Source organism: Moschus berezovskii, chromosome 9 (genome assembly GCF_049115385.1).
Source record: "Moschus berezovskii isolate FMDL1 chromosome 9, NW_MosBer_1.0, whole genome shotgun sequence".
Lineage (NCBI taxonomy): Eukaryota > Metazoa > Chordata > Mammalia > Artiodactyla > Moschidae > Moschus > Moschus berezovskii.
In genome coordinates, this window is record NC_142468.1 from 44,086,515 (window position 1) to 44,202,143 (window position 115,629).

The window sequence follows — 115,629 nt, forward strand, 5'->3', positions numbered from 1 at the left end:
CTGATTTTTGTTTTTAACGAAGAGAAGGGAAATAAGCCATTTCAACAGCTTCAGCCACACAAAGAAACTGGCGGAATGATCCCTCTTGGCGACCGCAAGTCCCGGCTCGCCCGGCGCCTGCGCGGCACGGGGGTGGGAGCTGCGGCCGGCCATGTGCGCGGCGGAGCAGCGGGCTGGCCACGCAGCGTGCCCGCTCGTTTCTGCGGGGCTAGGCGTGGGAGGCTGAAGTGCGTGTGCTCACCTTATCTCTCCCGCATGAGCGCTGAGATGAAAACATACATGCTCCTGTAGCTCCTTCCCTCCTTTTTAAACATTGTGGTTCTTGATACTTTGTAGACCCTAATAATTGCTTGCTGAATTCCCTTGAATTACTGTCAACTCAGAGGTAGAAGTCTTGTTTTTCCGGGGTTGGGATGTTAAGGTTTTTGTTGCATTTTATTAAGAAAGTAGCAAAAGTATTTGAGGGAGCTTACCTGGCAGCCCAGTGGTTAGCACTTTGCACGCTTCGGCTGTAGGGCGGAGGTTCGATCCCTGGTCAGGTAAATAAGATCCTGCATGCTCCGCTCCCCCCTCACCCCCAAAAAAAGTTTATTTGAGAATGGTGATTTGCAAAGTAAGAGTCTTATGAGTTTAATTTACTTAGGATGGTTAGCTGAGAAACCCATAACATAGATAACCTTATTAACAGATGAGCCAGGGAGTGACTTTTCCAATCTTCTAATCTTAACAATTTTTGTCATCTTATATCTATGAATGGGGAATATGGGAGAGTACCAAGATTATAATTTAGAAGAGTTTACAAATGAAATACATATTGCCCACTGATTTAGGGTGGCCTCAGGTAAACAATCTTTCTCCAATTAGCTATTTGTAATATTGATGTAGAGATTTGTCTTTGTGTAACTTACAAAATGTGCCTAAAATAAAATGAATGACATAGGAGTCGTATTCTGTTTTTCTCTCTTTAATATTTTCAGTGCTTCTTTGGATCCTCACATGCTTCTCTTTAACATTGATTTTTCTGAGTAAACATTCAGTTAATGGTTGCAATAGAATCTTTGCACTCGTTGATCTTATGCTGCAGAACGCGAACAAGTAGATAGACATCATCAGGAGTATAATGAGGGTAAACTGCTGAATGCTGTGAAATTTCATACAGGAGGAATCCCTTATTTACCTGTGAAGGAGGCATGGCATGTTGCAGGAAAAGCAGTTAGCTTTAGTAAGGGATTTGGGGAGACTTTCCTGACAGAAGTAATGAATGCAAAGGTTAGGAGGCAAACACTAGAAATGGCTGAGTGTGCAGAAGATAGTGCTTTTTCAGAAATGCCTAGAGATGTGTCTGAAGAGGTCTAGTCATAAAAGCCTTGAGTGCCATGTGCAGAAGAGCTGAGAGCTTTTGAGAGCTAAGAGGAAGATGTTGATTTTAAGTAGAAGCATAGTAAGACCAGATTTGTATTTTAGATCACTATTAGGTAAAAGTCAGAGGCAGAGAACAGTCTGTGAGAGATTAATGACTTGAACTGAGATGGTGGCAAAAAGGAGTGAAGAGTATGGCCAAAGATGTTGCTGAGAGCTTGGTGATTTGGTTGACTGGATAGGGAATGACAGAGGGCCGTGTCAAAGATGACTCCCAAGTGTCTTGGGGGAGCAGTCTGAAGGATATCTTCATGGAGATTAGAAACAAGGGAAGAGGAATACATATTAGGGGAGGAAGATGGTTCTGTTTTGACCATGTAGAATTTGAAGTGCTTATGAGTCAATCAAGCAGGTATATCTAGTAGGTAGTTAGGTATTCTTTCAGTTAAGTTGTTTTGAGAAAAACTGTAACTGGCCCTGTTCTGCTCATTAAGCAGGGAAAAGACCAACAAATTTCCTGCTCCCGTTTCTGTGGAGGGAACAGACTATAAAGTTTTATAAAAGAAGAGGAAAGATAATATCACAGTATTTTTCGTGAAGAAAATGAAAGGGTATTTGGATGAAGCATTTCTCTGGGAGAGAGAGTGGGCAGAATTTTGGAGATTGTTCAGAAATGGCCTCTCAGAGTTCCCTGATAGCCTCGTAACTAGGCTTTACTGAGTGGGCCCAGATTGAGTCCCTGGTTGGGGAACTGAGATCTTGCAGGCTGCATGGCCTCTGAGAAATTCTTTTGAGCTAAGACTGGAATGGGAATAAGTTAGTTGAGGCCAGTATCCGAGACCAAGGGAATAGTAAGGCAAAAATCCTAAGGGGAGAAAGCAAGAAAGGCGGTGTGGCTCCAGTCTAGAGAGCAAAGAAAGGAATAGTAGAAGATGAAGTTTATATCCTTAGTAAGTTTCAGAGCTTTAAAGCCATTGAAGGATTTTAAGGAATAGTGGTTGTTTAGTCACTCAGTCATGTCCAACTCTTGTGACCCCGTGGACCGTAGCCTGCCAGGCTCCTCTGTCCATGGGATTTCCCAGGCAAGAATACTGGACTGGGCTGCCATTTCCTTCTCCAGGGGATCTTCCCAACCCAGGGATGGAACCTGCATCTCCTGCATTGGCAAGCAGATTCTTTACCACTGAGCCACAATGGAGTAACATAAATTGCAGTAGAGATAAAGTGACTGTATTGAAGAGATATTTTGTGATTAGACCTAACCTATATTGCTAATGAATCAAACAGGGAAAAGGAAAAAACAGGAGGGATTCATAGGTTTGGGACTTTATCTAGTCTAGCACTGTCCAGTATAAACATAACACAAGGCATATATGTAATTTTATAGTAGCCACATTGAAAAAGTTAAAAAAAATGATTAAAAATTAATAATCTTTTATTTGACCCAATATATCCAAAATAGTACTATTTCCTATGTGATCAATATTTAAAAGTATTAAATATTTTTAAATGTTTTGCATTCTTTCTGTTATTACTAAGTAAGTGTTCAAAATCTGGTATGTTTTTTACAGTTATAGTATATCTCAGTAATTGATTTCATAAAATTTACAGTTGAAAAAGTAGATTCACATACTCAAATCATTCCAAACATTTCAAAAATTGTGCAGTAATTGAATTATGTATAAGTTGTTTTCACTTTAAAATCTTACTTCCTAAATTAGCCACATTTCAGCTGTTCCATAGCTGCTTGTGTCTAGTTGCTACTACATTGGACAGTGTAGGTCTACTGGAATAAAGAATAGTAAAAAATTAGACCAAAAAAGTGTGGAACCAGCCTGGAAGGCCTTTGGTGTCATGTTAAAGGTTTGGGATCTTACCCTAGAGAGAAAGGGAATAGTGGATAGTTTTTAAGCTAGGGAGTAACACCACAGCATTGTGCTTAAGGCTAGAAAAAGGTCACTAGGTTACCAGCTGATGACTCAGGATCAAGAGCAACCCTTCAGTTGAGTCCCCACATTCCAAGACCTGACCTCAGTCCTTCAGAAGTCTGATTTTTGTCAGTGCACTGGAGCAGTGCTACCAAAAATGCAGGCCACAGGCTAGTGCCAATCAACAAACCCTTTGTTATTGATCCAAGACAAGGCATTTATAGAAATCAAGAGTAAGAATTTAGAAACTTAGAACAGCAGCAGCAGTAAAGTCTATAAAGAAAAGAAAGAAAATGATTAGCTTTAGGTGGGGGAGTAATGCCTGGGAGGATATATAGGGGTGCTTCCGGGGTGCTAGCAGTGTTCTGTTTCTTAACCTGAGAGGGTTGCAGATGTTCACTTTTTTATTGAGCTGTCTGTTTTGGGGTGAATGACTTCTCAGCTACCAACTATTACCTTGCTGACTGAGCCAATCTTTCTGAGCCAAGCATTAAAATGTGAAAGATAAGGTAGATCTGATTTCTGGGGATGGCAATGGTGAAGAAGAGGAGAGACAGATGCAAAAAATATACTGCAAAACATGAGGCAGTTTGAGAAGCTGAAAGAGGATGGCCATTAGAGTAAGAAGCCCCAGGTTCAGGACTTAACTGTTTTTCCAATCTTGTTTTTTCAATCTAGGCTGTAACCACTCTCTAACTTATGACCCGGGTATATCTCCTGCTGCTGCTGCTAAGTCACTTCAGTCATATCCAACTCTGTGCAACCCCATAGACGGCAGCCCACCAGGCTCTGCCATCCCTGGGATTCTCCAGGCAAGAACACTGGAGTGGGTTGCCATTTCCTTCTCCAATGCATGAAAGTGAAGTCGCTCAGTCGCGTCGGACTCTTAGTGACCCCATGGACTGCAGCCTACCAGGCTCCGTCCATGGGATTTTCCAGGCAAGAGTACTGGAGTGGGGTGCCATTGCCTTCTCTGGTATATCTCCTAACTTGCCTTAATTTCACTGTTCTCACCTGGGGCTGAGGGGAGTTTGATAAAATGGATGTTTTTGTTTTGTTTATACCACTTTGTAAGCTATTAAAATGCCATATAAAATTTTGCTAATGTTTGATTCAGTGTGATCAGAAAGGGGAAGGGGTGAGGATGACTGAGATTTTGAGTCAGAGTGATGAAGGTTTTGGCGATAGCATGAACTAAATGATTTGGAAAAGATACTCTGTTTATGTTTATGCCAGAATATCAAGGTGGAATTATCAAACAGATTTAGAACCTAAGTTTTGGTACTCTGAAAAAAAGGTCGGAATTGGTGAAAGAAATTAGAAATTACCCACATAAGGGCAATAATTAAAGCCACAGGAGTGACTTCATATCGTTGGAAGAGAATATAGAAAAACAGTACTGAGGACAGAAAAAGAAGTGAAGGAGGAGAGGAAATCAGCCTTTATTGAGCACCCACAGAACTGTATGCCCACTGATCTACATTTATTATCTCATCTATTCCCCTCAAATTCCAAGATGATGAATGAAGCCTCATTTGGCCAACTGATTGTGTAGACTCACAATAAGGTAGAGAACTAGCATTTCAAACCAGCTTGACTCCAGCTTGTATGGTGCACTACACCATTCCTAGAGCCAAATGTATCTCATAGAAGTCCTGACAAAAATCTGAGTCAAGGAAGAATAAGCCGTGAGAAAAGACCATTGGATTTACATGATTTGTGACCAAGAAGTTTCTGGAACACAGAGCAGTGTCTGTACATCTGTTGTGCTTCTGTGAGCATGGTTAATCCAGACAAACATTTGTGTTCTAGACCTCTGGCAATAAGAAAAAAGTCAAGATGGTAACTGTGAAAATTAGTATAATGAAAACAAAGTCACTTATTAAAGCCTAGCTAGATGCTCTTTTGCCAAGTGCTTTAAATCATGCCGAAGCTTGAAAGAGAAATGGGAATAACTCAGACATGATTCAGTTTTGTTTGCTGCTTTGTTCATGTACTGCCGAGAACCCTCTTGAATGTCACCAGTAGTATGAGTCCTTCACTTTGGAAAACACTGAGATGTTATATAATAATGTTCACTGTTTGGAGTGCACTTTCAGTCACCTGAAATTCTAAGGAAAAACATTGAGATAGCTTTGCCAGCCAAGGACATTATAACTTAGAATGAAAGGTAATTTTGCTGGTGAAAAACACATGCCTTTTGGAAAGCAGCAGTATCTCCTCAAAATTTAGAGTAATTCACTGTATCTATGAGGAAAACTTTTCCCTACTAAGTTTATTAAAACTATTTACTCTTGGAATAGCATCTTAACATTGAAAAAAAAGTAAAAGAATGTTCCACCCCAATATAATTACTGGTTTCTTACTGCATGTTTTTAGATGAATAATGTGTGCATTTTTGGCAGAGACTGCTGTGGAATTTTTGATTGCAAGAGCATGATGTCTTCTGTCTTTATTTATTCCCTCTTACTGAGTTCTACAGAAGACCATATATATTATTCTGCTCTCTGTACTTAAGACATCTTGGGCTTTTCCCTGAAAATGCATAAAATGCAGACTTTTTTCTTACCCCTGCACATTATTTAACTAGTCATTATCCAATTGAAGGACATGAGTTTCTAATTTTTCATATTCTAATTAGTGCCTGGATGAATATCTTTGTACATACATCTTTTCTTGTATATTTAAGCATGTCTCATCTCAGTTCCCAGAGTGGATTTACTCTGCACAGGGGCATCTGGCATTTTTAATTTTGATAGGTACTGATGTATTGCCTCCATGTACCAAATGTTTCTCCACAGAGCATTACCAAATTTTTGGACTTTTCCCTGTGAACTTTGGAAGGGTAGATTATTTCAAGTCCTACCTAATATTTTTCAGGGCCGATAACAGAATCATTTGGTTAAACTGGGGGAAATGAGATTTGGTTTATACAATTTGTTCAGGGCACAAATTCCTTGCTGCACCTCCTGCAGCTACACATCCACAACTAGTAGAAACATAGTTGCTTATGCAGTCAAAGCGGCCAGCAAAAACCTGGAAAAGTGCCAAGAATGACTACAAACAGCTCCACCTACACTTTTTTTTTTTTTTTGGCAAATTTGCAAGCTTAGCAGTATCTAAAAGATCCTTCGACCTTTGAATTACAGAGAATCAACCTGATAAGAGGGAGGGAGTTATTCATTTCATGAAAAATTCCTCTACTATGACAGGAGCTGAAAATTATTTTTATTTCATTTTGCTTCAATGCTGAAGTGGCACTGGGAGGGAGAAAGTAGAACTATTAGGCTATAGGGTCCATCTGCACTGGGGCTTATATAAGAGTGTGAAAGATTTCCAGGAATGATAAGATCAGTTACTTAGAGCCAGAGCAATTTAGGGAGGTGGAAAAAATTCAATGTGGCATGCTAGCTTACTGACTTTTCAAAATTTTCTCTTTTTTTTTTACATTTTTAAAAATTGAAGTATAGTTGATTGACAGTGTTTCAGGTATACAACAAAGTGATTCAGTTATATATATTCTTTTTCAGATTCTTTCCCCTTATATGTTATTACAAGATATTGAATATGGTTCCCTGTCCTATATAGTAGGCCCTTATTGTTGGGACTTTTAAATATTTTACAAATTTGTAGGCTTGTTATGGACTGAATGTTTGGGCATCCTCTCCCCCTAAAATATTTGTAACTCCTAACACTTAATGTGATAGTATTTGGAGATTGTGCCTTTGTGAGATAACTGGTGTTAAATTAAGTCCTGAGAGTGGGGCCTTTACAAAGGGATTAGTGGCCTTATATTAATAGGAAGAAGATGCAAAGGAGCTGTTTTCCAGCTCAAGCTCAGAGACACAGAGAAAAGACCATGTGAGGACCCAGTGAGGAGGCCATCTGCCAGCCAGGAAAAGAGGAACTGAAATGGCCAGCACCTTGATCTTGGACTTCCCAGCCTCTAGAACTGTAAGGAATAAATTTGTGTTAAAGTTATGACCAACCTAGATAGTATATTAAAAAGCAGAGACATTACTTTGCCAACAAAGGTCCATCTAGTCAAGGCTATGGTTTTTCCAGTGGTCATGTATGGATGTGAGAGTTGGACTATAAAGAAGGCTGAGCACGGAAGAATTGATGCTTCTGAACTGTGGTGTTGGAGAAGACTCTTGAGAGCCCCTTGGACTTCAAGGAGATCCAACCAGTCCATCCTAAAGGAGAGCAATCCTGATTATACACTGGAAGGACTGATGCTGAAGCTGAAACTCCAATACTTTGGCTACCTCATGAGAAGAGTTGACTCATTGGAAAAGACCCTGATGCTGGGAGGGATTGGGGGCAGGAGGAGAAGGGGACGACAGAGAATGAGATGGCTGGATGGCATCTTCGACTCGGTGAACATGAGTTTGGGTAAACTCTGGGAGTTGGTGATGGACAGGGAGGCCTGGCGTGCTACAATTCATGGGGTCTCAAAGAGTCAGACACAACTGAGTGACTGGACTGAACTGAACTGAATTGAAACCACCCAGTCTGTGGTAGTTTGTTGTGGCAGCCAAAGTTGACTAAGAGTATTTCTTTTGTTATTCAGTAGCTCAGTCATGTCCAACTCTTTGTAACTCCATGGACTGCAGTACACCAGGCTTCCCTGTCCTTTACAGTCTCCCAGAGTTTGCTCAAACTCATGTCCATCGAGTTGGTGATGCCAACCAACCATCTCAACCTCTGTCCCCTTCTCCTCTTGCCGTCAGTCTTTCCCAGAATCAGGGTCTTTTCCAATCAGTTGGCTCTATACATCAGGTGGCCAAAGTATTGGAGCTTCAGCTTTAGCATCAGTCCTTCCAGTAAATATTCAGGATTGATTTCCTTTAGGATTGACTGGTTTGATCTCCTTGCTGTCAAAGGGACTCTCAAGAGTCTTCTCCAGCACCACAGTTCTGTATCTCTAGTTTTCCAGATTCATGAAAGTCCATCCAAAAGAAAATTGTCATAACTCTTAATAGTGTTCTGTCTTTCTTTAAATTGACTGCAAACAACACATTGTGTAGTTTGCAAAATTTGGAAACTGTTACCTCTTTTGGCATGGCAGGTAACTACTGGGGAATTCTTCAATTTATTTAATATTCCCAAATTTGCATCTCAGGAATGGCTTGGAATTTGGAATTGTTAGGTAAGGAAGTTAGGCATGAGCAAGGAGGGGGTGGAAAAGGGTGCAAGCTGATCTCTAAACCCCATCCCAGACATTCCCAGAAAAGCTCACAGATATGCTACAAAAATAACCACAGAGACTTTTCCAACTCCTGCACATGCACCCTAGGCACACAGTAGATACAAATTAACCACGAGGGCTTTCCCAACTCCCAATACATGTTAGCCCTAGGCATACAGTGGATACAAACTAACACAGGGGCTTCCTCAAGTAACCTTAGGTAACTAGGGGCCCATGACTGGTTCATAAACATTGTTTACAAACATACATCTGATTATAACAGACTGAATTATGGGAAGATGTGAACAACAAAGCCTGTTGTTATGCAGCTTGCAACTGTCAACTGACCTTAAGCATATGCCCATTTGCATTCCCTTTCTTGACTGGCGGCAGGTATAAGCCCTATTTTGCACAGGGCACAACCAAAAGGAGGAGACAGGAAGTAAGAAAAGGGTGATGCCAAGAGGGATCTTTATAATTCCTTTGGGGCTGGCTTGGTCCCATGTCGTGGGAGTATCTGTTTAATAAAAGATCTGTCTACTTAGACTGTAACTGAGCTGTAATTTCTCTGTTGGTTCAAACCCTTTAGTACATCATTCCAAATTTTTGTTGCAATGAACGAAGGAGAGAAATAAACCAACCTGACAACCATTCTGTCTCTAGAGTTGAAATAAGAGGCATATAAATGCAGGTCTAAACTCATTCACTCAGTGGACTGTAAGTAGGGGTACACATGGATAATTGATTAGATATTTGATGATACCAGGAAAGCATACTACTTTTATTGAACTTTGATGTTTTGTTATGATAATAGTAATATGATTAATTTTTTTAAACCAGAATCTTTTAGACATCTGATATCTGGGATTTGTTTCAAAATAATGTGGAGTTGCAACAGGGTATAAGTCATTGGCCATATCAAGGAAGTGATAGTGGTCTAGGGAATGGTAATTGCAAAAGCTAGATGATGGATACAGGGTGTTCTTTGTATTCTTTTCTACGTATGTATATGTTGACATTTTCTGTACTAAAATATTGTTAAAATAGGACTATGTATAACTAGTGACTTATACCTGCTGAAATTAACATATAAAGAATCATCTATTCAAATGTCTTCTGAAGCATGGAAATTTAAATCCTGGCCATTAGCATGAATTGAACTTCACTTACCATGCATTCATTCAGCAGCCACTAAATGCTTTCCCGTAGATTTTTCTCATTTAATTTCTGCAAAGGTAGGTGTCATCCCCATTTTACAAAGGAGGGAAATGCAGACTCTAGATAAGTAATACACAGGTAGAAAATAGCATAATTTGGATTTTTCCTTCATTTAGTCTGTCTCCCAAAATTCATGTTTTATTTCGGCTATACCATGCTGCTTCTCAGACATATCTGACCACCTTTTTCTCCATGCTGTCTTTCTTTTAGTAGTGAAAGCCTGGCACAACAGGTGCACAAACATGTGGAAGATTTCTGGAGTCATTTTCCTCTCCTTTCCTGTTAAGGCACCTAGAGGTCCCCAAAAAAGTGAAGGTGAAAAGTGAAAGTCGCTCAGACACACCTGATTCTTTGCAACCCCATGAACTATACAGTCCATGGAATTCTCCAGACCAGAATACTAGAATGGGTAGCCTTTCACTTCTTCAGATCTTCCCAACCCAGGAATCGAACCCGGGTGTCCCGTCTTGCAGGTGGATTCTTTATCAGCTGAGCCTGCATGGAAGCCCTGAGGTCCAAAGCAGAAGTTAAAAGTTTACTGCACCTACAGGAAAACATGAAACAAAGAATTGATAAAATTCTAGACCTAACTCACCAAGCTTTTGTTCTCCAAGAGTTCATTTGACCATTATTGCATACATTTGTGTCAGTTACTGTTCAAGATACCAAACTGATACCCTCATCTCACTTTCAGAACATAAATTAAGAGCTCAACCTTGAGGACTTTATGCTAACCTTGAGAGCATTATGCTAAGTGAAATAAGTCAGATAAAGACAATTTCTGTATGATCTCACTTAATATTTGGAATCTAAAATAACCAAACTCAGGGACTCCCTTGGCTAAGACGCAACACAGGGGGCCCAGGTTCGATCCCTGATCAGGAAACTAGATCCCACATGCTGCAACTATGACCCAGTGCAGTCAAACAAGCAAATACATAAATACCAAACTCTTAGAAATAGAGTAGATTTGCAATTGCCAGGGGTGTACTGAGGGGAAGGGGTGTGGTGAAAGAGAGAAGAATGGGTAATGGTGGTCAAAGTGTGCATCCTTCAGTTATAAGATAGATGAGTTCTGGGGATCTAATGTACAGAACTGTGTTAATTCTGTATTGTATAGTTGAACTTACTAAGAGAATAGATCTTAAAAGTTCTCAAGGCAGGAAAAAAAATGGTAACTGTAAGGTGATGGATGTGTTAACTAAAGTTACTGTGGAAAACACTTTGCAATATAAACATATCAAATCATCATGTTGTGTGCATTAAACTTAATGTTATACATCAGTAATATTTCAGTAAAGCTGGTGAGGGTGGAGGTCTTAATCCTAAAAATTACCTCTCTCCTCCTCCCTCCCATATCCCCACTCCACCTGCAGTCAGTCGGAAGCAGCACCTACACAGTTCAGGAAATGGATTAAGTACAAGACAGGAACAGAGTAGCCTGTCCAGCCTCCCCTTGCTTTCTCCTGTCTCTTCGTAAGAACATACCATTAGTAAGAACATACCAAGTTTGCAATATAAGGGAGCGTGGGACAGCTCCCTCATTCCAAACCAGTTATTAACAGTGGACCTTTAAGAATACGTAATATAGAGTATGACACAGTTTAAAAGCCCCATCATAAAGTGTCTGGAGGAAACAGACCAGATTTTATAAGCACTCCTGGATAAAGCAAGACTTGAATCAAAGAAAGGCCTTATGTGGGATCTGGGTATTTACATTCCCTTTATTCTCCATCACCTACCCATCATGCAAATAAAAATCACCATACTTAGGCAGATCTAGACTTACCTATGCTTAAAATAACCCCATCTGACTAGCCTACAGAGTGGGTCATGTGGGATAGACTTTTAACTCCATGGTGTACTTTCCCTGCCCCTGGATTTCTGCAACTCTGGGCCAGAAAAACCTAAGATAAAGAGTAAGAGCACAAACTCCAGTTTTATCCAGAGAGCTGTCCTTTGACCAAGCAAGAATATACTGAATCACCAGAGAAGATATAACATATTTGATTCTTTAAAAAATAAATTAGATGCTTGAACCTTAAGAGTTGGAAAACTAAAAAATGAGAAATTGAGAATTTCAAGTAAGAGTAAGAGAATACCTACAGGTTATTTAAGGGCATAAACTCAAAAATGCCCCTGCCTAACCTATTGAGAAGGCTTTCAGTTGGGTGAAAAGGTGAGAGCTGCCTTTTCCCCTGGCTAACACATCTCTCTGGCAGCAGAAAATTAATAGCTGGGGTAAGGTATTATTTGGGACTTCCCAGGTAGCACTAGTGGTAAAGAACCCACCTGCCAGTGCAGGAGACAGAAGAAATGCAAGTTTGATCCCTGAGCTGGTTAGAATCCCCTGGAGGAGGGCATGGCAACCCACTCCAGTATTCTTGCCTTGAAATTCCCATGAACAGAGGAGCCTGGTGGGCTACAGTCCATGGGGTCGCAATGAGTTGGACACGACTGAAGCGACTTAGCACACAGCACGAGGTATTATTTAGTAAAGAACTGAAGCCCATACCTTGATTTAAATTTAGATATTTAGTTTTTCAAATGTACTAAAAACTGATTTTTCCATCCTTCTGCCATCTGTACACATGTGTACAAGATCTAGAAGAAAGTACTCAGGTATCCCTCTTTCCCTTGAGCTCTTCAAATGAAACTCATTTTGCTTTTCCCCTCCCCAACTTTTTTATCTTTAGCAAGGTACCTCCTTTTGTAAATAGTCCAGGCTCAAAACTTTATCTTCATTTTTCTGATTTAGTTTTTATTTCATAATCCTAAACTTAATTCTGCAATCCAACTAGACTAGGAGGGAAATAAAGAAAACATAGAACCCAAAAAGCTGCAACGCATGAATAGACGTTGAGTATTTTCAGATAGCACAGAGATTATAGGATGGAGTGAAGAGATGAAGTTGGTGGGGTACACTCCTGAGCTATAGAAGGAATGATACAGAAGCTAAAACATGAGTCATTTATTGGAGTTGTTCATGCATGTGTGCATGTTAAGTCACTTCAGTCATGTCTGACTCTTTTGTGGCCCCATGGACTGTAGTCCGCCAGGCTTCTCTGTTCATGGGATTTTCCAGGCAAGAATACTGGACTGAGTTGCCATGCCCTCTTCCAGGGGATATTTCCGACACAGAGATCAAACCTGCATCTCTTATGTCTCCTGCACTGACTGGTGAGTTCTTTACCACTAGTGCCACCTGGGAAGCCCGAGTTGTCCACAGTCAGCATTAAAGGGCTTCTTGGTGGTTCTGCCATTCCTGGACCATAGCACTCCATGGCTTCCACGATATTCATGTCTTCTTCTACCTTGCCAAAGGCCACAGGTTTGCCATCCAACCATTCAGCCTTGAAAGTGCAGATGAAAAACTGGGAACAGTTTGTGTCAGATCCAGCATTTGCCATGGACAAGATGCTAGGACCCACGTGCTTCGGGATGAGACTCTCATCATCATATCTCTCCCCACAGATGGATTTGCCATCAGTGCCATTAAAGTGTGTGAAGTCACCACCCTGGCACATAAAGCCTATAATCATTTACAGTCTTTTCACAATCTGTGAAAGCAGGAAACTTTTTAATGAAGTCCTTCCTCCCCAGTGCTCAGAGTATGAAAGTTTTCTGCTGTCTTTGCAACTTTGTCTACAAACAGCTTGAAAAAGACATGGTCCGAGGGCTTACCATGCACAACGCTATCAAAGAAAACAGCAGAGTTGACTGGCTGGGAGGTGGTAGTGTCTGCAAAGCCAAACTCTTCATTCTTTAGTGCAAATTGCTTGTCCTCCTGGAAAGGAAACCCTTTTGCATTTTTACCTTTATCTTCACAAGTAAGGACTTCAACTCAAATGAGTCTTTACCATATTTCTTTAAGATGACTGAGTCTTGTTGCCCTCTGAATTTAACCTTTCCTGTCTGCCCTGACTATCTTGCCTGACTTCCATTGTGATCTTCTTCAAATATTGCTTTCATCTTGAGACTCCTCTGAGCATTACCCTACAAAGTGTCTAGGACCTATCCAACCCTGGGTTTGAGCAGGCTTGTGGACAAGGATGATAGTGTGGGAAAATACTTAGCATCATCCCTGGCATATAGCAAGGAGTGTTGACTTCTTTTTCTTTCTAACAAGTTAGTTTCTTTACTGTCCCAAAGACTACCAGTGGTAGTCCAAGGCCTACCTTGGAGATATTGCAGATTTGGTTCCAGACCATCACAATAAAGTAAATCACATGAGTTTTTTGGTTTCTCAGTGCCTATGAGTTATATTTACACTATCCTGTAGTCTATGAAGTGTGCAAAGCATTGTATCTTAAAAATACATACCTTAATTTAAAAATATTTTATTACTAAAAAATGCTACCCATCGGGCTTCCCTGGTGGCTCAGTGGTAAATAATGCTCATTCCAATGCAGGAAGCACAGGTTTGATCTCTGATCTAGGATGATTCCACATGCAGCAGAGCAACTAAGCCCATGTGCCACAAATATTGAATCCGTGCTCCAGAGCCTGGGAACCAATACTACCAAGTCCATGCACCACAACTATTGAAGTCCAGGCATTGTGGAGCCCATACTCCTCAACGAGAGAAGCCAACACGATGAGGAGCCCACGCACCACAACGAAGAGTAGCCCTCGCTTGCCGCAACTAGAGAAAAGCCTGCACAGCAGCAAAGGCCCAGTACAACCAAAAATAAATTTTAAAATATATTTTAAAATGCTACCCATCATTTATGCCTTCAGTGAGTTGTATTAACATCAAAGATCACAAATAAAATGTGATCACCATAACAAATATAATGAAAGTTTGAAGTATTGCAAGGATACCAAAATGGGACACAGAGACATGAAATGAGCAAATGCTGTGGCAAAAATGGCACCAGTGCACTTGTTTGATGCCACAAGCCTTCAGTTTATAAGAAACACAATATATATAAATTGCAATAAAGCTCAATAAAATGAAATATGTCTGTATTCTCCCTCCAAGAAGTGTATTCACTTCAACCTTCTGCCTCTCCAAAGCTAGCAAATGTGAACAAATTCAAATTCTATGTTCAAACTTTAAAACTACCTTGAAGGTCACAGAAGTAGGAGCAAATGGAAAGCCACACCTTGTTTTTGGCTAAGAAATTAAACATAAAAATAATGTTACTTAACATGTCAAAAATACTAATAAGGTTCTAGGAGGAACAAAGGAAATGGGAGGAGGGGAGCTAGCAAGGCTGATTCTAAAGCTCATATGGAAAAAATAAACAAGAATGGCCAGAAAACTGGCAAAGAAGAGTGATAAAGGGAGATGAGCATCTGTTAATTATTAGACTATAAAGCCTCAGTAAGGGCACTAATCCATCCTCAGGACCTAAACACTTCCCAAACATACCAGCTCCAAATACAAATACATTGAGGATTAGGTTTCAACATAAGAATTTTGGGAGGACAAAAACTTCAGTCTGTAGCACCAAATGTCCATGGAGAGAGAACTACAGAAGAAAAAAATAGCAGTGACAGTATAATATAAACAATATATCATTAAGTTAAAAAGTAAGGTGTAGAAAATGGACATACTGTGCTGCTGCTGCTGCTAATTTGCGTCAGTCGTGTCTGACTCTGTGCGACCCCATAGATGGCAGCCCACCAGGCTCCCCCGACCCTGGGATTCTCCAGGCAAGAACACTGGAGTGGGTTGCCATTTCCTTCTCCAATGCATGAAAGTGAAAAGTGAAAGTGAAGTCACTCAGTCATGTCCAACTCTTAGCAATCCCATGGACTGCAGTCCACCAGGCTCCTCCATCCATGGGATTTTCCAGGCACTGGAATGGGATGCCATTGTGCTACCTTACAATAAAAAGAGAAGCTGTATAGATAAATAGGGGCTTCCCTGGTGGCTCAGAGGTTAAAGCGTCTGCCTCCAATGCGGGAGACCCGGGTTCGATCCCTGGGTCGGGAAGATCCCCTGGAGAAGGAAATGGTAACCCACTCCAGTATTCTTGCCTGGAGAATCCCATGGACGGAGAAGCCTGGTAGGCTACAGTCCACGGGGTCGCAAAGAGTCGGACACGACTGAGCGACTGAACGGAACGGATATAGATAAATATACGAACCCACGAGGACAGTAATGCAAGCAGGACTTTTCAGTGTATACCTTTTGATACTGTTTTGTTTTTTAAACCATATGAGTTAAGTGTATTACCATTTTTTAAAGAAGGTAATGCCTTCCTAACTATAAACAGGAATTTAAAACTTAAGAGTTGGCAAGAGGACTTCTCTGGTAGTTCAGCAGTTAAGAATCTGACATCCAATGCAGGAGACACAGGTTCTATCCTGCTCTAGGGCCTGGGAGCCTCAACTACTGAGCCCACATGCTACAAGTACTGAAGCCTGGACACCTAGAGCCCATGCTTCGCAACAAGAGAGCCACCACAATGGTTGGGGAACAAAGATTCCACGTGCCACAGGGCAGCTAAACCCCTGTACCACAACTACTGAGTCCACACTCTGAAGCCCATGCTCTGCAGCAAGAAAATCCACTGCAATGAGAAGCCCGTGCACGGCAACAAAGAATAGCCCCAGTTTGCTGCAACTAGAGGAAGTCCGGGCACAGTAAAGAAAATCCAGTGCAATCAAAAATTAATTAATTAATTAAACTATTTAAAAACGACTGTGTTTGGCATCTGGTCCCATCACTTCATGGAAAATAGATGGGGAAACAGTGGAAACAGTGTCAGACTTTATTTTTGGGGGCTCCAAAATCACTGCAGAAGCTGATTGCAGCCAGGAAATTAAAAGACGCTTACTCCCTGGAAAGAAAGTTATGACCAACCTAGATAGTATATTAAAAAGCAGAGACATTACTTTGCCAAACAAGGTCCGTCTAGTCAAGGCTATGGTTTTTCCCGTGGTCATGTATGGATGTGAGAGTTGGACTGTGAAGAAAGCTGATCGCCGAAGAATTGATGCTTTTCAACTGTGGTGTTAGAGAAGACTCTTGAGAGTCCCTTGGACTGCAAGGAGATCCAACCAGTCCATTCTAAAAGAGATCAGTCCTGGGTATTCATTGGAAGGACTGATGCTAAAGCTGAAACTCCAATACTTTGGCCACCTCATGCGAAGAGTTGACTCACTAGAAAAGACTCTGATCCTGGAAGGAATTGGGGGCAGGAGGAGACGGGGACGACAGACAATGAGATGGCTGGATGGCATCACTGACTCAATGGAGGTAAGTTTGAGTGAACTCCGGGAGTTGGTGATGGACAGGGAGGCCTGGTGTGCTGTGATTCATGGGGTCGCAAAGAGTCGGACACGACTGAGTGACTGAACTGAACTGAACTGATATATAAAATATCAAGGATATATTAAATAGCACAAGGAATTATATTCAATATCTTGTAATAATTTTAAATGGAGTATAATCTGTAAAACTACTAAATCACAGGTTTCTCTGGTGGCTCAGTGGTACAGAATCCTCCTGCCAGTGCAGGGAACATGAGTTCAATCCCTGGCCTGGGAAGATACCACATGCTGCAGAGTGCCACCACTATTGAGCCTGTGTTCTATAGCTCAAGAGCTGAAACTGCTGAGCCCAGGTGCCACAGCTACTGAAGCCTACACACCTAGAGCCCATACTCTGCAACAAGAGAAGCCACCGCAATGAGAAGCTTGTGCATCACAACTAGAGGGTAGCTCCCAGTCACTGCAACCTGAGAAAAGCCCATGGAGCAACGAAGACAAAGCACAGCCTAAATAAATAAAAAATTTTAAAAATGACTGAATCACTATGCTGATATCTCTGAAACTAATATAATAATGTAAATCAACTATACTTCAACAGAAACAAAAGTGTTGACGAACATGCTTTCTATGCAGGGGCCATGGATTTGATCCCTGGTTGGGGAATTAAGATCACCACATGCCACTTGGCACAGCCAAATTTTAAAAAAACAAATTTTTAAGAGAAAGACAGATACTGTGTAATCTTTTTATAAGTGGAGTCTTAAAAACTCACAGATAAAGAGAACAGATTAGTGGTTGCCAGCGGCAAGGGGTGAAGGATGGGAGAAATGGATGAAGGAAGTCAAACAAACTTCCAGTTACTTATAACATAAATAGGTAAGGGGAATGTAATGTACAGAATGCAAATATAGTTAATATTGTATTGCACACTGAAAGTTGTTAAGAGAGTAAATCTTAAAAATTCTTATTGCAAGGAAAAAATATTCTTTAACTATGTATGGTAATGGGTGTTAACTAGATTTATTTGAGTGATCATTTCGCAGTAAATACAAATATAAAATCATTATGTTGTCCGTCTGAAACAAATATAATATTTAATGTCAATTATACCAAAATTAAAAAAAAGATAAAACTTGGCAAGTTTGTTTTTGTCCCTCAAAGATTTCCTCCATATAAAAATCTGATAAAAAGCCTGATTCTTGGTCCTGGCAGGTTGTGCTCCCCTAGACTCAAGGATTTCTCCAGTGGTTTCTCTAGAAACCTTCTGAGTATATTACATGATGAAGTGGGAAAAAGCTTATGCTTGAGAGTCCCATATATTGTTGTTCAGTTGCTGAGTCATGTCCGACTCTTTGTGATCCCATGGACTACATCAGGAGGGCCTTCCCTTGTGGCTCAGCTGGTAAAGAATCCGCCTGCAATGTGGAAGATCTGGGTTCAATCCTTGGATTGGGAAGACCCCCTGGAGAAGAGAAAGGCTACCGACTCCAGTATTCTGGCCTAGAGAATTCCATGGACTGTATAGTTCATGGGGTCGCAAAGAGTCAAACATGACTGAGCAACTTTCACTTCACTACAGCATGTACAGTCTTCCCCTTCTTCCACTATCTCCTGGAATTCGCTCAAGTTCATGTCCATTGAGTCAGTGATGCTATCTAACCATCAGTCCCTTATACTGCTGCTGCCGAGTCGCTTCAGTCGTGTCCGACTCTATGCGACCCCATAGACGGCAGCCCACCAGGCTTTGCCGTCCCTGGGATTCTCCAGGCAAGAACACTGGATTGGGTTGCCATTTCCTTCTCCAAGTCCCTTATACTACTATTTTTCAAATCCTAGTTCTGTCAACAACCAGCTCCATGATGTTGAATATTTCAAATCACTAAAGCATTCTGGTGGCTCACACCTTAAAGAATCTGCCTGCAATGCAGGAGACCCAGGTTCAATCCCTGGGTCAGGAAGATCCCCTGGAGAAGGGAATGGCTACCCATTCCAGTATCCTTGTCTGGAGAATTCCATGGACAGAGGAGCCTCGGTTTACCATCCATTGGGGAGCAAACAGTCAGACATGACTGAGTGACTAGCACTTTCTAACAAAGCACTCTGAGCCTGTTCTCCTTATTTGCAAATTTAGAAATAATAATGCTCATCTCATAATGTTATAGTGATTTAGAGATAAGGCAAGTGAAAAATCCCTGGCATATGGTAACTGACCCAAACCCATCCCTCTTATCCACAAAGAGATTTACAAATTAATGAAGAAACAAGTGAACAGCTTCCCCAAGCAGTAACATTTGCCTTATTTATAGAAACCTGTACTACCAGTTTCTAAACACAGGGGCAAACCAGGTCTCTTAGAAGTTTGCCTTGACTTGTCTATAGCACTTCAATTTTGGAACATTGGGCTCTTGAGGTGTGTCACACTATGTCCTGATTTTAAAAGTGTTAAATCTGGCTTTGTCAAGGATATTTGGTTTGTAAGAATCTCTCAAGGTTCCATGAGGTCCTCAGGTATGACAAGGCAGAGTCTCTGCCCCTTACATGACAACCATCTATAGAGAATATAAGATATTTAAATAAATAGCAGTTACACAAGGCAGAAAGTAATGTATGTCTTAAGGACAAAAGAGATATACAGAGAAAATGCTATGGAGATTTAATAAGGAAAAATTACTTCCAACTGGAGATGATAAAAAATGGGTTTACTCAATCTTTCATTAGACATTTATCATAGATGTGTCTCTGCAAGGTATTAGGCTAGACACAGAATACAAAATTTAAATTATATCACACTTGTTCTGGGGGAACTAAGAACTAAGGGAGAAAGCCATAGAAAAAAACAATTGAAGTACTATGGGCTGCTGCTGCTGCTAAGTCACTTCAGTCGTGTCCGACTCTGTGTGACCCCATAGACGGAAGCCCACCAGGCTCCCCCGTCCCTGGGATTCTCCAGGCAAGAACACTGGAGTGGGTTGCCATTTCCTTCTCCAATGTGTGAAAGTGGAAAGTGAAAAGTGAAAGTGAAGTCGCTCAGTCGTGTCCGACCCTTAGCGATCCCACAGACTGCAGCCTACCAGGCTCCTCCATCCATGGGATTTTCTAGGCAATAGTACTGGACTGGCTTGCCACTATGGGCTAGGGACTATTTTATAAGAGGTATGCTCAATGTGCTTTGGAAGTAGAGATCAAGGGTGATTAACTCAGTGTACAGAGGCTGAGGAAAAAATGATGTTTGAGCTGGTTCTTGAAGGATAAGGAGGAGTTTACCAGGTAGAGAAGATTGAAAAGGATATTTATTAAGACGTTGTCTTTTTATTTTGAAAAATGGAAAGAATCTAAACATTTAGAAGTGGAGTAAATCCAGAATTGATCAACAAAGATCAGAAAATCAGAAGGAAGTGTGAAGTGAGATAGTTCTTACTATGATATGTGAGTAGAAATTAATGAATTTGATCCAGTTTATGGTGGGATTAAAGACAGTGAGGAACATTATTAAAGATATTCAAACTGGGACAGGATAAGGTTAGAACTTTGAATTAAGGATATTAAGTTTATAGTTTTATACAGGATAAGTTGGTTAAGGGTACACTAAGAGCAAGGAGGGTAAGTAGAAGACTATTAAAATAGCTAGGTAAGAAGTAACGAAATCAGACTTCCCTGGTAGGCCAGCATGGGTTCACCTAAGCCAATGCAGGGGACACGGGTTCACCCAAGTCCATGCGCCACAATTACTGAGCCCGTGTGCTGCAACCACTGAAGCCCGTACACCTAGAGCCTGTACTCCACAAGAGAAGCCATCGCAATGAGAACCCCACACACCGCGACAAAGAGTAGCCCCCATTAGTCTCAACTAGAGAAAGCCTGTGTGCAGCAACAAAGACCCAACACAGTCAAAATAAATAAAATATTAAAAAGTAACAATATCATGTAGAAAGTGGCAGGAGGAACAGAAGGGAGAGGCCAAATGAGAGAAGTTTTGCAGACATGGGGTCTGGTTATTGGAAACCTGAGTGCTAGAGAGGATGCTGTACCATTAACAGAAATAAGAAATGTAAGGTTTGGAGGAAGTCAAAAGTGGACACACTAGTTTTGTGAATCTATGGAAGATCAGTTTCCATAGAGCAATAGAAACAATAGGTAAGATCAGACAAGTGGTTAAGGAGTAATTGGAAGTAAGAAAGTAGAGGCAGCAAACACGGCTACTTTATGTAAACCTTGGCAGTGAAGGAAAAGAGTATATGAGGAAAGATATTGAGGGTTTTCATTGTATGATGAACTGGAGAGACTGAGCTTACTTGTAGATGGAAAGGGAAAATGAAAAGCAGACCAAAACTTGAAGACAAAAGAGAATGGGGTAAATGATAGAGCAAGGTTATGGTTTCAGAGGTATTAGTGGGGAAAACGATATGACCTATTTGTGTGATGATAATTTCTAAGCGTAAGAGATAAAGAATTTCAGTTTCTACTTCAGATGATCTCGGATATTTGCAGATAATTTTTTTTCCTGTATGGAAAATCTCACCCTGATTTTTATTTCCCAGTCCCTTGGCAATTAAAGCAATTTCAGATTGGCTTGCAACATAGCCTACTTAGTAAGAGACACTGTTAAAGTAGAGTGGGAGTTCTGTCATTGTTTTCCCTAGTATTCCTGCTGCAGAGAACCACTTGTTCAACCACCTCAGATTTGATATTACAATACTCTATGACTGGCTCTTCAAAAAAAGCTGTTCAATTTGGATAGATGTTGATTTTCACAACTTTCCCAATTCAGACATTTTAAAAGTCAGGAGTAAAAGAATAAAGCTTCTAGAAGAAAACATAAAAGAATAGCTTCATGACCTTAGAACAGGCACAAAAACACACTAATCATAAAGAAAGGGAAGATAAACTGGATACTATTAAACAATTGTTGAGTTTTGTTTATCAAAAGACATCAATAAGACAAGAAAAAGACCAAAACACAGAGTGAAAGATGTCCTCAATATGTAAATAGACACATACTCAGAATACATAAGGAGAAGGCAATGGCAACCCACTCCAGAACTCTTGCCTGGAAAATCCCATGGATGGAGGAGCCTGGTAGGCTGCAGTCCATGGGGTCGCTAAGAGTTGGACATGACTGAGCGACTTCACTTTCATGCATTGGAGAAGGAAATGGCAACCCACTCCAGTGTTCTTGCCTGGAGAATCCCAGTGACAGGGAAGGCTGTTGGGCTGCCATCTATGGGGTTGCTAAGAGTCAGACACGACTGAAGCAACTTAGCAACAGCAGCAGCAGAATACATAAAGAATGTCTATAAATCAGTAAGAACAGCTAAAATGAAAACAGGAAATATTCAAGTGTTGGATAAGGATTTGGAGCAACTAGAACACTCATACATAGCTGGTGAGAGTATAAATTGGTACAACCGCCTTGAAAAACAGTTTACTTGTATCTCATAAGCAAATCCAGCACTGAGCATCTACACAACAGAAACAACTGGGTTCTATGCATATGTCCTACAGTAGAATGAATGAATAAATGTAGTACACTTATATAGTGTAACACTACTCAACAATGGGAATGAAAGAACCACAACTACACACAACAATATATATGAATTATACTACATGCATCATAGTGGGCTAAGAAGTCAGAGTTCATACTGTATGATTCCATTTGTATAGAGTTCAGAAACAGGCAAAGATAACCTAATCAGTTAGAAAAGAGGATAGTGGTTGTCCCTGGTGTGTGTGATGGGGGAGCAATGTAGCAACTAGAAGGGGGAGCAAGAGAAATTTCTGGAGTGTGGATAACATTTTCTTTCTTGATCTGAAAATAGTTAAACAGGTGATTTCAACTTGTGAAATTCATTGAGATGTACATTTATGATTCATGCACTTTTCTGTGTACATGCTATACTTCAGAATTTATTTTTTAAGACAAAGGTCTCAAGTCTGTCAACCTTGTCCTCATGATAGGCTCAAATCAAGACATGATCAGGATTGTAATTTATTATTTTCTTTCCTATTTAATCTATTTATTAAAATTATTCACGTTTCTCATTAGTTTCTGCCTTCCAAATCTCTAACTGGCACATTCTCCACATCTTGAAACCCTTTAATGATTTCCACATAAGAGAATATTATGCCAAGTTTTGTGCTTTGTGGTCTGTGCTTTTGTGTTATAGAGAACAGAGTATCTCCCTTAATCCACAGATCTAATGAAATTGCTCAAACAACCGAACGGGTAATAACACTTAGTCTGAAATTCACAACCATGAAATCCTGACAGCACTACTACAGCTATGGAATCCTTGGTCTGGTCAGTTCTACTGATGCCTTTGCTGCCACATGCTAGTCTTCTGGTCTCCTTGAGAATATTTTGGGTGATAACACCAAGTTCAAAGAACAATAATGATAGTGGAGGGGTGTTAAAGTCAGGAGTTCCTTGTTCATTAGTTATTCAACATTCTGAAGAGACCACTAACTATGCAAAAATAACTTCAATATGGACATCTAGGTACTAGAGGAAGAAAAACAAAACATGTTACCACGGTTGTAAAAAATAAAAACAAGCTTAATGTCATGCATTCCTAGGATTCAAAAAAGACTACATTCCTGGTTCAGAGGGCATGCACATTTTGATTGGTATTGCATTTCACCAAAAATGTGATTTGGAAGAAATGACATTTTTAATAATGTTCCATTTTCTAACCCAGGAACATGATGTATCTTTTCATTTGTTTTCTTGTTCTTTGATGTAAAGTTTTAAAGATTTCTCATTTAGTCCCTGCCCATTTCTTACTATGTTAATTTCTAAATAAACAGGAGCAATGACTTTGAAACTCCTGGGGACTCAGTGCTCCCAAGAGAGCCCAAGTGGGCAGAAAGTGTTTACATCTCTCCTAGAATAATTCAGGAAGGAAAGACTTTCTACTCATCGTCTCAGATAAATCTGTCTTTTGTCTTGGCTAGGACAAAGGGAAGAAAAGGAACACATGGTTGTGTTCCACCCTTTTTTGTTGTGGTGGTGAAAATCTGAATATGTTATCTCTAATCAGCTAATTCTCCATTATTATTGCTTTTCTACAGTACTGCCATTAGGCCCAGGAAAAATAAATGATTAAAGAACATGGAAGTGTCTCTGACACTCAGGATGGTACAAAACCCTTAACAATCACCTGCATGATTAATTTCATTTGGTTTTCAGGGAAACGTGTCACATTTGTTGCTCTGTCTTTGAAATAAAAGGCAACTATGTTCAAATGCACATGAGTTTGAGTGTACTTCGGGAGCTGGTGATGGACAGGGAGGCCTGGCGTGCTGTGATTCATGGGGTCGCGGAGAGTCGGACACGACTGAGCGACTGAACTGAACTGAACTGAACTGATGTTCAAATGCCACAAAGCAGAGATTCTCAAACTTCTTAACTCAATGTAAATTCTTAAAAATTGAGGGCCCTAAAGAGCTTTTGTTTATCTGGATTACATCTATTGACATTCACCATAATATAAATTAAAACTGAAAAAATTATCATTTAGAAATAATAATAAACCCATTATGTGTTAATATAGATAACATTTTTCTGAAAAAAACTGTATTTTCCCAAACCAAAAAAATTCCATGAGAAGAGTGACACTGTTTTATGTTTTGCAGATCTCTTCAATGCCTTGCTTAATAGAAGACAGATGGATTTTCATCTGCTGCTGCACTCAATTTGTTAGAATATCACACATCATACAGCCTCTAGAAAATTCCATTGTACATCTGTAAGGGAATGAAAGTGCAGATGATGTCTTAGTATTCTTAGGGAAGTAGTTTTGACTTTATGAACCTCCCAAATGGAATTGGGAACTTCCTACAATCCCAGACCACAATTTGAGAGCCACTACCACAGAGGGTTGGCAACTTCACATGGTTCAACCTTACATAATCTTGTTCCTCAAAATATTCAGCACCCGTTAGTCAAATAATTACTTACATTTCTTTAAATATAGTATGCATTGCTTCTTAACAATTTTTATACTTATCATACTTTCAGTAATGTGTGGGTAATATGACACATATATTCAACTTTCACCCAAATAAATTTGATTTCAGAAAATATGCTAGTAGAAAAGTGCTAAAGGATAAATGATACATATGAATACATGAATTTCCTGATAAATTCAGGAAAAAGAATGACTAATACAAAAACATTTTTTTCATTGTATCAACACTCAAAGAAACCCAAATAAAGCAACAAATTGACAAACTCTTGGGGTTTTTTAATTTTAAAAATACGACTTCATATCTTTCTTCATCACATTTAATGTTATCAAGTTTTTGGGAAAATGCTTGATAATGGGATATGAGCTAGTTTGTATGAGCTCAGGGGTACCTGTTACCAAACTGCCTTTTAGTGAGCTCATCTTGTTATTTGCCCTGCCCTTTGTCCCAGAAATGCCACTTTTGAAAATTATTCTAACGAGATTTTCATGGATATACACTAATATTTATGTTACAAATCCATAAGGCTGTATATTTTTATATTAAATGCTTTTTATAATATTGGTTTTTTGTTGTTGTTTAGTCGCTTAGTCATGTCCAACTCTTTACAATCCTGTGGACTGTAGCCTGTAAGGCTCCTCTGTCCATGGGATTTCCCAGGCAAGAATACTGGAATAGGTTGGCATTTCCTTCTGGAGGAGATCTTCCTGACCCACGGATTGAATTCTTGCATCTCCTGCATTGGCAGGCAAATTCTTTACCACTGATCCACCAAGGAAGGAATAATCTAAGTGTCCAGTGGTAGAGTTAAATAAATTAGGAAGTAATTGAATAATGTTCTGCAGTCATTAAAAGTGAATTTTAGAATTCAGTAGTGACAAAAAAAATGTTCATGAAATATTAAGTAAAAGGAGCATGACATATCAGTTTGTATAGTATGACACAGTACTGTAAAATATATATGTACCTTTGTAGAGAAAGGAGGTTAGAAGACAAGTGTGCCATGTCCAAATTTCATGTCGAATTCTCCAGAGGGAGCTTAGCAGGAGAGTTAGAGCGAAAGTCAAGTTCCTGCTCTGTTCACCTAGTGCTGCATCTTGGGCACTGGGCTGTCTACAGCCAAGGCAAGGAGATACCTTTTTTCTGAATTGTTCAAAAACATCAGTTGGACTATTGATAGCCCTGGGATTTCATCAATGTATAAGTATTACTTTTGTGGAAAAAAATACAATTATTTTAAAAATATATCTTTTTATAAGCAGACAAGTGATGGTAGTTGAAGCTGGAGAGTGGGTACATGGATATTCATTACACTGTTCTTCTTCTCCCTGTGTTTGACATTTCCTTCAGTAAAAATATCTTTTCTGACACTCTTATGAACATAATAATTTATATAACTTGCTATTTGTTAAAATATTAATCCATAGCTCTTGTCATAACTGGAGCTTTTGGTCTCAAAATCTCTGACTTAATCCAATGCCTGAAGAACCTCTAAAAGATTAACTTTAAAGCTTCGCAGCAAATACAAGCCACTGTTAATTTAACTTGCAATGTTTCAGCAAGATTAACAGTGACCTTTTAGACTCCCACAAAGCACTATACTTACCTCAAGTATCCACTTAAAATCTAAGCCTGTGGGGGTTTTCGATTTGAAAAAGATGACTAGGTCTTGGTTGATAGTTCTGACCTGCGTCAGAAAAGTATTCAAAACTAGACACAGAAACTCTGTCCTTTTCCCCCCTTTCTTTGAGTAAATAAAATAATCCTTAAGTTGATTAGCTATTTACTTGACAATTATCAAAGCCTAAAATGGCAACCCACTCCAGTGTTCTTGCCTGGAGAATCCCAGGGACGGGGGAGCCTGGTGGGCTTCCGTCTATGGGGTCACACAGAGTCGGACACGACTGAAGTGACTTAGCAGCAGCAGCAGCAAGTTGTCACTTGCTGAAATGTTTGCTTGAAATCTGGTCTAAGTTAATTGTCCCCTGTGCTTCAATCAAAGGCACAGGAAAGTTTTTCTCCTCTTACCAAATGTACTTATTTTGTGATCACTGTTCCATCCCTAACTGAAGTTGTTAACTTTAACTTAAATGAGAATTTTCTTTTTCACCTTGACCCTGCAAATTTAAGAGAGATCAAATCAAATTTTATCTGTAAGCTTTGGACACATATATTCAATTTCTATCTATCTCCGTTTGGAGGTCTCTTAGTCACTTCATATATACTTGCTCATGAGGAGAGGGAAGGCAGGGCTGACTAAATTAAAATTTTTCATTTTTTTGAAGTATAGTTGTTTTATAATACTATATTAGCTTCAAGTGTACAGTAGAATGATTCAGTATGATTATGGATTATATTAAGTGTTACTACAAGATAGCACATGTTCAAAAGTGATCCTCTTCTCCCCAATCCAAGCCTGATCCTCTTCTAATGTTTCCCAGCTTTTTTTTTGGTGGGGGGAGCCTCATTGTGAGGCACAAAGGATTTTCGTTCCCTGATCAGGAATTGAACCTGTGCTCTCTGCATTGGGAGTGTGGACTCTTAACCACTGGACCGCCAGGGAAGTCAATCCTTATCTTAATGAACGGCTCCATCATCCACCCAGTGGATGTTAGTGTACTCAGCATCATCAATTTTTTTCCCCCACCTGATCTCTTCATATTTCTTCTCACCTGCTTCAAACTATTCTTTCCCACTGTGGCAAATGAGATCATGTCATCCCCTTGTTTAAAACCCTTGAGAAGTTTTTCATGGCTTTTAGGATGAAAACAAAATTCTAAATCTTACATATGGTCTATAAGGGCCTTATATATATCTGGGCCTTATAAGGCCCAAGATGATCTGGCCCCTGCCTGCTCTAGCCACTCTCACATCCTACCAGTTCTCCCAAACAACCTGCACCTCCTTCCTACCTCAGGCTTCGAATATGATGTTTCCTCTATCTAGAAAGCTCTTTCTCCCTATATCCCATTGCATTTCTAATTAATTAGATGACTAATAAGTCATCTGGAATGAACAGCAGTTAATCATGGCTAATATTTGAGGGGAGCAATTCTGTGCTAAGCACTTCTTCAGTTCAGTTCAGTTCAGTCACTCAGTCGTGTCCGACTCTTTGCGACCCCATGAACCGCAGCATGCCAGGCCTCCCTGTCCATCACCAACTCCCGGAGTCCACCCAAACCCATGTCCATCGAGTCGGTGATGCCATCCCTCCATCTCATCCTCTGTCGTCCCCTTCTCCTCCTGCCCTCAATCTTTCCCAGCATCAGGGTCTTTTTTTAATTAATTTATTTTAATTGGAGGCTAATTACTTTACAATATTGTAGTGCTTTTCATTTCTTTTCAAATCTTCAGACTTTTGCACTTAAGGCCTTCAGCTGATTGGGTGAGGATGAGGCCCACCCATATTATAATCTGCTTTACTTTAAATCAGCTGATTGTGTAAATGTTAATCACATCTGGACAAATTGTGATATCACTTAAATGAAGAATCTAAAATAGGCAAACTCAGATTGGTTGCCAGGGGCTGGGTAGGGAAGGAAGCATGAAGGTACAAGAGTAACATGCACTCCTTTGATCAAAGGGTGCAAAGTTTTAGTTATATGAGATGAATAAGTCCTAGAGATCTATTGTACAGCACAGACTCTATAGTTAACAATATTGTATTTTATACCTAAAAATGGACTGAGAGGGTAGACCTTATAATTGTTCTTACCACACACTTGAAAAAAATTAATAATAATAAAGAAGGCAAGAGGAACCTTTTAGATGTAATGGACATGTTTATATCACTACAGATTGTAGTGATAGGTTCACAGACATATCAGTTCAGTTCAGTCGCTCAGTCGTGTCTGACTCTTTGCGACCCCATGAATCACAGCATGCCAGGGCTCCCTGTCCATCACCAACTCCCAGAGTTTACCCAAACTCATGTCCACCGAATCGGTGATGCCATCCAGCCATCTCATTCTCTGTCGTCCCCATCTCCTCCCGCCCCCAATCCCTCCCAGCATCAGAGTCTTTTCCAGTGAGTCAACTCTTTGCATGAGGTGGCCAAAGTATTGGAATTTCAGCTTCAGCATCAGTCCTTCCAATGAACACCCAGGACTGATCTCCTCTAGGATGGACTGGTTGGATCTCCTCGCAGTCCAAGGGACTCTCAAGAATCTTCTCCAGCACCACAGTTCAAAAGCATCCATTCTTCAGCTTTCTTCAGCTCAGCTTTCTTCACAGTCCAACTCTCACATCCATACATGAGCATGGGAAAAACCATAGCCTTGACTAGATGGACCTTTGTTGGCAAAGTAATATCTCTGCTTTTTAATATGTTGTCTAGGTTGGTCATAACTTTCCTTCCAAGGAGTAAGTGTCTTTTAATTTCATGGCTGCAATCCCCATCTGCAGTGATTTTGGAGCCCCCAAAAATAAAGTCTGATACTGTTTCCACTGTTTCCCCATCTATTTCCCATGAAGTGATGGGACCAGATGCCATGATCTTTGTTTTCTGAATGTTGAGCTTCAAGCCAACTTTTTCACTCTCCTCTTTCACTTTCATCAAGAGGCTCTTTAGTTCTTCTTCACTTTCTGCCATGAGGGTAGTGTCATCTGCATATCTGAGGTTATTGATATTTCTCCTGGCAATCTTGATTCCAACTTGTGCTTCCTCCAGCCCCGTGTTCCTCATGATGTACTCTGCATATAAATTAAATAAGCAGGGTGACAATATACAGCCTTGATGTACTCCTTTTCCTATTTGGAACCAGTCTGTTGTTCCATGTCCAGTTCTAACTGTTGCTTCCTGACCTGTATACAGGTTTATCAAGAGGCAGGTCAGGTGGTCTAGTATTCCCATCTCTTTCAGAATTTTCCACAGTTTATTATGATCCACACAGTCAAAGGCTTTGGCATAGTCAATAAAGCATAAATAGATGTTTTTCTGGAACTCTCTTGCTTTTTCGATGATCCAGCAGATGTTGAGAATTTGATCTCTGGTTCCTCTGCCTTTTCTAAAACCGGCTTGAACATCTGGAAGTTCACAGTTCACTTACTGCTGAAGCCAATCTGATCACAGACATATATTTACCTACAAATTCATCAAATTATATACATTAAAGATGTATTGGGTTTTTTTTGTTGTTTTTTGTTTGGGGGTTGTTTTTTTGTGGTTTATTTTGGCCACGCAGTGTAGCATGTGGGATCCTAGTTCCCTGACCAGGGATCCAACCCATGCCCCCTGCAATGGAAGCATGGAGTCTTAACCACTGGACTGCCACGGAAATCCCACATATGTACTGTTTTGTATTTCAATCACACCTCAATAAAGTAGTTCAAGAAATGTTCATCACATCTACAAAAATACCCATAATCTAGTTAACAAATAAAATTAAATGTCACAGTGGGGAAACATACAGGCATAGTTGGCTAGTGAGCTCTTTATAAATTTATGTATCCAGAGATCTGCAAGGAGAACTGGGCTGAATAACTTAGAGCCAAGTAGTCGTTGAAGTTATGAAATGAATGAATGAAACTCCCTGCAGAGAATAACAGTGACATGGGGAGAGGGCTGAGGGTGGGTCATAGGAGACATCACCATCTTAGAGGGGTGGATGGAGAAAGGGGTATTTTTGAAGGTGACCCATGAAACTGGAGAAGTACCAGGAGACCATTAAGCCACAGAAATCAAGAGGGGACAGAGTTATAATGGATGCTAGAGACAAGTCAAGGAAGAAAAGGACTAAAATGTCTCCACTGGATCTTGTGTTTAGGAAATCCCTGGTGACCTTTAGCAAGAAGAGTTACTCCTGAGAGAGAGGTGAAGAAAGAGAGACCCTGAACTTAAGCATTCTATTAAAAATGTGAAGGAATCTTGTATGGAAAAGGAAGGAGGGTAAGAGAGTGATGGTAAGGAGGAGATGGGATGGAAAAAGTTTTGGGGAAGTGTGTGTTTGAGACAGAAGAACATGTTCATGTTCAGAAAGGAAAGGCAATAAGAGGGAGACAGAGACAGAAGTTTCAAGGGAAGAAAGTAGGGGTGGTAACTGATAAAGCAAGGTTCCTGAGGAGGCATGAGGGGATGGGATGTAGAACACAAGTAGCCAAGGACTAAAAGTGGGATGGGTGGTGATATATAACAACTCTCAAGGAAGAGACAGCTCTCTGCATGTAGTAGAATAATAAATCCTTGAGTTGGAATGAACTTCAAAATATCTTTAGCTTCAAGATCTCCCTTGTGTTTCAGTGCTGCCAATGCAGGAGACATGGTTCGACCTGGATTCCACATGCCGAGTGGCAACTAATCCTGTGCAGCACAACTGCTGAGCCCATGCTCTAGAAACCCACGAGCCACAACTATTGAGCCCGTGCTCCACAACTACTGAAGCCTGCGCACCTAGAGCCTGTTCTCTGCAACAAGAGTAGCCACCACAATGAGAAGTCCGTACACTAGAGCCAAAGAGTAACCCCTGCTCGCCGCAACTAAACAAAGCCTGGTTGCAGCAACTAAGACTCAGCGCAGCCAATAATTAATTAATTAAAAATATATCTTTGGCTTCAGTCAGGTAGTGCATTAATGTTTCCACTTATCTTCAGAACCACATTTTAAACATTTAGGTAATAAGATTGCTGACATGTGCCTTCCAAAAAGAACAATACTGCCTAACACAGATCTGTGACAAAAACAGGCTATGCCTTATTTTACTATTTTCCTGATTCCCTATGAGAGAACCCACCACCATTTGTAAGCTCTACTGACTCTTTTGCTGTGTTTAAATAAGATGCTAGTAAAGAGGTTCTAAAGCTGAAACTGCAATACTTTGGCCACCTCATGCGACGAGTTGACTCACTGGAAAAGACTCTGATGCTGGGAAAGGTTGGAGGCAGGAGGAGAAGGGGACGACAGAGAATGAGATGGCTGGATGGCATCACCGACTCTGTGGACATGAGTTTGAGTGAACTCCGGGAGTTGGTGATGGATAGGGAGGCCTGGCGTGCTGTGATTCATGGGGTCGCGGAGAGTCGGACACGACTGAGCGACTGAACTGAACTGAACTGAACTGAACTGAAAGAGGTTCTGCTCTTACATTAGACATGAAGATGTTTACCTTGTTATTGATATGTATCATTCATGAAAAATATTATTTTAATTAGAAATAATAACTCTTTTAAAACATTTTTATGGAATCATAGCTATAAACAAGGTTTCTATTTTGCCAAAAAGCTAAATCCCAGTAAAATGTCCTTCAGTCTGTTCCTGACACATAAATTCAGAGAAGTTATAAATGGAATTCAAGGTGCCCTTTAAAACTAAATGTGTACTACTGTGTATGCAACTTCAACATTCTAACAGGCCTTTCTGGCCTTTGAAATGCTATAGGTGGTGTGACTCCCTTTCAACTCAGCATTTTTGTGGAGATTAGAGGTTTGAGCTAGACTCTGACCCTCTCATCCTAAGACAAGAAGTTTTACCCAGCAGTTTGTAGGTTATCAGCTGTGGACTCTGTTTCTAATAATGTGTAAGCAAAAATTTTATAGTCTTCAAGTGAGCTTGATTGTTACCTGGCCCCCAAAGACTATAGTTTTTTGGAGTTTGTTTCCTAATTTTAGCCATTTTCCACTTCCCCAATTTGCCTGCTAAATTACGCTTTGAATCAGACATTAGCCAGAGGTGGATGACTCTTTTAACAGAGGAAAGCTAACCAGAGACACTTTCTTGATGCCATACATTTTACTGCACAAGATGCTGCTTTGGAAATAGCTGTTGTCACCTGAGAAAACTGTTGTATATGTGAGACTCTGAATATCAGGGAACATGGCTAGAGGATGGGAATTATGGTGGGAATAAAAACAGGCAAGGAAGCACTGAGGGAGAAACATAGAGGTTTTACCACTCTGTGGCCCACTGTTACTGGAATATTATAAAAATTTTGCACTCATGCTATTATGTGACTTACAAGGCAATAACAGCTGAGATGCATGAGGACATGGGTTCCATTTCTTTAATATGTTTCCCTGACATCAGTGAAATGATGTAGTGTTGAAGAAATGCCTTTCAGTATGTCCAGATGGGGTAAGAAAGCAGCTGTCAGTGTCTGGACATGTGCCCACCCTTGGCTCAGGGTCTCTTGCCTGGTCTGACTCTGAAACTGTGGTGCTCTGTCCTTGGACTTAGTGCTCAGTGCCGTGTAACCCACTGGCTCCTGTATTAACCCAGGAATACTTCACATGTTACTGCACATTTAGCTGTGAACCTGCTAAGTATAATAAACTAAATTGTTTACAAACAAAAAAATCAGGGAACTTCAGCACATGTGCCTTCCCTTGTGCATTCAAGTGTTCTCCTTTGTTAGGGAGGAGATCCTATTTCATGGCAAAAAGATGAGGAAAAAAAAGAAACAGTGACAGACTTTATTTTCTTGGGCTCCAAAATAGCTGTGGACAGTGACTGCAGTCATGAAATCAAAAGACGCTTGTTCCTTGGAAGAAAAGCTATAACAAACCTAGACAGTGTATTAAAAAGCAGTGATACCACTTTGCTGACAAAGGTCCATCTAGTCAAAGCTATGGTTTTTCCACTAGTCCTGTATGGATGTGAGAGATGGACCATAAAGAAGGCTGAGCACCAAAGAACTGATGTTTTCAAACTGTGGTGCTGGAGAAGACTCTTGAGAGTCCCTTGGATAGCAAGAAGATTAAACTAGTCAATCCTAAAGGAAATCAATCCTGAATATTCATTGGAAGAACTGATGCTGAAGGTCCAACACTTTGGGCACCTGATGTGAAAAGTTGACTCACTAGAAAAGACCCTTCCTGATTCTGGGAAAGACTGAAAATAGGAGAAGGGGCAACATACGATGAGATTGTTGGATGGCATCACTGACTCAATGAACATGAGTTTGAGCAAACTCCAGGAGACAGTGAAGGACAGGGAATTATGTATGCTGCAGTCCATGGGGTCACAAAGAGTTGGATATGACTGAGCAACTGAATAACAACATATATTCAAATTTCTCTGTGCTGTATCTAGGCTACCTAAAGCCTTCTATGAAAACTTGTTTCTCACATTACTCCCATCTTATCTTCACTTTCAAAATCCTATACAAATCTGTCTGTTCTCTGTTTAATTTTCTCTAATAGAAGGCTTCCTGATTTGGAAAACTAGTTTAATGCTAAGAAGGAAGGTTTTCTCAGAAATGCTACATTTTCATATGAAGTAATGAATAATGGTAACATTTCAGTTGCCATGATAAGTCAGAGGAGGGATTAAGAATGACCTTGTCTGGGGGACTTCCCTGGTGGTTCAGTGGTTAAGACTCTGCACTTCCAAAGGAGGGGGCATGGGCCTAATCTATTTGGGGAAGTAAAGTCCTATATGCCACCTGGCACAGCAAATAAACAAGACAACAACAACAAAAAACTTGTCTGTCTCACTATTTTAATTGTGAAAAACAAATAGTGGAAAGAAAGCAACGGTATTTCAAAGGCAATACATGATGGTGAGTCAGAGAACCACTGGCAGTTCCACAGCCTAATATGACCCACTGAAAGGATGCATACAGTTTGTGTATTGGGGGGTGGGTAGGGGCACTGGAATTCAGTCCTGTTGGAAGAGCAGGCTTAAAGTTCCTTTTACATGGCACTTGGCCAAAAATATTGATAAAAATGTTAACTGATTCCATTAAAGAATGAGGTGGGGTGTTGCTGATGGAGTATATTGAAGGGTATTACTGATGCCGCTGCTAAGTCGCTTCAGTCATGTCTGACTCTGTGCGACCCCATAGACGGCAGCCCACCAGGCTCCCCCGTCCCTGGGATTCTCCAGGCAAGAACACTGGAGTGGGTTGCCATTTCCTTCTCCAACGCGTGAAAGTAAAAAGTGAAAGTGAAGTCACTCAGTTGTGTCCGACTCTTAGTGACCCCATGGACTACAGACCACCAGGCTCCTCCATCCATGGGATTTTCCAGGCAAGAGTACTGGAGTGAGTTGCCATTTCCTTCTCCGTGAAGGGTATTAAGCCACTCCTTAATTTTTCCTCCTAGGTGCTAGCCACCTCTACAGTCTGGTAGTATATTCATTGAGGACCAATTATACGCCAAGCATTAGTTAAACCCTTGTTTAACATATATATGGAATTTTTTTTTCAACTATCTGTATCCATGTGCTTATCCATTTTTCAAATATCCAGATTCCTTATGTTTATCCATGTTGAAACATAAGTTGGAACAGTGGGAATCATCTTTATAATCTGGTAATGACATTTTGCCAGAGAAGGCAATGGCAACCCACTCCAGTGTTCTTGCCTGGAGAATCCCAGGGACGGTGGAGCCTGGTGGGCTGCCATCGATGGGGTCGCACAGAGTCGGACATGACTGAAGTGACTTAGCAGCAGCGACAGCAATGACATTTTGCACTTTTATCCTCAACAGGATAAAAAACATAAACCATCTGATCTTTTCCATATAGTCCAGTCATGAAGCAGTAGGAAAAAAAAATCTACTTATGCATTTTTACCTTATTCCAAATCATCACACTCCTAGAAACAGTTTTCTGAATAGGCTCATCCAGTCATCCCATTTTTACCTGTGAACATACTATACAAAGCATGCCTTCCCCATACTGTACAAAAACAGGCAGAGACACTCACTCACTCCATGACATTCTGAAACATGCTCATCTCTCCAGAGGTACTGCCTAATCACTGAGATATTTATGCAGTTCACAGCCCAAGAAGACCCACTGAGAGGATGAATGTTCTGACTCTTTTTGCATATCTATATATTCATACCTCTGTAATTAAACTCTAACAGAGTAACTGACATGGAAGAAAGATCAACCAGAATGACATGCTGTTTTTACACATCTCTGCCACAAATAGGATCATTAAAAATGACTTGGGCATTGTACTTCTGCAGATTATAGAATGACATACTGATGGATTTAGAAGTCTAAAATATTGCAGAGAATAATGTATAAAGAATCTCCTCCTCTAGTTAACATTTCAAAAATCTTCCATAAGATTTCTCACAAACAGCTATTTCAAAAATGAATTCAGATTGAAGAGACTGTTTTCTCATTTCTTGAGGTAGACCCTGATGCTGGGAAAGACTGAATGCAAAAGGAGAAGGGGCTGGCAGAGGATGAGATGGTTCGAAAGCATCATCAACTCAGTGGACATGAATTTGAGCAAACTCCAGGAGACAGTGAAGCACAGGGAAGTCTGGCATGCTGCAGTCCATGGCATCACAAACAGGTGCACACAACTTGCTGACTGAACAACAACGAAGGTGGAGTTCATGACCACCAGCATCAGTGTCACTAGATATGGTGCTGGCAGTGGTTTAGTTGCTAAGTCGTGTCCGACTCTTGCGACCCCGCTGTCAGTGGCCTGCCAGGATCCTCTGTCCATGGGATTCTCCACTAGATAGACATAGATTTTAATGTTTCAGCCTGACCACATGGCACGCGGGATCTTAGTTCCCTAACCAGGGATTGAACCCATGCCATCTTCATTGGAAGTGTCAAGTCTTAACTAGTGGACTGCCAGGGAAGTCCTTGCCATAGATATTTTAAAATGGAAATTTGTTGTTTTTTCCTTATCTTTTCAGTGTAAGTGAGAAGTTGGTGCTTATGTGGCCTGCTGGATAACCTGGGTGCTCTTATTCTCTTTCTGCAGCCTAGCAACAAGCTAGCTTAGCAGGGTGTGCTGTGAGGCCTCAGACAGAAACTAGAATTGATAAGGAAAATTCCACAGGGTACTAGTCTCAAAAATCTTGCTTTTTAAGCCAATAAAATTGTAGCTGCAATAGAAAAGCTCAGTTTTCCAAATTGGCTGGGTGATCCCTGCTCCCTCCCTACTCCTCCAAAAGTATGTGAGCAGGCAGGGAGTAGGGATTCCTCTTCTGGCAGTTTTCCCAGGCCCAGGGACAACTCTCCATGGGCTGGCTAGCGGGTGGGGGATCCCAAGCATTTGGCTAACCCTGAGTCTATAAATTTTTGCTTTGGGTCTGCACTGTTATTGTGCTTATTCAAGCCATATATTGCTTGATAATACTGAAGTTTGAAAACTGGGCATGAATCATTTAATTATATTTACCTATAATCTGTAAAAAGTAAATACCTTTTCAAAAATCTCACCCTTACTCCCATAGACAACATTACATTATTATTTTTCCCAAATTTTAAACTTTTAATTTTGTATTGTAGTATAGCCAACTAACAATGTTGTGGTAGTTTCAGGTCTTTAGATACTTGAGTTGTATAAATGTGAATAAATTCCAGAAAGACTTTTTGGAATTTTGGCTTAAAAAGCATCCTCTTTAAGTGTTTCCTTAAAATGTCACTATAGCTAAAGCTTAATACTTTTTTTTTTTTTGTAAATACGTAGAAAAGACTTAAGCATGTGGGTTGATTCTATGATCTCAACTAAGTACACTGATAGCGCAACCATTTCTGTGGTTATTGGATGGGATTCTCTTTCTGCCAGTTAGTATTAACATGACAAAAATGGTAAAGACAATTCTTAAGAAGGTTTACTAACTCTTTGATGCCCTCAGTCAAGTAGGTGAAAATTCTTTGATAGGGTCAACAAACTGAAAACTCTACCTTGTTAGGATAAAACCATGTGTGTCACCGTTTGTCACATTGTATTCTGAGTATTCTATCTGCAAGGAAAATCTAATGGAAGCAGGAAGATACAGAAGACAAGAGTTCAATGGAGAATCACTGAAGAACATAATAACCAGATTAAAACTTTTCTGTTTAGATAGAAAAACAAAACCTGAAAGGAGAGAAAACTTGTCTATAAGATTGTGAAGGGGTTAAAAAAAGGATGTATACCTGCTCATTAAATCCCGAAATCATAGAATCAGGATGTATCTCTAAAACTTTATTAAGTTTAGGCCAATTAGAGAAAAGCATAACTTCACATAAAAAACAGAATTTGAATCACCCTAAATGGTGACATAGTAAATTTTTTACAACTTCAGAGATGAACCAATCTGGTAGAGTCTTAGTGAAGTGCAAGAGTGGTGAAAATATGATCTTTGAAGTTGATATCCAGGAGAATAGTTAAAGACTTGCCACCACTTTTCTGGGGACGCATCCCCTAGAGATAAAATGTCTGATGAGCCATGCAACATCTCCAAGGTGATGATCATTATGATTTTAGAAAATAAAAACTATGAATAGAAAAGAATAAGAGATTAATAAAAAAAAATCACAGGACATGCATGCTTTGACTAAAAGACAATTGGGATGAACATCTGTGCATAATGTACATTTTATCATACATATGAAATCTACATTTTCTCATATTAACTTGTGGTTCATTCTTATGTTATTTTGGGATAAGCACGTTTTATTGACCTTCAAGGCCCATATAAACTGTGCTCTGTTCTCTCCTCACCCCTCTGAGATCATCTCCTATCAGGATCCAACTCACTCACTCTATTCTAGCCACACTGTCCTCCTTGCTGTCCCTCCTGCACACTCACATTTTCCTGCCTCACTGCCTTCACTGGTACTGCTCCCATTGCCTGGATGCTTCACCCCACAAGTATCCACTGCATGCTCCCTCTTTTCACTAAATGCTCTATGGAAATGTGACTTTGTCAGAGAGTTCTTCCCTGACTGTCTCATCAAAAATACCACTGTCTTTGCTGGCCCTTTACCCAATTTCATTTTTCATTTTAGCACTTAACAACACCTAACACCGTCTACATTTGACCTTTGAACAACATAGGGACCAAGGGCACCAAGCCTCTGCAGAATTGAAGAACTGAGTACAACTTATAATTGAGCACCGGAATCCCAGGTTCCTCTGGATCTAGTTCACTTCCACAACCGCAGATTTGCTCAACCTCAGATTGTGTACTACTGTAGTATTTATCACTGAAAAAAAAATTCACATTTAAGTGGACCTGGGCAATTCAAACTTATGTTGTTCAAGGATCAATTGTATATGTATTTGCTTATCATATGTCTCGCCTACCTGAATGTAAGTTGAAGAGGGACTTTATAACCTAAGTCGAGAACAATCCCTGGGGATTCTCTGGTGGTTCAGTGGTAAGGAAATCTGTCAATACAGGGGACACAGGGTCAATCTCTGATCTGGGATGATCCCACATGCTGCAGAGCAACTGGGCCTGTGCACCACAACTACTGCTTGTGCTCTAGAGCCTGGATGCCAAAACTACTGAGCCCACATGCTGCAGCTACTGAAAACTGCATGCCCTAGAGCCTGTGCTCAACAACAGAAGCCACTGCAATGAGAAGCCTGCACATCGAAACTAGAGAAAAGCCCCCACAGCAACAAAAACCCAGCACAGCCCAAAATAGAGAAACAAATAAAAATAAATTTTAAAAAGAAACACTATAAATAAAATAAAATAAAATAACTCATACTTTACTATATGTAAAATATAGTACATATATTCAGTAGATACTTATTGAGTAGATGGAGGATGAGTCAGGTTCAGTGACGTTTCAGACTGCTGCTTTCGCTATATGGCCCGGGAAAACCTATGGTTAAATACAGGCTATGTCTTCTAAACAGCTAGTGACACTTGCTTAGATCCTGGGCACCATAGATACTGCTATCTGGTTTGTTACAGTACACATTTGAACAAGAGTTAGGGACTACAATTCCGTTTAGTAAGCATAGTTTCATCTAGGTAACCCTGCTCCTTAGGAACTCCTGTTCCACTAAGTTTTAAAAGTCCAGAGCCTGTCCCCAGATTTCTCAGTTTCCCAGGAATGTTCTCGTTTCTTCCTGCTTTCACCAACTCAGTTGTTTTGGAATCATCTTGTCATCTTGTGCATTGTTTCTCTCCCACTCCTGTTGACCCACGTGGGCACTCAAGCAAATGACTTGTGTTTTAGCAAACCTGACTGATGTTTTAGGGAAGTTGGGGAATTTTACCTACTGGGAGGGTGGGGTCAGCATTGGGACAACTAAATCAGACAGCAAAAATAACTTTAGGTGGATGTTAAAGAGTCCTATTTTTAAAACCTGTCATCCCACCATAGGAGACTCTTTTCATTGGTTGTTTCATTCTTATGGGCATTTCCTTTTCTTCATCACCTTATATTTCTAGGTCCTGTCTCCCAGATTGTCTTCAGCGAAATTCAAATTCTTCCTCTTTGTTTGGTTCCTACTCCTGAACTCAACTCTGGATTATTAGCATACTCAAATTCATCAAAATGCTCCCCCCTCCCACCCTGGCCCCCCAAAACCAAACAACCAACAACCAAATTACTTCCTTAAGGTCCACTCTCAAAGGTATATGCAATTTTCCCTCAGTTATGAAAAATTTGCTAAGGCTTCCTAGTTAGTAGTCTCCAGTAATAAAGTATAGCTAATATTATTAGCAATTTTAATCTTTTGGTTAAACAGTGTATATCTTTGATATAAAAGAAGTACTGTATTTTTGCAGGTATTTCACAGCAAAGGAATGGAAATTAACATTAATGGAAAGACTGTGTGTGTTTGTGTATGCTCAGTCTCTCAGTGGTATCCAACTTTTTGTGATCTCATGGTCTGTGGGCCACCAGGCTCCTCTGTCCATGGAATTTTCCAGGAAAGAACTACTGGAGGAATGTTGCCATTTCCTCCTGCAGGGGATCTTCCTGACCAAGGCACCAAACTCAGATCTCCTGCATCGGCAAGCAGATTATTTACCACTGAGCCACCTGGGAAGCCCAATGGAAGGACTACTATGTGTGAAACACTATTGGACTAGTTGCTTTCATTTATTCATTATGAATTTATTGAACACATATTTGGCACTTAATGCTTAATGCACTTAGTAGATAGACCTCACCTTCCAGCTTTTCCATCCTTGAGACACTTGCATTGTCCCTGAGGACTTAAGTGACCATGGCCTATCACTCCATCCAAGCTACTTTATTTTACATGTAATCGGAGCATTCAATCACCTATAAAGAATCACCTCAGGACAAAGTTCGGACCGCTTTTGTTTTTGTAAGACTGGGTTTTTAACTGTGTATGCGCATATATAATATGCTTTAGAACCGTATCTATTCTTCTCTTACCAGAGGCGTGGCTTCGGAGAATGTTAAACTTTTGGTCAAAATTTGAGATTCACATCCCCTTTCTAGTCCGCCTTAAACCTCCAATTTGAAGAGAAAGAAGCGTAGTGTTAAAGGCAGCACTGCCTCCGGCGCTGCAAGGCCCAGGATGAGAGTTAACACCAGGTGATAGAACTAAGTCTGAGAAATGCAGGGCGTAGGGGACGGGCGGACAAGCTCGCCCCAAGTAAGCGTAGCCTGGGCAGTACCCAGACCGTCCAGCCAAACCATCCTCCTTAGCTCTCCTCGGCCCTTAAGCGAAGCTCCCACAGGCAGAGATGGAACTGGGGAGGAGCAAATAGTCAAGGCCGCGCGCGCGCAACGTGACGTCAGATACGCGACGCGTCGCAACGCAGTGCAAATTGGGAATCGGGGATGAGCTGGGCTGGCTTCCGTCTGGATAGCGATTCTTCCTCGACTTGGTGGGAGATGGGCCTTTGGCGAGGAGGCCGGCGTTAGTGAAGTGCGCCGGGCTCCAAGGTGAGTGCGGGGCTGGGTCCTGGCCTTTGATCCTTGGGAATCCGACCGCAGTGAAGCCCCTTACCTTACACCAGCTGCTGATCACCCGGGAGACAAGCTCTGTCCTCGGAGAGGGGTGGGACAATCGGCTTTTGGAGGAAGGGCCCAACCTCGAGTCTTTCTGCTGTCCACCTAGGGTTGCCCAGCGAGTTCCGCGTGGGCTCTGGTTTTCCGGTCTCAGAAGGTGGCCTTGACCATTCTTACATCTTCTTGGACAGTCAAACCGACTTTGACCTCCTTCCTCTTGCCTCCGTTCTCGGATTTACTTGCATCCCCAGGCCTTAATACAGCCTCTCAAGAGTGTTTTTTAGTCCATCTTCTGATCCAGTCAAACTTGCTTTTAGTGAAGTTCAAATATGCGTTTAAAGAAGCTATGAGCGCATTAGAGTTAAAACTGTGACTTCCCCAAATAAAAGCTTTTCTTTCCTAAAATGTGCCCTCTCTCCCGGAGTTGTGGGATAAGTTAATTTCACCTCCACTCCACCTTGAAAATTATTAGAACCCTGAATTTATACCTAAGCCTGCAGGCCACACTTCTCGGTTTATTTGCTCCAGTTCATTTTGTGACCTTGAAACAAGTCCCTTAATCACTAACAAAATATATACCTGAAGACAGAGGTGTTGCAGAATCTAAGGAATTTAATACTTGTTAAGAGCCCTGAGGGTTTCAACTATAGGGGATGCGGAAATAAAGATTTTACTCTCTCTAAATCTGCAAACATCCTAATTTTTGTATACTTTCTACTGCAGCCGTGAAAAATGCCCAGTGGTCTTTGTTAGGAAAGTGTTCCTCTTGTAGTCTTTTTCTGCAGCTTTGCTATGTAAGCAGATTTTGCATTTCAACAGATTCTGTTTAAGATTCATTGTTGAATGTCTTTCACGATGGATTTAGATCATTTCTCATGATTCCAGAATACTGGTCTAATCTGTCTGAAAGGTTTCCAGTAGGTTGTGTTATGTTTCTAACATGTTGAAATAAGTATTCCATTTCTTGTGACACATTAGGTGTATCTTTTAAATTAGATAGTAAGGACACAGCAACCTGTCACTAATGACATAAATACATACTAATTGCACATAGGTATGCATTGTAGTTTTTGAGAAAACAATGCATGAGAAAAACAAAAATATTTTAAGGATGTCTTTCTATAATTTTTTAATATATTTACTTGAACTTTGTCAGTTGTTATGGTCTTTTGTTTATTAGTATGAACACAATAGGAAAGAACCAGGATGGCTTTTGTAAAGTAGAAGAGTCAGTACATCAGATTTTTTTTCTATAAAATGTCTGACATTATATTTTATTATGAACATTATATTTTATTATGAACATGAAAATATACTTATTTTTGGAGAGATGAAAAGGAAAAAGTGTTCATTAAATATGAGGTGCTAATAAGTTGGACATTATAGAGTCTTCTTTGTTTTAATCTTGGTTATTGTCTCAGTTGCCTATTGCTATATAACACTTCACTCTAAAACAAAGTAGCTTAAAGCTACAGTTTATTATCTCATGTTTCTTGGGCCAGCTGGATTCAGCTGGTTGCTTCTCAATGAAGGTTTCTTATATTTGTAGTCCGATATCCAGCTAGGATTGGAGTCATCTGAAAACTCAGCTGGGCAGAACATCCAGGATGGCTCATTCCTGTGGATGGCAGTTGATGTTGGCTGAGAGTTCAGCTGAGATGTTTGGCTGAGAGTTCAGCTGAGATGTCGACTGGAGTGCCTGCAATATAGCCTCTTCATGTGTCTTAGACATAGCACAGCATGGAGGCTGAGTTCTAAGAGCAAGTGTTTGAAGGAAGTGGAAGCTTTCTCTTAAAAGCTTTTCAAGCCTGGATCCAGAAATTGGCACAGCATTACTTCCAATATTCTCTATTCATTAGAGCAGTTAGAGTCCTCCCTCCACCAGATAATAAATAGACTTTTGAAGGAGCCAGTGCTGATAATAACTTGTGGCCATCTTTCAGTTCAGTTCAGTCGCTCAGTCATGTCCGACTCTTCGCGACCCCATGAATCACAGCACGCCAGGCCTCCCTGTCCATCACCAACTCCCGGAGTTCACTCAAACTCATGTCCATCGAGTCGGTGATGCCATCCATCCATCTCATTCTCTGTCGTCCCCTTCTCCTCCTGCCCCCAATCCCTCCCAGCATCAGAGTCTTTTCCAGTGAGTCAACTCGTCGCATGAGGTGGCCAAAGTATTGGAGTTTCAGTGGCCATCTTTAGCGTACCATAATTTTGTTGACAAGGTTGTGTTAGACTAATACTTAGATATAATAGATGCAGAGTAAGTTACACTTCGGATTTTTTTTAGCCGTCTCATGTCACATTGTAATTTTTGGAGCATTTTTTGAAGAAATTTTTTCATTTGATACCTTTGAAAACTTTATAGAAGCAGATGGATTATTTCCGTTTTGCAGATGAAAATAAACTGAGCAATGGCACTGGTGGCATTGGAAGATTTAAGGAATTTGCCCAGAGTCAAATGATAGTAAGTGGAAATGAGACTAAGACTTGTAGTACTTTCATAATATAGGATTTATTAGTAAATGATGACATGTTATATTAAACTTATTTTGAAATTACATATTTATAACCATACTAATTCAGGTAACACAGTACTCATGTATAGTGAATAAAATTAGTGTTGAGAGAGCTAAACTTTGTCTCTTCTAACACAATACAGTTTAGTCTTTCATAATACTAAATTATCTGAAATGTACCAGTAATGATGTGAACCTTCATGTCTTTTTTTAAATTGAAGCAAAGTTGATTTCCAGTGTTTTAGGTGTACAGTAAAGTGATTCAGTCATATGTATATGTATTCTTTTTCAGATTCTTTGGCATTATAGTAGGATGTTATAAGATACAGAGTATAGTTCCCTGTGCTATACAGTAGGTCCTCATTGTTTATTCATTTTACATATAGTAGTGTGTATCTGTTAATTCCAAATTTATCCCTCCCTACCCTCCTTCCCCTTTGGTGACCATAAGCTTGTTTTCTATGTCTATATTTCTGTTTTGTAAATAAGTTCATCTATATCATTATTTTAGATTCTATATGTAAGTGATAATCATATGATATTTGTCCTGATGTCTCTTTAATGTCATGAAATGAAATTATTATACATTATAATATCAATTTCAAAACAGATTGAAAAGATGTGGGTATAGGAATCCTGGAGGTTTTATTTTAGTTTTTTAATTATAAAATATTAAAAGTAAAAATGATTTCTCATAATTTTTGGTAGGTTGGGAATGATATAACTTAAGATGTTGATTTCAGCTGAAAACTAATTGTCATCTTCAGACTGTTTTATTGCTTCTGGTAACATACTTATATCCATTCTTTGTGCTCATGGTTCTGTCTTGAGTGTGTGTTAGAATTAACCTGAAGAGCTTTATAAAAATTCTTATGTTCAAATCTCACTCAGATTCTAATTGAACTATTTAGGAATGCATTCTGGGCATCAGTATTTTTTTCTAGTTCTTTGAGTGATTCTGATATACAACTAGGGTAGTTCAGTTCAGTCGCTCATTCGTGTCTGACTCTCTGCGACCCCATGAATCATAGCATGCCAGGCCTCCCTGTCCATCACCAACTCCCAGAGTTCACTCAAACTCATGTCCATCGAGTCGGTGATGCCATCCAGCCATCTCATTCTCTGTCGTCCCCTTCTCCTCCCGCCCCCAATCCTTCCCAGCATCAGAGTCTTTTCCAGTGAGTCAACTCATCACATGAGGTGGCCAAAGTATTGGAGTTTCAGTTTAGCATCAGTCCTTCCAATGAACACCCATGACTGGTCTCCTTTAGGATGGACTGGTTGGATCTCCTTGCAGTCCAAGGGACTCTTAAGAGTCTTCTCCAACACCACAGTTCAAAAGCATCAATTCTTCGGCAATCAGCCTTCTTCACAGTCCAACTCTCACATCCATACATGACCACTGGAAAAACCAAAGCCTTGACTAGACGGACCTTTGTTGGCAAAGTAATGTCTCTGCTTTTTAATATACTATCTAGGTTGGTCATAACTTTCCTTCCAAGGAGTAAGTGTCTTTTAATTTCATGGCTGCAGTCAGTATCCACAGTGATTTTGGAGCCCCCAAAAATAAAGTCTGACACTGTTTCCATTGTTTCCCCATCTATTTGCCATGAAGTGATGGGACCAGATGCCATGATCTTTGTCTTCTGAATGCTGAGCTTCAAGCCAACCTTTTCACTCTCAAACCATAGCTTTTTTTCTGGTACTTACTAAGTACAGTTGGGTTCCCAGCTCATCCATTTGTCATCTGCTAAGAAAAATTGAAGAGATAAAGAGGGAGAAGAGATAAGAAATGGAGCAAGGTTAAATATGTAGAAAGACACCTATTTATTGTGTAAAACAGTTACCCTTGTCTTTTTTCTAGGAATGATCCTTCTTAATAAAACCAAAAAATTTTTGGCATGGTATGTTAGTGCCTATATTAGGTTACGTTGCTTTGTCTTACCATTGTGTACTTACCTTTCATCTTAAGAGACAGAAACTACTTGAGGAGGTATATTCTTTGTATTCTCTCTAGCCCCCAGCCCTGCACTTTGTATTCTAAATGTTTACCAAATTGAAGCCAGTTTTTAGTCACTCTTCAGAACTAAGGCTAGTTATTTTACTCTGTTTTTCTTTTTAGCAGTGTAAGAACTTTGTAACTTTGGAATTCTCCAAGTTCCAGCCCTTCAGGTATCTTGTCAGCTGTGGAGAAACAAGATACCATTTCCTCAGTGATTCATCCTCCTGATATTAGTTACTAGTGTGAATGATGGTTATGTTTTTAAAACGATTTTAGAAGTTTTAAAATATACATAAAAGTGAAGAGAATAGAATTATTTAAACTATCCTAGATAATTTATTATTTCAATGTCAATACTTTGTTATCTCCCAAAATAATAGGGATTATAAAAGTTAACATCAATGCCTTAATAGTTGATTTAATATCTATTTGGTCTTTCTGTAAACTTGGTATCTAATTACATATTACATCTCTATCAGGGCATTTTTTTTAGATATTATTTCTTTGTCATATACTTAAAATGTTCAAATTTTTTTTGTAAATCAGTGGTTCTTATATGGGGTTAATCCTTCCCCCCCCCACCCCCATCCCGGACATTTGTCAGTCAGGAAACATTTTTGTTTGTCACAGCTGGAGAGATGTGGATACTACTGGCATCTAGTGGGTAGAGGCCAGGGGTGCTGCTAAACCTGCAATGTGTAGGGCAGCCCCACAGCAAAGAGTTATTCAGCCCAACATGTGAGTAGTGCCCTAGTTGAGAAATGCTGCTGTAAACTGGTCAGTTTTTTAAACTACAGTATTCCTTTTTTGTTGTTAATAGCACTATCATTGTTCCCATTTCTCAGGGTTTGAAAGTGTGTGTGTGTGCACTTAAGAGAGAAAATATTGTTTCGGTCAAAGCATGTTTCTACCTTTTTATGTTCTTTTTTCCTTGACCTGCTAGTTATTCTTTTCTAAAGTATCATTCCCTTGTTTCTGTTTCCTTCAAATCTGTCTTACATATCCCCACTTTGACCTGCCCAGAAGTACTGTTTTCCTTTCAAGGAAGGTCTGGCTCCTTACTGTGTGCTGAATTAAATATAGATAATTTTGGGTGGCTTCAAAAGTTCTCCATTATATAACTCCGTTGCTTTACCTAATAGAATTTATTATTGCTTCGTTCCGTTCCGTTCAGTTGTGTCCAACTCTTTGCGACCCCGTGGACTGTAGCCTACCAGGCTTCTCCGTCCATGGGATTCTCCAGGCAAGAATACTGGAGTGGGTTACCATTTCCTTCTCCAGGGGATCTTCCCGGACACTTTAACCTCTGAGCCACCAGGGAAGCCCTTATTATTGCTAGCCAGCAGTTATTAAAGGTTGACTCTAAGGACTACTGAAGTAGTTGTTAGAGATCTAGCATGTTAGAGTAATGACTTGTAAAGATGAGTAAGTGTAATTCCTTGACCTAATTGATTATTTCCTAATAATCCCTATTATATTCTTTATTTTTCTCACTACTTTCCTATACTGATTCCTCTTTTTGTGTTTTTCTTTGTGTTGATTTCCTCTTCTGCGTGCCCTCCTTTTTGACTCTCTTCATAGCTAACTCCTGTCCTTAGGGCAGGTGGCTGTCTTTTATCACAGCATCATGATACTGCATGCTTATGAGGTATGAGTAACTTAAAGTGTAGTCACACTTGTCATCTGGTCCAAATTCTGTAGGAATCAATATCTGAAGGAATGATATAGGTAACAAGTAGTATAGGATTTAGATGAAGAAATAAGCTCGAGATCTGGGACCATCAAGGATGGAAGAGGTGAAACTTAAGTTGTTTTGGCCGCACCTTGCGGCATGTGGACTCTTAGTTCCTTAAGTAGGGATCGAACTTGTGCCCCCTGCACTGGAAGTGTAGAATCTTAACCACTGGATCTCCAGGGACTTCGCTTAAATTGGTTTTTGAAGGACAGAGGATCAGATTTTAAAGAGTACAGTCTGGGCTGGAAGAAGCTCCCCTCTCGCCCCAAGTTACACTGAATTTTTCCCTCCTTTTTACTTCCCAATGAATGGAGTTAATATATTTGTGCATTTATATATATATATATATATATATATATAGTAGGAATTAGTTGTTGGCTTATTATTTAACGAGTATTAGTTTGGTCTTGGTAACTAGACTAAGATATTTGTGACCACAAGTCCTGTGGTACTATCTCCCTAGAGAAATTACTCAAAGTAGCCAGTCTCTATTACAGGCTTACAGCTTGTACTAGAATATAAATGAGTACACTGCTTTCCTCCTAAAGAAAGTCTTGCTACTATGAAAAACTCAGCTTACTTAATTGGTTTACATTCTGTTATAAGCTTATTTTATCACAGACTGGTAACCAGCAATTCCTCAACCAGCACTGGTCTGTAGACCACATTTGGAGTATAGCATTGCTCTGCAGGACTTCTTCACTTTTTCAGTTGTAACCTATAGTAAGAAATATATTTCATGTTTCTACCCAGTGCTCTGTAGGTGCATACACAGGTACGCATAGCCTAAACTAAAATTTCATGAAACAATTCTTAACCTTACTGTGTGTGACATGGTCTGATAGTTTCTCTTTAGGATTTAGTTTGTTTTTTAATGATGATTGTGACCTTCTAAATTGGTTTTTTAAAACACTGTGCTTGTCACTGAACACACAGTAAATACTCAGACAATACTATAAGTTTTGTTTTGTTTTTTAGCAGTGATTTAATTCTTGAAAGGGTTCAGCCCTCAGGTATTGCTTTGAAACAGATTATTTCATCAATACTCACTTGTCTGGGCATTTTAACTGGAAGGGTGTTGAATGGATTATATGAAATTTAAGACAGTCAGATGATGTCTCGTGAATACTGTTGCTGTCTGAAGGCCAGAGATGGGGGGAGATGAGATGATGGATGGCCAACAAAGACAAACTTCACTTTCCTTTCAGTCTTGCCAGCAACCTTGGCAGTAACTGGTGTGAAGCCCTTGTTCAGGTATCTTGACCAGTCTGAATGACCAGACACCTCAGTTGTTACTTTTTTTACTTTTTAGTCTCTACTCTGTGGTTCAAGTCATCTAATGGCTAGTTCTCTTTGGAAGGATCAGAAAGATGTCAACAGGAAAGAGAGGGGTGTATATGCCTTCCATTTTCTCTCTATTATCAACTCATTTTCAGCACTGCCTGGTTTTCATTTTTGGAACGTTGCTGTTTGATTAAGCTGGAGTCCTTAATCTTTGTCAGGTTTACACATCTTAAGCATTTATTTTTTGTTTTAGAAGACCTTTTTTCTTACATATATTTATTTTATTTTTTTGTACTTAAAATCTTTTTTGAAGTGTACATAGTTTTCTTGGGTTATATGTTGTATTTAGTTCTAGAGCTCAACAAGCAGCTTTTAAAATTGAGTTCTGTAGTTATTTAACATTCCTATTGTAAGTATCAGTGGGTTTGTTGTTACAGTTGCAGCCAAAGTACGAAATTGTAAATCCATTCAGTTATTCTGGCCTTGAATTATTTTATGTCATTCTCTTTTGAAATTTCTTTAATGGCAAAATGCAGCAGAATGACTTATCAAAAATATAGTTCATTAAAGTTTACATGCATTTAAGTTGGATTCGTATTCTTCTTTGCTTTCTCATGCAATTAGGGAAAAATACCCTTTACTTTGTGCTTTGACTTCTTCAGAAATATATGTGATTGTAAAGGCTGAAATAGAAATTAAGGCAATGCTGGATGTGTTTTTAACACTAGGCATCTATCTGACAGTATAACTTGTTTCCTGAAAATGGAAACAACTGTGATCCTCTGATGACACAATCAGAGAAAGTCATTCTTTATTTCAGCTGTTCTCAAAAATCAAATAAGGACAGAAAAGATAACTTAAAAAAAGCAAAATCTTTCTCCTAGACACCCTCATTAACAACTTTGATGTTGTCACAATCTTATCCCTATACTTTGCCTCCGAGTGTCTAATCAGTTGTCAGGTTCTGTCAAGAATATGTCTCAGTCAAAGAGTCACCTTTGTGGGGTCTCTAATGTTTATCTGCCTCCTCCGTTCCATCTCTGCTGCCCTAGTTCTGACCTTCATCATGTTTCCTTAGGATCATTATAATGGGTAACTAATGTCTTCCTTATCTCTAGTCTTTTAAAGCCTAACCTTGTACTGTTTGTTTGGATCATATAACTGTTCTTAGATCCTTGCTTATGGCTCTCTGTTCTGTTCTGTTCCGTCGCTCAGTCGTGTCCGACTCTTTGCGACCCTGTGGACTGTAGCCTACCAGGCTTCTCCGTCCATGGGATTCTCCAGGCAAGAATACTGGAGTGGGTTACCGTTTCCTTCTCCAGGGCATCTTCCCGACCCAGGGATCGAACCCGGGTCTCCCACATTGGAGGCAGATGCTTTAACCTCTGAGCCACCACCTTTAGGAAAAAAGTAAATGCTTTAATGTGACATTCACAGCCTTCCATTTATCTGTTTCTAGACTATTTTTCTGGCCTTCAGTTCAGTTCAGTTGCTCAGTTGTGTCCAACTCTTTGCGACCCCATGAACCGCAGCATGCCAGGCCTCCATGTCCATCACCAACTCCTGGAGTCCACCCAAACCTATGTCCATCGAGTTGGTGATGCCATCCAACCATCTCATCCTCTGTCCTCCCCTTCTCTTGCCCTCAATCTTTCCCAGCATCAGGGTCTTTTCAAATGAGTCAGCTCTTCTCATCAGGTGGCCAAATTATTGGAGTTTCAGCTTCAACATCAGTCCCTCCAATGAACACCCAGGACTGATCTCCTTAAAGATGAACTGGCTGGATCTCCTTGCAGTCCACGGGACTCTCAAGAGTCTTCTCCAGCACAGTTCAAAAGCATCAATTCTTCGGCGCTCAGCCTTCTTTATAGTTCCAACTCTCACATCCATACATGACCACTGGAAAAACCATAGCCTTCACTAGACGGACCTTGGTTGGCAAAGTAATGTTTCTGCTTTTTAATATGCTGTCTAGGTTGGTCATAACTTTCCTTCCAAGGAGCAAGCGTCTTTTAAATTCATGGCTGCAGTCACCATCTGCAGTGATTTTGGAGTCCCCCAAAATAAAGTCAGCTACTATTTCCACTGTTTCCCCATCTATTTGCCATGAAGTGATGGGACCGATGCCATGATCTTAGTTTTCTAAATGTTGAGCTTTAAGCCAGCTTTTTCACTCTTCTCTTTCACTTTCATCAAGAGGCCCTTTAGTTCTTCTTCACTTTCTGCCATAAGGGTGGTATCATCTGCATATCTGAGGTTATTGATATTTCTCCCGGCAATCTTGATTCCAACTTGTGCTTCCTCCAGCCCAGTGTTTCTCATGATGTACTCTGCATATAAGTTAAATAAGCAAGGTGACAATATATAGCCTTGATGTACTCCTTTTCCTATTTGGAACCAGTCTGTTGTTCCATGTCCAGTTCTAACTGTTGCTTCCTGACCTGCATACAGGTTTCACAAGAGGCAGGTCAGGTGGGCTGGTACGGCCATCTCTTGAAGAATTTTCCACAGTTTGTTGTGATCCACACAGTCAAAAACTTTGGCATAGTCAATAAAGCAGAAATAGATGTTTTTCTGGAACTCTTGCTTTTTCAGATATTGGCAATTTGATCTCTGGTTCCTCTGCCTTTTCTAAAACCAGCTTGAACATCTGGAAGTTCACCGTTCACGGATTGCTGAAGCCTGGCTTGGAGAATTTTAAGCATTACTTTTCTAGTGTGTGCTGCTGCTGCTGCTGCTAAGTCGCTTCAGTCGTGTTCGACTCTGTGCGACCGCATAGACGGCAGCCCACCAGGCTCCCCCATCCCTGGGATTCTCCAGGCAAGAACACTGGAATTGGTTGCCATTTTGCGTGTGAGATGAGTGCAGTTGTGCGCTCAATTGCACACAGTTGTGTGCAAAGAATTCTTTCGCATTGCTCTTCTTTGGGATTGGAATGAAAACTGACCTTTTCCAGTCCTGTGGCCACTGCTGAGTTTTCCAAATTTGCTGGCATATTGAGTGCAGCACTTTCACAACATCGTCTTTCAGAATTTGAAATAGCTCAACTGGAATTCCATCACCTCCACTAGCTTTGTTCATAGTGATGCTTTCTAAGACCCACTTGACTTCACATTCCAGGATGTCTGGCTCTAGGTGAGTGATCACACCATCATGATTATCTGGGTCGTGAAGATCTTCTTTATACAGTTCTGTGTATGCTTGCCACCTGTTCTTAATATCTTCTTCTTCTGTTATATCCATACCATTTCTGTCCTTTATCGAGCCCATCTTTGCATGAAATTGTTCCCTTGGTATCTCTAATTTTCTTGAAGAGATCTCTAGTCTTTCCCATTCTATTGTTTTCCTCTATTTCTTTGCATTGATCGCTGAGGAAGGCTTTATCATCTCTCCTTGCTGTTTTTTGGAACTCTGCATTCAAATGGGTATATCTTTCCTTTTCGCTTCCCTTCTTTTCACAGCTATTTGTAAGACCTCCTCAGACAGCCATTTTGCTTTTTTGCATTTTTTTTCTTGGGGATGGTCTCGATTCCTGTCTCCTGTACAATGTCAGGAACCTCCATCCATAGTTCATCAGGCACTCTATCTATCAGATGTAGTCCCTTAAATCTATTTCTCGCTTCTACTGTATAGTCATAAGGGATTTGATTTAGGTCATATCTGAATGGTCTAGTGGTTTTCTCCACTTTCTTCAATTTCAGTCTGAATTTGGCAATAAGGAGTTCATGATCCGAGCCACAGTCAGCTCCCTGTCTTGTTTTTGCTGACTGTATAGAGCTTCTCCATCTTTGCCTGCAAAGAATATAATCTGACTAGGAAATCCTTGTTCATTCTCTGTCCTGACTAGTTCCCAAAGATGTTCTTTACTTTATTTACTTTCTCCTCATACTTTTTCTCATCTATCAAAAAGCCTTCTCTCACCAAGACACATAAATGCAATCCCTTGCTTGATACTTCCTAAGATCCCTCTAGTTATACTTGATCTTCTTAATTTTTCTTATTGTACATTATTTATACTTTATAGTTTGATACTTATGGTTACATGTTGTATTAACACTGCTTACAATTTTCTCTTTCACATTAGTTTTTAAACTTTGTGAGGAAATGGATCACATATAATTTTGAGTTCCTGGGAGCACAGTGTCTTCTATGGTAGAATATCTGTGAACATTCAAATTGAATTTAACTTTGAAATAGCTAATGGTTTATTATTTTAAGTTGCCTAGGTAGCATACACAGTTTTTATATTCTTTGTCTTTCAAAATTCCAAGCTTTTAAGGTAATCATGAGAAACAGATTTGACTGAGACATATTCTCGACCTTCAACTTAGAAGGTTCAAATAAATAGCTCTCTTTCCCAACCAAGAAACTTGACTGTCAGGAATCGAGAAAATAGACTCTACCTGACTTCTTAAATGTGTGTTCTGTGATTAGACCACTAATACTTATGACCCAGAAAAAGGATAGAGTTGGAAAAACAGATACTATCAGACTGGTGCCAAGTTACTCTTAATGTTAATCCTTATGTTAGTACACTTAGTGTTGCCAGAGAAAAATCATTGGGCTTTTTGGAAATTATATTTCAAGAGGTAGCCTGTATTTGGGGGAGGAAATGTTTCTTATTTTTGAGTAAGCTTAAAATCCTGGCTGAGCTAGGTGGGGGTAGAAAAGTCAGGATAAGTTTTATTACCCTTAACTTTCTGTCCTCTGCTGTGCTTAGTTGCTCAGTCGCGTCCAGCTCTTTGTGACCTTATATGGACTGTAGCCTGCCAGGCTCCTCTGTCCATGGGAATTCTCCAGGCAAGAATACTAGAGTGGGTTGCCTTGCCCTCCTCCAGTGGATCTTCCCAACCCAGGGATCAAATCCAGGTCCTCTGTATTGCAGGCAGATTGTTTACCATCTGAGCCACTAGGGAAGCCCAAGAATACTGGAGTGGGTAGTCTAGCCCTTCTCCAGAGAATCTTCCTGACCCAGGAATTGAACCAGGGTCTCCTACACTGCAGGCGATTCTTTACCAGCTGAGCTACCAGGGAAGCCCCTTCTGTCCTCTAGCCTTCCTGAACAGTCCAAGCTCCAACATTCCTTGCCCTCGGTCACCTTCTGTTGTAGCATCACTAAGGCCTCACGTTTCCTTAAGCACCTTCCTGGAAACTTAGTTTCTTGGCCTTAGTGTGCTTTTCCTTAGTCAAAAGTATTATTCCTCAACTGTTGCTTATGTTTCAGAAGAAATTATGTTTCTGAACCATTACTCTATCCCATCATTTTCCTTTTCATTGCCATTTTTAAAAAGTTATCTACAGTCTACTTCCATTTCTTTATTCCTTAATGCTGTGCTCTTGCTTCCACTCATAACACTGTTTGGAAGCTGTGTTCAATGATGTTATATATACCAGACTCTATTCCAAATCTGTTTTGTTTTTTTAATGAGTACTTACAAACATAAACTTCACATTTACTTGTTTCACCCATAACTTCCTAACTTACATCTGTCTGGTTATTCTTTTCATATTTTTATATAGCTGGATATTTTATTCATATTTGTATTGTTAATAGAATATTAATATAATTGCTTTCTTTAAAAACTTAAAATATGTTAAGTACATTACATGTTATTTTATATGCTATAAAAGCCTGATAATAAAATGATCATCTGTATCAAATATTATGGGCTTCCCAGGTGGCACTAGTAGTAAAAGAACCAACCTGTCAATTCAGGAGACATAAGAGACTCAGGTACTATCCCTGGATTGGGCGGATCCCCTGGAGAAGGGCATGGCAACCCACTTCAGTATCCTTGCCTGGAGAATCTCATGGACAGAGGAGGCTGGTGGCTTACAGTCCATGAGGTTGCAAAGAGTTGGACGCGACTGAAGTGACTTAGCACAGCACACCAACTATTACATGTAAAATAAGCTACAGGATATATTGTATAACAGGGAATATAGCCAATATTTTGTAATAACTATAAATGAAATATTACTTTTAAAAATTGTGAATCGGTATATTGTAGTATTTAATATTGTAAATCAATTATACTTAAATAAATACATAAATTAATTGATCATCTGTGAGCATCTGTGAATATACCACCCAACTTGAGAAATAAAACCTTACTTTACTGATACCCCTGAAGCTCTGTGTATTATATCCTCGACATTTCCAGAAATAGAATTTTATGTTTACTGTTCCTACCTTTATTTATAGGTTTATCTGATTTTTATCCTTAAGCAATATATTGCTAGTTTTAGTTTGTTTTAAAACTTCATACAAAAGGTGTCATGTTGTATGTATTCATGCTTTTTCACTCAGCTTTAGAGGCATAAGCAGAGATTGAGGAGATGTTGAGCATAGCGGGTTAGGAAATGTTCTCCAGTTAAACTGTTTATCCTGGGAGATCAGGGGCCATGTCTTATATATCATTTGTGAATTTAACATGTAGCATTATGTTTCTTATAAGGTAAGACACTCAATGTTATTATCTGGAAACCCAAGGGATCCCTATTGTATTCTTTCTTTATTGGATGCTCTTAGCTGTTTTGGTGATGCATTGTTTTTCTGTGGGGGGGTTATTTATTTATTTATTTTTGCTTTCTGGTGATGTCACTCTCTCTCTCTTTTTTATCTTTTTTTAAAATTTTTTAAAATTTATTTATTTTAGTTGGAGGCTAATTACTTTACAATATTGTAGTGGTTTTTGCCATACATTGATATGAATCAGCCATGGGTTTACATGTGTTCCCCTGGAGATGCATTGTTGATGAGTTAGATACCTATGGAGAAGGATGTATTTAATGTTGATTAATCCATTTGGGAGTTATGGTGTGGTTCAGAGCTTTTTTTCTTATCACTTTTTTCTTATCACTGATAGGTTTAGACATAGAACTCACAGGGTGGGGGGGAGGGGGGCAGAGTAGAAAATGTTTATGTATGAGATCTTTGTTTCTAAATGCATAGATCTGAGACTAATTCAAGTGCTTGATTAAATCTGTGTTTGTAGATGCATAGAGACGGTATAGATGGAAAAAAATTAAAATTATAACCAACTTTTAGAGAAAAATAGCTAGGTTTGGTGAATGAGTGGATTAGTGGCACAAGGTTGGAAGGGATAAGTATCAAGAAATGAGGACACATTAATATTTAATATAAAATGTGACTAGCGTCAAAGCAAATTGGGGTACTTTTGGAGTTTCACATAGGCCAGCAGAAGCCTTTTCCCCCCTGAAGTTGTACCTTACTCAGCATCATAGGAATCAGTGTTCGTTGATGTCCATTCATCTGATACTAGTAAACAGAATGAAGAGCATTGAGATTGTAGAAAAAAGTGATAGGAAAAAGTTACGTCTTTTTTAATTGAAGTATAAATTGATTTACAGTTGTGTGCCAATCTCTGCTGTACAGCACAATGTATATATATGTTATACATTATTTTTATATATTTTTTCCGTTAAGGTTTATTAGAGAATATTGAATTTAGTTCCCCATGCTATGCATTAGGACCTTGCTGTTTATTTATCAAAATGTAATAGTTTGCACCCACCAACCCCAAACTCCCAGTCCATCCCTCTCCCCGACTCTCCTCTCTCCTGTGCCTTCCCCGCCACAATCGCAAGTCTATTCTTTATGTTGATGAATCTGTTTCTGTTTTTTAGATAGGTTCTATTGTGCCATATTTTCGATTCCACATGTAAGTGATATCATATGATATTTGTCTTTCTCTTTCTGACTTACTTCACTTAGTATAATAATCTCTAGTAGTATTCATGAAACAAATGGCATTGTTTCATTCTTTTAATGGCTGAGTAGTATTCCATTGTATATATGCACCATATCTTCTTCATCCATTAATCTGTCGATGGGTTTAGGATTATGTGTGTTCATTTTATTTCAGAAAAGAACTCCTTTTAATGAAGTGCACCATTCATTGCGGAAGTGGAAGAGTAAAGATTACTCATCATGCCTGCCGTGGCTTCAGTTCCTAAAGAACTCTACCTCAGTTCTTCACTAAAAGACCTCAATAAGAAGACAGAAGTTAAACCAGAGAAAATAAGCACTAAGAAGTATGTATACTTTGCTAGTTTGAGTCATATTCAGGTATCATCCGTTATTGAAAATTAGAGTGTTCTGAGTTTGAGTGAACCCCGGGAGTTGGTGATGGACAGGGAGGCCTGGTGTGCTGTGATTCATGGGATCGCAAAGAGTCAGAGATGACTGAGCAACTGAACTGAACTGAACTGAATGAAGTGTTTGGTAAGCTAAAATGGTGTAAAGAAAGGAAATAGTTATCTTTTTTCATGAAAGCAAAAATTCCCTTCGAATTTCTTTCTGTTCCTGAAAAAGAGGTATTGAGTTAGGTCTTCTGTAAAAGCAAAGTGATATAAAATAACCTTACGAAACATGGGGGATAGCTGTTAACTTTTAATTTATTTCCATTTTATTAAATGAGTTAAAGAAGTTCTTAATTTTATCTTGGCAAAATACATACATATTCTGCTAATATGCGTATTATCTGGACAAATATATCACATCGTAAGTTAAATAGGTAAAGTCTGCAAGGATTCTACAAACCTCATTCAGCCACAGTTAATGTCTTTGTGACAGTAAAAATGTACTTAATTGAAGATCATTTTTATTTTTGTGTATCTCACATATAAAATACAGTTCTAGCATAGTCTTTCTTTGATTAAAAAAGAAGAAATATGTATTTTTTATGCAGTATTCAGCACAGTATTTGTGTCAATTTGACATGAACTTTTAACATAATGATTTATTTTTTGTGTTTCTGTTTTTGAGGACATGTGGTCTGTTTATGTTGAAGTCGACTATATGTTGTAGTAGAGGCTAGAGATGATACCTTCCTGAATTTGCCCTGAGATAAATAGAATAGAGATGGAGAAGTCTAGGTATTTTGATATTTACTGGAAGTTGTTTAGCTTAAAATGGGATATCACTAAAATTGTTAACTTGTTAATAGTTTTATCTCTGGTAAAGTACAGGAGGCAGTAGGGGAACTTCTCTTCTGAATTTATTTTGACCAACAAAGGAGATGATTTAGACATATGTATGAGATGGCTGGATGGCATCACCGACTCTGTGGACATGAGTTTGAGTGTACTCCGGGAGTTGGTGATGGACAGGGAGGCCTGGCGTGCTGTAGTTCATGGGGTCGCGGAGAGTCAGACACGACTGAGCGACTGAACTGAACTGAACTGAACTATATTATTACAGAGTTGAGAGTGTTTCGGAAAGAAAGGTGGGTCTTGCCAGCCTTACACCCTACACTTGAGGCAGTCAGATTTTAGAAATTGGGGGAAAACACGTGTTCTGTGACTGGAGATAAATGTAAGGCTCTAAAAAATAATGTATATGGTTCTAAATGAACCTGTGAAGAGGCATCTTAAGCCTGTGATTGCACTAGTACATCTTTATAAGTCATTTTCTAGAGGAAATAAATAAGATGGGAAGAAAATATCAATAAAACATGGATGAAGATAGAATAGTAAGAACTTTAAAGAAGATCAGGAAAGAAAATTCTAGAATGAACTGATACTTTTAAAAATTACTAAAGATAATATGGACTTTCAAAAAGATTTTTGGGTGGGGAAGGGGTAGGAAGAATGAGAGAGTGACTGGTCCACTTCTTGAGCCAAGTTGGTGTTGATGGGGTGATAGAGAAAATAGCTCTGTTAAACTCGCTTGGAATGATTTTCAAATAGGAAATAGTGGGAAGGATAAAACCACCTTGAAGCTTTCTCAGAGAGCTTCATCTAATCTTGAAATAGATAAATCTGTTTTAGCAATGTCTGCTTTAGCTCTAGGACTACCCTGACCCCACAGGGAGTGGTATTTTGGAAGAACTTCCTAAATGTACCACCACAACTCATGTTCTTACAATGTCATAGTACTAGTCTAGCGGGTGCTAGAATCCTTTTAGGATGTGTGGCTGGTTCATTGGACTCACAGAGGCATTGCAGCCATCTCAGCTGGATCTGGTATGTATGGGCCCATGGGATTTACATGCATCATAGTGAAAAGAAATTTGGGAAAACCTAAAGGCTATTGCACCCACTCCTAAACTCAGAGAATCTCCTTACTAAGCTTTGGTTTGATTTATCTCTATTCTAGGACTTCATTGCTATGTTTAAGAGGGCATACACACTGACTGAGATTGTCCTTGTGTAGGACTGCCTTCGGTCTTAAAGGCTGCTTTGGCCCCTGTTCCTTTCTGTGGTGGTCTAATTCCTTCACCTGACCAACTTCATCATTAATCCATGTCTCAGTCTTAGAGCATAGTTTGAAAAATATAGAAAACAGGATGCACTGCTTTGTAGAAATAAATTAGTGATAAAGCATATTGTGTATAAGCATTGGTACCATAACTTGGTTGGTGAAACTTTAGTCATAAGTGAATGTAATTCCTCTTGTAGAAATGTTTGTTTTATTAATTTGCTTTCTGAGGACTGTTAAATCAGGAAAATGTCCTTAGAATGAATGCCATAGAATCCTCAAATTATTTTATTGGAGTTTTAAGATGACATGTTTTTAGACTTAAAATCCCTTTTCCCTTTAGGGCCGGTGAATCATTCCTCTATTGTGTAGAAAACTCTAAAGAGATTAAACTCATGTCCCCTTTCCTGGCTCTCGTCTTGGGTGGGGAGAATTTTACATCATGGTTAATTAGAAAAGAGTAGGAGAATTGAAAAGTATTTAACTTTAAAATAGTAACTATTTTATCTCCCCTACTTCAATATGAGTAGTATACAGCTCTGTTCTTTAATTGTAGAGTATGACTATTACATGGATGCTGGAGGACTATTTGCCTCAGGATTATCTTTTGTAGTAAATCTTTTTAAAACTAGTCTTAGGTGCATTTTGAACAGTTTGGTGACATACAAACAATTTAGGAAACCTAAGTATTGTAGCATAAGGGAAATTTTCATGTTGTATCTAAACTTATATCTAACTTTGTATCAATTCTGAAGTAGTGCAGTCTAAATTATGAAATGTATTGAGATTTTCTGTCGACTGTATACATGACTTTTTCCTCCCAGATTTCAAGTGTTTTAATTATTTTTTCCTCTGATTTTAAGTTATGTACAGAGTGCCCTGAAGATCTTCAAGACTGCAGAAGAAAGCAGATTAGATCGTGATGAGGAAAGGGCCTATGTGCTATATATGAAATATGTGACTGTTTATAATCTTATCAAAAAAAGGCCTGATTTCAAGCAACAACAGGTACCCTTTATTTCTAAGCTTTTATATGCTAAGTTACACGGTGGAGCTGTTGATCTCTAACATTTTTAACTTACCCTGAAATTTAGCAGCAAATTCAAATTCTTCTGCAAGCAGAAAAAGCTAACTAAAGATTTACTTTAATTATTTGCAAATTTATATGTGTGTGTGTGTGTGTATACATACTCACACTGTGTACACATACTTCATTTGCTTCGGATTAGAACAAGTTTATAGCAGCATACAGACTCATAGTTTTCTGTTGTAATTGTTGCCAGGTCAAATGGAAGGATTCAGTTTACTCATGCATTAAATAAGAAATATATGACTGTAGTTGTACTTTTTCAAGAGTCAGGGTTTAGTCACTTGTTTTTATGTGATAGCTCTTGTACTTAATTGACATCATAGCCATATTAAATATATCAGCTTGCAAAATTAACGTTGACCACTTCCATTTTTATATATTTATTTATTATTTTCAATCCTTTGAGCCAGGTGCCTTTCTTTCAATTTGCTGAAGCACCAGGAGGTATGGTGGGAGAGGTGTTAGTGGGTAAAGAGAATTTTTGGCTGGAATAAGTGTTGCTGGAGAAGATGGTTGCATTTTTATCACACCAGAAACAAACGAAAGAAGAAAACAGAAACTGGGTTAAAGAAATGGGAAGAATATTGTGTTCATGGTTCTACCTTTACCTGGGAATTATCTTGCTACTAGAGAACAGTAGCAAAATCCTGCTTATAGATTTCTTACCTGGTAGACAAGCCATTCTTGAATTAATATTGTGATTTTTACTTTGATTCACTAGTGGCAGAATTAGCTTGTCTCATTTAAATTGACTTACAGAAACATAAAAAGAAAAGTTCTCTTACTCTTCAAAATAACCTTTTTTTTTTTTTTGTCCACAGTAATGGGACTGATATAATTCCTTTTGGTTGTGGGTTATGGGATAATTTTACTATTTTCTTTAATGGTGACAAATGATAGCTGGTGTTTCTTCTCACCAACAAAATTAAGCTAGCAATCTTTACAGGGTTTTAGATCTAGCTTTGGAAAGGTAACCCCTTGCATTTGGAGCTTCATCTTCCTGTCTACAGATGGGTGGAATGGTCCTGCCCTTGGAACATTCTTGGACATACTTACCTTCAGATAAAGATGGAGCCCTATTTTGCACCCTCTTTGATGGTTTTTACCATATCTGTTAAAAAGATACTGCTTTGAGCCAGTGTATAATTCATGTATATAATACTTCCTGTTATCCCTGATGTTTTTCCTAACTCCACTGGAAGATTTCTGAAAATAACAGTTATGTAATGGACATTTTATTCAGAGGGTCTTTGAGTCATGTTGTTTCTGCTCAACATAAAATTGAAGAAAAGCTATTCTACTAAATACATATGTATGGGTTATGAAGGACTACCCACAACTCAAAGCTTTGGCTTATTTATGAAATAATAAAAAGAACCCAGTGCTGGAAGACCCTGGTGCATCACAAAAACATCACAGACTGGGGTAGAACATACCTGGGTTGGGATTGCACTCTCTCACTGTGAGCTCCTGAGCAAGTTCCTTCATCTTTCCTGAGCACCCCCAGTTCCTGTAAAGGGGAGCCTCCTTGGTGGGTTGTGGTAAGAATCAGAGTATTATCATTCCTATCATACTGTAAGTATTCTATAAATATTGGGTGGGTGATTGAATAAATGGTGGCAGTTATTCTGCTTATTTCTATTGTAAACATGTTTTTTATTCATTAAAACATAAACCTGAATTCTGTCAGAAATATTAAAAAGATACTGCTTAAAAAGAAATGTAAAAGTATGTACTAAAGTAAATATTTTTGAAAGATTTGACGATTTGGAGAACTTTGGTAGTTTTGGTGTCTGCTTTTTTGTCTTTTGTGGTAGAGCCAATTTTTTTATGTACTTATTTTTGCTTTATTTTTCTAACTTAGTGGTTACATTTTTTTCTTTGACAAGATTGGGAAAGGTTATGTATTTACTTTTTTTTTTTAAGCTTGAAGAGGTTGGAGTAAATTTTAATCAGTAAGAAATTTTTCCATTTCCACAGAGTATCTATTGCATTTCTGAAGAGGATATCCATTAATAGTTGAAAGTGGCAGGACTTGTTCAGGTTAAGAAGCTCCCTGCAAAGGCTCAAGTAACCCAAGCTTTTACTTCATATGCTGTGAAAACATGTTTATTATTTACTCATTGAAAAATATCAGTTTATGAACAATTTTTTAGGGTTATCTGAAAAAGATGGAAGCCAGATACACTGAAAATATTAGTACAGCAAAGTCTAGATGCAGTTAGAATATTTTTATTCCTAAAAATTTTTTTACATCTCCATGGTGATCTTGATAATTAATCCTAAATATTATTATTAGTAAACCATTTTGTTTGGGAAGCATAAGAATTGCTTGAATTTGTGTGTTCGGGAATAGGTAAACCTAAGAAGTAAATGCTTTTAGTTGTATAAGTATTGGACATTTTTTTTTATTATTCTGCTAATTATCAATGCTATTGAAAAATTGGAAAAGTATTATACTTACTTGAGCTGTGTTCCTTTAAGAGCACAGAGAGAGATAATTATTGACAAGAAACCTCACTGATATTAGGGGAATGTCTTCTGGGAGTTTGTAACAGCCATGCCCAAACATAATTTTTTCAGCATTTCAAGTGTTAAGTCAGGCTTTTAAATACCAAAAAATTAATAAAGCAAATCATAGTGTTTTTTTGGTTTTACTTTGCATTTTGTTTTTATCAGAGAAATGTTAATGATTATATTTTATTTTCTCTTAAAGTAGTACATCAATAGTCAGAACATTGTGATAATGGAAGTAATTCCACTTCCCTTCCACTACAATTTTCAGTTGATATAATGTTGAATAAACTATACTTTTATTAAAATTACATAGTGAATGCCCTTTTATTCATTTAATATAGAAGAATAAAATCAACTAAAATATAATCTGCTTTTAGCCTAGACAGACATATGATAGTTGTTTGTTATCAACAAATGTATCCTACCAGCTCTTCCATAACTTTTGAGTACAATAGCATTTGTGATGAATTGTGCTAATAGGCTCTGTTTGCAAAGTCATAGTGGTAAGCTGTGACAAATTAGGTACATTACTTAGTTAGCTGGGTCTCACTCTACTACTGTCATGTCAAACCAACCATGATTTGAAAATATCTCTGATTGCAAGATCCAGTGAACGTCCCCTTAGGGAAGTGATTTTTTTTTTAAACTTCATTTTGCTTGTTAATAATTTATGTACTAAACGTGTGTGTGTGTGTGTATTATAACGTAGATACGTAGATCATATTATTGATAATTTATTTCCTGGCATTTGATTTTTCGCAGTGGTTTCCTCAAGTGTAAAACTTGTTTTATATCTGAAGTGATTTACCTCCAGTTGGGAGGTAGGTGGTATAAAATACAGGTAGAAGGAAACATCGGAGAAGGCAGTGGCACCCCACTCCAATACTCTTGCCTGGAAAAATCCCATGGGTGGAGGAGCCTGGTGGGCTGCAGTCCATGGGGTCGCTAAGAGTCGGACATGACTGAGCGACTTCAGTTTCAGTTTCACTTTCATGCATTGGCGAAAGAAATGGCAACCCACTCCAGTGTTCTTGCCTGGAGAATCCCAGGGATGGGGGAGCCTGGTGGGCTGCTGTCTATGGGGTCGCACAGAGACGGACACGACTGAAGCGACTTAGCAGCAGCAGCAGCAGAAGGAAACATCTCAGTTTAAAATAAGAAAAATGCTATGCTATAGATTGGTATAGAATTTGCTTTGCTGCTTCTGAGACTAAAAGAACTAAGTAACATATTTACAGTAGGAAAATATATATTGCTTCTGAAATATGTAGTTTGCTTTTTGGCACTTATTCAAAAGCAGTGAGAATAGTATTTACACTCCTTAAAGGTGTGTTACAAATTACTTACTGGATTTTCTTTTAAGCATACTAATGATATGAAGAAATATTTTTGAAACAACTGGAGAAGTCATTCTCTAATGTAGGTTTAAAGTTTTAAAAAGGATTTTATTCAGTCATAATATTTTTATCTAAACTTTTATTTATATGCACAGCATGATTTTGTGTTCTTAGCATTAGTGCTGTGTACAGTAGCTAGTACTAACAGTATGAAATGGTTTTCATATAATTTTAGGACTACTTTCATTCTATACTTGGACCTGCAAACATCAAAAAAGCTATTGAAGAAGCTGAGAGACTCTCTGAAAGCCTTAAACTCAGGTATGGACACTATTATGAAATCTTTAGCAAAATGTATATTTAGAAAATAAAAATAATGCTTAGAATAGGGCCTTTGTTCATTTATATATGGCCATGCATATAAATCCCAGTTCCTGGGGAAAAAGTCTTACTCATGTGTTACCATTAATATTCTTTACTGAAAATTTTAAATGTTTAGACTGATATATTGTTAAGATAAGCATTGGTGTATTAGATTATAACTCAAGTCCAATATTTTCTAAGTTTCTGACAGGTTCTTCAGAAAAACATAATTTTCTCATATGCTTCACGTTGCAGTGACATGTTGTAACACCATATGTTTCAGTTTTTAGTCATTAGTCACTCTTTAACAAAATTAAAAGGGAACTATTTTTAATTCACTGTTTTTTCTCAATGGATTTTTAATACTCAGATCAATTAATAGCACCAACCTATTCTAGTTAGACAGGTTTTCCCTTGCTATCTGAAAGTAAAGTGTTCTGTGAAACCATACCTAAGCTGAAATGGCAGAGGGCAAAGAAACAATACCTTAGGAGACATCTTGTTACCAGATGCACAAAACAAATAATCGAGGTACAGCACAGATGCTCACAGACATAGTGCAAAGCTATAATAACAGTTCGGTGCTGAGATGCTAGTGTAGTTCTGGGGAAGGAGCTTGGCAGTGCCAGCTCTGCCCAGGGTGTACACTACTTCTCTGACAGCTTGCTGAAAACAACTGCTAAGCACTTGTTTTTCTTTTTTCACCTTTTTCCTATAAGTGAAAATCATCTTCAAATTTGTTTCAGTTAGTAAAAACAGGTACTTATGTAAGTCTTTTGTAAAAGTGAAGTTGCATAAAGAAAACTTTGGAAAAGCAGGAATACTTGTATACATCATAGCCTTTACTTAGACATTATCTTTTCCAACTAATGTGTTCCCTTGGTCCTTTCCAGAATTGCTAATCTTGGGGTTGAAATATGTTGAGGTGGATGAAATCATTTAGAGTCACTGTTCCCTCTCTCCTTTAGCCAGTTAATCAACCAAGTAGAATTAGAGTTTCTTCTCATTTTGGGATTACCCATTATTGTTTACTCTTGGATTGCTTAGATTTCCCTAATCAATTATACTACTAGTAGCAATAATCATGTTCGTTATTCCTCTGTCTTTGGGGCTTTAGGTTCGTTCACTTATTTATTGTCTGTACTTTTGTATTTTGAGGTATTTTATAATAAGGCTTTATAGTTTTAGGATTTTAGGACTGTAAATCCTTTAAAAAGGAAATTATAGCATATTTGAATCTTCAAAGGGTTGAAATTAGTGAGAGGGAAAGAGCAAAAAGAATATTCAACAACTTCAACTTGAGAGCATAGAGTATCTTTTCAAGCTTTTTGAGCAATTTGAAATAAATCTACAGAGGGCAGATTTGTGATTGGGTCACACAGAGTCGGACATGACTGAAGTGACTTAGCAGCAGCAGCAGCAGCAACAACACTGGCAGAGTTGAATTTCAGTTGAAAGAATATAGCCATAAAATATCTCAAGGTGGGGAACTGGATATGTTTTATTTTCCACCATCATGCCAATAAAAGACATCTTGACTTCTCTTTTCAACTAGATATGAAGAAGCTGAAGTTAGGAAAAAACTTGAAGAAAAGGACAGACAGGAAAAAGAGCAGCTGCAGAAACAGAAAAAGCAGGAAGCAGAAAGAAAGGATGATGGCACATCAGATAAAAGTTCTTTGGAAAATGTACTGGATGCCAAAGACAAAACCCCAAAGGTATTTCAGGTTTATTCTGTGAGCTAGTAAGACTGGTTCTTTTTGTCAGATGATTTGTTTAAGAAGAATTGAAATACCACTATGTCTTTTCTTTTTAGGCAATAAGGATAATATTTAATGTGATTTCATTAGAAATTGAATTAATTAATTCTAGCTTTAGTTGATTGCAGATTTTTTTTGTGTGTGTGTGTGCTTCTGCAGATATATGTTGTGTGTATTATTAGGTTTTAGCAGTCACTGTAGACTTTACTAGAGTTGTGGAAAGGGCATTTGAACTGTGATTCAGTATATCTGAGTTCGGGTCCCATATCAAGTCTTGCTTTAACTGTTTTGGGACTTAGTTTGGGCAGTGAAGGTTTGAAAATAGATGATCTTTAAGGTCTCTCCTTTCTAATAAATGTAATTTACATTAGGGAAAGATCTGGTACACTGTTTCTTTGGTATGAAACCTTTTTTCTATCCTTATTTTTTCCCTTTTACTTTTTCTTCTTTTCTCTGTCCCAGTTTCCCCTTCCTCTTTGTCTCCTTCTGATTCCATTTGGTTCAGTGGTTACTTGTAGTCTTTTCAGCTGTATCATTTGTTTGCCAGAAACTGTTAGTGATACCTGCCAGTTATCACTATAACTCCCTGCCTTTAACCTCCTCAGAAGCTATTCTTTGTAAAATATAATTCCTTAAGCACATTTGAAATTCATGTAAAGATTTCTAATTTAATTTTTCCTAAGCATTTTGTAGCTTTCACCTATCATTTGTATGTGGGTCATCACTGATTTCATTAAGAAGTAGTAGTTGAATTGCTTGACAGTGGGCTAGGTACTATGTAAACAGAAGTGAAGAAATCCAATCTATTGATTTTAGGAACTCATAATGTAAGATAAATAGTACTGCTGTAGAGATATATTCATTTATAGGTCAAATGGCTAATAAAAAAAAAAAAGCCAAGATTCCCAAGAACTATATAAAAGGAACTTTTAAACTTTGATTTTGCTGCTTTTCCAACAGCAAAGCTATCTTTCGTTACTTTTACTTTTGTTTAGCCTTTTTATATTGAAAAGAGAATACAATTAACTTCTGTTAACACAGCTTCAATAATCAACTAATGTTTGCTATGGTTTTTATCTGCACCTCCTCTTTCTTCAATCAAATTCTGGATGACATATCATGTTACCGCTAAATAGTATGTATCTCAAAGAAAGAAATGTTTTTCTTAATAACTACCACGTTGTTTTCCTACCTCACAAAATGCACAATAATTCCCTGATATAAATTAAAGCCCAGCCTATATTTACCCACGTGTCTCATAGTGATTTCTTAGAGTTGATCAGTTTGAATCAGGATCCAGACAAGGTCCACTCATTGTCTTTTGGTTGCAGTGTGTCTTAAGTCTCTATCGCATCCTGTACTTGAGTCTCCTCGTTTTTCATTTCTCGCATTTGGCTTTTTAATACTAGATCAGTTCTGTAAGATGAACCACATTCTGGATTTATCTGATTACTTCCTCCTTGTGTCACTTAACTTGTTCCTCTGTTTCCTGTATTTCCTGTAGGCTGGAAGTTCAACCTAAGAGCTCAGTTAGATTCAGGTTCAGTCCTTTTTTTTTTGACAAGAATGCTTCATAGGTGATACTGTGTACTTTATATTATATCACATTAGGAGGCACATAATATACATTTCTTTTTTTACTTTTAGTGATGCAGAAACAGATCTATAAATTCTTGTGGGTCCTTAGTTTTCCCATCTCCAAAATAAGTTAGTACTTTAGAGCAGGGGTCCACAGCCTCTGGGATCTAATGCCTGATGCTCTGAGTGGAAGGTGACATAATAATAATAGAAATGAAGTACACAATAAATGTAATGCACTTGAATAATCCTGAAACCATCCATACCCTCGCCCTGGTCCATGGAAAAATTGTCTTCCACTAAACCAGTCCCTGGTGCCAGAAAGGTTGGGACTACTGTCTTAGAGAATTATCCCATTTTATCTTGGTTAGGAAATACAAATTTATAAAATTTTGTATTAATTCATTTTCCTTTGAGTCTATACTGGAGGATGCTGAAGGGAATGGAATTTTTATTTCACTATAAGAAGTGCTGTCTTGTTAAGTTAAAGACTAATTTTCTCTAATAATTTGTGCTTTGAAATTATATTTCACCTTTAACTGGAGAAAAGTTTGAGGCAATGACGTGTGAATGTGATGTTACTAGTTGTTTTAGCTGTTGTCAGAGTAGTCTGATAATGCCATTGCTGTTTGTCTGTATTTTTATAAAATGCCAATACCCTGCACATTGCATTTCATAGAAGACTTTCAAAGAAGTATTAAAGTTGGACTTTTTCTTTCTGTAAAAATTTTTGTTTCTATTAAAGTTGAAACTTTTTTTTCCCTATGAAATAGATAAATGGTGAAAAGAGTGAAAAAAGTGAGACGACAGAGAAAGGTAAGTGTGTTCAGAAAGAGGGAGTTTTTAGCTTATTACTGAGATCTTTTGATCTCAGATTTGTGAGATCTTAGCATTTCGTTTCATCTATATGTGAGCTTCTATCATTTTTTCTAACTTGTACAATAATACTGAAAATGCACTATAGTCTATACTTAGATATCATAGGGAATATTTTTGTAATATACATTTGAAAACATCAAAATTACAGTTGGTACTTGTCATTCCTGCCCCCCCCCCCCCAGATGTACCTTAGCATAGTGGTCAAGAGCCTGGAGTCTCAGAAGTCAGACTTCTCAGGTTTGAGTACACTCTTATGACTTTCACTTTGAGCTTATTACTTCGCATTTCTACTTCAGTTCCTTCCCCCTGCCCCCCATACGATGGGAATAATAATTGCATCTATTTCTTAGGGTTATTGTAAGGAGTGATTGAGTTAATACATGTGATACTCTCAGAACACAGTAAACGTCATATAAGTAACTGTTATTACTTATGACTTTATGTGGTAGACTTAATTATTCAAAGTCTTTTTCATTCCCCTCAAAAAAAAATCTGAACCAGTAATTTGGATGTTATCCATAGGTGGTGTTGACGTGCCAGTAACAAGGGTGTGACCTAAACAATAAGACTTAGGCAGTTACCTAAGGTTTCCTCTCTCAGAAAAGATTTAACTTCAGCAGTGATTGTTTGTAACACTAAAATTATCTATTTAAAATATTGCCATACAACAGTTTGAAAAGTAAAACTGAGTGTAGTGAGGTGCCTTCCTGAAAGCTGTTACCAATTCATTCTAAGATTAGTTTTTATCCACGTGTTCTTTTGTATCTCACCCTGCTTAGATGTTACCCTTCTTGGTGGTTTGTTTTCAGTCTTTAGACTGTTTTGATGTCAAAGTGATCTTGGTGGTTAGAAAATGAAGTAAGATGGTTATTAGCAACTGGGTATTTTAGCTTTGGAGGTAGCGTGACTATGTTCTTCATGTAGGTGAAATAGTTCTGTACATATTTAAGCCTCCTGATAGTACTTTTTAATCTTCACTTCAGGTGGTAGAACCTGGAAGGAAAATAGCAAGATAGGAAATATTTATTTTGGCTAAATATTAAAGGGCTCAATATTAAATATTTTATGCTTGAGGAGCCCTGTGGTCCTTGCATGAAAGCAGCCATAGACAATATGTAAACAAATGAGTGTAGCTGTGTTCCAGTGAAAACAGGTGACCATGTTAGCCAACCCCAGATGTGGGACACAGATAACAAACTTTTGGCTTATTCTCGGAAATGTACAGGGTTTTCAGATAGCCCCCAAAAGACCCCAAGGAGACTTTTAAAAAATTTAGAACCTTTCAAGAACTTTTGATCCATAAATTTTTTTTTCTGGTTGACATTTCTCAAATGACTTAATTTTTTAAAGGAGAATATTTTCATGAGACACATATTGATATTTTATACAGCAACAGAGCCAACACCAGATGTAGTTGTAATATCCCCAGCAAGTTTTGGTATTTAAGTCTTTATAAACAAAGCTTTGAACTAGTTTCTTGATAAATGCCAAAAGCAAATTATGTATAAAGTTAGTTTAAAAGGTAATAAATAATGTGATGGAACAGCAAGTATACGACACTTCCAGGAAAAACTATGCTTGCCGTGTGGTCTGTGATATGATAGCACATGGAACTGGGTGTTTCTTATCACTTATATTGTCTCTCTCAATTCCAAGGAGCAATCACAGCGAAGGAGCTATACACAATGATGATGGATAAAAACATCAGCTTGATTATAATGGATGCTCGAAGAATGCATGATTATCTGGATTCCCATATTTCAGATTCTCTCAGTGTTCCTGAAGAAGCCATCAGTCCAGGGTGAGTCATCGTATATTTAGATAAAATGGTAAACTGTGGACCGTAGTAAATGTTGCAACTTAGCATCCATGCTAAACGTGGCAGTCTTTTCTCTTCCTGTGGTCCTTTTCATTCTTTGTTCCTCTGTGGCACACCTTACCCTTTCTGTAGGGTAGTGTAAAAGACATTCCAGTTTGGCTGTTTTTTCTTGTCTGTGGCATTTGGAGCCTTATTAGAAGAGGAATGAAACTGCTTTTGTATGTCTCCTTTCAGGTGTTTGTTGAGTAATTTCTCCTGTTTTTTATTTTTGAGCTTGTGAATCATATCTACAGAACTGACTAAAATCATAAACTAGTTGAATTGTTTTCTATTTCTAAGTTCCCCATACTATTACCTGTGGTAAGAGAGTACACAAATACTTTCTTGAAGAAGTAGCAGGTTAGCTAAGTGATTAAGAAAAAAATATAGGTTCTAAAATCAGGCTGTGTTCAGACTGTAACTCTGTCACTTATTAGCTACATTACTTCTAGCTAGTAATCTAACCTTTCTAAGCCCATGTTTCCATCTGTGAAACTGGATAATAATAGTACCTATCTGGGATGTTCATTGGAGGGACTGATGCTAAAGCTGAAACTGCAATACTTTGGCCACCTCATGCGACGAGTTGACTCACTGGAAAAGACTCTGATGCTGGGAAAGGTTGGGGGCGGGAGGAGAAGGGGACGACGGAGAATGAGATGGCTGGATGGCATCACCGACTCTGTGGACATGAATTTGAGTGAACTCCGGGAGTTGGTGATGGACAGGGAAACCTGGCGTGCTGTGATTCATGGGGTCGCGGAGAGTCGGACACGACTGAGCGACTGAACTGAACTTAACTGAACTGAACTGAGAAGTTTTGAGAAGTTTAAATGACAGATTTTACATATGCATACATTTAGCACAGTGCCTTTCGCTAGTAAGGACCTACTGATCTTTTTCTTTCTTTTTTAATAAGAAAGCCTTTAACCTTTAAAGAATTTAAAGTTACTTGCATGAATATATTGTATATTAGAAAATATTATTATAATAGTGACAGAGTTAAAACTCCAGTTCCATGGCTATTTTCATTATTATGAGTGTTATAAAAATTATATAACTTCTCTAGGTCTTAGTTTATGGGACTAGATTAGTTAAAATTTATGGTGTAACTTAAGAAATCTTAAAAAGATACATTTTTAAAGTTAGGTAATAAAATTTGCACAGTTTCTAGCATATTGCGGAGGCTTATAATTGCTCAACCTGAAGAATAGAGTGCTCTGTAAATATGCTATTTAAAAATGAGATTAGAAAGAAAGACAAGGAGGGGGAATTTTTTTAAATAAAATAAGAATTTTTTAAAAAGGAAAAAAATGAGATTAGAGTGCATAGTCTAATCAAATAGGTATGAATATTTTTTCTAGGATTTTAAAAGACAGAATTATGATTAATGGTCTTACCTATACTAACAGAATGGTGGTGGCTTTTGTTGAGTTTAACTGTTTCCCAAAATGCGAGAATTTGACTAATATGAAACTCAAGGTGAGTTTAGGTTGAAAACTGAAGACCAGTGAATTGCATACCAAGAAAATGATTACCTTTTAATTTGTTTCAGTCCTTCTGAATTAGTTAAAAGATGTTTTGGTGCTAACTTTCCTTTTTAGTATTTGTTAATATCCCCTTCTTGCCAGAGAGCAGGCCTCAGAGTTCTCTATGGGTAACAATATCTACAGCTAGCTGATGGTGAATACCTATATTACTAGTATTGTATACATACAAAACCACTTTTATCCTAAGTATTTAGCCCAGTCAGTTTTCAAAAACTGAATGCATCCATTTAGCTAGTGTCTGGACCAAGAAACAGAACATTACCATCACTCTAGGAGGCCCCCCTTATGCTACCTATCTGTGGCTATCCATATCCCCCATCCATCCAAGGGAACCACCATCAGATTTGTTTTTGTAGTTTATATAAATGGAATTATGCAGTCTAAAGTCTTTAATGTCTGGCTTCTTGTGCTTGACCTTATGTTTGTGAGAGTCATGTATATTATTGTGTGCGGTTATAATTTGTTTATCCTCATTGCTATTTAGTGATCTAGTATGTGAACATAGCATAATTCACTGATCTGTTTTATTTACTTTTAGGATTATCCTTTATTTATTGGACATAATGCTGTTTTTCCATGCATATAGGAACATACACTTTCCTGTTAAAAACAATTCAAGTAAAGGTTCACTTTCAATTAAATAGTTAAAACATTACACAGTAGACAAAGGAGAGCAGAGTTGTAGCAATTTGTGAAGGGGGTACGTGAAAGACTGAAGTTTGAGGAGTACTGATTTTATTGTTTTCAAAACTAGAGTTCTGAAGAATACTGATGAGTTTTTAGACAAAGTGTATTTAGGCAAATATATCCTTAGAGTCAGAAATTGTCCTTAAGAATATCATGTTTCAGTTTTCCTCCTCCTTTGTTGACTAAGCATCCTTTTAATCTCTAATCTTTGTATATCAAGTGAGACTTAACTAAAAAACGGTATTTTAAATTTCTTTTTTTCCCCTTATTTCCTAGAAGTATGGTAACCAACATTATATAGGAACAGGACTTTTTCCTCTTAAATTACCTAAACCATTTAGTTTTACTTAGAATACAAGTTTCTGCCCAGGTTGCCAGTATCACCAGTTAAATACTGAAATGCCTAGGTGCTTTGCTAGGAATAATGTAGAGTTCCTTACCTGGAGGTGCAAATTTGTATTATTCATTCCATCATTTCAGCAGATACTTACTGAGCACTCATGATGGGCTGAGTTACTGTGGTTCTAAGAGCTGGGGCTAAATCACTGAACAGACAGAAATCTTTGCTTCATGGAGCTTATATTTTAACAGGGTGGTAGGTGAGACAGACAATAAACCTTAAAATGTACATCTGCCATTGATAAGTGCTATGGAGATGATTGTGTTAAGTGTGTATGTTGGGGTGAGTATTAAACATTTTAATCTGTGAAGGTTTCATGGAGAAGCTATCCCTTAGCTAACCTTGAGATAAGGGAAATGAGTGATGCAGTTACCTGAGGAAAGAGGGTTCCAGACAGAGGGGACAGTAGGAGCAGAGGTGCTTAGGCAGGAGCATACCTGCCTAAAACAGGAATTACAAGGCAGCGAAGGGTGGAATGAGGGGAATAAGTTAGTTAACCAGTGATAAGGATGTTCAAGTAATTGGATTTGAGGTAGGAGCCATGCATTGGGCTCTTCAGGTAAGAATTTAAGCTTTTGTGTGAGTGAAGGAGGAAGTGAAGAAAATGCTTTCGTACAGACTTGGTATTTTTCACGGATGATGATGTAGTAGGCAGCACAGCAAAACAGTTAAGAGTGTACCCGTGAGCTAGCAGCAACTGTAACCTTGGATACTTAACCCCTTTGTGCCTCAGTTTCCCCATCTATAAGGATAATAATGCCTATTTTGTAGGAGTATAGTGAGGATCTAGCGAGAGTCAATGAGAATAAAACATTTAGAGTAGCACCTGGCACATGGTAAATGCTGTATGTATTTGTTAAATAAGCATTTTGGTATTTGGTTACTTATTAATTATCTGTATAGGTATAAGAGAATTGAAATATAAAAGTGTTACCCCCTCTCCCCCATTATTTATATTTGACTAAGATGTAGTCAGATGAATTCCTATGTTTTCATTTTTTGCCCCCCACCCCCTTTTTTAATATTAAGGGCCAAGTGAGTCTGTTTCTTTCAGTCTCTAATAATTACTAAAATATATTTTAATATTATGCATTAGTGAAGGTGTTAAACATTTTAGGCTCTTCTTAACATATAGTCTGACCTTTGAAAGGAAACTGTCTTAAAGTTTGCTATGATATGGGGAGTTCCCTGGCGGTCCAGTGGTTAGGACTCTGCTTTTATTGCCAAGGGCTCTGGGTTCAGCCCCTAGTTGGGGAATAAAATCCCAGAACCCCCATGACATGGCCAAAAAGAAAGAAAAAACGTTTGCTATGGTATGATAAAGACTGTAGAACAAAACTCAGTGTCTTATAATAGTATATTAGGACCTCTCGTCTACTTTTGCCCCAATACAAATGTTAATACATTTCAGAGTCACTGCTAGTTGGATTGAAGCAAACCTCCCAGATGATTCTAAAGACACATGGAAGAAGAGGGGGAGTGTGGATTATGTGGTCCTTCTTGACTGGTTTAGTTCTGCAAAAGATTTACAACTTGGGACAACTCTACGGAGTCTGAAAGATGCACTTTTCAAGGTTAGCAAGTTTCCTTGTTAGTTTACTGTAATTGCAAGCCTTCTCTGGTTGTTAGAAAGGTATGTTGGAAAAAAAAAAAAAAGAAAGGTATGTTGACTAGTTGATTATCTTCAGGACATGAAGATCCATCATGCTTTGGTTGTAGACTTTTAAAAAATTCAGATTTAAAAGACTAGTTTTGAATAACCCAGTAACAATAAAATTATCTTAATAGTAGGATAATTAGAACTTTCAGAAGTGTAAATTATTTGGAAAATGCTGTTTTTGTTATGAAACGTAAAGGAAGAAATCACTAAGGAGAAAAGACGGGTAGATACGACAATAAAATAAAAACTTAGGTGTGAAAAAATGTACCGATTTGAAGGCAGAAGGCAAAAATATTTGCAACAGATAATGGCACTGATTTAGAACACCTAAAATCTGAAGAGTTTTTGCAGATAAGAAAATTACTTAAGATAAAATGTTGAAGTAAGTAGTAGACTCTGATAGACATAAACAGAAGATATGAAAGTGACCAAAACATAAAAATATCAACGTGACTAGTAATCAGAAATGCAAATTCAAACAGTTACTGTCACTGTCGTGATCAGATTAACAAAGATAAAAATAATACTTAGTTTAAAATGTTAAATTATTAAACAATAATAGCATGAGCTATTATGGTGAGCATGTGGTAAGAATAAAACTCAGTGTGCTGATAGGAGGGTCAGTTGTTGGAACATTGTCCTCCAGGAGAGCAGTCTTAAAAGCCTTGAAACAATCATGCTTTAGAGTAGGAAATCGCAGAATATACCCAGGTATAGGCTGATACATGAAATTGCCAATATTCACCTACTTTTCACTAAAAAAGAGACAGTTTCATAAAGGTAAGCCTAAGGTACCTGTAAGTTTAGTGTATGATAAAGATGACATAACAGATCAGTGAGGAAAAGATGGATTGAAATAACTGGTTTGAGGACAGATGGCTAGCCAGTAAGTAAAAGAAAGAGGATCTCTGCCTTATTTCTTAGACCACACTAGATTTCAAATGGGTAAAGACATAAATATGTTGATTGAAACAATGAACTACCAGGAAAAACCATTGATAAATGTTTTTATTACTTTGATCCTGAACCAGAGAGAGGCTCATATATTTGACTGTACTGAAAATACCACAAATAAAAAGTCAGGGAAAATATTTGTAACAAGACAAAAACCTATTTTCCTTAATACTCAGAGTACATTCACTGTTTACTAAGAAAAATAGCAATCTGTAGAAAAATGGGCAAAAGATGAGATTAAGGTAAGCCATAGACTATAAAGGGTTAATAAATGTATTAAAAGATGTTAAACTTCACATATAAAAGCTAATACAACTCATTTTATGTCCACCAGTTTGGTAAAAATTATAAAGACTTACAGTGGGCATTCTCATACACTGATGGTAAATGTGTAAATTAGCATTGTCTTTTGAATGGCAGTTCATTAGCAATATGTATTAAAAGCCTTAAAATGTTCTTGGCCTACCCTTTGTACTTCTGGGAACTTTTCCAAATGGAGTCAATTAGGTATATGTATAGGATCTTTAGTATTTATCTCAGCATTTTTTATAATTAAATAGGAAAAATAATAATTGTTGAAACAATTGATTCAGTTTTGGGGGGGTGTGTGTGTATGTATCTGTATAAAATAGAAAATTATCTGGTCATTACAGATGATATAGCTCTTTATGGATAATAGATGATCATATAAAAGAAAAGCAGCATAAGTTTCATTATTTTATTAAAAATGAAAAAGTATACATAGAAAACAGTAAGAATAAACTAAAATATTGGAGTGTTATTTCTGGGTGATGAGCTTTTGTTATAGAAAATTTTTATCATATGTTAAGTTGTGTTCCTATTTTTCTTCTAAGATCATGGATTACTTGTATGATTTTAAAAACCTGATCTATCCATTTGTTTCATGCTGAATTTTTAATTCAGCTGTCTTTTTTTTTGTAATCATTTACAAGAAATGGATCTTCTAAGAACAATTTAATATTCAGGTTTGTTGTGTTTTTAGCTGTCAAGAGACTGCTGCCATATTATTAAACATACTATTTCCTTATTTTATAGTGGGAAAGTAAAGCTGTGCTGCGCCATGAACCTTTGGTTTTAGAAGGAGGCTATGAAAACTGGCTCCTTTGTTATCCACAGTATACAACAAATGCTAAAGTTATGCCACCCCCACGAGGCAAGAATGAAGAGGTGTCTGTCTCATGTATGTATGTGAAAATTTTTGTTTAAAATTGCTTTGGTAAAATTTTAAATTTTTTCTCTTCTCAGGGTAGTGTTCTTGGTTGTGTGTGCATTTGTCCTGTTAGATAGCAGTTTGCTTTTAGGCATAAAAAATACAAGATGTCCACAGTCTGAAAGTTAATGTTTATCAATTCGTTAAGACTGTTGTGGTTGTCACTGCTTCAGTTCAGTTCAGTTCAGTCGCTCAGTCGTGTCTGACTCTTTGCGACCCGGTGAATCGCAGCACGCCAGGCCTCCCTGTCCATCACCAACTCCCGGAGTGTCACTGCTTACTTTATGTATAGAACATGCATGAGACATGAAGTACTGTTTATGGGGTTTGTTCTTCTTTCAAGAATATTTTTATCTTTTGGGGATTTTAGTGGACTTTACTTACCCTTCACTGGAAGAATCAGTTCCTTCTAAACCTACTGCCCAGATGATACCTCCTATAGAAATCAGTGAAAATACAGAATTGATAAACAATCAAGATGAGAGAATGGGACCACTGAATATATCAGCTCCAGTTGAACCAATTGCTGCTTCTAAATCTGATGTTTCACGCATAATTCATCCAGTGCCTATTTTAAAGAATATTCCACAGGTATGTTTTTGGTTTTCTTTTAACTTTATTATGTCTTTTCATTTAATATTATATTAAGTGTATAGTATAGAAATATGTATCAATGTATATATACCTTCAGTATTTTAAAAAGATAAATATTGAAAAAAATCTGTACTCTTCTATTTTTGGTATATTAGTACATTTTTGCCATAGAAAAAGCTTCACTGTAATTGTCTTACTGCCCCAGCAATATCAGAATAGATAATTGAAAGGATTTTAAACCTAACTGGGTCCATTTAGTATAAGCAATACTAATGGAAGACAATATCAGCACAATGAACTTGAACAACACTTGCAGATGTTTATTATAAATTTAATTCATAGTGTTTTCCCAGATGGTTTGGCTTACAGATGATAGATATATGATGTCAGTATTTTGGTTTTGAAATAGTTCTTTAGTTTGATTTCCTTAGACTTTGACACATAAATAACAGGCATATTTTAACAATAATTGTTTAAAAAAGCTTACATAAAAGATGTTATAATAAAAAATAACATCTTTCTTGTCATTAGATTTTACTTAAAGGAAGATAAACTAATTCTTTCCTGTGCATTTTCCAGTAAGATTTTTTAAAGCATTTTTAATTTTTTTTCTCAGATATTTAAATAATATTTCGTATTTGAAGTAGGTAACATCTGGTTTGTGGAGCAGGCTCTGATTAGAAAATTTAGTCATTTTTTGGGGATATAAAATAAAGCAGTTCATTTCCTCATTTTTAAGGCCTACTTTTAATATTTCTGATTAAATCTTAAGACATTATTTGAATAATTTTTTCTTAAAATGAAAATTTAAGAAATTTTAAAAAGAGCTTGTCACATTGCACTTCCTTTCAATTTAATCAGTGTGTTATTTAAACCATAATCCCTGTGTGACTTTCTGAGATATGTACAATTTATGAATTGTACCTTGATAAACATGTACTATTTAATACAATCAATAATTTGTATCAATAAATATGTACTGTTTAATAGTCACTGGAGCGCACACATCAAGAAGAGAAGTTCTGACTGAGAGTGGGTATCATCAGGGAGGTCTTCATGGAGGAGGTAGTATTTTTTATCTGGGCTTTTAGAGCGGAGTAGGATTAAAGGATGAAAGAAACAAGTGGAAAAATTTTATGACTAAAGGCACAAAGCATGTTCTGGGATTGGTAAGTAGTTCTGACAGGCTTGGGCACAGCTCTTGGAGAGAGGTGAGTGTGATGACAGATAAGATTGGAAAAGTGGACAGAAGTCATCAAGAGAGACTTTGATCTCTCTTAGAATTTTGTCCTATAGGTGAAAGGAAATCGTTAAAGAATTTTAAACTTGAAAGTAACATGATCATAGCTATGCTTTTAAGATGAGTGGAAAATGTGGATGAAACCATTTATTTTGATTCCTGTTCACCTTTTATTGTTAACGTTATCCTCATAGTGTTTGTTCTGACTTTATTCACAAATAAATTTAGAAAAGGGTGGGGGCAGGGAAGGGTTTTTTTTAATAAGTGAAGAGGCAAAAAGAGAAGAGCAGAGGAATGAGTTCTTCTTGTGGAAGGAATGATTCCATCTCGTGTTTTCTAACGAGAAAAGCCTGCAGTTCATTTTGTAGGAACACTATACAGGTTGTTATTGGCAGACATTCTAATTTTTATTTCAGTGAACGTCTCAAGAAATGATGTTAGGGCCATTTTTAACAATTTTGTAGGGTTAGTATGTTGTTAAATTGAGGTAATTACTCAGTTAGTATCTTATCTCTTACGAAAGTTGTTCTGGAATATTTTATTCATTCTCTCTGCAACATTTTATTTACTGTCAGGCATAGTCTCAGACTACCCTCCTGGAGCTTATGTGCTAATAGGGAAGATTTTAAACTAGTTGTTTAATCAGAATCCTTAATTGGAGAAGGAAATGGCAACCCACTCCAGTGTTCTTGCCTGGAGAATCCCAGGGATGGCAGAGCCTGGTGGGCTGTCGTCTATGGGGTCGCACAGAGTCGGACACGACTGAAGCGACTTAGCAGCAGCAACAATCAGAATCTCAGTAAGTACTAAGAGGGAAAAGAATTTATGAGAGCATATATCAAGAGGTTTAGCTGGTCCTTAGGGATCAGGGAAGTCTTTTCTAAGGGAGAGATATTTAAGCTAAAACTTAATGTTGTGGGCATTATCTAGCTGAACAACTAGTATAAAGGCCTGACTTGGGAAGAAGCATGGCATCTTTGAGGAATTAAAGATGGGGGCAGGGTAAGTATGGCTGGTGTATCAAGTAGTATGAGATAAGATGGGGGAGATAGACAAAAGAGAGACCACACAGGCATGGCAAGACTTTTATATGTAATCTAAGTACAGTGAGTGGTTATTGACAGTAAGATTTTAAGTCAGTGGTCAGATTTATGTTTTAAAATGATTACCTTGGTAACAGAATGAAGAAAACAATTTGAAATATATGAAACTCTGAGCTTTTTTATTTGAGCAACACATAGTGGGCACACCCATGTGTTTGTTGGGGGAAATCATGAATTCGGTTTTGGCCATATTAGGTTTGTGGTATATGTGAAGACACTGAGTAGGCAGTTGGGTATGTGGAAATGGAACTTTAGGGGTGCTCAGGTCTGGTTTTTTTTATGTTATAGAATGAACATAAAATGTGAATCTTTATACACAGAACATATCAGGGTATTGAAAGTGTGGATTCAAGAGGATGTAAGTGCCAAGTGCCTTATGAGAAATCTTGACATTAGGTCATTTACAAATGGATGTTTTGGCAGATGTTGTCTCCACAGAGTGATGGTTCTTTTTATCACAACTTGATATCGAGAACTGAGGTTATTGTGTTCTGGATATCAACAAAAGGATGTTTTTCTCTGTATTTGTTGATACAGATTGATCGTACTAAAAAACCGGCAATCAAATTGCCTGAAGATCATAGAATAAAATCTGAAAGTACAGATCATGAGGAACAGTCTCCTCAGAGTGAAAAAGTTGTTCCTGATCGTTCCACCAAACCGGTATTTCCCCCTCCAACTGCCATGTTAACAGATGAAGAAAAAGCTCGTATTCACGCAGAAACTGCTCTTCTAATGGAAAAAAACAAACAAGAAAAAGAACTTAGGGAAAGGCAGCAAGAGGAACAGAGAGAGAGACTGAGGAGGGAAGAACAAGAACAAAAAGACAGAAAGGAGCAAGAAGCTGAAGAAAATGAAGTCACAGAGAAGCAACAAAAAGCAGAACAGATGGAGAAGAAAGAAAGTGAACAGGCCAGGAAAGAAGACAAAGAAACTTCGGCCAAGAGGGGCAGAGAAATAACAGGAATAAAAAGACAGAGTAAGAGTGAGCATGAGACTGCTGATGCCAAGAAGTCTGTAGAAGATAGGGGGAAAAGGTGTCCAACCCCAGAAGCGCAGAAGAAGTCAGCAGATGTGCCTCATGCCTCTGTGGCAGGAGATTCAAGTTCAGGCAAGGTAAGCAGAAACAGTACAAATTGCCAACCAAGTGTGAAAAACGCACATAAAAAGTGACACCAGTAACATTCCATAAACAGGGTAGACATTTCAATTGATTTTCTAGGAGATGATAGATTTATACTGATGCAATTACATTTGCTTACCTGCTCTTGATTGGTTGGGACTGGAATTGCTTTTCATGTCTATGGAATGCAACATATTTTTGCTAATTGAGATAAATAGCTACATTCTTCATTTTTATGCTTGATGTGTGATCATCAAAAAAAGACTAGAGTGAAATATAATCTTCTGATCTCACAATGGAGGAATTAGGTGCCAAATATTTATATGATGAAGTTTGTGTTTGCTTAGAATATGGCCAATTTATCTTTGTGTGTAATGGCTTTATTTGTCAAGTCTTTGTCATTTGTTTGTTCATTCATCTGATCAGAAATATTGGCAGTAATCCCATTAATGTTGCCTTTTCCTACCGTTGCTATTACTTTTCACTTCATAATTTTGGAGATTTTTTTTCTTTTCTTTTTGGCTACCCCACACAACTTGTAGGATCTCCGTTTCCCAACCAGGGACTGAACCTGGGCCTTGGCAATGAAAGTGCCAAATTGTAACTGCTAGACACTAGGGAGCTCCACTTTTTCTTTGTATTGGGATATAGCCAGTTAGTAAATAGTGCTATGATAGTTTCAGGTGAATAGCAAAGGGATTCAGCCCTACCAGAGAAGATTTTTTTAACCTAATAATATCAATAGTGCCTTTTCCTTTTGAACACTGTTTGGGGCTTTTTAAAATCCTACTTTGTTCTTATTCTTTTCCTTCCCGGTTTATTGAGATACAATTGACATATAGCACTGTGTAAGTTTAAGATGTACAATATAATGATTGTAGTTCATGGAAATACAAAATTTAAAAGAGTAAAAAAGCGTGATAAGAACTCTTAGGATTTACTTTCTTAACATTCTTAACAACTATCATATGTAACATACAGCAGCATTAATTAGTCATGTTGTCCCTTATATCCACTTATAACTGGAAGTTTGTTTGACTACCTTCCTCCAATTTCCTGTTCTGCCTTCCACCTCTGATAACCACAAGTCTGATCCTTTTTCCTATATGTTTGTTTTTTGAAGTATAAATGACTTATAATACTATGTTAGTTCCTGTTACACAACATAGCCATTTGGTGTTTCTATACATTTCAAAATGATCACCATAGTAAGTCTAGTTATACTATGTCATCATACAAAGATACACAGCTATTGACTATATTCCCATAATGTATATTTCATAACCCTGTGACTCATTTATTTTGCAACTGAAAGTTTGTGCCTCTTAATTTTCCTCATTTATTCTTTTCCTCCCCCACACCCCCGCTCCTCACCTCTGGTGGTAACCACTTGTTTGTTCTCATATCTATAACTGTTTCTGTTTTGTCTTGTTCATTTGTGTTTTAGATTCTGCATGTAAGTGAAATCATATATTTGTCTTTTGGGGCTGACTTTTCGCTTAGCATAATACTCTCTACATCCATCCATGTTGTCACAAATGACAGAATTTCATTTTTTTAGGCTAATATTCCATTGTGTATATATACTGTACATTTTCTTTATCCATTCATCTATTTATGGGCATCTGGGTTACTTCCATATTCGTGGCTATTGTAAATAATGATGTAATGAACATAGGGGTACATATATCTTTTCTAATCAGTGTTTTTTGTTTCTTTGGATAAATAACCAGGAGTAGAATTGCTGGATCATATAGTAGTTCTATTTTAAATTTTTTTTTAACAATCTCCATATTGTTTTCCACAGTGACTGCACCAATTTACATTCCCATCAACAGTGTTGTACTAGGGTTCCTTTTTCTTCACATTTGCCAGCACTTGTTATGTGTCATCTTTTTGATAATAGCCATTCTGATGGGTGTGAGGTGTTATCTCGTTGTGGTTTTGATGCTTTTCCCTGATGACCAGTGATGTTGAACATCTTTTCATGTGCCTGTTGGCCATCTGTCTTTGGAAAAATGTCTGTTCAGAGCCTGTGCCCATTTTTAAATCAGATTTTTGTTTCTTTGATGTTGAGTTATATGAATCCTTTGTATAATTTGGACATTAACCGCTTATCAGATGTATTGTTTGCAAATATCTTCTCCCATTCAGTAGGTGGCCTTTTCATTTTGTTGGTAGTCCTTCTCTGTGCAAAAAGCTTTTTAATTTGATGTAGTCCCATTTTTCTGTCTTTGCTTTTGTTACCTTTGCCTGAGAAGACATATGCCAAAAATTACTACTAAGATGAATGTCAAAGAGTGTTCCTCCATTGTTTTCTTCTAGAAGTTTTATGGTTTCAGGATTTACATTTAAGTCTTTAATCCATTTTGAATTTATTTTTATGTATGTATATAACTAGAGAATAGTCTAGTTTGATTCTTTTGCATGTAGCTGTCCAGTTTTTCCAACACCATGTTTTAAAAATATTTTTGGGTTTTTTGTTTTATGTCTTCTCTCTTGGCTTTTTTGTTTTTGTTTGTTTTTGGCTGCTTCATGCAGTTTGCTGCTGCTGCTAAGTCACTTCAGTCGTGTCCGACTTTGTGTGACCCCGTAGACGGAAGCCCACCAGACTCCCCCGTCCCTGGGATTCTCCAGGCAAGAACACTGGAGTGGGTTGCCATTTCCTTCTCCAATGTGTGAAAGTAAAAAGTGAAAGTCAAGTCGCTCAGTTGTGTCCGACCCTTAGCGACCCCATGGACTACAGCCTACCAGGCTCCTCCATCCATGGGATTTTCTAGGCAATAGTACTGGAGTGGCTTGCCATTGCCTTCTCCACTTCATGCAGTTTACAGGATCTTAATTTCCCGACCAGGGATTGAACCTGGGGCCATGGCAGTGAAAATGTTGAATCCTAACCACTGAACTACCAGGGAACTCCTGGTTTGTTTTTAAAATTAATAAAATGTCAGTGCTCTTTGCATGCTGAAATTTAGAATGCCTACAGATTTTAGAGTTATTTTGTTCAATAAAATGAGATGTGGAAAAAATTATATGCTTGCCTATATAGCTCAAAAGTATGATGCATCTTTAATACCATTCATTGAAGAGGTTGACCTTTTTTCATTGTATAATCCTCCTTGTGTGGATATACCACATTTAATGGACACTGAATTGCTTCTGCTTTGGGGCTATTATGAATAATAATTCTATGAACATCTGCATCCAAGTCTTTGTGTGGAAATAAATTTTCTTATCTTCGGAGTTGACACTTAGAAGTGAAATTGTCTTTGTATTGTTTTTTAGAGAAACTTTAAAAAGCTACCATCTTTATAGGCTGGGCACACATACCCCTTCCCCTTGCTGTGATACATTTTAGGACTTTAAGATAACATGTATAGTTCTTCATCTTTTAAAAAATATTAAGGGCAGCGAACACAAGGTTTGTGGTTCTTTGCTATGGCAAAATTGAATTTAAAAATCCTTTTCCTTCTCTTTTTAAAACTAGTCTCGAGAGCCTTTGACAAGAGCGAGAAGTGAAGAAATGGGGAGGGTTGTACCAGGACTGCCGTCAGGCTGGGCCAAGGTAAAACTCCAAATTAGCACAGAGAGAAATTACATGGCACTGTTTTGTTTTGTTTTGTTTTGTTTTTAAAAAAAAACTTATGAACTTGTATTCTGCATCTTCTCTAATGCAGTTGACTCTGTTTCGTCATTATAAAGGACATAGCTCATTTCCCTAATTACAGCATGGTTGGATTTCTCCCTAGCTAATCGGAGGTGCTGGCTACAATATATTTGAGCATCCTGGCATGTCATTTAAAAACAGTGTATCATTTTAAAACCTAAGGTTCTTTGAAAGTTTAATTATAGAAGTGATTATCACTATTTTATTCAAATTATTTTAATCCAAAAGTAAACTTAGTAGTGGCATACTCTTGAGTTATTTGTTGCTGTTCATTGAATGTTCATTGTTTTTTGACCTGTGCTTTTTTTCTCCCGCCTAAGTTTCTTGATCCCATCACTGGAACTTTTCGTTACTATCATTCGCCTACCAACACTGTTCATATGTATCCACCGGAAATGGCTCCTTCATCCGCACCTCCTTCCACCCCTCCAACTCATAAAGCCAAGCCACAGATTCCTGCTGAGCGGGATAGGGAACCGTCTAAACTGAAGCGCTCCTACTCCTCCCCAGATATCACCCAGGCCATTCAAGAGGAAGAGAAGAGGAGGCCAACATTAACTCCAGCAGTTAATCGGGAAAACAAGTAAGTTTATCATAACTTCTAGAAACAGAATCATTTGCTGTATTTGAAAACTTCTAAACATACCAGTTTACTAATATCAGGGAGACAGAAAATTCTGTGGATGGCTATCCCAGCCGTTTTTGTTTACTATAGAGGAAAAAGATAAATGGATTAAATGTCCTTGGTTTTTCTCCCAAGCATCACAGACTAACTTAAACATGTCAAAAAGGATTCTGTGATTCGTTCACTAATTCATATGTATTAATGTAGATATAAAAGTATACACGTTGTTATATTTTCAGACAGTGTGAGACTACATAGATGTTTTATATAAACTTCGTATGATCCCTAAATTTCCCTTTGAGGACTATCATTTATAGGATTGTTGAATATGTCTTGTTGTAGCTCTTAAATTCCAAACTGAAAAAAAAAAACCTCAGTAACATGGGGGCAAACTTAATATAATGTATTAAAATAATAAACATTATAGTGTGTATCAGCTTCTAATCCTTATTCTGTTTCCTTTTCTTCATTGCATTTCTGTTCCTCTGTTCACCAGTGGTGATGAATAGGTTCATTTAGGTTTTCCCAAAACAATATCTCATTTAGATGTATTCCTGGCTTTATCTGTTATTGAATACTCTAATGCTCCTGGCTTATGATTGATAGGTTTATGAGATAGTTTTCTAGTCTCTTTATCACTTTTGATCATTAATTTTGGGGAATGTAGGGTAGATGGAGGTGAAAATAAATGGGATTTTTTGATTTGTTAATTACACCCTCTTAATTGCTGAGGAATTCTAACTAGGCTGTCTTTTTGGCCTCTTGAATCATTTCCCCCAAAATTAGTTAATATATTTTCCTCCTAAGAATTTACCCTGCCAGGTGGAAGTTTAACTGGAGGAGATTTTGTAAATCTGTAGATTTCAGGGCTCACTATTAAAACTGGTAAGAATTTAATTCTTTCTTGAATCATCATTCTTATTAAAGTTTGTTAATTTGACAGTTTAAAAAACTACAGCATATGTATTTTGTATATTTTTAAATATATATTGAACAGAGTGCATACACCTAAGCCATGTGTAAACAAAAACTGGTTGGAATATAATGTTTAATCTGTTCTCAGTATTCCTTTCAGAGGTGGAGATATACTTAGGATCAGTAGTAAAAGAAAGACTTACCAATTAGGAGTTTTCTTAGTGTCCTTACAGTTCTAAAAGTTACATATATAAATCAAATACACTGCATGACAAAAGTCTCGTAGGCATTCTAGTTCAGTGCTGTCCAGTGGCCATGTTGATAGACATGTTCTTCATCTGTTTTGTCCAGTATGGTAGTGGCTGTTTTGAATTGTGGCTAGTATAAGAGCTATACAATTTTAAATTATCGTGGCTAGTGGCTGCTACCGTATTTGTCAGCACAGCTCTAGACTTGAGGTTATAGTACCCAAATAACCTCTGTCTCCGGTATGTGCTCTGCAGTTCTTGGCATTCTGGTTGAATTCAACATTTGGTAATGCTAAACTTCCTGGGATCATTTAAAAACATTTGAAAGAGCCTTCTTTATTAGAACACTCTACCTATTCATGAGAAACCAGAGAATCTATTGATATCTGAGGGTATCTGTAAGAAACGTGCTCACATAATAAGTTAAAGACCCTCATGGGACAGTCACCAGTGTCACTTAGATACTAAATGTTCTCTAAGACCCAGTACCTTACGACATAATTTAGTAACTATTTGCGGGATTACCATATACTGTGGTACAGATGCTGGAGTTTGCTGCCCTTTGACGTATGAACCTTCATGTCAGATGCCCTGCATTTTAAGATGTCATGTGCACTTTTTTTTCCTTAGGCCAACAAGCTATCCTAAAGCTGAGATCACAAGGCTTTCTGCTTCTCAAATTCGGAACCTCAATCCTGTTTTTGGAGGATCTGGACCAGCTCTCACTGGACTTCGTAATTTAGGAAATACTTGTTACATGAATTCAATACTACAGTGCCTGTGTAATACGCCACATCTGGCTGATTATTTCAACCGCAACTGTTACCAGGATGATATTAATAGGTAAAAAAGTATCATACTTTTCTGCAATATCATATTAAACAGGTGATCTAACCACACTTCCTTACCACCCAGCTCCAGAGATGTCAGATTAGGAAAGAACAATGTAGAGAACATTGTTCTTAAGAAAAATGTAAAGAAAAGCCTTCTCTGATTGGTGAAGGACAGACAGGAAAGGAACAATGCAGGAAGGCAGAACCTCACTGTCATAAATTGGAGCCTACTGGTAAGGAATAGGATACCATGGAGGGCTGATAGCCAAAAAGAAGAAAGTTGGAGGGGTGTCATCAAAGTTAGATTCAGGTAAGTATTTGGTGATAAACCTATGAATAAGTATTTTAGTGTAGGGTCACGTATTACAGTATGTGAATAGTTTAATGTTGATATCAAGAACCTGCTCTATCTTAGCTTTTTATAATTTGTTTTTTGTAACTTTAATTATGTTTGCAAAGGTCAAATTTGTTGGGGCATAAAGGTGAAGTGGCGGAAGAATTTGGTATAATCATGAAAGCCCTGTGGACAGGACAGTACCGGTACATCAGTCCAAAGGACTTTAAAATCACCATTGGGAAGATCAATGACCAGTTTGCAGGATACAGCCAGCAAGATTCACAAGAACTGCTTCTGTTCCTAATGGATGGTCTCCATGAAGATCTTAATAAAGTAAGAAATTGTATTTTTCTAAGTTACAATCTAGTTGTAGCCCTAACTCCCAGCTATATGTGGAATGTCTTCTCTCTTCAAAATCAGACTTTTCAGCTGTTTAAATAAAAATTTATTAGGAAATTGAAACTAGTTACACTCTTTTGATAAAGTGGGTTTTGGTTTTTTGCGGAGATTTTTTGATTAGAACTCCTTTAATAACTATTTCTAAATCTGCAAGATTTATGTTGAATATACTTTCAATTTTATATTTAAATGCTGGCTTTGAGATATTAATGCAGAGTTTAAATCTTATTTTCAGGCTGATAATCGGAAGAGACATAAAGAAGAAAATAATGATCATCTCGATGACTTTAAAGCTGCAGAACATGCATGGCAGAAACACAAACAGCTCAATGAGTCTATCATTGTTGCGCTTTTTCAGGGTCAATTCAAATCCACAGTACAGTGCCTCACCTGTCACAAAAAGTCTAGAACATTTGAGGCCTTCATGTATTTGTCTCTCCCACTGGCATCTACGAGTAAATGTACATTACAGGTAAATTAAGATTGAGAGAAAATGATTTATTGAAGGAAAAAAATTTTCATATGCACATAGAGTTGTACGTTACTTGGTAATTTATTTCTGCTCTTTATCCCTGTAAACATTTTATAGGTTAAAACTCACAGAAAAATTGTTTTAATTAGGCCTATGCAGATCAGACGAAAATGTGCATTTTTAGAAGAAATTTTCCTTTTTAAAAAATATTTTCCTATTAAATATTCTTTTAGAGTTGATAATGTTTTTCAGTCTGTATTGAAGTTTTAGAAGTTAATTTGGGAAACTGTATGTTGATTTTAATTCAGGTACACTTTTTATAAGAAATCGCTCTACAGGAGGTATCAAATAAATATCCTCTTTTGCACACAACAGCAGTGTGATTTTAGTGTTAGCCTCTTGTTAGTCAGACCGTCCTGAGCCACCAGGTAGAAGCTGCCGCTTGATGCTCTCAGGACATGCAGACGTCTTCCCTCTTCCAGGGGCACAGCATCATCACTCTCCACACTTTGTCCCTATCAACTCCTCCCATCTGCTTCCTCAGTAGATCATAACTCTGGAGATGGGGGGTGGGGGTGGGGGAGCAGGAGCTGCTTTGTAAATAGTTTATTCCTCATGCCTGACAAAGTAACTTATTGAATAGATGCTCAGTAATAAAAAAAATAAGTTAACAAGTACCTACTACTTATTTTTGCCTCCAGGATTGCCTTAGGTTATTTTCCAAAGAAGAAAAACTCACAGATAACAACAGGTTTTACTGCAGTCATTGCAGAGCTCGTCGGGATTCCCTGAAAAAGATAGAAATCTGGAAGCTGCCACCTGTGCTTTTAGTGCATCTGAAACGGTAAAAGGGACACATTTTTCTACCTGTTTAGTACTTTTTAGATGAAGGATTTCTATGTATTTTATTCTAAACTTTATTGTGCTGTCTGCTTAGGATGTGTAACAAGAAAGATTATCAGGTTAGGGTACTTCTAGGGAAATTAGCAGAGAAGGCAATGGCACCCCACTCCAGTACTCTTGCCTGGAAAATCCCCTGGACGGAGGAGTCTGGTAGGCTGCAGTCCATCGGGTCGCTAAGAGTCAGACACGACTGAGCAACTTCACTTTCACCTTTCACTTTCATGCATTGGAGAAGGAAATGGCAACCCACTCCAGTGTTTTTGCCTGGAGAATCCCAGGGACGGGGGAGCCTGGTGGGCTGCTGTCTATGGGGTCGCAACAGAGTCAGACATGACTGAAGCGACTTAGCAGCAGCAGGGAAATTAGGCAGAAATGAAGAGGCTCTAGTTCACTTTAGTGTTTGCAATAACAGGGCAAAATGACAGCACCACTTTTTCATGTAACTCTGTCTTTAAAAAAATCACTGAAACTGGGGAGGGAGGGATAGATTGGGAGTTTGAGATAGACACATACACACTGCTGTATTTAAAACAGATAACCAACCTACTTTATAGCACAGAGAATGCTGTTCAGTATTCTATGATAACCTAAATGGGAAAAGAATTTGAAAAAGAATAGATACAAGTATAACTGAATCACTTTACTATACACCTGAAACTAACACAACATTGTTAATCAATGATACACCAATATAAAATAAAAAAGTTTTACAAATCAGTGAAACAAAAATAATTTTCAAATTATTGGAGATTCTTAGGCAGTTATTTATGTTAATTTCAACACTGATATATTCAGATCTCTTGTGTAGATTTTCTACAAAAGCTTATTACATCAGTTGTCTTTTTCTGCTTGTTGCAGATTGTGAAGGTATAGATAAACATTCTACAAATGATTATATTTGTTTTGTTAAGATTATTAGTGCTGTGTATTATTCTTGGAGAATATCTTAAAGTATAAATGGTTCAGAGTTCACTTTTTAAAAAATAATTTTGAAATAACTATATTATCCCAACCAGTATTTTGGTATTTAAAGAAGCAGTGTGCGTTAGGATAATGGAATGCCATTATTTCAGTCACTAGGCTGTGTGCATGCAGTTTCTGGCTCTAGTTTCTTCAGGTTCAGTTCAGTTGCTCAGTCACGTCCAACTGTTTACAACCCCATGAACCACAGCACGCCAAGCCTCCCTGTCCATCACCAACTCCCGGAGTTTACCCAAACTCATGTCCATTGAGTCGGTGATGCCATCCAACCATCTCATCCTCTGTCGTCCCCTTCTCCTCCTGCCCTCAATCTTTCCCAGCTTCAGGGTCTTTTCCAATGAGTCAGCTCGTCGCATCAGGTGGGCAAAGTATTGGAGTTTCAGCTTCAACATCAACCCATCCAATGAACACCCAGGATTGATCTCCTTTAGGATGGACTGGTTGGAGCTCAAAGTACAAGCTTAAGTCTGGAGCCGCTCTCTTATTTCTCTGTACTTAGTGGTGATTAGCATTATAAATGGGGGTGTTAATAACTTCTTACCTTTGTCAAAGACTCATCTAACGGCTCTAGCTGGTCTAGGGATTAAGGGACCAAGGTGTGGCTCTACCTCTATCACTCTGTTTACCTGGAGCAAGACATTTATGCACCTCACTTTCATTTGTAAAACAGAAATGAAACCAAGTATCTTTAGACAGGCCCCTCCACTATTAAAATTCTGAGTGTGTTTGAAATAGATTTTATGTCTAAACATAAAAACTGTCTAAAACTCTGGATTGTTAATGAACGAATTAGGGTTCATTCTGATGTCTTTGGTCTGTCAGTGTAACTGCTGTAATGTTTTGCTCTGCAGTTTTTCCTATGATGGCAGGTGGAAACAAAAATTACAGACATCTGTGGACTTTCCATTAGAAAATCTTGACTTGTCTCAGTATGTTATTGGCCCAAAGAATAATCTGAAGAAATACAACTTGTTTTCTGTTTCAGTAAGTATCTCATTGATCTAAATACTTTTTCTTTCAAAGCAAACTAAGAAAACACGTTTCAGGTTGTTCCTTACCTCACAGGAAAGTAGGAACAACATTAAGGCTTTGAAATTATTGACATATTTTAAATAATTCAATTTGAATTGATTTTCTATCTTTGGCACAGAATCACTACGGTGGGCTGGATGGTGGCCACTACACTGCCTATTGTAAAAATGCAGCAAGACAGCGGTGGTTTAAATTTGACGATCATGAGGTTTCTGATATTTCCATTTCTTCGGTGAAATCTTCAGCAGCTTATATCCTCTTTTATACGTCACTGGGACCACGAATAACTGATGTAGCCACATAAGGAGAAGTAGGTTTTAAGCTAGTTATCTTTTAACAGGCTGAGCAACACAACTCTTGAATTGCTTATAAAGATTCTGGATAGGCATAGCTGACCATTTAAAGGACTTGTAGGACAATGAGAGCTGTGTTACTATACCATATATTTCTGGTCAGCGCTATTATCAAAAAACTGACCAAGAACATTTAACAAGTATTGCAGTAAGCATTCCTTACAGGTACCATTTATTTCAAAATAAGTTTTTTAGTTTGCTCCAAAATTAAAATAATTAACTAGCTAAGCATTATTATTCTGCTGGTCTAAAAAATCATTGTATCCTTTATTTTCCTATTCACTGTTATGGCCTTTTCACATTTCTAAATCCCAGCTTGATCTAATGAATAGAATGATGTAAAGCAGATAGGAATGTATGTGTATATATTTATTGCACACTTGCACATCAAATCAATGTACATAGTATAATATGTGGTCCTTTTGTGAAGCCTAGAACTCAGAGGATTGCTTCTCCCCCCCGCCCCCTTTGGCCTATTCTGAGTAACTGTAGTGCTTTCTAGGGACATGACAGGGCAAAGCTATTTTTCTGTTGGCTTTGGGCTGTATTTGTGCACTAAATCTTTATTCTAAAAAAATAAATGGAAACTTTTCTTTAATTTTTTAAATGAGAATTTTCATTTACACCTACATTAAAATCTTAATGAGAAAAATAACTTAAAACCCTGTAAGTGTTCTGTCTTTAATTTTATATTCTTAAACAGGACAGCAGAATTATAATTTTTACACACACTTTATCCCAATACAGTTACTTAAAATTTAGTACGCTTACTCTGTTGCATCACTTGATTCCACTCTTCCTTCACCTTGACCATGAACTGCATATAGCACTTATGATTCTCTCAAGAGTTGAATGTCAAAGTAGGATATAAAACCTTAACACCCAGGCAGACTTGTTCTATCAAGAGTAGTAGAAGTCTTAGGATTAAGGTAAAAAGATGACTGCAAAGTGAACTGCATTATAAACCACATCTTTACAAACTGATGTATTAAAAGGGATAGAGGAGTGTAGAATTTATCATTTACCTTAGAGACTCGGTTGTTACAGGTAAAGTCAATATAAACACTCCGTAAAAAATAAGATTCTAAAGGTGCTCCTGAAAGATGTTGCCATTAGTGGATTCCCAGGAAAATGAAAGAATCGGTTTTGAATTGTGAAATGGACGACTTTTCATGTTCTGCAATTAGTCTGAGTGACTTATAGCTTCTTGGCTAAATTATCATATCAATTAATATTTTCAAATCACAGAGCCACTTGAACAAAAGTTATTTTGGTTTAGCTCCATGAAGTATCTTTGGAAAATAAATTTGTTGGATATATCTAATTATGAGATAATCTGTGATAAAAATACACATTACTAAACACTGCACTTTGAAATATGCACACAGTACATAATTTGAGTGCTTTAAAGGTCCCCATCAGTTAGTACTGCATTATTTTTTTGCTGCCTTTTTCAATGGGCTAGGACCCATGTTTGTTATAGACTTAACTTACCTTGTAAAAGGTTGCATAATATGCCAGAAAGACTTAAAAATGTCAGTGAATTTAAGTTGAAAGAGTTTTAATGACAAAGCAAAACTTAAGTACCAGGTTCTCACTGCTAGTTTTGCAATTTTCAGGAAACAACATTTTCTTAGCTCTTGCATTTTTGTGTAGGTATAGAAAAGGGCTGACAGCTGTAGAACAGGAGATATGCTGCAGCAGTTTGGACTGAAGTATCTGGAATCTCACTGACTCGTGTGTCATCAAAGCTGTACCAGGCCTGGGTCACTGAGTTCTTGGAGAAAGCAGTGTAGTGGCCACTATCCAGATCACCAAAGTGGTTCTGGGGGAAAGAGGAAACGTCAGATTTAGTGTTTACATTTGAATACTTGACTGTTACAGCCAAAAATGTAGGGCCACAAAATATTTTTAATAATTGCCCTTTATACTGGATTAAAAGGAAATGACAATTTTAAGTCGAATCATACAAATAGCCTGACTGTGCTATTTTTCATGTCACTGAAATGGTTATACATTATGTTCATTGACTGTTTAATAGAATATGTTAATGAAACAGGATACTATTTGACAGCAGCTAGTATTTATCAGTTAATACTGAGCACCTACCATCAGTTCAGTTTAGTTGCTCAGTCGTGTCCGATTCTTTGTGACCCTGTGGACTGCAGTACTCCAGGCTTCCCTGTCCATCACCAACTCCTGGAGCTTATTCAAACTCATGTCCATTGAGTTGGTGATGCCATCCATCCATCTCATCCTCTGTCGTCCCCTTTTCCTCCACCTTTAATCTTTCCCAGCATCAGGGTCTTTTCAAATCAGTTAGTTCTTTGCATCAGGTGACCAAAGTACTGGAGTTTCAGCTTCAACATCAGTCCTTCCAATGACTATTCAGAGCTGATTTCCTTTAGGATGGACTGGTTGGATCTCCTTGCAGTCCAAGGGACTCTCAAGAGTCTTCTCCAACACCACAGTTCAAAAACATCAGTTATTTGACACTCAGCTTTCTTTATAGTTCAACTCTCATATCCATATAGGACTACTGGAAAAACCATATTTTGACTAAATGGACCTTTGTTGGCAAACGAATGTCTCTGCTTTTTAATATGCTGTCTAGGTTGGTCATAACTTTCCTTCCAAGGAACAACAGTCTTTTAATTTCATGGCTGCAGTCACCATCTGCAGTGATTCTGGAGTCCCCCCCAAAATAAAGTTTCTCACTGTTTCCATTGTTTCCTCATCTATTTGCCATGAAGTGATGGGACTGGATGCCATGATTTTAGTTTTCTGAATGCTGAGCTTTAAGCCAACTTTTTCACTCTCTCACTTTCATCAAGAGGTTCTTTAGTTCTTCTTCACTTTCTACCATGAGGGTGGTGTCATCTGCATATCTGAGGTTACTGCTGTTTCTCCCAGCAATCTTGATTCCAGCTTGTGCTTCATCCAGCCCAGTATTTCTCATGATGTACTCTGCATATAAGTTAAATAAGCAGGGTGACAGTATACACCCTGATGTACTCCTTTCCCGATTTGGAACTAGTCTGTTGTTCCATGTCCAGTTCTAACTGTTGCTTCTTGACCTGCATACAGATTTCTCAGGAGGCAGGTCAGGTGGTCTGATATTCCCATCTCTTGAAGAATTTTCCACAGTTTGTTGTGATCCACACAGTCAAAGGATTTGGCGTAGTCAATAAAGCAGAAGTAAATATTTTTCTGGAACTCTTGCTTTTCGATGATCCAGTGGATGTTGGCAATTTGATCTCTGGTTCCTCTGCCTTTTCTAAATCCAGCTTGAACATGTGGAAATTCACGGTTCACATACTGTTGAAGCCTGGCTTGGAGAATTTTGAGCATTACTTTTCTAGCATGTGAGGTGAGTGTAATTGTGCGGTAGTTTGAACATCCTTTGGCATTGCTTTTCTTTGGGATTGGAATGAAAACTGACCTTTTCCGGTCGTGTGGCCAGGTTCCAGGCATCTCTTGGGAGTCAAGAGTTGCCTGTTACTCCAAGAGATACCTGGAGTCAAGAGCACCTACCATACACAGACTATTAAACATCAAAGGAAACTTTAAAATAAGCATCATCTCTCCTAAATGAGCTTATAGTGTAATTTTGAAGATAGGCTAAGATTAGACATGAAAAAAGACATTTAACATGGCAACAAGACATAAAACGACTGCGTATTGTGACTACACAATTTGAGGGGGGTGCACAGCAATAGCTCCCTCAGTCATCCAAGGCCCAAAGAAGAACTTGTTCCATTCGTCTTTCCAAACCCAGTAGAGGAATGTTTGAAACAAACGCATTGGAGAACCTCATTTTTCAGAAGGTAATATGGCATACAGCAGTGTCAGCAAACTGTATCTGGCCATGGGTCAGAGCCAGCCCACTGCCTGTTTCTGCATGGCCTGTGAATTAAGAATGCATTTTATATTTTTACATGGTTGAAAAAAGTAAAAAAAAAACACAACTATTTTGTGACATGTGAAAGTTATATGAAATTCAAAATTTTCAGTATCCTTTAATAAAGTTTTATGGGAATACAGCCATGCTCATTTGTTTATAAGTGGATGCTTTCACACTACAACAATAAAGTTGAATAGTGACTAGATACATTGCCTGCAAAGCATAACATATTTACTGTCTAGCTTTTTACAGAATAAGTTAGCTGATCCCTAGGGTAGAGGGAGGAAAATGGATTTTTCTAGTCAATTCTGACTATGAATTCAGCTTTAATACTATACAATGACCTTAAGAAAATTATTTAACCTTTCTGAGCGTAATTCCCCTGTCTTTTAAGACTGGATAACAAGACCTTGTCTTATATACAACTACTATTTCTCTTGTAGTACAAGCACATAGGAGGTACTTTTTAAGTGTCCCCTTAGACCTTCATCTTCCTCACATCTCCCCTTAAACATTAGAGAAATATCCCAAAGCTAATATTTAAAAGATTCAGGCTCTGGTCCTGATGTTGGCCATGTGACCTTAAGCTGATACGCTTACATTTCCTTATTTATAAAATGGTGCCCAGAGACTTCCTGGTGGTCTAGTGGTTAAGACACTGCTCCCAATACAGGGGGGCCAGGTTCAAGCCCTGGTCAGGGAACTAGATCCCACATGCTCCAACAAAGATTGATGATCCCCAGGTTACAACTAAGACCCAGCACAGCCAAATAAGTAAGATAAATACTTAAAATGTCCATAATAGTGTGATGTAATTTGGTTGAGAAAAACAAAACATCAGGTGGATACAGATGATGACTAATGTTCTAAAGTGACTAGACAGATCATAGGTAGAATATGTTCAGTTTTGATGGCTTTCTGTAAAAACAAAAAAACGAACATAGCAGAAGCAGGTGAAGCATCATTCTTGACTTCCGTTCCCAGTAATTTTGGCAAACAGCTAGCCTGAAAGCCTTCGTATGAAACTAAGGAATGCTGAATGAAACATGATAAATACCCATTGAGATATATGACTAACTTTAAAGATGGTATGTGAGAGTAATCTCAAGGGCCCAAGTACAGAGGAAATAAAAGATGAGTGTGATATATGGTTGATGCTGTGACTGTCTGGGAGTAAAGGCAGTTTCTGGACTCTGGAACCACTATGCTTGGGTTTTAAAGGTAGCACAAGGGTTGGAGGTAAAGTCTTAAGTCCCTGCAAGGTGAGGCGTTGGAATGAAATTCACACACATAGCCACAACCTCTTAAAAGAGATTGACCCTCAATAACAGAACAAAAGGTACTTCCCTGGTGGTCCAGTGGTTAAGAATCCACCTTGCAATGTAGAGGATGCAGGTTAGATCCCTGATCGGGGGAACTAGGATCCTACATGCTGGAGGCCAACCAAGCCCGAGGGCTGTAACTACTGAGCCTGAGCTCGAGAGCCCATACCCCACAACTACAGAGAAGCCCGTGGCTGCAACAAAAGATCCTGCATGTCATGCTGCAACTAAGACCTGACACAGCTAAATAAATACTTATTTTAAAAAAAGAATAAATGACAGGGGGGAAATCTATTCTCCAGTGTTTAGCTTAGTTTAGGCTCTGGGTACAAAGAATAAAAGAAATTGCTAGAAATTTGTTACCACAGACCTGGCTTCTGGGGGATTCAAATTTAAACTGTTAATACCTGTGTGTGTCAGAATCCTGTGAATGTAATGTGAGAATGAGAAATATTTTGGGGTTGCTTGGCAAGAGAAAAGAGAATTACTTTCTAGATTGATGGACCTTAATTCAGGCTGCACAGGATAACCACACGTTAAGAAAAAAAGGCCAGTTATGCTGAACTCACAATTCAGTATTACAGAACACCCAAGGAAACAATTCACCATGAGTAAGAGAAGGCAATAAATAACAAGATTAAACCCCAAGCACTTTAGGTAATAGAGACTATACAGAAAGTATACAAACATTTAAGAACAGGAAGCAAACTTTGGAAACTTCAAAAGAACTTACAGAAACGATAAATACTTGAAATTAAAAATTTCAAGTGTTGAGAGTACATAGAATTGAAGAGAGAATGAATAAATTATACAGATGAAACCAAGGAAATTACCCTGAATGTAGTAGTGGCAAGAAGTTGAAAGAGAACATTCAGTATATACCTAGTAGAAGTGCTAGAGAATAGAGCACAGGAACAAGGCGTTATTGAAAGTGACAATGACTAGAAATGATTAAGGAAAGACATGACTCTTCAAATTTAGAAAATACAGTGAACCAAGGATATAAATAAAAATAATACTGCAAAACAACAAAGTTTTAAAGGCAACAGGGAAAAAGGATTATCCACAAAAGAATAACATGATGGCAGAACTCCACGGCAGCCATATAAACCTGAAATAATAGTTTTAAAACAATAAAAGAACTGCATCCAGAATTTGCTCTCTAGTTAAAGCATTCAAGAATCAAACAAAAGATATTTTCAGTCACAGGCTTAGACTTCAGGATAACAGACTTGATGTAAAGTACGCTGAAGTATGTCCAACACAAACAAAATTGAGTACAAGTGAAAAAGTGATTTGTAAGAGAGCCTAGGACTTCCCTGGTGGTCCAATGGTTAAGAATCCACCTGCAAATGCAGGGGATATGGGTTTGACCCATATCTAGGAAAATTCCACATGCCTGTGGAGCAACTAATAAGCCCATGCGCCACAACTACTGAGAATGAATGCCAAAACTCCTGAAGCCCTCATACTCCAGACCCTGTGCACTGCAACCATACCAGAGCCAATGCACCAGAACGACTTAAGTCTGTGTGGTGCAACCACTGAAACTCACGCACCCTAGGGCCTGGGCTCTGAACAAGACAACCACAATGAGAAGCCTGCGCACCACAATTATAGAGTAGCTGCTGCTTGCTGCAACTAGGGAAAGCCTGCAAGCAGCAGTGAAGACCCAGCCAAAAGTTAAAAAGAGACAAAAAATTGATATATCTATCTTTCAGTTATTAATTTTGTTGAAGCAGATAATAACTTAAGAATGTATAATTGAACAACACAACAAATTTTATTTAATGGACATATGGAACTCTGAACCTAGTTTTAAAATTATTTTCAAGCACACATAAAACTAGTACAAAAAGCAAGTATCAACCCGTGCTATGAAAGGATAATATCAGACCATATTTTCTAATAAGAATGCAGTTAAGTTAGGAATTAGTAACAGAAATGCGACTATATAAAATAATGTTTGGAATTTTTGAAATGTACCTCTAAATAACAAGTTGATGGAAATCAAAGGAAGTTGAAGATGGGAAATAAAGATCAGAAGTCAATGAAATAGAACACAAATAATCAACAAAACCATAAGCTGGTTCTTTCAGATAATAAAATAGATAAACTATAGTGTTAAGGATAAAGGGAGAAGTAACAATTCAATTATGTTGTTTAGTCCCTCAGTTATGTCCGACTCTTTGCAACCCCATGAACTACAGCCCGCCAGGCTCCTCTCTCCATGGGATTTCCTAGGCAAGAATACTGGAGTGATTGCCATTTCCTTCTCCAAGGGATCTTCCTGACCCAGGGATTATCTCCTGCAAGCCCCCTGAATTGCAGGCAGATTCTTTACTGCTGAGCCACTTGTAAACAATTTTCTGCCAATAAATTTGAAAAATGCAAAAAAAAGGATTTTAAATATTCTTAAAACCATGTTAAAGTAAAACAAAGCTTTTATAAGTTAAAACAGATAAGTGTCTTCATGATCTTTGGGTAGAACAAGCTGTGGTATTTTCACACAATGGAATATTATACAGCAATGAAAATGAGTAAGCCACAATACATGCAATAATATGAATGAATGTTGCATAATTTTGAGTGAAGGAAGTCAGACACAAAAGAGTCCACACAGTAGGATTTCATTTCTATAAAGCAGAAGAACTGGCAAAACCTGTCAGCAGCCAGTGGTCTCCTGGACTAGAAGGGGCCACAGGCAGTTAGGGTACTGGTAATATTCTACTTGAACCATACTCTGGTTACACTGGCAAGTTACCTTTTTGCAATTTTACTGAGTTTTACATTCATGGTTTCCACTTTTAGAAAACAGACATGTGGACATAGGGAGGGGAGGGTGGGACAAAGTGGGAGATTAGGATTGACATATACACTACCATGTATAAAACAGATAGCTAGTGGGAAGTTGCTGTATAGCACTGAGAGTTCAGCTTGGTGCTCTGTGATAACCCAGATGGGTGCTATGCGGGGGTGGTGGAAGGGAGTCCCAAGAAGGAGGGGATATATGTATACATATAGCTGATTCACTTTGTTGTACAACAGAAACTAGCACTACATTGTAAAGCAGTTATACTCTAATTAAAAAAAAATGAAGTAACAGAAACTCCTGGATAGACTCACCATGGCTAAAGCAAATTGATCAAACATTTCAAAATCTACTCACCAAGAACAAAAATTCCAGGACCAGATAGTTTTTTTGTTTAATTATACCAGACTTTCAAGAAATAAGTTATTTTTATCTTATACAGACTGTGCCAGGGAATAGAAAAAATGGCAAACCTATTTTATGAGGCTAGAAACAGACTGATCCTAAAACAAAACAGACTGATCCCTAAAACAAAAACAGAAAAGGACAGTATGAGAAAGAAAGTTACAGGTTAGTTTCTTGATGGTGAAAATAGATATTAAAAATGTGAAAACATTTTTAGCAAAAAAAAATTAAGTAGAAAATCAATGTTTGCTATGTTAATAGAGTAAAGGAGAGATTCAGGTCAGTAATCTTCAAAATGTGATCTGGAAGAATAAAGTTTCATGAACATGACAATGCATTATACAAAGTTGTGAGAGCAAAATATTAGAAACAACCTAGATACAAAGAGTTACTAAAAGAAGGTAAAATGTATGCACTAAAGCTAATCTGTCAACATGGATTAATATCACAAAAATAAAGCTGAGGAAAAAGTTACAGAAGGATATGTAAGTTAACGACACTAGATTTATAAAACATGCAAAACAGACTATATCACACATACATGTGTGACAAAAGTATGAAAGAATGCATGGGAATGTGCTGTGCTGTGCTAAGTCACTCAGTCGTGTCCGACTCTGCAACCCTATGGACTGTAGCCCGCCAGGCTCCTCTGTCCATGGGATTCTGTAGGCAAAAATACTGGAGTGGGTTATGCCCTTCTCCAGGGGACCTTCCCAACCCAGGGATCGAATCCGTGTCTCTTACACCTCCTGCATTGGCTGGCAGGTTCTTTACCACTAGCACCACCTGGGAAGCCCTGCATGGGAGTAATTCCTTCCAAATTTAGGACTGTGGTTACAACTGAGAAGGGAGCGAAGTGGAGTTGTTAAAGATACACAGAGGCTTGATTTTTGTCTACAATATTCTATTCTTAACATCTGTGTGTGTACATATTGTGTTTTCTTTGCCTGAAATATTTCATAATTTTAAAAAGTTTTCCTAGAAACCAATCATTTGAAGAGGGTTGAAGGGGGTAAATGCTGTTAGTGTATGATCACTATTTTCAAATATTTGAAGGATTGTCACATATAAGACATGCAAGATACAAGAAGGACAGGGAATCCTGGTATGCTGCAGTCCATGGGGTTGCAAAGAGTCAGACACAACAGAGTGACTGAACAACAACAACACATATAAGAAATAAGGATGAGTTCTGTTTGGCTAACACATACGTACAAGCATTTGTTAACCAAAAAATCACACAGGTGTTAGCTGTGCTGTGTTCAGTTGTGTCTGACTCTTGCAACCCTATGGACTGTACCCCGCCAGGCTTCTCTGTCCATGGCATTTTCCAGGCAAGAATACTGGAGTGGGTCGCCATTTCCTTCTCTAAGGATCAAACCTACGCCTCGTGCGTCTCCTGCACTGGCAAGTGGACTCTTTACCACTGTACCACCTGGGAAGCCCAAAGAGTTTGGGCCCAGTGTAGAGAGACAAGTTAATAGTCAGAGGCAGCATAACATAGTAGTGAGAGCAGGACCGTTTGGAACAGCCTGCCTGGCTTCAGACCCTGGCTCTGCCCTTTGTAGGCATGAGACTGTAGTAGATTATTTAATCTCTGTTCCTGTTTCCCATTCTGTAAGATGGGGATGATAATAGTGTCCACGCCTCACAGGGCTACATAAGAATTAAATGGTTGATTATTTATAAAGTGCTTGGAACACTGTCTGCTACATAGCAAGCACTATATGTTTGTAAAATCAAACAAATCTGGCAGATAAAGAGCCTTCCTTGTAAAGCAGAGAGCTCTTTAAGGGTTTATTCAAAAGCTGGATAAATATCTGTTAAGGATGGTATGGAGGCAATCCTTCCTTTTTGGGTCAGGGTTGAATACTTCTCAAACTTCAGTATGCATTCCAGTCACATGGGGATCTTGCAAGTTTCCAGTATGGGGTGGAGCCTGATATTTCTTATTTCTATCAGGTGTCTCCTGGGGAATGACACCTTGTGTAGCAGAGTTCCGATGGCCTTTCCCCAGGACCATACATCATGGTTTCTAAGGTGCTTAGTTCTTGTTTCTGATCAATCACCAATTTTCAGTAAATTCTAGGTATATTTCTTTCAAAATAAATTTTTACCCTTCAATTAACTATAACAAACAAAGAAGAATGTCAAGGATTAATATAAAAAGGATAAAGTAAAGAAGGATCTTTTTTAAGTTTGAAGTATGGTTCTCAGTTGAGAGATGTTAAGGAGAAAGACCAGTTGAAACAATATTTTATATTAATTCAGCAATAAGCTTAATAGCAAATTAGACTTCAGCACACCAGAGGACTCTGGTGAATCACACTGAGATCGAGTGGGAGCCTTGCCCATCTGACACTGGACACAACTGGACCTCCAAGTTCAAGTGAAACTGGAATGTTCAAGTGAAACCTGAATGTTCTGAAGAAGGTAATACTGTGATCCAGAACAGAAACCCAGAGATGGTCTTGTGCTTGGGGTGGGTTGATGCTGTGGGAAGTTGTAGAAGGTCTGGTCTGAATTATACTCCATGATTTCTTTCCTTCAGGGAATCCTCAGTGATGAAAGTTGATTCAGAGCCAATGGAATCCCCAGAGTTTCCTCAGACTGATGCTCACAGGCAGTGATTATGTTTGGGGGGCTTTCACCATAGAAAGCCTCATGATTATTCAACATAAAGCTACTGGAACCAACTTGTGCTGCCCACTGCCCAGAGCACAGCTCACAAATGTCCCTCGATCTGAACTGGCCATGGAGTAGTGGGACAGTAAGAAGGCAGCGTAGAGGACATTGTATTCTTTAACTGCCATACTGTTCAAGGTCAAAGCAGGCAGTTTCCAGGCTATTTTGTTTTTAAAAGAACAGTACAGGAGAAGTCAGGAAGAGATAGAAGTAGTCATTCAAGCAAATAATTCTACAGTTTTCTTTAAACCTGTGTTACTTTATACAGTTTCAGCATTTTACTCACCACCACTGCACAGAGGTTATATTTAGTATGTTGCCGAAAAATTGGACAAATGTAAGGCGTAAGGTCCAAGTTAGTGAGCGGGTAATGAATATCTGTCCTCAGTTTCCTTTTCATTGTACCCAGAATGTCAAACCTGGAGAGATAAATAAATGTGTGAGATAGTAAGTCTGTAAACCACTCATGAATGAAGTCCACATCTTTCACAAGTTTGTAGTTAAAAGTAATTTCTTGGAAAGATTATTTGGTGCTGACCTTTACAAAAATTACTTTGTCTCATCTACATATATTTAGAATCTTCGCATCCACAAGCCTTGCCAAAACTGAGGCTGGAGTGGGCCAAGGGCCTGAGTCAAGGAATGAAATGGATTAGAGTCAGTCTAGCAGGAGGAAAAGAATGGAATTAAAGCCAGGATCAGCACTGGAGGAGTAGAAATCACACTGGTGGCTTCCTGAAGTCTTCCCTCCAGCGGATGCTGTTTACCCTAACCAAGCTGACTCAGCTTTTTCTTATCTTGATTTCTGCACACATTGTTTTGTCAGTGTCCTGTTTTCCAGCTCTGAGGTTTTAATACATCTTTAATCAGATAAAACTTGGTGAAAATCTTGTCACATTTTCTAGATGTTACATAGATCAGCAAATCTGAGGTCATATCAGAATCACTCCAGAGCTTTTAAAAAATACATTATGTTCATTTTGGAAAAATGGCTGATTTAGATCTAGAGGAGGGAAATTACTGGGTGAGCCTAAGATATTCTTGTGCCAGAAAGTAAACAATCTTGTTTGCAAAACCTAAAGGAATATCAAGGGGAAAAATTGAAAGCAGGAGGAGAAGGGGACAACAGAGGATGAGATGATTGGATGGCATCACCAACTTGATGGACGTGAGTTTGAGCAAGCTCCAGGAGTTGGTGATGGACAGGGAAGCCTGGCGTGCTGCAGTCCAGGGGGGTCACAAAGAGTCGGACACGACTGAGCTACTGAACTGAAAGGAATATTGTTATCATATGACCCCATATGATAGGATATCATAAGATCCCATGCCTAGGTATCAGCTCAAAAGAAATGAAGAGGTTTTATATCCACATAAAAACCTATTTGCAAATGTTTATAGCAGCTGTATTCCTATCTGGAAACAACCCTAATGTTCATCAACTGGTGAATGGATCAACAATTTTGTTACATTCATAAAAGGGTATATACTACACAGCAATCAAAAGAAGGAACCACAGCTACATTCCACAACATGGATTAATCTCATTGTTCTAAGTGAAAGAAGCCAAACTCAAAAGGTCACATATGGTGTAACAGGACATTCTGGAAAAGGTGAAACTATAACAATGGAAATCATATCAGAAGTTTCTATAGTTCATGTATACATATAGTTGATTCATGTTGTTGTACAACAGAAACTAACACAACACTAGGGAAGCAATTATCCTCCAATTAAAAAAATAAAGTTTCTAGGGGCTGAAGGTGGAAGAAGTGATTGACTGTAAAGGAACATGAGAAAACGTTTTGGGGTGATGGAAATGATCTCTATGTTGGCAGCAATGGTTATATCACACGTCAAAATTCATGGAACTATACACTTAAGGATACATTTTATATATTTAATTATACTTCATTAAACTTAATTAACTAATGGGGTGCGCACAGGAGATGGCTTGAAGCGGATCCCACTGGCCAACCTGAACAATTTGAACATCAAGAAGAAGAATAGGGCTTCCCTGGTGGCTCAGTGGTAAAGAATCCACCTGGCAATGTAGGAGACATGGATTCAATCCCTGATCTCAGAAGATCCCCACAAGCCATGGAGCAACTAAATTTGTGTGCTGTAATTACTGAGCCTGTCTCTACAGCCCAGGAACCATAACTACTGAAGCTCATGCACCCTAGAGTCTGTGCTCTGCAACAAGAGAGGCCATGGCAGTGAGAAGCCAGCACACTAGAGAGTAGTTCTCTCTCGCGACAACTAGAAAAAAGCCCATGAAGCAATGAAGACCCAGCACAGCCAAAAATAAATAAATCATTTTTTTTAAAAAAAGAATGATAATAGTAATGGATATTAAACCCATATTTTAAATTTTAAAATATCCATGAGTTCAAAGTGATACTAGTTACAGAGGGGAAAACTATACCTTTAAATGGCGAGATCTTACAGTTGCTACCGTAACTAAGGGATCAAATTTAACATTACCAATATTTTTTGGACCCATTTTCCAAATATTTTTTTGAAAATTGGGACAAATTTTCATGATTTGCCTCCTGATGTAATGTAATGAAAAGTCCATAACATCAGTTTGGCAGATTCTTGCTAAAACAGCTTAGCCTGAATCTCACCAAGGGGAAACAACAGACAAATCCAGAAGGAGGCAAAAATGGCTCAATAGGAGGGAAAAAAGTTTAACTATTAAAAAAGAGGGAAGGATTAGTCCAGATTAAAAGAGGCTGAAGAGATAGCCAAATGCAATGTATGACCCTTGACTGGATGGATTGGAAAAGTAATGAAAGACATTTTGGGGATGGGGGAATTTAGATACGGACTATATCTTAGGCGATACAAAATTATCGTTATATTTTTGGGCCATTTGATAATGGTGTTGTGATTATGTAGGAGAATGTCCTTTTTTCTCAGGTGATACATGCTGAAGTATTTAAGCATGAAATGCCTTGGTGTTTGCATCTTACATTAGATGGTTCAGCTAATAAAATGGAAGGGACAGAGAAAGGGAGAGCTGAAGGGAGAAAGACTGGAAAAATGGAAGGAAATGTCAAAAAGTGGCACCAACTAGTGAAGATTTTAGGGTATATGGATACTCATTATATATCTTTTCAACGTTTATGTATGTATGAAACTTTTAAAAATAAAAACTGAGCTGGGGTGGAGATTAAAAATTAAAATAGTGATGCTCAGATTCCATGTCAGACTTATGGAATTAGAGTCTCCAAGTGGGGAGGCAGGGAATCTATCTTTAAAAAGCACTCAAAGTGAGCTCCAAAACCTCTATCAACAGTTAAAAAGAGAAAGAAAACATGATGTACATATACATGATGGAGTATTCAGTTCAGTTCAGTTGTGTCCGACTCTCCGTGACCCCATGAATCACAGCACGCCAGGTCTCCCTGTCCATCACCAACTCCCGGAGTTCACTCAAACTCATGTCCACAGAGTCGGTGATGCCATCCAGCCATCTCATTCTCTCTCGTCCCCGTCTCCTCCCTCCCCCAACCTTTCCCAGCATCAGAGTCTTTTCCAGTGAGTCAACTCTTTGCATGAGGTGGCCAAACTATTGGAGTTTCAGCTTTAGCATCAGTCCTTCCAATGAACACCTAGGATGGAGTATTACACAGGTGTAAAAAGGAATGAAATTCTGGTACACATCACTACAAGGATATCCGACCTTGGAAACATTATGAAACAGGTCAGCAAAAAGGACAAATGTTGTGTGAGTATACTTATGTTAAGTATCAGAATAGGCAAATTTACAGACACAGAAAACAGACTGGAGGTTACCAGAGGCTAAAGAGGAATGAGGGGTGGTTAATGGTTCCAGAGTTTCTGTAGAGGGTGATGAAAAAGTTTTGGAAATACTGACTGATGTATAACATTGTGGATTGTAATTAATGCCAGTGAAATTATACACTTAAAATGGCCAAAATGGCAAATTTTATTATGTATATTTTACCACAGCTTTTAAAAAATTAATATACCCAACACCATCAAATTGTACATTTAAATAGGTGAAATGCATGGTATGTGACTTACATTTTAAAGCTATTCCAAAAATCTGCTCACAAAATCCATACCTTTTTAGGTGAAAGACAATTGTTTTTGGCACTTTGGAAATAGTGGCCCTCACAGCTGTTTCTTGCTTGGTTTCACAAAAGGAACAGTGAATCTGGTTGTTCCAGGTCAGTGTGTCTTGTTGAAAAAAACACTGGAGACAGTCCTATTGAGGAAAAAAGCATTTGATGACCAACTTGGATCCACCACAATCTGGGCTCCTGTCTATATGAGAACTCTGAAAGAGCTGCAGAAATGTAATCCCCGGTGCTTTTCTCAAAGTCAAGCCGAGAGGTGCCAGCACCACAAGATGCGGTCTGGATGGGATCCGCCTGAAGGAGTAGCTGCTTTCTCACGTAGTTACTGCAACGGATCCAAATGTCCATCTCACTTCTGATCTCTGGATCATCATTTTACTGTTGCTGATTTGTTTCAGAATAATACCAGCTATGCAGTTTCCACTAACCAAGTCAGGCTTTAAGTTATTTGTCTCATCACAAAAGTGATCTGGTGACTGAAAATGGCCGTATCCTTGTATCTGGGGGTGCCCCATAATAAAGACAGCAGAACAGAGAGAATCAGATCTCATGCCCACAAGAGGCATCACCAACCAGCCAAGCCCCCTGCTCTGCAAACCATTGGCCTAAAGAAGTGAGCACAGATTGCCAGCGCCTCATTTAGAGGCTTTGGAATTCATCTCCAGCAGGCTTTAGCAGTTTGATCTGAGAAAAAGTCCAGGTCTGAATACGCAGTAGAATTCTTTTCTCTAATTCCGGTATGTGAAAAAAGTTTTAGCAATAGATGTACTTTCATAATTTTGGAAGAAAAATATTAATGTGTGTTTTTCTGCAAGGAAACTTAATGCTCCCTGCCTGCTAACAGCCACCTACCTTTCACTGACACCTCCCGCCCCCCAACCCCCAACCCACTCCCTGACCCTCCCCACTCCATTTACAGATTAACTTTTGGTATTACAATAAAGAAAATTCAAGAGGTAAATTAAGACACCATTCCATTCTATCTTCCCCCTCAAATTCCTCAGCTTTTGTCCAAATATACGTGGCTCAAGACTAAGAGTCAGATTCATTTCTATCTAGTTTCCAATCTAGACCTACAGACCTCTGGGATGAAAAGGAGCCATAGAATTTTTATAAGTTTAAATTTCCTGTACGCACCAAGCCATCTCAATAGATTGAATAAAGCCCACCTATCTATCTATTTTACAGTGAGGCTGTTTTTACTGAGCATCATCAGAGTTACAACTGAATTCATAGTAACTTTTGGCTGTATGTCACTTTTCTACAAAACTTTGTCATCATGTGCTTCCTAGTTTTTTTTATAAAGTGACTCCCGTTATACTAGAAAATATAGGAAACAGTGCTAAGAAAATCCAGGTCTGGGGAAGAGAGAGACAGAAGAGGTCTCCAGGAGTAAGAATTCTTACCTGAAGAGAGCACTCGTATTCGGATGGAATGGGGAGGGAGATGACGGTGAAAACTTCATTCTTGTAGGTGCAGTTCTCACACTTTAAACATACAATGCTATAACTGAGCTGCCCTTCAAACAGCCGGGTGATGATGGAGGACTCATTGGCTATCATCTTCCTACAGCATCTTGGAATGGATCTTTTTTCATATGATTTTCTCCGGTGATACTAATCAAGGGACAAATTCATGCCAAATCAACTAATGGTTATCAAAGTTGTTTTAATAGAATGACCTGATTTTTCTATCACAATGCTACCCAAAACTTTAGTTTTGGATTCAGATAATAAATAGAATAAGATCTTAAGAGTATATAATAGGTATAATTTCTGATAATTCATTGATTTGTCTCTTTAAGTGAAGCTGAGGATGAGGACACCCTAACCCTGGTAAAACCCATGTCCATGGTGCCATAAGCTGACAGCCAATGATACTGTGATATGGGAAACGAGGCAGGTTTTCCTGGGAAGAGGGTAAGCTGCAAACTGGCTTCTGGTCATGCAAGTTTATTTAGTGGTAAGATAAAGGAACTGGATCTTTCCTCCAGTCCCTTCAGATTATGTTCTCTAGCCTCCTATTGTTAGGGGAAAAAAAAGTTTCTTAAAGAGCAAATGTTAACTCCTAAGATAGTCCAATTTTGTTAGGCTTGTAGCCTGATGTGAATCTAGCTGATGCCCAGGAACAGCATTTCTGGGAGCATGTTCTGACTGTCCAGTGATTCTACAGCCTTAGCGAAATGTTCTAAAGGCGCTATCGGTTCTGCTTTGGCAGCTTCTTTCATCACACCTCCTGCCCACGTCTCCCACCATTAATTCTGCCTACCTTTTTCAGAGCTTCATGAAGTGCATTCAGGACATAAATCAAGAATTCCTGAGCATCTTGCTGCGTCTTTTTCATAAATACTGGGTAGATGTTGCCAAGAGCTGACCGAAATATTTCTGGTGAGACACAGTCAGAGTCTCCAAGCCACATGTCTGTCATCACATATGCAAAAGCAGTGGCAACCTCACTGCAGTCCCTAAGAAGGAGGGGAAATGTTTCTGGCTGATCATGTGGCATCAGACCCCAAGCCTGATTCATTTCTTGGTTGACCTTCTCATTTTACTCATCCTAGAAACAGGATCTGGGGCGCTGCAGCCTCTACTAACTGGTTTAGCCCTTTCCAGAAGGTCCCTTCCCTAACCTCACCTTGGAGAGCAGGGGTGGGGGCCGGGCCACAGGTAAGGCCTTACTTTTCAAGAGCGTTAATGTACTTTCCCGAGAGAAAGTATTCCACCAGTGGTGAGATGCTGCAGAGACACTGTAAGATGGCGTTCATGTAGCATGTGTTGCCCAGGTTCCGCAGGCCAGTCACCCCCTGGAAGTGGGGCTGGTTCTCTTCAGTCTCATTAACTGGGCACGGGTCATAGTGATCTCTGCACTCTGCACTGTGGAAAGAAAGGAAAGCATTTTGAAGAAACAAAATACACACAAATGAAATCAGGCCCTCTCAGCCTCATGACGCAAAAAAGAGTTCTTCGTAAGACTTCTACCAAATACATTCCCTATCAAAGACAGAAGTATTTGGACTTGGAGTCTAAAACTGTGTTACTTGGCTCAGGACTCTCTGAACAGTGAAAGTGAAGTTGCTCAGTTGTGTCTGACTCTTTGCGACCCCATGGACTGTAGTCTACCAGGCTTCTCTGTCCATGGGATTTTCCAGGCAAGAATACTGGAGTGGGTTGCCATTTCCTTCTCCAGGAGATCTTCCCAACCCAGAGGTTGAACCCAGGATTCCCGCACTGTAGGCAGACACTTTACCATCTGAGCCACCAGGGAACTCTGAACAGTGCCTACAGCCAAATAAACAGAGATAAAATTTCTTCCTAAAACCAAAGCAAGAGGACAGAAAATACTGCCCTTTCAGGGTCCTAGAATCTGCTAAAAATGCAGACTTTCTTTCTAAATACCATTTAGAGTATTTACATTTTTGCTGGACAAGTAATTTAATTATTATTACTAGTAATAATAATAATAGATAGCAGTTAATAACAATGATGGCGAAGGAAATGGCAACCCACTCCAGTATTCTTGCCTGAGAAATCCCATGGAAAGAAGAGCCTAGCAGGCTACAGTCCATGGGGTCACAGAGTTGGACACAACCAAGTGCGTGTGCAGAGTAAAAATGAAAGTGAAAGTGTTAGTCACTTCTGTGAGCCCAGGAACTGTAGGCTGCCAGGCGCCTCTGTCCATGGAATTCACCAGGGAAGAACACCGGAGTGAGTATCCATTCCCTTCTCCAAGGGATCTTCCTGATCCAGGGATTGAACCTGGGTCTCCCACATTGCAGGCAGATTCTTTACTGTCTGAGCCACCAAGGAAGCCAGCTATCATGTATTAACTGGCACTATGTTAAGCATTTAATATGAACTTACCTATTTAAGTCTTGCAACAATTCTATGGGGTAGTACAGTTATTTTTGAATCCTGTTTTACAGGTGAGATATCATGTGTAAATGGTCTAGTCATTTGCTCATGGTAATATACTAAGGCATGTGCAGTGACTTGTAGAGAGAAGGGATATTTATCTATCTACCTACCCATCATCTGTCTGTCAAGTTATCTGGATTTATATATCAAATATTAGGAGTCTATATGTGTGTGTACACATATATATGCATATATACATTCAAGAGCATAATATATACACATATAATATACGTATATTAAGAGCACATACACGGATATATGTGTATAAATTATATGTGTATATATACATACAAACACACAAACATACATAGAGGGAGAGAAAGAGCACATACTTTGCAAAAAAAAAACAGATCTTCCTTTAAATTCTGTCTGGCACTTACTACTTACATGATCTGGGACTTTTATATGTCTGTTTCTCATCTATAAAACAGGATAGTGTTACTTGGCTTGCAGGATTGTTCTAAGGATTAAATGATGCAAGGTATGAAGCACAGATTACATAGTTAATAAATGGCAACTTAACCTAAAAACAATTTTTAAAGAAATGACTGATCCAGGATGTCCATAACAGTAGCTATGGAATTCACATGTCCATATGGATCAACCAGACCCCACAGAAGAGAGTCCTTTCTCCACACAGAGCTGCCTTCTGTGATTGGGCTACTGCACCAGGCAGCCCAGTATCTCTGTCCCCTCGATTTTTCTTTCCACGCTTAGTATCTCAAATTGGGTCACCAGGAGACAGCTACCTCACCTCAATACCTCTACTTACAATTCTGCCAGTTTGACAAGTTCTCTCTGTTACATGGATGGACATTTCCCTTTTATTTATCAATATCATGGGAGGCCCAGACCTGTTACTCTTTAAGAATAACTATTAGCTGGATATTAAATAACATCTTCCCTTCCATTTGGGGGACCTCCAATGAGTCCAACCTGGAAAAATCATTCAAAATGCAGCATGCACCTCTTGACCCCTTAAGCATGGCTTCCTCCTGCCACCCTAAGCTTATCTAAAAAACTATAGTAGACAGAAGCTCACAGGACATAGTAGATACTGAAGTCGTCTTCAGGGAAAGACTGCTGTGAAGCCATTTCATGAAACCACATTGGTCTTTCACTTCTATTTAGGAGCTGTGTCTAATCCTTTTAGCTTCATTTTTCCAAGCCTGTCACTTGGGTTCTTTCTGTTTCTAATAAACAACTTGTATGTTCCTCTCTACTTTCAGTAGCTACAAACATTTCATCTGTACTTCAGGTACATTCCAACTTGGATTTCCCGTACATCATAATCCTTTACATTACACTTCAAGATTCTGCAATGTTGCCATTGATACTGGTAACCTGGCTGCTTTAAAACTTTCAAAGGTTAGAGTTCAGAGAATTTACAGAACATATGACCCCTTTTCCTCCATCGTTTTAAGTGTTTATTGTATGTATATATTATACATTCTCACAAACACACATTCACAGAAGATTTGCCTCCACATCAGTGGACACTGGCAACCCTGCCCCCTTAGGGCACTCATCCACTTACCCAGTGACCACACCTCTTATAGGCCTTTGAAGGACTGTTTCCCATGGTGGAAAGGGAGACAGCAGTTTTTGCTGCTTCCCAAAACATATAACATTAGGATAGACTAGAGTATTTCCCTTCATGGTCATCAACTAGAGTGCAAAAGAGGTTCATACCCACACACATCACACTAGTGCACACAGGGAAAATAAAGTGTTCATCATAGAAGAATTTATAAGCTGAGAAACAGCAAAGCACATGTGGTCTCCTGAGCTCTCGTTTTCTTCATAGAGAACCATGCATAAGGAAGAACTTCAGTAGAGAGGGAACCCCTTGAAAAGAACTCTCCACCTTACACTCTGTCTACAGAGCTAATACCAACCTGTTCTTCCTCTAAGCAAACTCAGAATCTGTAAGGAGTAGGTAAAGAAAGCCATTAGGGCCAATTCAATTCCTTTTTTCTCAACTCTACATCAAGTAAAATGAACAAGATTACAGAAGGGGCTTCTCAGGTGGCTCAGTGGTAAAGAACCCACATGCCAATGCAGGAGACACAAGAGATGTGGGTTTGATTCCTGGGTCTGGAAGATCCCCTGGAGGAGGAAATGGCAACCCACTCCAGTATTCTTGCCTGGGAAATCTGATGGACAGAGGAGCCTGGTGGGATATAGTCCATGGGGTTTGCAAAGAGTTGGACACAACTGAGTGACTGAGCATCAGCATCAAGCATACAAATGAAAAAAGTTCTTCAAAAATGTCAGTATCAGGAAAGAAAGTAGGCTGATAACTATTTCAGATTAAAAAGAAACTAGAGAAACAAGACCAAATACTCAATCCTGAGTGGGATCATGGATCAGGAAGAAAATTAGTATAAAAGAATATTATTAGTACAATTCATAAAATCAGAATATGGATTACATATGAATAACTTTGTATTTTGTTGAATCTTTTGAATTTTATAACATTATATTCTGTTTATTAAAGAGAATGTCCTTGTTTTTAAGAAAGACACGCTGAAAGATTAAGGGGTAAAGGGGCATGATTTAAGCAACCTGCTTTCAAGTGGATCAGAAAAACACACACAGACACAGAAACATGATGAAAGAAGGGAAAAGGGAGTGATAAAGCAAATATGAAGCAAATGTAGCCCAAATGCCTACAACTGGTGAATCTGAGTGAAGGTATACTACAGTTCATTGTACTCTTCTTGCAGTTCTTCTGTAAGCTTGAATTATCGCAAACTCAGTTCAGTCCAGTTCAGTCGCTTAGTCGTGTCCGACTCTTTGCAACCCCATGAACCACAGTACGCCAGGCCTCCCTGTCCATCACCAACTCCCGGAGTTCACTCAAACCCATGTCCATCGAGTCGGTGATGCCATCCAGCCATCTCATTCTCTGCCGTCCCCATCTCCTCCTACCCCCAATCCCTCCCAGCATCAGACTCTTTTCCAGAGAGTCAACTCATCGTATGAGGTGGCCAAAGTATTGGAGTTTCAGCTTTAGCATCAGTCCTTCCAGTGAACACCCAGGATTGATCTCTTTTAGAATGGACTGGTTGGATTTCCTTGCAGTCCAAGGGACTCTCAAGAGTCTTCTCCAGCACCACAGTTCAAAAGCATCCATTCTTCGGCGATCAGCTTTCTTCACAGTCCAACTCTCACATCCATACATGACCATGGGAAAAACCATAGCCTTGACTAGACAGACCTTTGTTGGCAAAGGAATGTCTCTGCTTTTTAATATGCTATCTAGGTTGGTCATAACTTTCCTTCCAAGGAGCAAGCGTCTTTTAATTTCATGGCTGCAATCAGCATCTGCAGTGATTTTGGAGCCCAAAAATATAAAGTCTGACACTGTTTCCACTGTTTCCCCATCTATTTCCCATGAAGTGATGGGACCAGATGCCATGATCTTTGTTTTCTGAATGTTGAGCTTCAAGCCAACCTTCTCACTCTCCTCTTTCACTTTCATCAAAAGGCCTTTGAGTTCCTCTTCACTTTCTGCCATAAGGGTGGTGTCATCTGCATATCTGAGGTTATTGATATTTCTCCCAGCAATCTTGATTCCAGCTTGTGCTTCTTCCAGCCCAGCGTTCCTCATGATGTACTCTGCATAGAAGTTAAATGAGCGAAAAAAAAAAAAAAGTTAAATAAGCAGGGTGACAATATACAACCTTGACATACTCCTTTTCCTCTTTGGAACCAGTCTGTTGTTCCATGTCCAGTTCTAACTATTGCCTCCTGACCTGCATACAGGTTTCTCAAGAGGCAGGTCAGGTGGTCTGGGATTCCCATCTCTTTCAGAATGTTCCACAGTTTATTGTGATCCACACAGTCAAAGGCTTTGGCATAGTCAATGAAGCAGAAATAGATGTTTTTCTGGAACTCTCTTGCTTTCTCCATGATCCAGCGGATCGCAAACAGTTACAAAATTAAGAATGTAGTAGATATACTTGTCATTTGGATTTATCACCAAGATATATTACCATTAAGTCAAAAAGCAAGATGCTTAAGAGTTACCTGTAGTATATCCAAATGGTTATCTATCTATTTATGTAGATATTTGTACATTAATATATACTTTTATATTTGTGTTCAGGCTACACAAAGACATTAAGAATACATTAAGACATTAAGAATTCAGGCATCATTTATGACACCTGAATAAGGAATCCTGGCAACTAGAGAGGCTAACTCTTGCAGTTATTTGAACTTTGCAGTCTATTTACAGATGAGTTTCTTGAAGTCACCACAGTGATGGTTCTGTAGGATTTGAATGCTATCATCCTGCTCCTTTTGTAGATGAATTTCTCCCAAGACCTTGTTTCTCCTAATCAATGTAGTCTGGTTAAAATTTCATTTTATATTTGATACTGGAAGATAAAAACAAACTTCATATTCACATATTGATCTTATAACCAGGAAGCTTTCTAAACTTTAGTATAATTTTTATTAATATATAGGTTATTTGGATTTTTTCCTTTCAAT

At 38.4% G+C, this 115,629-nt stretch overlaps 2 protein-coding genes and 1 pseudogene across 3 annotated transcripts; 1 reads left to right on the plus strand and 2 right to left on the minus strand.

Annotated features, from left to right (window-relative positions):
- Positions 1-1,033: 1,033 nt before the first annotated feature.
- LOC129563320 (peptidyl-prolyl cis-trans isomerase A-like) lies at positions 1,034-13,223 on the minus strand (annotated as a pseudogene).
- Positions 13,224-41,316: 28,093 nt separating this feature from the next.
- On the plus strand, positions 41,317-104,507 carry USP8 (ubiquitin specific peptidase 8). Of its 2 annotated transcripts, XM_055437481.2 has the most exons (20): positions 41,317-41,455; positions 56,951-57,119; positions 60,150-60,294; positions 64,466-64,551; positions 66,149-66,311; positions 68,705-68,747; positions 70,467-70,611; positions 74,717-74,879; positions 76,976-77,120; positions 77,521-77,741; positions 80,625-81,203; positions 84,698-84,775; positions 85,198-85,460; positions 87,296-87,508; positions 87,958-88,168; positions 88,470-88,706; positions 89,408-89,550; positions 91,442-91,574; positions 95,263-95,345; positions 102,970-104,507. In XM_055437481.2, the coding sequence occupies exons 2-19, from the start codon at positions 57,016-57,018 to the stop codon at positions 95,320-95,322; spliced, it is 3,132 nt and encodes a 1,043-aa protein (XP_055293456.1). In that variant the 5' UTR covers positions 41,317-41,455; positions 56,951-57,015; the 3' UTR covers positions 95,323-95,345; positions 102,970-104,507. The 2 variants fall into 2 exon arrangements, with proteins under 2 accessions (XP_055293456.1, XP_055293455.1); XM_055437480.2 differs by lacking the exons at positions 95,263-95,345; positions 102,970-104,507 and adding an exon at positions 91,741-92,637.
- Positions 93,609-112,236, minus strand: USP50 (ubiquitin specific peptidase 50). Its single transcript, XM_055437490.2, has 7 exons — positions 112,169-112,236; positions 109,891-110,085; positions 109,481-109,676; positions 108,619-108,828; positions 107,198-107,340; positions 103,390-103,522; positions 93,609-93,800 (listed from the first exon to the last, which is right to left on the minus strand). The coding sequence occupies exons 1-7, from the start codon at positions 112,234-112,236 to the stop codon at positions 93,609-93,611; spliced, it is 1,137 nt and encodes a 378-aa protein (XP_055293465.2).
- Positions 112,237-115,629: the final 3,393 nt, after the last annotated feature.

Bases quoted from the DNA above. Each gene is read 5' to 3' on its own strand.
- USP8 (XM_055437480.2), top strand. From the start codon at position 57,016: ATGCCTGCCGTGGCTTCAGTTCCTAAAGAACTCTACCTCAGTTCTTCA. The intron at 77,742-80,624 runs GTATGTTTTTGG...TTGTTGATACAG, and splicing joins TTTTAAAGAATATTCCACAG to ATTGATCGTACTAAAAAACC. The intron at 88,707-89,407 runs GTAAATTAAGAT...TTTTGCCTCCAG, and splicing joins CGAGTAAATGTACATTACAG to GATTGCCTTAGGTTATTTTC.
- USP50 (XM_055437490.2), bottom strand. From the start codon at position 112,236: ATGTGGTTTCATGAAATGGCTTCACAGCAGTCTTTCCCTGAAGACGAC. The intron at 109,677-109,890 runs GTAAGGCCTTAC...CCTCCTTCTTAG, and splicing joins TACATTAACGCTCTTGAAAA to GGACTGCAGTGAGGTTGCCA. The intron at 103,523-107,197 runs GTATGGATTTTG...TTATCTCTCCAG, and splicing joins ATTGTCTTTCACCTAAAAAG to GTTTGACATTCTGGGTACAA.